Source organism: Pelophylax lessonae, assembly GCF_965119305.1.
Source record: "Pelophylax lessonae genome assembly, chromosome: 1".
Lineage (NCBI taxonomy): Eukaryota > Metazoa > Chordata > Amphibia > Anura > Ranidae > Pelophylax > Pelophylax lessonae.
The window spans coordinates 261,121,184-261,265,362 of NC_138768.1; the positions used below are offsets into that span (position 1 = coordinate 261,121,184).

Consider the following 144,179-nt stretch of genomic DNA (forward strand, 5'->3'; position numbering starts at 1 on the left):
ACTGAGTAACGTCTGTTTTGTTGTGCATTGGTGTTACAAGCTCCTATTGGCTGGATTCTCGAAAGTATGTTCCAGCATGTAAAGGGGTTGATTTACTGTTGCTTTAATATTCATCTGTTCTGGATTCGCTTTAGGTCTCTCATCAGGCTTTGGGAAAATGTCTTTTTTTTTATTCCCTATTGGCTATTTGAAATGCAAGTTAGGATGAACATTACGCTTGCAGTAAATCGCACCCAAAATGTTTCCGCCATGGGTTTGCTAAAGAATGGATGTAGGTGAAGGAGCAGTATCTCATTCTTCATGCATTTTATGTGATTTTTCCCTGTCAACTGCAAGTGTCATATGGCAGTAGCATGCTGGATCTATATATAGTCTACAGTAGATCATTTTAACATATGAGTGGTAGAGATTTAAGTGCCAAACTCTCAGAGCGGTGAGTCAAACCCAGGCTTGTTACTCACAGGAGGAAAATAAAACATGTAGATCTTCTTTTCATGAATACATTGACTGTAATCTGACTATAAACACTGTTATATACATATATTTATATTATCTCTGGTGCTGAAAATAATGGGTGACTTAGATATTCCTTTTTTTTTTCCGACTGGCTTTTACATTGTTACTCAGCTGATGGAACTTGGTGATTGTAGGTGTAGCCCACATGGTAATAATTGTGTAACTTGTATGTTTACTGGATTGTAAAATGGTGCATTTAGATTTTTTAAAGGATACATCAACACAGAGTAACTGTTTTCCTTGGAGATCAGTGATCTACTATACAAAATGAAATACCTGTATTTCTAGTCAACATTTACAACACCTGCCCAGCTAGAAGTTCCATGTACCTCACCATCCTATACCCGAATAAAGCCAATTATAGGAAAAACTTCTATAGGAAAGGCTATGGTTGGTAGTATTTGTTGGTACATGAAAGGAAAACATTATATCTATATTTCACATTTCTGGCACCAATTTGTCACACACTGGACTATCCAGTGCCAGTGTCCAAAGATTACACGCAGGCAAGGATTTGTGGAAAGATGTGGTATTGCTTAGTGACTTGCACTTTAATTTCAAAGAGTTAATAATTGAAATCCTAAGACTGTGTGAAAATCTTGGTCCTTGAGAGCAGAGTTGGACAACCCTGTTCAATTGTACATGATAGTTGTGCAGAAATATGGCTGAAAAATACCTTTTTGTTTTGACACTCGTATATTATGCGTTTATTTATAACACATTTTTTAGACTTTATTTTAGTCAATGATATATTTAATAATATGACAATATTTGCAATATGCTGTAATATATTCTTCTTTGATTCTCTAAGTGTTCATTAAGAAAACATGGAGTAAATTTATATCATGTGAACAGCAGTTGCCTTACCACAGTGCATTGCTGTTGCCATTTGGGAATCAAGTATTTCACTTAAGTGGAAAAAAAAAAAAAAAAACCTTAGCATAAAAACAGAAACTTAGTGTCCTTAGATTTTTATACATGTTAGCTTGTAGGTCAACATAACATTAAAGCTGAACCCTGGGCTAGTTACGAATAGTTAACCACTCTTCCTTGTCCCTATACAAATGTTAAACGTGCATATCCCCACCTTTTATAATCTCCGCAGTGTCAATGCTTCCATTTAGAAATCTTCGCTATGTCTTGTCGCCAGAACGGAAGCACTGACCCCACTTACTGTGAGGATGCATGGCTGCTATAACAGACCATAGTTCCCATGATGCATTGGGAAATGTAGTAGCAGTGGGCAGGTTAGGAAGCAGCCAATAGTTTTATGAAATAGATATCAATGAAAATTACCTTTTTGTTATGTTACATTCAAGAGGCCATTTATCAACAGATGAATTGCTGAATCAAGTTACAAGAGACTGATTGAAGGTAATAAATGATAAAAATATTTGAAACCATTGAAGGTAATAAACTATATAAATATTTGAAACCATTTCTGCCTGAAGTTCAGCTTTAATGATAATGGTGCTTTTCAGTTTACGAGAATCTAGTATTGTTGGGCTTGTGGCTCAGTTGGGTCCCATTAAGTTGATGACTGAGGCTTCTATTCTGCCTGCACTCTGGCAGACATTGGGAAACATTCATCAAGAACAATATTCCTTATCCTTCAGTACAAGAAGACATGACACCTTATGTGCGCTATTTACCTCCATTGTAATAACATTTGGCAGGCACATCTCAAATATGTTTTAAGATTTTTTTTTTTTAACACATTGCATTTCTATCTATTGGTATATTCAGATGTTTTATACTTTTTTCATTTTTATACTTTGGTTTTCGTACAGTTTGTGAAGTTTTGCTGTGAAATTCCAATGGGAGCTTGTCATTTCAGTGTATCTCATGAATCACATCTTTACTAAGTTTAAGGGAATGAATCTCCACTGCCTGCATCACTGTGACACTAAGTCACCCGGGCTGCATTAACTTGGAAAGTGTCAGTAAGCTGCACTTGCTGAGAAAATAGGCCTTCGCTTTGAGGCTGGTACTAAAATAAATGATTGGTTATAATGGTTTCAAATAAAACAGTGTGGGTCTTACATAGCCTTATGGCAACACCATTTATCATCCAGTCCTAGGCTTTTAAGTCCTGGGTAAAACCTAATAACCATTGTTCTAAACGAAATCCAATGGTTATGTGCAAGGCAATGCAAAACACTTTGCTGCCACAATAATCAACACAAAGTTGTAAGAATGTTTCAGCGCATCTCTAAAAGCATGGTAGTCAAAGGTGTAAAATACAATGCAACATGAAGACCGTTTGATTAGTAACTACAAGTAAAACATGTTTGTAACTATCATGTGCCTTAAACACATCTTCATGATAGATATAAGCAGAATGGAAAAAATGTTCTATTGGAAAGTTCCCACAATTATCCTCTGCTACACTTTCATATTAAGTTAAGCCAATGGGATTTCTGAGTTGTATTTAGACTGTAATATAATAAATATAATGAAACAGTTCTGGTTTTACAGTGATTGTTAGGTGAACAGTTTTGATTTTTTTTTCTCCCCTTCAAAGTGATCTATTCAAACTCAAACATGTTTGAAATAACATTGTGTAATATATACTGATGTTTTACTAATCTGGATAGACAGAATTGCCTGTACAGTTCCAGGTGTGAACAGATGACAAGCTTGACCTGTTTTCAATAAACCATGCCTGGACGAAACACTGCCTCTTCCCTTGTGTTCTCTCCCTTAGCAGCAGATAGTGATGAACAAATCCCTTCACAAATCAGCACATTTTATATGCTCCTGAAGATACATATGCAGCTTTGTCCAGTCTTTGGTGTACATTACTGTTTTTACAATTTAGTCACCCATAATCCAAAATTATGTGGCTGTCCATAGATCGGCATGTAAATGCTCAGGTTCAACTAAACCTTGCAATTTATGGTATTTTTCTGCCATTTCCAGTAGGGATGCCATAAAACATAAGAAATACTCTAAAACACTTTCAGCTGTGAGGACTGACCAGTGTGGTGGATCTATCTTAAACGTCTCATGAATTCGACAACCCAAAAGTGCTTAGCACATGCCAAACGTCTTATGCTACAGAGACTCATTTGGTTTCAGATTTTAGGCTTGGTTCACACTAGCTGGACTCCAGTCGCACAACTTTCAGTGCAACTTTGGAATCCGACTTTGATACGACTTTGTTGTGACTTTTTATACTCCTGTGGCATTGAAGTCTTATTTAAGTCAGACCAAAGTAGTGCAGGAACCTTTTCTAAAGTCAGACAGACTTTTGTATAGTATCAGTTAACCACTTGCTGACCGCCGCAAGTACATATACTGCGGCGGTCAGCCCCGTGCAGGCAAAGTGACGTATGGGCACGTCACTCGCCTGCGAGCCAATAGGGGGCGAGCGCGCGCCACCGGAGGCGCACTCCCGCCCCCGCTCGTTCACTGTGATCCCCGCGTGGGATCGTCCGGTACAGAGGGAGAAAGGCAGGCGGCTAATGTAAACAAAGCCGCCTGTCATTCTCCCTTGTGTAAGTGCAGAGATCATACGGTCCTGCTATGTTACACAAACAGCCACATCCCATAAGATGTTAGAAGCACGCCCCTAGGGACACATTTAACCCCTTCCCTGCCAGTGTCATTTTTACAGTAACAGTGCATATTTATAGCACTGATTACTGTAGTAATGTCACTGATACCCCCAAAAGTGTCAAAAATGTCAGTCAAGGGTCCGATCTGTCCGCCGCAGTGTTGCAGTCCCACAAAAAAAATTGCAGATCGCTGCCATTACTAGTTAAAAAAAAAAAACAATAAAAATGACAAAAATCGTTCCCTTAGTAAACGCAATAACATTTACGCAAACCAATCAAAATACGCTTATTGCAAAAAAAAAATTTTACCAAACATATGTAGCAGAAAACAAATTGGCCTAAAATGTTAAATTTTGATTCTTACATTTTTTGGGGGGAATTTCATATAAAAAATGGGAAAAATATTATTTTTGCAAAATTGTCGCTCTTTTTTTGTTTATAGCGCATGATCAAAAAATCGCACAGGTGATCAAATACCACCAAAAGAAAGCTCTGTTTGTGGGGAAAAAAAAGACGTCAAATTCGTTTAGGTACAGTGTCGCACGACTGAGCAATTGTCCGTTAAATTCACGCAGTGCCGAATCGCAAAATAGGGCCTGGTCAGGAAGGGGGTAAAATCTTCCGGGGCTAAAGTGGTTAAGACCGCTCTCATAGGCAAACATTGAGTTTTACATGTCACCCGATTTGGGGTCTCAAGTTGGATCCTATGTCGCATCAGTGTGAACCGAGCCTAAAACTGATTTGAGGCGCCTCTTGACTGTATATGGGTTATATCATCTAGTTACATCCTCAAACTACTTAGTTGTTGGAGGGTTAGCATCTACTGTAGTCTCTTACATTAATAAGGGACATTGTACTTTGTTTTTTGGTTCTATTATCTAGGATACATAAAACTCAGATTGATATGAATTTATTTAGAACTATTGAATGTGTAAATATTTTTAAATTGTTAGATGAGATAAACAATTTCCACTCAACCTCATTAACCACTTCTGGACCAGAAGAATTTACCCCCCTTAATGACCAGGCTATTTTTTGTGATACGGCACTGCGTTATTTTACCTGACAATTGCGCGTTTGTGTGACGCTGTACCGTAATAAAATGAATGTCCCTTTTTTTTTTCTCCCATAAATAGCTTTCTTTTGGTCGTATTTGATCACCTGTTCGATTTTTTTTTTTTTTTTTTTGCACTATAAACAAAAAAGAGCGACAATTCTGAAGAAAAAAACAATATTTTTAACTTTCTGCTATATAACATTCCCAATAAAAAACATTTAAAAATCAAATTTTTTCATAATTTTAGGCCAAATTGTATTTTTGGTTAAAAAAAATCCCAATATGTGTATATTGATTGGTTTACGCTAAAGTTATCGCGTCTACAATCTAGGGGAAAGATTTGTCATTTTTTACTTTTTTTTTTTTTTTGCTAGTAATGGCGGGGAGCAGTGACAGGGACTGCGACATTGCGGCGGACAGATCGGACACCTAACTGACATTTTTGACACTTTTGGGGGGGGGACCAGGGACATTACTACAGAAATCAGTACTAAAAATTTGAACTGTTACTGTACTAATGACACTGGCAGGGAAGGGGTTAACACCAGGGGCAATCAAAGGGCTAAATGTGTCCCTAGGGAGTGCTTTCTAACTGTGAGTGGGGATGTATTTACTGAATGAACAGAGTCCTGTGTTCCTAAATAGGAGGAACACAGGATCCCTGTGTTCATAACTGACAGAACAGCCGTCTGCCGTGTTTGCAACGGCAGACCGCTGTTCTATCTCCACAGGGAGCGATCGTGGCTGCTTGGCTGCAATCATGGCTGCTGGACCCGCTGATCAGCTTCCCCTGTGGTGAATGGGCGCGTACGCAGCGATTGTACAGGTATGTCGTTTAGCGGGACAGAGCCGACCTGCAGCCAAGTGGTTAAAGTGGGTCTGTGACAAAAGCAAGGCTCCAATCTCAGAATTTTGTTATGGGAGCAGCCATTTTATGTTTGCAAGGCTCTGTGCCAGTTCTGGGGCAGTAACTTTATGGAATTAAGACTGGTTCCATGATTAGTATGTGGGTCAAGAGAACAGGAGTTCCTAAAAAAGCTTTTACGTCACCTGCACTAAACGTGCACAGGACTTTTTTTTTTGTTTTTTTAACCAGATCAAACACCCTTTATTAGAAATAATGCTTTTTTAGATGACATACAAATCTTTGCTTTTCGGATCGTAATCTGATCCGCATAAAATTTGAATAAGTGTGAACTGGCACTGAGACCAGTACTGTATTGTGAGGGGTGGGAATGAAGGGACATTAAATACTGTAGCAAGTTTAAAAGTGACAAACATACTAGTAATTAAAAATACGAAACCTTCTAATTTGACATGCCATCATACTTAGTAACAATAGCTACTAAGGTTCCCAAAACCACCTTTAGTAGGTTCTTTTTAAGTGTTGTTCCTACTAGAACTGCCTCTTAGAGGCAAGTGTAGCCAGCAGCCATCATCTGGTCCTGGTTCCTTTTGATGCTTTTCAAGAAAATCCATACTACAGTGAACATTTAGGGTTCAGATTTTAATTACATAACTGGTCAACGTGTTTATCATCTATTCTGAACTTTGATGAGATCAGATACAGTCAAACTTACATTGGCCATATCCCTAATGCTACAATGGAAGAAGGAACAGTCAATTCAGCAGCTTTCAATAAATGGGAAAGGTAAACAATGAGCAATCATTTTTCACCATTCTTCTTTGTGTTAAACATTTGCTTGAGCAAAAGAGCATTTGAAACAGTCTTGGAAAAGTAAGCAAATTCTAATCCCATCCACCAGTGCTTGGGTCTATAAAAACAACAAATCGATAATCGAGAGATGATTTAAGTGTAGGTCTGGCAACACTGAACATCCACTGCTTTAAAGCATATCTAAACCCTAAAACAAACATGTAATATATTACAGATTACCAGCCCTTAGCTGCAATAACTGCATTCATTTTTTTTTTAATTTATTATTATTATTTTTTTTAATTAATTATTTGTTTTTGTTTTTTTAATTTTATTATTTTTTTTTTAATTTATTATTTTTTTTTTTTTAAGCACGTTCAGAAACTACCTGCTGATCTTGCCAGAAATACAGTGCCCTTGTTACTACTTGGGAGGTGAAAAAGACACTCATCCTTATCTACCTTGTGTAAACTATCAGTTCCATCAATCCACCATGTAATGAAGATAAACAAAATCAGATCTGTTTGAAGTCCAGCGGGTGTGACAACTGTGGAACTTCCAAAGTTACAATGGAGCAAAGAAACCCAGAAGCAGTGTTTTATTTTCTCAGGATCACCAAATGAATATAAAGAAAAACAAAGAAACAGTAAATATCTACAATGATAAAACTCTACAATAATAAAGCTCTCACAATACATCGATATGTGAAACAAGGTAGGGTGTCAGAGTCCAATGTGGAGCGAAGGCGCTCTCCGTTGAAGTCCTCTGACGAAACACGTTAGGGCGGTGGCTTGCGCGGTCACCCAGGCAACAGGACGCTGTCTAGCCACGAGGATTGGCAACTTCCGGGACGCTGAACAGCGGGCGGGAGACCGGTAAGCGGCCGGCAGAGATCGTATTGCCTATGATGATATGCTGTTTATTGTCCTTTTAAATGTGAGTGTAATGGGAGAGGGTTTTTTTATAATAAAGGTGCGTTGTTTTATCAAACAATATTGCCCTATGTGCACCTTTTACTCTCTCATATGCACGACTGGTTTGAGGACACTGCAGCCGTGAGCTAATGCTATTGAGTGCTGAGTTTGGTGACAATCTATTTGAGAACACCATTGACTACGGGCTTTATGGACCGAGAAATCTGGTAAGAGCATAACCTTGGGGATTTGCACGTGGTGAGGTGGAGGCATACTTCCAGCAACTGTTTTACATTTGGTCTGCTGTTTCCTTCCCAAGACCCCATTTGAAGTCTAGTTGGTGATGGACTTTTTCACGTTGGACTCTGACACCCTACCTTGTTTCACATATTGATGTATTATGAGAGCTTTATTATTGTAGAGCTTTATCATTGTAGATATTTACTGTTTCTTTGTGGATTCGTAGCGCTGCTTGTGCTTATTAACTTGTTGGTACGCACCTTTTTTTTTTTTACATATTAACTACTTTAGGCAGCTGCTTTTTTAAGATTTTAGATTTTTACTGTCTATATGCACATGAGATATTGCTGCATTTATTACTAAGCGCTGGGTGATTGAGTTATAAGTTTTTCCTTAGCACTCGGTCCTTTTTCTACATAAAGAAAAACAAGCCTGAAAAAATAATCTAATGTAGACACCACATCTAACGACAGATAATCTGCAATATATTCAAGTCTTGTTTTTGGGTTTAGATATGCTTTTAGGCCCTTCTTTTTCATTGTCTTTGGCCTCACTTCAAGATATTTGTGCAAACCTTTCTATAAACTTGTATTGTACTTTCAAATAACAGTGTCCTAATACTTATTTTTCCAGTAATCAATTCTTTCAACATTTTACTAAAGAGAATTTAGGATGCTTTTTGTTAACCAGTTCAGTTGCATGGATGACAAGTTACTACCCCTTGAACACAGCCTTTTCCAGAGCATCTGGCTTATCCGAGTATTCTATGTGAGATGGATAGTTGGTACAGTCATAGCGACCACTTGTCCGTACATATTCCAGGAAGTCTGGAGCACCAGGATACACAACGTTGTCTGCTAATAACACTGATCCTTTCTTGAGTAATCCGCAGTCCTGCATTCAGTGAAGAAGATCGTTAACATCTAAAGTTGCTACAAACATTCCAGGTTTTAATTATTCACCATTATAATAAACAAGGTGATGCCAACAAAAGTAAGGCTTTAGGTAATTATGTTAATGAGCACATCACTTACAGAGATCCCTATGCCTGCTAACAACAGTCCTATTCTGCCCTGTGTGAGAATGGCTAGCCCACTTTAAAATAAGAGGTGAAAATAAAAGGTTGCCCCTTTGTGCTGACAGTCAGAGTAGGTCCCCAACACTTGTGGATGGGGATGTTTGTGATTAGATGCAGGAGTTCCTTGTCCCAATAAAAAAAAAAAAAAATGTGAGGCCTACAGATCCCTGAGCTATTTGTGGCTGCGTGCATGTAATCGCCCAAGCAGTGATCACCTGCGAAAGACCAACCCTGAATGCAGGCATGTTATCCCTGAAGTTAGTGTGTTTTGAAAGCAGAAAAATGGGCAAGTGTAAATGGCCAAACTGTAAAGGTTAGACCCATGGCTCAGAGCAACTTCAGCTCTTGTGGGATGTGTCCTTTAGTCAGGACCTACCAAAAGTGATCCAAGGAAGGAAAACTGGCGACATGGTCATGGGCAGTGAAAGCTCATTGATGCACATGGTGAGCAAAGGCTGGCCCATCCAATAGAATAGCTACTGTAGCTCAAATTGCTGTAAAAGTTAATGTTGCATAGCCACAGAATGGTCAGCGTGTCCAAAACTAACAGTGCCTACAATGGACCCTTAAGCATCAGAACTGGACTACGGAGCAATGGAAGAATGTGGCCTGGTCTGATGAATTCAAAAATGGTTTAGGGACACAACATTGAATTCTAGGTGCTGACTTGGCCTCCAAGTTCTCTGCATCTCAATCAAATTGAGTATCTGTGGAATGTGCTGGGAAAACAAGTCTCATCCATGGAGGCCCTACCTTGCAACTTAAAGAAGGATTTGCTACTGATGGTTTGGTGCCAGATATCACAGCATACCTTCAGCATACCATGCTATGATGGGGTATGGTGGGTGGTCGTAATATTATGGCTTATCAGTGTATGTCTTGTTGCTGTGCTCGGTCTAGCTCTTGTCTAGCTAGTAGAGCATGCCTTTTCCTTGCCTAGTTTAATTCCTCTTACACATCTGTTCATAAACTGAACCATATTCCTGCAGAATCCTTAGAGCCCAAATTTACACTGTAGCATATCCGAATCACTGACGGAATAACGAGATTCTGGCTGTGACTACAGATCACACAATTGCGACAAAACGTGCATCATTTGTTTTAGTGCCATTCATCCTTAATGGCACCCTATACGCAGTTAGCAGGTGTGCAACACTCCAAAAAGGTTCTGAAACTTCGTTGCCAAAGTTTCAAGTGAATATGCTTGCCCAATGCCCTACCTGCAGTGCAACATGAGCACTCAAACAAGTTGGAGATAGTTATATCATCAGCCTGACTCTCTGCTAATCAGAGGAAGTTTTGGATTTATCAATAGAATTAATTAGTGCCTATGAATGGCTGAGCACCACTCAGCCCGACTATTTTGTCACAGGTGTGAGACATAAGATCTCATCTCACACCTGGAACACAGTGCTGTATACTGTGCGTAACAGGATTAGAGATTGACCGATTATTGGCAATGCCAATATATCGAGGGCCGATATGCACTTTTCCCGATATATCGGAATCGGCCCCGGAGGTTACCGATATTGCCAATATTATCGTGACGTCATTGCGTATGTTGTGCCACGCGCCTCCGCGCACTGGGACAGCTTCTGCCTTCCTAGGCCGCCTCCCTCAGCCTCGTCTGGAGTCGGGGAGTCTCGGGACAGTGAGTGTGCAGTGTACAGTGCACACAGTATGTTTAACACAGCCGTCATACATTCACCCACAGACAGACAGTCAGACCTGGCTAGACATGATGGGAATTGTAGTTCCTGAACAGCTGGAGGGCCACAGTTTGAAGACCCTTGGTCTAGCTGTTTGTCTTGCTTTTTATCTAGCAGTTTTGCACTGACTGCACTGCAGTAGTGATTTAAAATTATTGAAGTGAATGAGTGCACTACTGCAGCAGTTTGTGCATCATTCACAATCAGATGATGTAAAACTGATGTCCCTGCAAGTGCGGTTTTCCTATCAGTTTTCATGCAGTTAAAAACGCCCAGGTGGAGTGGAGCCCCATCCCTGTGCTACTAAAAATTCTAAGAAAAATTATCTTTTTCTGGTTCTGGACATGCTACAGAGCTGAAACGTCACAGGTGCACTTTTTAGACCCCCACAAACACGAAATCTTATTTTTTTCTTTTTCAATAATTTTTTCAATAATTGGCTCTCTATTAAAAACGACAATTTTAAGAACTTTTTTTGTGTGATTGAGCATGACCCAGAACCATCATATTCTGATTGGCCAAATACAAAGTCGTCTATCACAGTGGTCCTCAACCCTAGTCCTCAGGGCCCACTAACAGGCCAGGTTTGCAAGATAACTGAAATACATCCCAGGTGATCTAATTTTCTGCTCAGTGATTGCAATACTCTAGTCTGCATCTCCCCAAGGTAATACTTAAAATCTGGCCTGTTAGTGGGCCCTGAGGACCGGAGTTGAGGACCACTGGTCTATCATACAAGTCGTGCTGAATTCGTGCAAAGTAACACTGAAGTCGCGCTGAAAGTCACGCTAACAAGTCACCCCTTATGAGGTCACGGCAGTGTGAATGGGGTCTAACAGATTTGTGTTGAAAATTGTTTATTTTGCAAAACTTTAAATGTTCAAAATATCGACCGATACTGATATGCAATGGCCAAAATATCTGTATCGGCAGCGAAAAACCGATATCGGTCAATCCCTACTGAGGATATGTACAGTTTATACAGCGTGCCCATGTTAGTGTAGAAAATAGTTTGAATGGGTTAGCTTGGCCTAAACAAACTATTTAAAGTGAGAGTAAAGCTGGACATCTGCTTTAACTTTGGTCAAGTGTACCATGAAGGATTGGATCTGCTTTAAGGGCAAAGTGTGTACACAACAATAATTTAATTTAGGTTATTTGTTTATGCATTTTGTAGATTAATTAACAAAAAGAAAATAACCCACTACTCATAATGGATAAACACTATTTTTATGTATCCTCATTTTATATATATTTTATTTTAAGTGACACATGCACCATACTTTTTAAGACATGATGCCTCCAAAAGGTGCTGAATGAGCAAAGTGGATCAGTAAAACAGGTATTGGTTTACCAGATGTTCTGCTATGCTATAGCATTGCTTCTGGCATGAGTGGTCAGTTGGTGTACTCAGGTTAAGGTAAAGCAATGGGTAGGGATGGCAGCAGAACACACTGGTTCCATTGTCCTGTATACCATGGCTTTCACCCCTTAGTCTGCTGTCCCTTGCTGCACGTCTCATTATTGGGGTCACGCTTCAGGTCATGTCTTTGAATTTCTCCTTGGCAGATATTTAACCACACGCTTTTCCCATGATACCTATCATGAGAATCTTATAATTTACATCTAGAACTTCCACAAAGTAAACATATCAAACTTCTTTTGGAAGTAGGCATGTTATGACTCTTACACTTTGTGAAAATGTATATTTGTGTCATTCTTAAAACTTATGGCCACAGCTGTACACATTCACAAAGTCGTCACAAAAGTCTGCTTCCTCAGTTGTTTTTTTTTTTTTTTTTTTTTTTTTTTTTTAATGGCAATTTGCACATACTCCAGAATGTTTGTGAGTGGTCAGATTAATTGCAACGTCCCTCCTTTGCCATGAAAATTAACTTAATCCCATAAAAAACATTTCCACTGCATTTGTGAAGAAGGCATTGGGGCGCCCAAGAAAGTCCAGCAAGCAGCAGGACCGTTTCCAACTATTGATTTATCTGCGGGATGGGGGCACCACCAGTGCAGAGCTTGCTCAGGAATGGCAGCAGGAAGGTGTGAGTGCATCTGCACACACAGGCAAAGACTTTTGGAGTATTGCCTGGAGTAAAGAGCGGGAGCAAAGAAGCCAGTTCTCTCCAGGACAAACATCAGGGATAGACTGATATTCTGCAAAAGGTACAGGGATTGGACTGCTGAGGACTGGGGTAAAGTCTTTTTCTCTGGTGAATCCCCTTTCTGATTGTCTGGGGCATCCGGAAAAAACCTTATCCAAAGAAGAAAAGGTGGGTGCTACCATCAGTCCTGTCATGCCAACAGTAAAGCATCCCGAGACCTTTTATGTGTGGGGTTGCTTCTCAGTCAAGGGAGTGGACTCACAATTTTTCACAAGAACACAGCCATGAATAAAGAATGGTACAAAAACCTCCTCCGAGAGCAACTTCTCCCAACCATCCAATAACAGTTTGCAAACAATGCCTTTTCCAGCATGATGAGGCACCTTGCAATAAGGCTTAGGTGACAAATAAGTGGCTTGGGGAAGAAAACATCGAAATTTTGGGTCCATGGCCAGGAAACTCCCCATACCTTAATTCCATTGAGAACTTGAGGTCAATCCTCAAGAGGTGGACGAACAAAAAAAACCCCCACAAATTCTGACAAACTCCAAGCATTGATTATGTAAGAATGGGCTGCCATCAGTCAGGATGTGGCCCAGAAATTGACTTACGGCATGCCAGGGCGAATTGTAGAGGTCTTGAAAAGGAAGAGTCAACACTGCAAATTTTGACACTGCATAAACTTAACGTAATTGCCAAGAAAAGCATTTGACGCTTATGAAATGCTTGTAATTATAGTTCAATATACAATAGTAACATCTGATGAAAAAAGATCTAAAAAAAAAACAGAAGCAGCAGACTTTGTGAAAATTAATATTTGTGTCATTCTTAAAACTTTTGGCCACGGCTGTATTGCTCCCGGCTATAAAACCTCTGTTAGACCCTCGAAATTGCATCCTGGAAGAACACCAAGTCCGAGATTAGTCTGCATTCTAATGAGAGCAATATTTGGGCTGTGTACTACGGTGCAGCTCAAATTTCATCAAATGTTTTCCAAGATAATTCTTCCTCAGTGGCCTTAATTAGGATACTTACTTCAAGTAATTTGGTGTCAGCAGTGTATCGCTCCTTAAAATGATCAATAAATACTAAGTCGACATGGTCCACCCCATAGTCAGTTCTCAGCCTTGGAATGATGTGTTCTGTGGAACCCTCTATTATCTTGATCTGGAGACATGAAATGCAGTGTTTATAGAATGGTTACAAATATTGTGTGACATAAATTGCAACAGCCGCATCCATGTCCTGTGCTATCAGAAAATATATAATGGTTTGGTAATTCTAAGTGGTGCTGATTTTAACGTGTGTGGAAAATGTGAAAATTGCCCTGGACAACAAATGGTTAGGAAGTGTTGTGTAATAGGGAACATACAGCAATGTAACTACAGCTGAAACGAAGGGGTGTGGAATATAGAATGTGCAGCATGGCATATGAAATAAGGGATAGCAACATAGAAAATGTACATTGCGTAAAGAATGAGGGGGTGTCAAACAGCAAATGTAGAGCACACAGAAAGAGGAGATTACAGAACATGGAATGTACAATATTGCATACGAAATAAGGTGTTGTGGTAAAGGAACCATACATCAGAATGGGACAGTGGAGAATAATAACAATGCACCCTAAAAAATGCTTAGATCCGCTGCTTCATCGGGGACTGGATGGTGGGGGAAGGGGGGCTTGGGGAGTCGGAACCCAAGAGATAAGTGTTTGGATCACCTCTTGTTCTCTGAATCCTGCTGGTCTACTGGACCCCATCCAGACCTCTACTAGTGTGATATTCACACAAGATTTGACAACTCACCTAATCTCTGCCACCATTTGTAAGCACAGAAGTTGGCACTCTTTAGAAGACCTCTATCATAGCCATGATCTCTGCCAGCTTTTGTGCTTACAAATGGCAGCAGCAATCGGGTGAGCTGTCAATATCTTGTGCAGTGGAGTGGGTGGAGGTTTGGATAGGGTCAGGTGGAAAACAGCACCCCCACTCCACTTGACACTGGTTCTGATGTAAGAGTTGGCATTTGCCCTGCATTTGCCTTACTGACCAGGAGGAGGCAGAGAAGGGGAAGCACAACGCTAACAGCTGCACAAGTAGGGGAGCTGCCAATGGACACTTTATCTATCTATCTATCTTTCCTTATTCTGGCTGAGCCCAATAGGGGCCATGGGGTTGGTTATGAAATGTTTTTGCCACTGTTTGAGAATACTCAAACATATGGATTATGTAAAGATTTACTTCAATTGTCCAATCATGAGCAGAGCAAATCTATATTTCCTTATTTAATTTCCACAAAACTGGTAAGTTGAAATGAATATGCCCACAATATACTGTGCAAACATTACATCCGTCTCAGCACATGGAGCACATTTAGAAAGAATGCCAATTCCTACACTTGTACTATATACAGTACTGTGCAAAAGTTTTAGGCAGATGTGTTAATTGTTTATTTTTTATCAACTAACAAAATAGAAGGTAAATGAACAGAAATCCAAATCAAATCTATATGTGGTGTGATCACCCTTTAACTTCAAAACAGCATCTATTCTTCTTCTAGGTACACTTGCACGCAGTTTTTGAAGGAATTCAGCTGGTAGGTTGTTCCAAACATCTTGGAGGACTAATCTCAGGTCTTTTGTGGATGTAGGCTGCCATAAATCCTTCTATTTCTTCACTAAATCTTAGACAGACTCAATGATGATTAGATCAGGGCTCTGTGGGGGCCAAACCATCATTTTCCAGAGTCCCTGTTCTTCTTTACACTGAAGATAGTTCTTAGTGATTGGCTCTATATTTGGGGTTGTCCTGCTGCAAAAATAATTTGAGGCCAATTACACGCCTTCCTGATTGTATGGCATGATGGATAAGTATCTGCCTGTATTTTTCAAGAGTGAGGTCACCATTGATATGACCAAATCTCCAACTCCATTTGCATCCCCAAACTTGCAAGGAGCCTTCACCATGCTTCACTGTTGTCTACAAACACTCATTATTCTACCGCTCTCCAGCCCCTCAACGAACTGCCTCCTGCTACACCAAATATTCAAAATTTTGACTCATTAGTCCAGAGTACCTGCTGCCATTTTTCTGCACCCCAGTTGCTATGGTTTCGTACATTGCTCAGTAGTTTAGCCTTGTTTCCACATTGAAGGTATGGCTTTTTGGCTGCAATTCTTCCTTGGAGACCGCTTCTGGCCAGACTTATCAAACATTAGACGCGCAGTCTAATTGACGGTCCCGCGCAAGCACAGTTTCAGACCGCACAGCCGCAGACGTGGCGGCCGGGGAGCAGAGCAGTGCGCCCCGAGCCCGCCCATTGTGTAACAATAGCAAATTAAAATTCGCTATTGTCACACGGATCCTCCTCCTGGCCAATCAGGGAGCTGGTCCTCCCGCTTCCTGATTGGCCGAAAGGCAAAACCCATGCCGTTGGCCAAGGAGGAGGCGGGAGGACTGAGGACTCGGGGAGTTGGGACTGAAGAGAAGCTGCCGTCAGGTAAGTGCACTGGTCTCGCGGGGGGACGCTGGCATCTCTGCATTGAAAGGTGGCACGCTGGCATCTCTACATTGAAAGGTGGCACACTGGCATCTCTACATTGAAAGGTGGCATGCTGGCATTTCTACATTGAAAGGGGGCACACTGGCACTCTGCATTGATTGGGGGCAATGCTGTGGGCACTCTGCATTGATTGGGGGCAATGCTGTGGGCACGTCCCCCCCAGCGGGCCACAGAAAAATTATCAAACGTTGATCGGTCTGCGGCGATAAAAAGGTTGGGGAGCTCTGCGCTCAGAAATTTTTTTATTTGCTCAGCAAAGTAAAAGTTATGCCCCATACACACGTGCAGATTATCTGCAGACTTTTGTCTGCAGACTTACCAAAACCATATAATATGAGGTCAAACCTAAACACTTTCAATTTGTATGCAATCCGGCAGGCCCTTGCACTACATAGAAAAGGTAAGTCTGCAGACAAAAGTCTGCAGATAATCTGCACGTGTGTATGGGGCATTAGAGGGAAAAATTGCCTGGGGCCCACTGGTTTCCACCAGGTTTGTGCTGGTGGAACTGATAAACATCTTCTGATGTTGAAAGGAAGTAAGCATGATGTAGCTTTCATCTGCTGCATTAAGTTGCCTCGGCCAACCATTGCGTCTGTGGTCCTTAACGTTGCCCTGACTTTGAGCAGGTGTAAGAATTGATGCTCTTTTGAAGCCAAAGGGTATAGTGATTTGATTTAGATTTTTCTACTTTTTACTCACTTTGCATGTTGTAAATTGATAAAAATAAACAATTTTAAATATATATTTTTGAAAGCATTCTTACTTTACAGCATTTCTTCACACCTGCCTAAAACTTGTGCACAGTACTGTATACGTGTATGATGTATGCCTGCTGCACCTATCAGATCACATTACATAGCAGGATCAGGGGGTTTTATGGAAGGTAAATGATTTTAGGATCAAAAACACAACCTATACATAAATAGTTGTGCAACATCTCATTCAAGTCATTGCTAACTACAACCCTGAGTTACAGGACTGTCACTTTCACAAATGAAGGTCAGTGTGTCTACACAAACTACAATACTACTGTATCAAGACATTTCAAAACACAGAAACACCTCAATTATTCAAAAGGCATTATTCCATATATTGTCTTACTAGTGGGCACTTTGAAAGTTTTTAGGAGTTCCCAAAACCCTGTGGTGTTTACACTAATGCAAAGTAAGTTTAATTCACCCTGTCAGGAATATTAAAATGTCTAAAGGAAAACCCCTGAAAAAGAATAATATCAATGCTTGTCTTTCTGCAATGTGCGCTGCTTCGTTCAAGAGGAAGTGTCTGCTGATATCTTCTGCAGAAACCATTACTTCTGAGAGTGCCAGTCTCCTGGTCCCCTGCTACTCTCACTGGTTCTTCTTGTCAACTTCCAAGTTACTACTGTGTGTAACGTGTAGGTTGGCAGGTGGAACCAATAAGTGCAGACATGTCAGTTCTGCAGAAGATTTCAACAGGCAATCCCTCTAGAGGCGTGGATAGCAGCAAAGATACTTCCTTTTGTTTTCTTTTTTAGAATATTCTTTAAAGTTGTTTTAATACTACTAGCAGAATCACTTAAAAATGTAGCCAAGAGAGTGGGGTACCCTCGTGCATAAGCTGTGCAGACCACCAATTTAACCACTTTAACCCCGCCCACCGTACATTTACTGCGACACTCAGCCGCTGCTGGGCAAAGTGACGTAGGCCTACGTCACTTGCTCAGGAGACTGTAGGGGCGCTCCCGCCCGTTCCCTGGGGAGCCAGCGCGTGTGACCGGCGGCTCCGATGGCCGCCGGCCACTCGCAATTTCCCGCAGCAGAGGGAGTAAGACAGACGGCTGATGTAAACACAGCCGTCTGTCATTCTCCTTGAAGTGATCACAGAGGCTATGCGACCCTGCTATATAGGATCACATGTCTCTGTGGTTACTTCACTAGCCACGCCCCCTGACAGTTAGAATCACGCCCCTAGGGACACACTTAACCCCTTGATCACCAGTAAAGTTAACCCCTTCCCTGCCAGTGTCATTTTTACAGTAACAGTGCATATTTTTAGCACTGATTACTGTAGTAATGTCACTGGTACCCCCAAAAGTGTCAAAAATGTCAGGGGTCCGATCTGTCTGCCACAATGTTGCAGTCCCGCAAAAAAAGTCGCAGATCGCCGCCATTACTAGTAAAAAAAAAAACAATAAAAATGACGTAAATCTTTCCCGTAGTTAGTAAACGCAATAACTTTTGCGCAAACCAATCAAAATATGCTTATTGCAAATTTTTTTACCAAAAATATGTAGCAGAAAACAAATTGGCCTAAACTGTTAAAAAATTTTGATTTTTTTTTTGAGAATTTTATTCTAAAAAAACTTGAAAAATATTGTTATTTTTTCAAAATTGTCACTCTCTTTTTTTGTTTATAGCGCAAAAAATAAAAATCGCACAGGTGATCGAATACCACCAAAAGAAAGCTCTGTTTCTGGGAAAAAAGGACATCAATGTCATTTGGGTACACCGTCGCACGACCGCGCAATTGTCTGTTAAAGTCACGCAGTGCCGAATCACAAAATAGGGCCTGGTCATTGAGCAGCCAAATCCTCCGGGGCGAACGTGGTAAAGTGGCTCTAAAATTAAAAGGGTTTTTTTCTTTTTACCTTATTGCATTCTCTGCATTAAGGTAAAAAAAAAAAAAAAGAAAAAATCAGCTCCTTTCAGCCTTCTCTTAAAAACATACCTGAGCCCAAAATCCATCCAAAACTGTGCCCATCTGTAGCAATGCTGCTCTTCAATCCCCTCTCTCACAGGAGGCTCAGCAGTAGCAGGAGCCATTGACTCCTACTGCTCTCAATCAAACCTCCGAGCAAAGAGCGAGGGCGTGTCAATGGATGCTCACAGCTCAGTTCAAGAGCGAGCCCACAGATGTGCCCCCATAGCAAGAGGCTTGCTATGGGGGCACGCTCGGAAAAGGAGGAGCCTGAAGCACTGGCGGGGACCCCAGAAGAGCAGATTTATGGCCACTCTGTGCAATATCAATGTAAAATTATTGCATTTCAAAAATACCTTTACATTCAATTTGACTAAGAAAGATCTAAGAATACAAGGCACTGTAAGGTTGTATCTACTGTATCTCTGTACTCTTCTGTATCTAACATATGTTTTAGCAGTTTTTGAGCCAGCTAATGCTTTCAATATACTTTTTAAACTGATCAAGTTTTATTTTCTAAATATTTTATATATACCTTATCAGTGAGTCCAGCAAATTCAATCATCTCCCTGGCCACAGCAGCATAAACTTCTTTCACCTCAATGGTGATTAGGTAAGCATTAGGCTTTAGTAGCTGGGCTATGCGAAGCGCGGAATACCCACAGTATGTGCCCAGCTCCAGGACCAGGGATGGGTCCGTTTCTTTGACTACATTATCCAGTATAAGACCTGTTACACAAATATCAAAATAAATGTTGCGACCCATTCAGCACAAAAAAAGCTACAGTTGAGAAACTAAGATGTGAATGGGAAAAAAAAAAAAAACGTAGGTTGTAGTAAATCATGCTAGATCATAAGTGCTCAACCCGTGGCCCTCCAGCAGTTGCAGAACTACATGTCCCATAAAGCCGCTTACTTTTGGAGTCCTGCTTGTTTAACTGACAGCCTTGCAATGCCTCATGGGAGTTCTGAAACAGATGGAGGGTCCCAAGTTAAACAGCCCTGCGCTAGATGAATGAACAGGTTTAAATTTGTAGCTGTGTGTGCCATATTGTGTCCATGTTTACCTTATTTTTTTCTGAAATGCAGAGCGTAGTATGGAGCCTCCAAAGTCTGTGTGTTCCCTCAATGCAGAGAACATTCCCAGATAACAGGCCCTATCCCATTTTGCATTATCATTTTTCTCATGCATTAGAATAAATGGGGCTTCACTTTCTTCATAGTTCCAAAACAAGCTAGATATAGTCTCTTAGGAGTGTAATATGTGTATAAGTACAGTGCCTTGGAAAAGTATTCATACCCCTAGACATTTTCCACATTTTGTCATGTTACAACAAAAAATGTAAATGTTTTTTTTTTTTTTTTTGTATTTTATGTGATAAACCAACACAAAGTGGCACATAATTGTAAAGTGAAAGGAAAACGATAAATGGTTTTCAAATATTTTTACAAATATCTGAAAAGTGTAGCGTGCATTTGTATTCAGGCCCCTTTACTCTGATACTCCTAACTAAAATCTAGTGGAACCAATTGCCTTCAGAAGTCACCTAATTAGTAAATAGGAGTCCACCTGTGTGTAATTTAACCCCAGTATAAATGCAGCTGTTCTGTGAAACCCTCAGAGGTTTGTTAGAAAACCTTAGTGAACAAACAGCATCCTGAAGGCCATAAATGTGGAAAAAGTTTAAAACAGGGTTATAAAAAAAAATATCTCAATGGGCACTGTTCAATCCATCATTCGCAAATGCAAAGGGTATGGCACAACTGTAAACCTACCAAGACATGGAACCCTCCACCTAAACTGACAGGCTGGTCAAGGAGAGCATTAATCAGAGAAGCAGCCAAGAGGCCCATGGTAACTCTGAAGGAGCTGTAATACAAAAACAAAGAAAGGGCGCACCAGCCTAGCGCATTATCCTCAGCGAGTTTATTAGATAAAAGTTAAAATCAGCTACTCACAAACATTCGTGAAGTACAGACACATCAATCCCATAAAGCCGCCTCATAGCAGAGGTCCAACGTCTTTACTGGAAGCAGAGGGCTGACGCGTTTCGAGGCCGTGCCTCTTCCTCAGAGCTCAGAGGAAGAGGCACGGCCTCGAAACGCGTCAGCCCTCTGCTTCCAGTAAAGACGTTGGACCTCTGCTATGAGGCGGCTTTATGGGATTGATGTGTCTGTACTTCACGAATGTTTGTGAGTAGCTGATTTTAACTTTTATCTAATAAACTCGCTGAGGATAATGCGCTAGGCTGGTGCGCCCTTTCTTTGTTTTTGTATTACAGTGTTTGGTCGACCGCCCTGGTCGTAAGGGGCAGCAAAGCCTAGCCATAATGGATGCCAAGTTTTAGCACGAGTTCCCGGGATTGAGGCAGCCTGAGGACCGGGTTCTGCGCGCGGGAGGAGGGTGCTGTATAGCACATATCTTTTTTGGAGAACTCTGAAGGAGCTGCAGAGATACACAGCTCAGGTGGGAGAATCTGTCCACAGGACAACTATTAGTCCTGCACTCCACAAATCAAGAGGGGCAAGAAGAGAGCCATAGAAAAGAACACGACAAAAGAAGTTCCCCCAGGGTTTTTTTTTTTTTTTTTTTTTAGCAGCAATGTATATTAAGTCAAGAACTTATGTTGAAAAAAAATATGAATTTTATTGACAATTCATAAAAGGCTTGATGCCACATGAAATTAAAATCTGGTTACAGGAACAAAGGAATCATCCAACAGTTGATAACATCCATGCATGGCAGCTATGATAGAGCTACCAAACAATGATCTACCCCTAGAAGAAAGCCTTAAGAAGTCATTTTTGTAGTTTGCAAAAAATGCCATGTGGGGGAAACAGCAAACATGTGGGAGAAGGTGCTCTGGTCAGATGAGACCAAAATTGAACTTTTTGGCCTAAAAGCAAAATGCTATGTGTGGCGGAAAACTAACACTGCATATCACCCTGAACACACCATCCCCACCGTGAAACAAGGTGGTGGCAACATCATGTTGTGGGGATGCTTTTCTTCAGCAGGGGCAGGGAAGCTGGTCAGAGTTGATGGGAAGATGGAAGGAGCCAAATACAGGGCAATCTTAGAAGAAAACCTGTTAGAGTCTGCAAAAGACTTGAGACTGAGGCAGCGGTTCACCTTCCAGCAGGACAACAACCCTAAAAATACAGCCAGAGCTACAAAGGAATGGTTTAGATCAAAGCATAGTCATGTGTTAGAATGGCCCAGTCAAAGTCCAGACCTAAATCCAATTAAGAATCTGTGAAAATTGCTGTTCAGTCGCTCTCTATCCAGTCTGACAGCTTGAGCTATTTTGCAAAAAAGAATGGGTAAATATTTCACTCTCTAGATGTGCAAAGCTGGTAGAGACATCCCCAAAAAAGACTTGCGGCTGAAATTGCAGTGAAAGGCGGGCGAACAAAGTATTGACTCAAGAGGGCTGAATACAAATGCACGCCACACTTTTCAGATATTTTATTTGTAAACAATTTTGAAAACCATTTATTATTTTCCTTCACGATTATGTGCCACTTTGTGTTGGTCTATCAAATAAAATCCCAATAAAATACTTTTACGTTTTTGGTTGTAACATGACAAAATGTGGAAAATTTAAAGGGGTATGAATACTTTTTCAACGCACTGTATATATGTGTGATAACTTCACTATCCTGACAATTTTACGCAGATAATATTTCCTAGAATAGACTGACATTTTTTTTGAGAATGCCCTTTAATTTTGGTCATCTCTGAACCCAAATATGTCAGTATCAGATAATGGACTTTAGCTGTGCTAATACAAATGCAAATGTTTCTGCTATAATTGGTTATCGTTTTATCAGGTACTATGACAGTTTACAAGAAGGACTTTGGAAAAATGGCTCCTGACTTTGGAGCTTTTCAGTCATGTAATAAAATGTAAATCAGTTGTTTTAAAGAGAGTTAGCCATTTGTAATATTAAAAGCTATAATAAAGCTATTAAAAGCTTATTTATTTTATTATTTGAGGTACTTATATAGCGCTGTCAATTTACGCAGCGCTTTACATATACATTGTACATTCACTTATTTATTTTATTATTTCAGGTACTTGTATAGCGCTGTCAATTTACGCAGCGCTTTACATATACATTACCCATTCACATCAGCTTGTGAAGATGTTTGACAGATCAGAATACGTTGGATTTAGAAAGTTGTAAATCTATAATGTCCTGACAAGCTGAAAACTGTTTTCATCTCAATGTGTGCCAAACACGTAATGTATTATAATAAAAGTCAGTTTTGTTCTCTTTTAAACATACCCATCTTTTGGCTATACTTCTCTTGTGGATCACAACAATGTACTTCTTTCTGCACTTCTTTCTGCACTTCTGTACTCCTTTTTCAGCCAACAGGGGGCTAAAATCCACAGTTGGCTGTCACAGAGCTGGTCTATGCTTTGGTGATCCCTACTTTAAAATCAGGATCCACCCAGATGTCTGAACCAGCAGCTGGCTCAATCTCTCAGCTGAGCGCTGGAGGGGCAGAGCAGCGAGCCAGTGACCTGCAGTCATCTGCTCTTTGCTCACTAAAGATCGAGAACTGAGCGTTCAATGGTTTTTGATTGTTAAATTCTCAGACTTAAAAGCAGCGGGGGACGGATGCAGCATCAGACTAATGCTGCATCCATCTACTTAAGTATGAATATTTGTTTTTTTGCATTCCCAAACTTTTTTTAACAGAACGTCTTTTAAAGCTATAAAACATTTTATTATTTTCTGTATTGCTGTTCTGTTCACACCTGTGTGGTTTTAGGTGTGTGGGGAGGTGCAGTGTGGTTGGGCGGCAGTAAACATTCAGAGTACAGTTGCAGAAAAAGATCTGTATTGAAATTGGAGTTCAAAATTTAGAACTAGCCCGGTGGGATAACAATGTTCAGCGATGAGTTTAGCAATAGATTCCAGGTATGCCAACAGTTTCTGTTGCGAGGAAAAAAAAACAAGTGTGGAGGCTTCCAGGAGCACTTTCCCTGCTCTTCTGGAACCTCTCCCTGCCAGTATGCACTGTCCCTGACAGTTGTGTGAACTGTCCCTATGCTATCCACACGCAAAATGCGTGCCAAACCGGGGAGCCAGGTTCCTAAATAGACTCTGCTTGCCCCAAGATGGCCACCAAAGCCACATGGGACACCTGCATCCAATCGGATGCTGTATTGCTGTGATTGAGGAGATCATAGAGGAACAAGGTTCCTCTCGACTTCCTCTTCCAGCTGCATCGCCTGTGGATGAGTGCCACCTGCAGTAGGGAAAACAGACTGCACCTGCCTACAGGTGCAGTGCATTATAATAAAACGTCATCTAGAGTTCAATATTAACTTATCTTAAACGCAAGAAAATTTCACTACACCAAAGTAAACCAGCCCTACAGTACATACTGCTATGAGCATATGCTTAAAGAACATAACCTATAAATCCTGTTGCATATTACCTTTTTCATCTCCCACATTCATGGCCCATTCCTTCTGGGTGCAATATTTATCAATATGGTCCACCACACTTTGAGGGTCGCCACACACTGCATTCTGCTTCACAAATTGCAGGATCCTTTGTTCCTTCTCTCCAGCCATAGCTGCTACAGAGCTTCTCTTTGCCGACTTCTATCTTTTATAAACAGACATATCACACATTTACATTTCTGCTAAGGAAAATATGTCAAGGCTGGGTACCAAATAAAATGTATCCGCAACAAATTTACTAATTTACATAATGTATCTTACATGTCACACTCGTTAGTTCCAGCTAGGTAATATGAAAATTAGGGAGTACAGGCCTACTAAATGCTAATAAAAAGCCCTTCCTTTAAGATTAATCACAAACTCTCACTATTCTACACATCACAACTGTATACACATCGGTCTGACATGCATCTTACTTAGACAGAAAAAGCACTGCAATCAGCAAAGCTCAATCTCATCTAGGCCCCAGTTTTAGGGGTTAGCATTACAAATTGTTTGGGAAATGGGCAAGTAAAAAATATAAATATATGGCTTAAGTTAAATTCCAGCTACTGGCTCTAAAGGCAGAAGGTTTTTTACCTTGATGCATTCTATGCATCAAGGTACTTACCTGAAGACGAGAAGATAGGAGCCCCATAGAGATTTTTTTTAGGTTTAGGCCAACCAGATAGAGTAGACAGAAGCGTAACCCAGTATAAAATCAACAATTTTAAGGGTGCTATAAAAACATCAAAGAAATATGGTTACAAGTACAATATACAGTATAACGCAGTGGCGGCTGGTGCTCAAAATGTTTGGGGGGGGGGGGGGCGCAAACAGAAAAATGGAATAGGCATTGCTTTGCAGCAAAAAACGCTGTAAAAAATTGCGTGACTTTGAGGTCAGAAAATTGTGAAAGGGGCCTTCAGTAATTAAGGTATAGCGTGCCCCCTTTCAATGCAGAGATGCCAGCGTGCCCCCTTTCAATGCAGAGATGCCAGCGTGCCCCCTTTCAATGCAGAGATGCCAGCGTGCCCCCTTTCAATGCAGAGATACCAGCGTGCCCCCTTTCAATGCACAGAGATCAGCGTGCCCCCTTTCAATGCAGAGATGCCAGCATGCCCCCTTTTAATGCAGAGATGCCAGCATGCCCCCTTTCAATGCAGAGATGCCAGCTTGCCCCCTTTCAATGCAGAGATGCCAGCGTGCCCCCTTTCAATGCAGCGTCGGACCCCCCCGGTTCCCGACACACTGCAGGCACTCACCCCTCCATTGGCGGGGCTGGTGTCGTCATGCTCGGACAGGGCAGGTGAGGGTCAATAGACGGAGTTCCGTCTCCTTAGGCTCAGGCCGCTCCTCAGCAGGGCCGGTAGTTCCCTGAGCTTGTGCTTCAGCTTGTTGCTCGCGGACACGGCGGCTCCGGCGGGGGAGACACCGACTCCGGCCCTCCCGCCTCCTCCTCAGCCAATGGCATGGAGTTTGCCTTTTGGGCCAATCAGGAAGCGTGTATCGGACGCGCTTCCTGATTGGCCAGGAGGAGGATCCGTGTGACAATAGCAACTTTTCATTCGCTATTGTCACACAATGGGTGGGCTCACCCTTTGCTGAAGCCTATTGGAGCCTCTGGCTCTAATCGGGTGATGCAAAAAAAAAAAAAGCCCCATTGAACTCCATGCATCCGGCGCCCCGCATGTAGATTAGGGGGCCGGACGCATGGATAGGGGGGGCGGCGCCCCCGCGCCCCCAACACCCTGGCCGCCACTGGTAGAACGTATAAATTGTCAGATATGCTTTTGATTCTGGAACATAGGAGGGGGGCGGAGCCGGCAGCCGGAGCGGATGGTCGAGTGAAGCCACTGCTCTCCACAACGGGTCATTTTCAGCGATTCCCAGCTAACATCCGCAGCCCTTTTGTCTCCATTCACCCTCCTGACCCTACCAGGAACACCATGGCAGCGATGGGCAAGAGGAAAGAGAGGGAGAAGCCGCGCAAACTGATAGAATATTTCACCTCAGCGGCGGGACGGAGCAGCCAAGATGGCGCCGGCTCCAGACACAGCGCGGCCTCCCGCCAGCGTTCCGCAGCACATCCTCCGGCATCGGATCACACACTCACCGGTGAGTCCCTGGCTGCACATAATCCCATGCCGCCCTCCCCATTTGATAGCCCAGTTAAACAGAAGAGGAGACTTTCTCTGCCTCATGACACAGATTCACTGCCCCAAGATGCTGAGGAAGACATGGAGGAGTCTGACAGTGCTTTTCAGCAATTAAACGCCTTTCCTACAACAGGGCAGCCCATAACAGACGCGACTATGAAGGACATGTTGCTTACCTTCAGAGGCGCTATTCAGAAGGAAATGGCAGTATTTATGAGAGGTATCAGGAGAGAGCTTTCCGCTTTGGGTGACAGAGTGGAACACACTGAGCAACGCATGGAAGATTTTACAGGGGCCCACAATGAGTTAGTGGATGCTCACTCTGACCTGGAAGAAGAGCTAAAAATGCTTAAACTAAAGGTGGCAGACATTGAGGACAGGTCACGCAGGAACAACGTTAAATTTAGGGGCATACCAGAAACGGTTAAACCTGCTGACCTCACTGACTTCCTGCAGCAACTTATGCTGAAAACTCTTCCTGAGCTTACTGCGTCGGATGTAACCATTGACAGAGCACACAGACTTCATAAACCGGCCCATATCCCTGACAATGTACCGAGAGATGTCATAGCCAGAATCCATTTTTTCATGTGAAGGACAGGCTCATGAGATTCTCCCGGCTGAATACTGCCTTACCCGACCCTTATGCAGGTATCTCTCTATATGCTGACCTGTCGCAAGCGACGCTGTCTGCTAGAAATAACCTCATCCCCATTACGAAAGTATTACGGAACCACAAAATCCTATATAAATGGGGCTTCCCTGCCAAACTGACTGTGACTTTGAATAATGCCACACACACCATAACCTCCCTGGACAAGGGTCTGGCACTGCTGAGAGAAGTTGGTCTTCTCCCTAGGAATGCACCTCCACTGCCTCACGCTTCCAGACCACCGTCTGTACCAGGTTCCAGCAAAAATGCTCGCTGAGGATGTGCCGGACCACCCCATCTGGGGCAAGGAGCTACTTCTCCTTTGATAAGCTACCAGGTTTTGTTTATGTTCCTTGCCATATGGTTGGTAGCACTACGGATGGAGCCATGTTTACCCGTTGCCCGGCTCACTTACCTTACTGATCCCCAAATGTATTGCGAGATTTCTCGCAGCCTTAGGTCATCATTGACCTGTGCGATTTGCCTCAAATTGACAGCAATCGGAACGGCACTGTTGGCCTACTGTTTGGGCCTTTCCTTGTCATCCACAATGTTGTTCCCTTTTGTTTCCTCCCCCCCCCCTTCTTCCCACCCCCTTTCTTCCAGCAGATGGAGCTCTAACCCTTCGCTGCACCACCATGTCTCTTATGCCCCATACACACGTGCAGATTATCTGCAGACTTTTGTCTGCAGACTTACCTTTTCTATGTAGTGCAAGGGCCTGCCGGATTACATACAAATTGAAAGTGTTTAGGTTTGACCTCATATTATATGGTTTTGGTAAGTCTGCAGACAAAAGTCTGCAGATAATCTGCACGTGTGTATGGGGCATTAGATGGATATCCATCAACGTCAGAGGACTTAATCATCCAGCAAAGAGAAACAGCCTATGGCGAACAGCGTTGGACTCTAAGTGTGACATTCTTTGTGTGCAGGAGACACACTTTCTAAACTCTAAACCACCACGCTGCACACATCGCAGGTTTCCGTTTGTATTTTGTGCTAATAGTCTATCTAAAAATAGGGGCGTCATGATAGCAGTTAAGAATTCGGTTGTGTTCAATCTGATTTCTGTACTATCGGACGACTCTGGCAGATACGTCCTCCTGGTTGCAGAGATCAATGGGGTCGCCTACACAATTTTGAATCTCTATGCTCCCAATCAGAAACCGACAAAATGTATTCGCAAAATGATTGCTCTAGCTAAACAACATCAGCGGGGATCCCTAATTGTGTGCGGCGACTTTAATGCAGTCATGAATGGGAGTCTTGACTGTTCTTCAGTGGGGCGGAGGCGCAGACCGAGTCTGGGGCCCATGTGCTTTGGTGAGGGTCTATACGATCCGTGGCGGTGCCTCCACACCACTGAGAGGGATTACTCCTTTTATTCTAATGTTCATAAATCCTACTCGAGAATTGATATGTTTCTAACTGACAAGTTTCTACTGAAAAGGGTAACTAATGCTGAACTGCACTCTATCACGTGGTCTGACCACGGCCATATTACTATGGATATTAAGGATGATTCCAAGATAGTCTCCAAACCTTTATGGCGTAACAACGCATATATCTTGGCTCACCCCCAATACTCAGAGACCTTAAAGAGTAAGCTTGTAGAATATTTTGAGATAAATGGTGCAGAATCTTGTTCTCCTGCTACGATCTGATGTGCTCATAAGGCAGTTGCACGGGGCCTCCTCATCCAGTTGTCAGCCAGAGATAGGAAGACTAGGACTTCCTGCATTGGTGCCTTGCAGGAAGAAATTATTAATCTGGAACAACAACATAAAAGTTCCCCAAAGGATTTCCAGAATGTACTCCCTACACTCACTGACAAAAGGAATGAACTTAAGCGACTTCTAGTGGCGGACCATGACTTCCATTACAGGCGACTGCAGGTCTCTTGGTACTCACAGAGTAACAGATCCGGCAAACTTCTGGCGTCTCAACTCAAGATGAGACGCAGGAAGTCTCATATCCCACACATGACACACCATGTCACTAAGACAACTTGATTCTGGAACATAGGCTTTGTCTTTGTACAGTAGAAGGCCAACCTAGTTCATAGTGTACATATATCCCAACATGTTTCGAAATTTACGACAATTTCTTCTTCAGGGGAAGGAGGAAGGTAGAGCATAGTCTCTTTTCTACAAATGTAATGTAAATATATGTTAACATACAATAAAATACATACATATATATATCCAATAGAGAGGGTCAGTCTGCCATACTCCCACTGTTCCGGTATCTGAAATGCATAGCTGTACATGATAGCTTGCAGTACCTAGATGTACCTCTATTTTGAGGGGGCAAGGGATGCCCGGGCTTTTTTTTTTTTTTTATTGTATACCACTGGGCCGATCAGGTAGGTTATAGAAGATATAGGCACACGGTATGGTGCTAAAAGTGCACCAAGGGGAGGCTGCTCGCGAGGATCACCACAAAGAGGGAGCCTTCCTAGGAAAGGGAAAAAAAGGGAACAAGAGCCACCAGAATGAATATAAATCTACTAGTATAATAGATATAATTTGGGGGTTTTGAGCGGGCACATGTAAAATGCCTGTATAGTAGAGAGAGAGACTTACTTGAGTAATCTGATCAGTAGTCCTAGGTCCCGGATCAATGACCAGAGTGGCCGGAAGCTGCCCATCAATGTGGAGCAAAACGGGTGCCTCTTTTTTTTTTTTTTAAATTTCAAAGATTTTTTTATTGCGGATAAAATTAAGAAAAGCAGATTACAGGTATACACTCACATACTACATAGAAGAAATGTAAATAATCCAATGGGTGCAAATTTCAGTTGTGCAGAATCAATAACCAAAACTGCCCTACAAGGAGAAGTGATCATGATATAAATCAGCTACAAACTAAGGCAAGAACAGTATTGAAACTAGGAGGAATTACCCCTCACAGCTAACCTGTTAGTATGCTATGATGTACTATGATGGGAGGTAAACTCAACACAGAAAAAAAATCCAAAATAATACTTCGTAGTAATGTGAATGGGTATTGCTTAATTGCAACAATTACCTTAATCTAGCTAGGGAAGAGAGCTAGGAAGACGGGAAAGAGAGGGAAAGAAGAAGCATAGGGAGGAAGAGAAAAGAAAGAGGGGGGAGGGTGTTGGAGTAGGAGGATTAGCCCCTGGAGGAGTCACTTCAATGTGAGTTTTGTCAATCAATCTGCGGAAGCTACATCAATGAAAGCCTTCCCCTCTTCGGAAAAAAAAAGCATGTTCCACAAAGTCTAGGTGTGCACCTAGGCCTCTCCGTTCTGCCTGGCAGTCATAATCAGGTCTTCCATCTTGTTTAATTCCTCCCCCTTCCTCAACCACATACCAATCCTTGGAGGTTGAGTCTGTTTCCAGGTGAGAGGAATGCAGGACTTGGCTGCATTCAGAAGGTGACGGATAATAGATTTCTTATAAACCTTGGCAGGGATCATAGAGGCCTGTAACAGGAAGAACGCTGGATCTTCAGGAATTTAGTGATCAGTACATTTTTGAATAATCAAGCCGGACCTCTTTCCAGAAACCACTCAACTTGGAACAGGACCAGAAGATATCAAGCAATGTTCCACGTTCCTCCTGGCATCGCCAACAAAGGGCAGAGGTATAAGGAAAGTATTTATGCAGGAGAGCGAGGGTACGATACCACCAGGTGAGAATCTTGAAATTGGTTTCTTGTGCATTATTACTGATTGAGGATTTGGATACAAATCAGATAATATTGAAACGCTGTGTCTTCGAAAATGTTCCACTTGGATCTGATTCCCATTTTGCCAGATATGGAGGCAGAAAGTCATCCTGAGGAGTGACAAGGAGGGTGTACATTACTGAAAGGGAGTGTGGAAGCATGCCGCTTTGAGAACAGTATTCTTCCAATGTAGTCAAACTGCAGTCAAAATTGCCGGAAGCAGAAGGGGCCACTCTGATCTGTCAAGGTTCGAAATGTGGGCTAAGTCCCAGATGTCACAAAATGAGAGGCTTGATAGCAACCCGAATCAATCATTGGGTTAAAAGACCCCACCCAGAGTGAATTGGGGGTTACCCAGTATAGGCGATAGAGGGGACTCTGTAGAGGACTAACTCCCTGTAGCGATAAGTTGGAAGCAGATACGGGTTGTTGTCCCTATAAGAGGGTGTTTTTTAGGAGACGGGGGAAGATCTTTGAAACACCAGGGAGCCCTATGTAGCAAAACTCAACCCTGGTCCTGTTCCAGTTTAATCTCTCCATGATGACACCAATCAATGAGCCTTCCCAAGTGAGTAGCTTGGTAATATTTGTAAAGGTCGGGGATTGCAAGGTCCCCGTATTGCTTCGAGAGGGATAGTAAGGACCTACTAATCTTAGGGTGTTTATGAGCCCATTTAAACTGGGCGAAAAGAGCACAGGCCTTCATGAAATATCTCTTCGGAATAGCTGTAGGTAGGGCCTGAAAAAGATATAGGAACTTGATAAGGATACACATCTTTATGATGTTGCATCTTCCAAACCAAGAATTCAGTGATCCATGTATTTAAGAGAGCTTGTACTTTGTGTAAAAAGGGGAAACGTTTAGATCATAGGTGGGGGAGAGATCAGCGGGGATAAAAGTCCCAAGATATTTCAAGGCTCGTTCTGTCCATTTAATATTATAAAAAAAAGGACTAAGCACCAAGAATCTCGAAGCTTAATCACCCAGCGCTCTGTACTTATCAAAACTGTGCTTATGCACAAGGAGCAGCCGCCTAAATAGACAAAACACATAGAAAATAAGGTGCATATAAATACGCACAAGCGGCGCTATACCTCAAACTGTCAATCAGAATGAGTCACATAAACCTATCTGGCATAGGTAAACAGATAAATGATCAATATGGAATGCATATAATATGTTAAAATCAACATAAATAGAGATAAAAGGTCAGAGTCCGTGAAACAGAAAGTCCATCACCAACAATATTCAATGAAGGTAAGTTAAGCAGTATTCCTCCTATGGTGCTGTTCGGTGTACACCTCCACCTCACCACTTGTGAGACACCCGAGTATATACGCTTACCAGATGGCTTATTGATTATAGCCTGTAGAACTACTCTGCTCTGGACTCTCCCATTGATCCGATCCCTGAAGGGGCCAGTCGTGACTTGTGATGTCCTTGCCCCGGTGCTCACAACCCACGCTACGCCATTGTCTACTAAAGTGATCCCTGGTAGCTCCGGGGTCAGATGTCGGTTGCAACACGAGTGGTGAGGTTAAGGTGTACACCGAACAGCACCATAGGAGGAATACTGCTTAACTTACCTTCATTGAATATTGTTGGTGATGGACTTTCTGTTTCACGGACTCTGACCTTTTATCTCTATTTATGTTGATTTTAATGTATTATATGCATTCCATATCGATCATTTATCTGTTTACCTATGCCAGATAGGTTTATGTGACTCACTCTGATTGACAGTTTGAGGTATAGCGCCGCTTGTGCGTATTTATATGCACCTTATTTTCTATGCATTTAATATTATAGTTAAGTTGCAATGTCTTAAACAGAGGAGGTGGTATTTTCAGTCCCATAGCCTCTGACTTAGGTTGATCCTAAGGTAAGATAAAGAGCCGTATATTTTGAGTTCTTTGAGCAGGTTTGGGAGAGAGATTAACGGATTAATGCGAGAGAAAAGTAGATTGTCAGCATAGGCCGAAACCTTGTGACAGATCTTTCCAACACAGAGCCCCTGAATCTTCGGGTTCAGCCGGGCAGTGCACAGAAAAGGTTCTAAAGAAAGCGCAAAGAGCAGAGGCGACAATGGACAACCCTGCCTAGTCCCATTCGTGATTCTGAGGGAGGATGACAGGACACCGTTCACCTTAACCTGAGCCGTTGGCGAAGAGTAAATGCTCAAAATCCACTGGAGCATATTGTCCCCTAAGCCGATATGTTTCAGGACTGAAAACATGAACCGCCAATTACCCTATCAAACGCTTTTTCCAGGTCCATTCTCAGGAATACACATGGAGTGTGGGATTTTCAGGCTAAGTGTACTAAATTAAGGACTGTAATGGTGTTCTCTTGCTTCCCGTGTCGGGATAAATCCCACTTGGTCCAAATGTACCAAGGAGGGTAGATGTTGCTGGAAATGTGAGGCTGGTATCTTGGTAAAGAACTTCAAATCTGCATTTAGTAAGGAGATTTGCCTATAACTACTGCATTGCATTGGGTCTTTCCCCTCTTTAGGTATGACAGAAATGGTAGCCTTCAGAGACTTTGAATAGAATGAAGTTAAGTCTCCTAGCGTGTTAAGCATTTTGACCAAGAATGGTCCCAGTGCGGGCGATATAACTTTATTTTATTGTACCATAAAGCCGTCTGGCCCCGGAGCCTTACCAATCTTGGCTGAACCAACTGCTGTTTGCAGTTCCTCCAACGTGATAGGTGTTTCCAGCTCTTGTCGCACCATCATTTATTCTAGGTTAGGAAGGAGATTCAATATTTAGGTTGTAGAGTAAGGTATAAAAGTCACGGAATGCCTGGGCAATTTGTTTGGGAAGAGTGGCTTTTCTCCCTTCCGAGCAGTGGATTTGCAGAACATATGTGGTTACATGATGGTTACGTAAGGATCTAGCCAAAAGCCTGCCATGTTTGTTGCCAAATTCAAAGAAATGCTTCAACCCCTTTCTGTAAAGCCACCTTAGATTTGTAGAGGAGAAAATCAATGATGTTGCCACGAAGGCTCAGAAGCTCACGTTCTGTGTCAGGAGAAGGGATATGCTTGTGGAGTGCTTCTAAGTGCTGGATATCAGCGAGAAGGGAGGACAACTGCGCCTCCCTCTCCCATTTAACCCTGGCGCCATGTTTGCTCAGGACCTCCCCCCCCCCTATCACTGACTTGCGAGCCTCCCAGATTAAACCTGGATTACAATCAGGGGTGTCATTTGTCTGGAAATGCCATGTTCTCTCCTTCAGAACATCCGCTAAAATGTTGGAGACTCTCATTTAACCTCCAAGTCGCATGGCTGGAATGTTGAGAATCCAAGAGATTGTATCTCAAGGCAATCGGTGCGTGGTCTGACCAAGTGATCGATCAAATGGAGGATTCAACCACCGAATGTAGCTGGTTATGATGGAGAAAAAATTCTATGGAGAGGAGAGAGACTACTAAGTGTAGTCTTTCTCCTCAGTGGAACAATCTCCAAACATCAACAGGTTGTGCTCTATGGAGGGATTTAGAGATAACGCCTACTTGGTCCTAGAGGGAACAAAGAGGAATCCGAAGAGATGTCTACGTTTGGTATGAGAGGAACATTTAGGTCGCCAGCCAGGATCAGTGCAGTTTGCTAATCATGCAGTAACTCGTGTAGGTGTGATATATAGACCACCTGGTCAAGTTAAAGAACTAGATGATCTACTAGTTGAAGAAATAGTTAAAATTACAATGAAAGGAGAAGTTATCATTATGGGAGATTTCAATCTTCCAGATATAAACTGGAAAACCAAAAAAGCAAGTTCTACCAGGAGTACAGATATTCTAAATTCCCTACTGGGGTTGTCTCTGCAACAAGTGGTTGAGGAGCCAACCCGGAGGGAGGCCATTTTGGATTTGGTATTCACAAATGGGGATTCGGTATATGATGTCATTGTAGGCGAAACCTTGGGATCTAGTGATCACCAGTCAGTGTGTTTTAATATAAGAACTGTGAAAGAGTCACACCACACAAAAAACAAAAGTTTTAGATTTTAGAAAAACAGACTTTTCAAAAATGAAATTAGTCATAAATGAGTCCTTATCAGACTGGAACGGATTACATGGAGTCCAGGAGAAATGGGACTACTTAAAAGGTGCATTATTGAAGGCAACAGAAAATTGCATTAGACTTGTCAGTAAAAGCAAAAAAAGGAAGAGACCACTGTGGTACTCAGCAGAAGTGGCCCAAATCATTAAAAATAAAAAGCTAGCATTTTGTAATTATAAAAAAACCCAGATCAATGAAGATAAGGAAATCTACAAGATTAGGCAGAAAGAGGCCAAGCAAGTTATAAGAACTTCTAAAGCGCAGGCAGAAGAAAAACTAGCTCAGTCTATGAAAAAGGGGGATAAGACATTCTTCAGATATATAAATGAAAAAAGGAAATTAAAACAAGGAATAACTAAATTAAAAACAAAGGACGGAAGGTATGTAGAAGAGAATAAAGGGCTAGCCTTAATGAATACTTCTGTTCAGTTTTTACAGAAGAAAAAGAAGAAGGACCTCCACTCGAAAGGATGACTAATGAATCATTTGATGCATATGTCTTTACAGAGGAAGACGTTCTAAGATTGCTGTCTAAAGTGAAGACAAATAAGTCACAGGGTCCTGATGAGATACACCCAAAATTATTAAAAGAGCTTAGTGGTGAGCTGGCAAAACCATTAACAGATTTATTTAACCAATCATTAGTAACAGGAGTCGTCCCGGAAGATTGGAAATTGGCAAATGTCATGCCCATTCACAAGAAAGGTAGTAGGGAGGAATCAAGCAACTATAGACCAGTGAGTCTGACATCAATAGTAGGCAAATTAATGGAAACCCTATTAAAGGATAGGATTGTGGAACATCTTAAATCCCATGGATTGCAAGATGAAAAACAACATGGGTTTACTTCAGGGAGATCATGTCAAACAAATCTTATAGATTTTTTTTGACTGGGTGACTAAAATAATAGACGGTGGAGGTGCAGTAGACATTGCATATCTAGATTTTAGTAAGGCTTTTGACACTGTCTGTCAGGGCACAAACACCAGGAGAAGGGCTCTAGGACCCAGCAGCGCTATCAGCACTTTGGCAGGAGAAGGACTTTAGGACCCAGCAGCACTACCAGCAATTTACCTGGGCCTATTTAAGGAAACCTGCCAGTGATTTTAGTTGCTGGTTGATCTTCAGCTCCTCCAGTGTGTTATCCCTGTGATATTCCAGTTCCTGTCTCCTGTTACCAACCCGGCTTGTCCTTGACCTGTCTCCTGATTGCTTCCTGTGTTTGACCTCGGCTATCCACCTGACCACGCTTGCTCTGATATCCACCTGGCTCCTGATCTCGGCTATCCACCTGACCACGCTTGCTCTGATATCCACCTGGCTCCTGATCTTGGCTATCCACCCGACCACGTTCCAGTCTCAGCATTATCCAAGTCCTGCAAACACCTCACGGGCGCCACCTGTCTGCTGATTCCACTCCAGCACTCCAGCTGTACTCTGGATCCTCCTGCACACAATCCAGCAGGCGACCCGTGCTACTTTGGGCCTGACCTCTCCTGTTCTCATCCTCAGGGGGGTCTGGAACTTAGCCGCAAGGGAAGCCCTCTCTCTCCATTGGCCTCTAGCACCAGGTACGTGATAGTATCAACCAGCCAAGATGTCTGAGGCCGAGAGAGGTGCTTCCGCATTAGAGGCCCTATGTCAGCAGATTACAGTTCTTACACAAGCAGTCCAGAGCTTACAAGATGGCTACTTTCAGCTGGAAGGACGCCTTCACCCTCTCAGTTGTTCTGCTACAGCCGCACCTGCTATGGGTTTACCCCCTCCGGAGCCCAGAGTTCCCACTCCCGATCGCTTTTCAGGTGACCGACGGAAATTCAGAGCTTTCAAAAATGCTTGTGACCTTTACTTTGCCCTGCAACCAAGGACTTTTTCTCTTGAGACTGTCAAGGTGGGTTTCATCATTTCACTCTTATCTGATGAGCCACAGTCCTGGGCTCATAATCTCATTGAGCAAAAGAACTCAGTCCTGGATTCAGTTTTCACCTTCTTTGAAGCTATGGCTACCTTATATGATGATCCACAACGGACGGCCACCGCAGAGTCGGCCCTTCATGCTCTTGTACAAGGCAGACGACCTGTGGAGGATTACATTGTGAAATTTCGCAAGTGGTCAGCTGATACTGGGTGGAATGATGCCGCCCTAAAATACCAGTTCCGGCAAGGCTTATCTGAGTCTCTCAAGGACGAGTTGGCTAGGATTGAGGCTCCCGCCTCACTAGAAAGTCTCATCCAAGTCTCTATCCAACTAGACCGACGGCTGCGGGAGCGAAGGTCCGAACGCACTCAGACCCTTCGACCCACATGGATAATGCCAAAGGTCCCAGGACCAACACTCCCAGCCTCTATTCCCCAGTCCATGAATATGTCCGATGGGGAACCCATGCAAACTGGCCTACTCCGCCCTGCTTTAACCCCTGAAGAGAGAGCACGCAGACGACAGGATAACTTGTGTCTCTACTGTGGGACTTCGGGCCACTTCCTTCGCAGTTGTCCTGTTCGCCCAAGGAAGTCCAGCCTTCCACGCCCCTCTTACCTTCAGTTGTCTGGGACTATATCCACTCATTTAATTCTCCCCATCTCTCTGCAGGTGGATGGAAAGGAAGTAAAGCTGCAGGCGATCATTGACTCTGGAGCCTGTAGTTGCTTCCTGGATATCAACCTAGCCAAGAACTTGCGCATACCCCTGAAACTGAAGGAACAAAGACTTGATGTACATTTAGCAGATGGCACTGCTCCTAGCTCTGGACCAGTCACTCAGGAGACTATCCCTGTCCTTGCCACAACAGAAGCAGGCCATCGGGAATTCCTCCGCTTTGATGTCATCAGGTCTCCTATTTTCCCAGCCATCCTAGGGATACCCTGGCTACGGGCCCACAACCCGCAAATTGACTGGCCCAAGGGAGAAATCATCTTCTCATCTTCCTATTGTCAGCAACACTGTGGCGTCCCCACGCCTGTCAACTCTTCAGTGTGTCTCTCCGTTCAACCTACACCGGATCCCTGTCATGCTGTTCCTTCAGCCTACCTTGACTTCCTTGATGTGTTTGACAAAAAAGGTGCCGATGGCTTGCCCCCACATCGGTCCTACGACTGCCCAATTGAGTTGCTACCTGGAGCAGAAGTCCCCTTTGGGCGCATCTTTCCGTTATCCGAAGTGGAGCTGGAGGCCCTCCGACAATATATAGATGAAAACCTTGCCAAAGGATTCATCCGCCCTTCATCGTCACCTGCTGGAGCTGGCATTTTCTTCGTCGAGAAGAAGGATCGTTCTCTCAGACCATGCATTGACTATAGGGACCTTAATAAAATTACTATCAAGAACAGATACCCACTCCCTCTCGTCCCTGAGTTATTCCAAAGATTCCGAACAGCCCAGGTTTTCACGAAGTTGGACTTGCGGGGGGCCTATAACCTGGTTCGTATTAGGGAAGGTGATGAGTGGAAGACCGCCTTCCGAACACGCTTTGGTCACTTTGAGTACCTTGTGATGCCCTTCGGGCTATGTAATGCCCCCACCACATTCCAACATTTTGTGAATGATATTTTCAGAGAATACCTTGACCTGTTCTTAATCGTCTATCTGGACGACATACTAATTTTCTCAGCCTCGCTTGAACTCCATCGAGAGCACGTCAGAAAAGTGTTAAAGACCTTAAGAACCCATGGCTTATATGCTAAAGCAGAAAAGTGTGAGTTCGAGAAACAATCTATCCAGTTCTTAGGACTCATAATCTCCACGAAAGGGATTTCCATGGATCCTCAGAAGGTATCAGCAATCTTGGAGTGGCCTGCACCTTCTGACAAGAAAGGGGTCCAGAGGTTTGTGGGCTTCGCTAATTTTTATAGGAAATTTATTCGGAATTTCTCAACTATTATTGCCCCGATCACCCAGCTCACTCGCCTGCACTCACGCTTCTCCTGGAACCAAGATTCTCAAGCGGCTTTCGAAAAACTGAAGGCTCTCTTCACCTCTGCTCCAGTGTTGCAACACCCTGACCCAGCTCTTCCCTTTGTCCTTGAGGTGGACGCATCCGAAGTAGCTACGGGAGCCGTGCTCTCGCAGCGTCAGGGCCCAAAGGCCCTGCTCCACCCAGTAGCCTATTGCTCCAGGAAGCTGAATCAGGCCGAAAGAAACTATGACGTGGGTGACAGAGAACTCCTGGCAATTAAAGTCGCTCTCGAAGAATGGAGGTACCTCCTGGAGGGCGCTAACCATCCAATTATGATCTTCACAGATCACAAAAATTTGGAATATTTAAGATCTGCAAAACGCCTAAGACCTCGACAAGCCAGGTGGGCCTTATTCTTTTCGAGATTTAATTTCCACTTGACATACCGCCCAGGTTCCAAAAATGGGAAAGCCGATGCCCTGTCCAGGATGTTCCCCGAATCTGCTGAATGTGCTCCTCCAAGCACTATCTTATCTGCCCAAAATTTTTTGCTGATTCAACCTAACCTAAAGGCATCCATTGAACAAGCTTCTGTATCGTGCCCCGAATCCGAACATGACTCGTTAAGGAGGCAGGGTGGATTACTTTGGCACCAGGACAAAATCTTTGTACCTCAAGAAGCTAGGTCTCTGGTTCTCAGGGCATTCCACGACCACCGACTTGCAGGGCACTTTGGGGCCCGTAAAACTAACGAGCTCATTCAGCGGTCCTTTTGGTGGCCTAACCTCAGTCGGGACTGTAGATCCTACGTCAAGTCATGCACCATATGTCTACGTAGCAAAAGTGACAAAGTCAAAGCCTGGGGTTTATTAAGACCCTTGCCTATCCCTAATCGCCCCTGGGAAATGATTTCTATGGATTTTATTGTTGATCTTCCTCCCTCTGAAAGATTCACGACCATCCTTGTTGTGGTAGACCGATTATCAAAAATGGCCCACTTCATACCAATGATTGGTACTCCCTCTGCAGCGGAAACTGCTCACATGTTTATCAAGGAGATCATAAGACTTCATGGACTACCGAAGAACATTGTTTCGGATCGGGGGGTGCAATTCACCTCTAGGTTTTGGAGAGCCCTTTGTAAAGCCTTGGAAGTGGAACTCTGCTTATCATCTGCCTACCATCCCCAAAGTAATGGGCAAACGGAGCGTACTAACCAAACCCTCGAGCAATACCTCCGCTGCTTTTCAGCTTTTTCCCAAGATGACTGGGCATCCCTGCTTCCGCTGGCGGAATTTGCCTATAATAACTCTGTCCATTCAGCTACAAATCAGTCCCCATTCTGGGCTAATTATGGATTCCACCCTGCTGCCCTGCCTGAAATTATGCCTGAAACTTCTGTACCCACCTTGCAGGACAGACTTGTTTTTATTCAAAACAATTATCAGGTCCTCCGGGAGTCCATACAGAAAGCCCAAGTGGATTACAAAAAACACTTTGATCGGAAACGGAGGGGAAATCCTTCCTTCAAGGTTGGGGACAAAGTGTGGCTGTCTACTGCCAACCTGAAATTGGCCTGCCCTTCACGGAAGCTAGGGCCAAGGTATATTGGGCCTTTTCAGATCAAACGGGAAATTAACCCAGTGGCTTACGAACTATCTTTGCCTGACTCATATAGGATCCATCCGGTTTTTCACACCTCCTTGCTTAAACCAACTGTTCCAGATCCATTTCCAGGGAGAGTGGAGCCACCTCCACCGCCAGTGACGATTGGTGAGGACACAGAATTCGAGGTGGAAGCAATCCTGGACTGCAGGAAGAGAGGGAGACTAACCCAATTCTTAATTAAATGGAAAGGGTATCCACCCGAAGAAAGCTCATGGGAACCCGAAGCCAATGTACATGCCCCCAGACTCCTCCAAGAGTTTAAGGACAAATACCCAGAGAAAATTTCTCAAATAGGCATCCGGAGGCTGCCCGTCAGGGGGGGGCACTGTCAGGGCACAAACACCAGGAGAAGGGCTCTAGGACCCAGCAGCGCTATCAGCACTTTGGCAGGAGAAGGACTTTAGGACCCAGCAGCACTACCAGCAATTTACCTGGGCCTATTTAAGGAAACCTGCCAGTGATTTTAGTTGCTGGTTGATCTTCAGCTCCTCCAGTGTGTTATCCCTGTGATATTCCAGTTCCTGTCTCCTGTTACCAACCCGGCTTGTCCTTGACCTGTCTCCTGATTGCTTCCTGTGTTTGACCTCGGCTATCCACCTGACCACGCTTGCTCTGATATCCACCTGGCTCCTGATCTCGGCTATCCACCTGACCACGCTTGCTCTGATATCCACCTGGCTCCTGATCTTGGCTATCCACCCGACCACGTTCCAGTCTCAGCATTATCCAAGTCCTGCAAACACCTCACGGGCGCCACCTGTCTGCTGATTCCACTCCAGCACTCCAGCTGTACTCTGGATCCTCCTGCACACAATCCAGCAGGCGACCCGTGCTACTTTGGGCCTGACCTCTCCTGTTCTCATCCTCAGGGGGGTCTGGAACTTAGCCGCAAGGGAAGCCCTCTCTCTCCATTGGCCTCTAGCACCAGGTACGTGATACTGTCCCACATAGAAGACTTATCAATAAACTGCAGTCATTGAGCATGGACTCCCATATTGTTGAGTGGATTAGGCAGTGGCTGAGTGACAGACAACAAAGGGTTGTAGTCAATGGAGAACATTCAGAACAAGGTCATGTTACCAGTGGGGTACCTCAGGGATCTGTACTGGGACCAATTTTGTTTAATATCTTCATAAGTGATATTGCAAAAGGCCTCGATGGTAAGGTTTGTCTTTTTGCTGATGACACAAAGATATGTAACAGGGTTGATGTTCCTGGAGGGAAACGCCAAATGGAAAAGGATTTAGGAAAACTAGAAGAATGGTCAGAACTCTGGCAACTGAAATTTAATGTGGATAAGTGCAAGATAATGCACCTGGGGCGTAAAAACCCAAGGGCAGAATATAGAATATTTGACACAGTCCTGACCTCAGTATCTGAGGAAAGGGATTTAGGAGTAATTATTTCAGAAGACTTAAAGGTGGGAAGACAATGTAATAGAGCAGCACGAAATGCCAGCAGAATGCTTGGATGTATAGGGAGAGGTATAAGCAGTAGAAAGAGAGAAGTGCTTATGCCGCTGTACAGAACACTGGTGAGACCTCACTTGGAGTATTGTGCGCAGTACTGGAGGCCATATCTCCAGAAGGATATAGATACTCTAGAGAGAGTCCAGAGAAGAGCTACTAAACTAGTACATGGATTGCAGGAAAAAACTTACCAGGAAAGGTTAAAGGACCTTAACATGTATAGCTTGGAAGAAAGAAGAGACAGAGGGGATATGATAGAAACTTTTAAATACATAAAGGGAATCAACTCGGTAAAGGAGGAGAGCATATTTAAAAGAAGAAAAACTACCACAAGAGGACACCGTTTTAAATTAGAGGGGCAAAGGTTTAAAAGTAATATGAGGAAGTATTACTTTACTGAGAGAGTAGTGGATGCATGGAATAACCTTCCTGCAGAAGTGGTAGCTGGAAACACAGTGAAGGAGTTTAAGCATGCATGGGATAGGCATAAGGCTATCCTTCATACAAGATAGGGCCAGGGACTATTCATAGGATTCAGATATATTGGGCAGACTAGATGGGCCAAATGGTTCTTATCTGCCGACACATTCTATGTTTCTATGGCCCTTAGCAAAATCCAGGAGCTTGTTTAGGGTGTTTCCAAGGAAGCTGCGGAGACTAAATAACCAGAAATGGATAACTTGCTTCAAAATCACAGTAAAAAATAACAGTGGACATTACGTAGTGTGAAGAGTCTACTGACCCCAACTCAGCATGTCAGGAGACCAATAAAAGGAATATCAGGTCTACCCTTATAAAATTCCTTGCAAAATATAGTAGTGCTTCCCCATTGGCATCAACTTTTATCATTTTAGCAAAAAAAAAAAACATTTAGGGAAGGTTTCTATGAACAGCGTATTTCTCCCAGGTGCTCGGCAGTGCAGGAGCAGAGACATGGATATCAGCAAAGAAAGCACAGCGTGTAGTGAATTTGCTGGATGTACTGATATACAGCCCATCAATGCTTAGAAGAAAAAAAAAGGGGGGAAAAGTGTCCCCTATACAATTACACTGAAGGCAGTCATGTCATGCTCCAATTTCACTATCTAACCACCCTATGGGAAACCACTATCCAGAATACCCATAGATAGACACCAGAAACACATGCAATGGGTTCCATTTTCTATACCAGACTATAAACTTCCCTCCCAGCATATAATACAAATTTAGCCACAGAAAATGTATTGCTCTAAATAGGGTAACCCCTATGACGTGACCGACCAACTCCTCAAAGAACGAGGAGTCGCCTAGCACCACAGAGAAGCCCAAACAGGATGTCTCAAGGCCAGAGGTATACCAAAAAGCATAGTAATACAAAAAAAAAAAAGAGGGGAGAGAAAGAGCAAAGCCTATCAATGCGGAATCTCAGCAGAGCCCACTGGACTCCACAGAGAAGACACAACCCGTGCTGGCAATGCAGGGAGGTGAGGATATGGAGTATAAAAAAAAAACATGTGCATTCATAGTTACAGTAACTAAGATAGATCGGTGAAAGTAGTGAGGAGAATCAAACTCAAGGCATAGTCAAAGACCAAAGTTCAGGATTCCTGGGGACTATCTGGAGTTGGTGCTCTGGAGCGACGGCGTGTCCTGGGCTGGCGGGGAGACAATCCGGTGAGAGAGGTAACTAAGGCTGGCCGACTCTGCATCCTCGGCAATAGCTACAGCCAGTTGGTCAACGGGAAAGGATCCACCTCTATGTATGTAAAAAACCCGGTAGGTCTGCCCGTGAGCACAAGGCAAACAAAGAGGGGCCCTTCAGAATCGTGACTGAGATGGGGTAACCCCAGCGGTAGGTGTGCTCCAGCTGCCAGACTCGGTCCAGGACAGGATGAAGGAGAGCTCTACACTGTAGGCTGTCTCTAGAGATCTCCATATTAGCAGGTGGGGAAGCATCCAAGACCCAATGAAAGATCGCTAGAACAGTGTCTCATAAGTCTCCAATGCCCATAGCCTCGGGGAGGCCCCGGATCCGCAAATTATTCCAGTGACTCCTGTCCTCTAGGTCCTCCAGGTGGAGTTGTAGGGCGATTGCTGCTTCAGCCTGAGAATCGCAAGCGGTTTCCAGTTCTGATACCCACTGCTCAAGGGATGCAGTCACTGTTTCTCCAGTCGTGAGGTGGCCTCCAACACCTGCACCTCCGCCTGTATTCCTTATATGTCCCTATGGTGGGTATCTGCAACCCGTTGGATAAGGGCTTCAATGTCCGCTTTAGTGGGAAGAGATTGTAGGAGGGTCTAGAGGTCTGCTTCCTCCAGCTGAGCTGGCGTATGGTCCAGGACGGGTGGGGAGAGCTGTCTGCCCGAGCTTAGTGCCCCCTTGGGGCTCCTGAGTAGGTATATGAGCCCACAGAGGAGGTTGGAGAGACTAGGCACCTGAGAAGAGGAGGCTTTGATCGAGCAGCCACGTGTAGTCGCCATCATGGTATCCGGACTAGGTCTGTGTGTGCCCAGAAAAAAGTGTTGCATCTCTGATCTGTTACTTGCCTTAGGAGTTTTGCGAGGTGTCTTTGCCTTGCGTTTCTTCGCCGCTAACATGCCGCTGTATTTAGGTAGGTTAAATCGGTCAGATGTCAGAGCGGGACTGGGAGCTCAAGTGCAGCACGTCCTAACTTGGCCATGTCCAAGCCACGCTCCCCCAGTTGCCTCCTTTTTATATACAAAGTAATCAGGCAATTTTTTAATGTCCCTCACCTGTGTTGTGTCCCCATGGTGTAAATATTAGCCCTATCCTGTTTTCCTTTTTAACATATTCCCTGTATATATAAAAAGAAGGTTATAACCGCGCTAAAGGCAACAGATAGTGAGCTGCGACTTCAAGTGTGACCACACCCCTAAAAATTATATATTGTATAAGTCGCGCTAAATTGAAAAATAAACAAATGAATGTCCAACTGTTTAAAGTCCCAAATAACATAAAGTGACTGGTGATGTATGAAATCTTGTGCTGCTTCCAAAAGATCCCGTAGGAATTGTGCTTACCAGAACGGCAATTTTAAATTGCAGAATTCATGTGATGAGATGAGTTCACGTGCCCAGGTGATTCAATGGAATTCTAGCGCAAGGAACTCCCAATATTGTGGTCGTGTATCATGTGAAGGAAAAATAATAATCCATAGCGTGATACCGTACAAAATTGTCAATATTATAACTGTGTAGGACTACAAATGCTGTGAATCCTTCACCAATTGTGCAGCCGCTTACCAAAATGACTAGTAAAAAGGCATGTAATCAAATCAGAAGAAAGGACCGCCACCAAACGTAGAGCCTCTTACCAGATAGATCTGTATAGATGTGTTCTATCCAAGTATAGAAAAGGTGAACCACCACCAGACATAAGGCCTCTTACCAGATGGAAATGAAAAGCCAGCAGAACATTGAATCCACATGCACCAATATCAGCAAGCCACCCAAGAGCGTATAAAGCCTCTTACCAGACCATAAGAAAAATGCTCGATAACACTTGGTGTATTTTCCCAATGGCGAGGTAACTTCAAGGTCCCAATGACAATCCGGGCAAATCACTGATAAGTACCACGATGTACCGCTTAATGTGCCTAGGTAGCCTCTCAGACCCCCTATGCCACAAGCTGAGCCACTGTGTTTCTCAGGGTTGCAATGCCAGACCAGCCGATAAAGGAAAGAGAAGGCGCCAATAGTGTAAAAACTTCCAACAGATTTATTAACATAAGGTAGTGTACTTACAAACAAAGAAGAAAAATTAGCGAAGGATGTAGAGCCGCCGGCCGGACGGCAAGGCGCATCCGTTCCCTCGATAAGCTTCCGGAGATGACGTCAGCACGCCGTGACCTAACGGCGTTTCGTCCGAGGAGACGTTATCAAAAAATATGAAATATTGAAAAAATATTCTCCAGAGTCTTTGCTAAAAAAATATATATAATGTTTGGGGGTTCTAAGTAGTTTTCTAGGAAAAAATACTGATTTTAACTTGTAAACAAAAGGTGTCCGAAATAGGCCTGGGGCTTAAGTGGTTAACATATATTTACATTACATTTGTAGAAAAGAGACTATGCTCTACCTTCCTCCTTCCCCTGAAGAAGAAATTATTGTAATTTCGAAACATGTTGGGATATATGTACACTATGAACTAGGTTGGCCTTCTACTGTTCAAAGACCAATCCTATGTTCCAGAATCAGAGCATATCTGACAATTTAAACATTATATACTGTATTTGCAACCATATTCCTTTAATGTTTTACTACAACTCTTGGTTAATTTTTTACCTTTTGTGATTGTTGGAAATATATTTTCTTAATAAAATTGTTGATTTTCTACTGTCGTTACTCTTCTGTCTACTCTATCTGGTTTGCCTATATCTAAAAAATTCCTATGGGGCTACTATCTTCTCTAGTCTTCTGAATAAATTTGGGATGTGGTACTTTACCTCCAGCAATTCACGACACCCACCTCAGCGTAACTACTTACCTGATTCCAATGTCGATCCAGCACTGTGCCTGAGAGCAGGAGAGCAGCTGCCTCCATCCTCATTGGCTTATTCAGTCCTGCTTCTGTCGCAATCACAGCCATTGAGGATGGAGCAGGGAGTGGGGCTGAGCCGCACTGTGTGTGTCAAGGGACAAACAGAATGCGGCTTAGGAGCAAGCCCATATGAGTTCCCCCCATAGCAAGCAGCTTGCTATGGGGAAACTTAGCAGGGGAAGAGGAGACAGGAGTGCCGGAGGGCCCTGAGAAGAGGAGGATTGGGGTTGCTCTGTGCAGAGCGGAAGTATACCATGTTTGTAGTTTTAAAAATATATATATTTTTGTCTTTATAATAATTTTAAAAAACCAGGCAGATTTAAGACACCATATATTTAAGTTGTGGACTATTAATTATGAAATGTATGTACTACAAAAACAAAATAAAAATGGAAGGCGCACGCACCTAATGCATTACCATAAAACCAATTATTCAATAATATGAACAGTAAAAAAATGGGTACTCACAAAAGAGGTAAAAGGAACAAGCCATAAAACTACACACAACGCTGGACAGTGGGGACACGTGTAGCATACACATTGTGGGATAAACAGCTGACCCATTTTGAGAGTGCACCCCCTTCCTCAGAGCTAGGCCTAGCTCTGTATACATTATGTTTTGTTTATTACAAATATATCTTTCAGTTCTGACTGAATCATTCATGAGTCTGACACTTGTTGATCTTCCGTTCCATCCTGAAGAAGCGATGATTAGGTAGATAGTTCTAGGCCGAAACCCACAGGAAGTTAGCGAGATGCCCATGACCTCCAATTAGCCTGGAACTTTTTAACTTTCTCAGAAAGGTTGGCTTGTATTTCTTCATGCAGGAGAATTCTGTTGATTCTAGACTAAGTTTTGCTCAGGGATAGGGTAGACAATTGCCATGCCTTTGCAATTGTTTTGCTGTCATGAAACATGCAACAGCAGTTTGAAGGTGTATTTGTTTATACCTGGTGGTTTAAGATTCAAGAGAGCATGTTGAGCAGTAAAAAAAAGATAAGAGTATTGGACAATTCCAAAATTATCTGATATACAGAGAAACAAACGGTGTCTACAAAAGGTGAATAAATGTGCCAAATTGTTCGTATCTATAAAAGCAATGTGCAGGGCAACCTGGATTATAGTGAGCTACTGTGAAGGGAATGAGATACCAACTAGTTAGAACTTTGTAGTTCATCTCCACTGCCAGAATGTTGGTAGAACAGGATTTACTTGTCCCCCAAATTTGGGCTCAATGATGGGCATCCAACTCTACCCCTAGATCTGACGACCATTTTTCAGTGTAAGTGGGAGGTTGCTGAGACGAGGGAGCTATGAGCTTTGGGTATAGAAAACAAAATCAGGCCAAGGGCATGTGAGTCTGAAGCACATTTGGATTCAAAGGATGAAAGCATACTAAGCTCCTCCAGGTATCGAATACTGGTTTGTAAGAAGTGTTATCTGTAGGGATCAAAAGAGATGTGGTTATCTCTTTTTTTTGTTGTAATTGTGCAAAGGGCTTCAAACTTTTTTCAGTTATGAAATGTTATACCAGAGTGAGATTTTTAATGGTCCATTCTCGGAATGTCCAAGGAATGGAGATACCCAGAGGAAACGCTGGGTTATAAGTAGAATCCATTAGGGGTGGTTTGCTGCAGGGCCTCAGACTACCTACCTTTTAACTTTACCCCGGGATTGCAGGAGACCAAACGGATGCCACAGGCATGGGAGATGCTGCTGTTGTCACTTTTGGGCTGGACAAATCTAATCAAAATGTAAAATCCTGCCCAAACTCACTCACTTATTCTGCCACTCTCCCTCTTGGATTCTGAAGTCCTTCCCTCGATCTAACCAAGTTTTTTCCTCTTTTCTTTGGGGTGCTGTCTCCCCAAGATACAATTTGATGTGTCCTACAAGTCAAGGGGGCTTGGCTTTCCCTAATTGCCATAAATATTTTTTGGCCACACAGTTGGTGACATCGGCCGACACTCACATATACTTTACACATACTAATGCCAGCCATAGACAAAGGAAATTTCTTTCCTGCAACCACTCTATTCCCCCATCAACACAGACAGTGCTGACAGGGAAATCCCTCCACGAGTCTTTGTATTCTCTGGGCGAGGGAGGCCACCCCCACTGTGAGAAGACCCTGAATATTGCTAGCAGTTATATCTGCCAAAATGCAAAGGAACATAGGGGGCTACGTTCTCCACCATGTTGTGCACTACATCCAAGTCAGTGGGTTTTCAGTGGATGCAAACTTCTTTGGAGATTAGCCTTCCATTGTCTCTACTGACCTCATTAAGGCACTCCCCCTTCATTGCTTATAATCCAATATGGCTGTACTGCATAAATGCTGGATAAAAGTGAGGTTACAGACACTGACTGGAAGAAGGGGTGCTATAACAAGAGGGGTGACTTATGTATAAAATGTTGGAACTGCCAAGAGATTTGAACAAGTCCGTACTGCTGGAGACTATTTTCTATCCTGTCACATGCAGTGCTGGAATCTGTAGCTGTTATACAGCAGTCATAAAGTGATAGAAATGCTACAATAAAATTTGAAGTCATCAGTACAAAGGTGGCTGAAGTCCTCTGTGAGTGCAGATATTCTGCACAGTCTATACGCTATCTCGAATTTCCTGAATTGCAATCACACCAGAAAGTTTCTATACATACAGATCTAACCTCTAGAAATACATGATTAGACACACATGTTCCAGACACTGGAATCGCAGAGCTTCCATTAGTACACCCGGGATACAGGAGCATTGAGCTGTGTACGCACAGACTGCATGGAGCAGTTATACTCTATATACCGTCTCTCACCTTGTATTATCTTGATGTACTCTCCTCTGTAGTCAGGAAGCACTGGTTGCCCTATTACACCACAAGTCTGCTATTAATATTTTCCACAGAACAGCTTACACTGCGCATGACTGAAGTAGAATGGGTGTGTGTGGTACTGAATGTAATATTTTACCAGACAATGAAGAGGCTCGGGAGGTAGTGGGTGCCTCAATGTGAGCTGTCTGCACCAATTACATTTACAAACATTTCTCCTGCCACTAATAAACAAGCCACTAAATTCCCCGTAGACCTGTAACACAAGGAGAGGTTGGGGGAGCAGAGGACTTGTACTAGGAGGGAGACTTGGGGGAGTGGAAGAGAAAATGTGCTAGAAGGGGGGAGGATTTGAGCTGAGAGGGATTTGGAGCGGAAGAGGATTTGTAAAAATAAGAGGGAATAAGGGGGGGGGGTTATGCTGGGAGGCAGGGTCGCTGATAGGGGGGGACCACCAGCCCTCTTGTAGGGGGCCCGAGCACACAGGGGGGCCCACACAGAGAGGGGGATTAGTGATGGACAACAAATACAAGATCTCCCTGCTGCCAGCTTTTATCTGCTGAGAAAGAGACAGTTGTCACTCACTAATCCCCCTCCCTGTGTGGGCCCCCCTCCCAGCACTGGCTCTAATGTTATATCTGCTCAGGAGTTTATTTGTAACTTTGTTTCTCTCTCTCTGTCTCTCTGATCCAGGAGCTCCAACTGCCCAGCCTGTATATTTTTTTCATCTCATCTTCATTTTTATTTATTAACATCTTTTTTTTTTTTTAGATTTAGCAGGAATTATGTGAGTTATGGTATATTTGTGTCTGCTAATAGTGATTTTGTTGTTATTTTAGCTAAATATAGCTTTAATATTTTCTTGGGGGGGCCCTGCCAGGTAGTCTGTACGGGGCCCCGCGATTTCTAACGGCAGCCCTGCTGGGAGGGGAAAGAGAATGTATGCTCGGAGGGGGGGGGGAATTGGGGGGAGGAGGGATTTGTGCTAGAGGGGGGGATGATTTTTTTCTGGGAGAGTGGATGGAGGCGATTTAAAAGGAAAGTGGATTTGGAGAGAATTTGTGCTAGGAGTGGAAGAGGACTTATGGTAGAGGGAAATGTGTGATAAAAAAAGGGGGAGAGGATTTGTGCTGGGGTGAAGGGATTTGTAGTAGGAGCGATTTGGGGGGGTGGTGCAGAGGAAGTGGGTTTGTGCTGGGAGGTGTATAGAATTGGGGGGGGAGTTGTCTTAGGGGGGATTTGGGGGAGAAGGATTTGTACTAGAAGGAGAAGAGGATTTATGCTGGGGGGGGGATTGGGATAGAGAAGATTTGTGCTAGAAGGGGGGGAGGACATTTGTTCTGGGAAGAGACATTTTGAAGGGTGGAAGAGGATTTGTGGCGCACTTTTAGTTTCGTGATCTTGACCCCTGTTAAGCATTACTCGCACCTGTCCCCTGATTTCTGTCTATTACATACCTCTGACCCCAGCTTTCTGTGTATTATTTACCCCTAAACCTGACATTAACCACTTGCCGACCAGCTATCGTAGTTTTACAGCGGCAGGTTGGCTCCATTACGCGAAACTACATACCTGTACGTCGCTTCGTGTAATAGTGGGGGCATGCGCACCGTCTGGCCAGAGGCGGACCCAATCAGAAAGTCCAAAAGGCGCGATGTTCGCCGGCTACCCGCAAGCGCTCCCCTTGGAGACAGAAGGGTGGTCTCCTATGTAAACAAGGCGGACTGCTGTTCTGTCAGGGATGAATACAGGGATTCTGTGTTCCTCCTATTTAGGAACACAGGTCTCTCTGTTCATCCAGTGAGTCGATCTCCCATACAGTTAGAAAACACTCCCTAGGAGCACACTTAACCCTTTGATCGCCCCTGGTGTTAACCCCTTCCCTGTACAGTTAGTACAATAACAGTGCATATTTTTAGCACTGATTACTGTAGTAATGTTACTGGTCCTCCCAAAAGTGTAAAAAGTGTCCAATCTGTCCGCCGCAGTCTCGCTAAAAATCGACAATCGCCGCCATTACTAGTATAAAAAAAAAAAAAATAGATAAAAATTACATAAATCTATCCCCTACTTTGTAGATGCAATAACTTTTGCACAAACCAATCAGAATACACTTTTTTACAAAAAGTGGCAGAATATAGAAAAATAGAGCTTGTTTATACTTGTGGTAGCCCTCTAAAGAACGATCTGCAGTGGTTGCCTTTTTCAGAGGGAATTTGACAGACTGAGGAGATGCTATATCACCTACTTGCCACCTGTTCTAATCTCTAAAATCCAGTTTTGCTGCACATGCCACAATTAGCCCCATCCCTCCTCCATGTAAGTGGGCGCAGTCTCCCATCTTTGCCCTGGGCACTGGATGACCTTATTCTAGTACTGCATGTGGCCAAGCGATAAGAGGGTTACATCCCAGATTATGTGATCTAAAATCTCCATCGGCCTTGCTCCTGGTGTCCAACAGTCCCTGTCCACAGAGGCACACAGCATTGGGTTTCTGTTTCTAGGATGAGTTTTGGTTGAAACTTTCCCTTTCATCAGCCCAGCCTGGTAATGAAGCAAATTTGCTGAACTATTTAGGCTCCAGCATTACTTATAATTAGCTACTAATGTGTATAAGGACCATCATACAGTGGATTTAGGCAGAATCTGTACTGCATACCCTCTGCAAATCCATACAATGTATTATAAACTGCAAAGCTCCCAACTGTCCCTGATTTAGCTTGGAAGGCTCAAGATGTGCACAGAATGCCCCAGCCCGCACACAGCAGCTCCTATCATGGTGAAGGTTCCTCGTCCTCATCACAGAGCTCTGTGAAGAGAACAGCAGCTCTGCAATAGTCACATGGGGAACACTTTAGTATCCACAGTGCTGTACAGCAGATCAGTTGCAGCCTCAGACACTGATTCTGCTGAATAGCGATATTAAGAGCTTTTTATTTTTTTTATTTTTATTAAAATAAAAAAGAAGTCATACTTACCTCCTCTGTGTAATGACTCTTTAGCAGTCCCCCACTGGTGCACCCCAATCCTTCCTGAGGATGCCCCTTTAGCAGCTGGCACCCGCACATGCATGCTACCGAGTCGGGCTATGTGCATCCATGGACACATTACAGTGCGGCTCAGCCACACCCTCACTCCCTCCTCACAGGATTTGAGTGACAGCAGCAGGGGCCTATGGCTGTGGTTCTGCAGATGAGTCAGGCAAGTGTTTAGTGAAGGGAGGCACAACAAGTAGTGGGATGTTTTTTAGTTTTAGTGGTGCTCCAACTAGAATTGCCTCTTGCAAGCAAGTGTATTCACTGCCTTGTTCCTATGATGATTTTCATATGGAAAAAAAAACAATACAACAGTGAACATTTACAACGGTTCGGACTCTAATTACATAAATGGTCAACGTGTGCATCGTTTATTCTGAACTGTAATGAGACCAGATACATTGGCCATTTAGTGTACCCTATGTTACTGGACTAAAGAGAAGGATGTTTTTATTTTCATTGTGAATTTAGTAGATTTCATTGAATCAATGAGCATTCATTTGTTATCACTCATGCTTTTCTTTGTATTAAACAAATCAGATCATTTGAAACAATCAAATCTTTAATCAAGATGATTTAAAGCATATCTAAAACCAAAAACAAAAAAGTGTAATATATTGCAGATTACTATTTCATAGATGCCATGGCTGCATTAATTTCCTTTCTTTCAGGCCAAAAACACGTTTTGTAGCAAGTACAGAAATTGCTGATCTTGCCAGAAATACAATTCTCTTGTTACTTCCTGGGCAGGTGAAAAAACACAAGCATCTCTATCCTACCTTGTTACATCCAGCCACCATGTAATGAACAGGAACAAAGGCAGACATGTTTCAAGTCCAGCCTGTGTGATAACCATGCGACTTCCATATATACAATGAAAAAGTGAGTAAAGCCACCAAGAAAGTGTTTTTTTTTTCCCCTCAGGATCATTGGATGGAAATAAAAAAAACAGCAGCCACCACAATTAGGAACTGGTAAGTAGCAATAAATTCAATTCTTGTTTTGGGGTTTAGATTTACCTAGACTTTAGATTAATGAGCTTTTAGGTCCTTGGTAATTTTACAAAATTCCCGTTGTGCTTGACCTTAGTTCAAGATATTTGTGCAAACCTTTAAAATTGTACAGTACAATAGATGAACGCTGTGTCAAATACTTTAATTCCTTTTAACATTTTATAGTTATTAGGATGCTTTTGATAACAGGTTCCGTTGCATGGATGATTACTATCCCCTAAATACAGCTTTTTCCAGAGCATCTTTTCTGTCTGAGTATTCTACGTGAGACGGGTAGTTGGTACAGTCATAGCGACCACTTGTCCTTACATATTCTAGAAAGTCTGGAGCACCAGGATACACAACATTGTCTGCTAATAGCACTGATCCTTTCTTGAGTAAGCTGGAGTCCTGCAAAGAGTGAAGAAAACAGTTAACCATGTAAAGTGACTGCAAACATTCTAGGTTTCAATTATTTACCACCACAATGAAAAACAAGGCGATACCAACAACACTGAAAATTGCATAATCACACACAGGCAAGCCTTTATGTTAATATTATAATGAAAAATTGACCTGTAGTACATATAGCAGCTTGCTAAGGCCTAATATGTACATGTGAGCCAAGCTGCATCAAAGTAGACCTTCAGAAACCCGACATGGTAAGTGATGTTCTCTGAGCACATCAGTTACAAAGGTCCTTAATATAGGAGGTAAATAGTAAGGATAGTCCTAATGTACTGACATAGCTCAAAATAGGCCCCATTTAAACTTGCGAATGGGACCATTTGCAATTAGATGTGGGAGACCCAGAAGGGTTCCCTGCAATCAGTTGCATGGGGAAGGCCCTTTAAAAAGAATTGGAGGCCAACTGCTCCCAGAGCGATTTGTGGCCTCTCCCGTGTAATCCCAAAGAGAGTCGCCCTTCCAATGTGGCTATGATCATAATTGTGAACATTATGATCATATTGTTTCAGCCACCGTCTTATTCATATGTGTATTGCTGGATTCGATCCCAACATGATCTTTTGACCTACAGTATCTGGATGTTAACGGTTGTCAAGATCTGCACAGTATTTGATTGAACTTCTCAACCGACCTTCAAGGTGTTATTTCTGATCAAGTCAATTGTCTGCCAGAACTTCTGAGATTCACTTGGCTGAGGAGATTGAAATACTAGTTCTGATACCTATGCAAGTTATAGAGGAATTAAAAGCACAGAGAACTGTGTAAAGACAAGGGAAGGTGTATCTACAGTGTGAGGTGCTGATCATGGAGGAAGTTGGGAGTTACCTGCAGACCTGGAAGCAGTTGGAGATACCACTGCTGTGAGCACTGGGCAGGAAAACAGATGGAAAAGAGCAACAGAACTGGTACTGTATGTCTTCACAGTCATGTGGATTGGGGTAATTGTAGCTTTGGGAATGCAGCATGAGGCTTTAAGGCTCTAACGTAGTGGAATGCAGTTGGATGCATTTTGGACTGCATTCCAACTGCTTAGACAGTCTAAAGTTCAGGCTATCCTATGGGCATAGTTCACACCATTGCAGTGCAGAAAAGTACAGCATGTTGCATTTTTCTGCACTGCAACACATGACAGTGCACATAGCCTAATGAAATAAAGAAGGAAGTGACCTCACAGGACAAATGCAGATAGAAAAAAAAATGCATCCACTGCATGTAAAATGCACATTATCTGCTTGTAAAATGCACATCAAATGTATGCAGAGGTAGAAGGAAAAAACACAGTTACTTGTAGTTTCTGGTGTGAATGGGCCTTAACCTGCAAGGAAAGACTTATGCCTCGTACACACGGTCAGATAATCGTACGACATATCGTTCGAGTAAAGTAGCATGCTACAAAATGTCGAATGCAACCATGTGTACTAACCATATGATTTCTGCCGTACGATTGTGTGAAAGCAACCAGAATGCGTAGCCACGTCTTGGAAGCTTATAGTTATTTCGCTATTTCCGATCATGCGCGGTGTTTGTCGAACGATTTTTAGCGGACGCATAGTGTACTAATTACACGATTGTCGTTCGCGGGGCTATCGTACGACAGAAGTTTTCCTGTTTGTCCCTTCGGATTTTGTTGGACGAACTGTTGTGATCGGCTGTCGAAAGCTGTGTACTAACGATCAGATTATCGTGCAACCAGGTCGAAAGCGAGTTTTTTCGTACGATTATCTGACCGTGTGTACGAGGCATAAGCAGCCTTTTCAGACTGGAGGGTTGTACATCAAATGTTACAATATAGCAGCTGGAAGAGGAGATTTGCAACATTGTATCTTATTTGCTGACTGATCTCTGAAGCTCCATGGACACTGGCGTGTTATTAGTATTTTTGTTCTGCTCCTAGAAGCTAAATGGTAGTATCCTATGTGTCCATGCACAATACTTTAGGCCATTAGCGTTTTTCGAGCTTCAGCTTCTAGGAGCAGATAAAAAAAAAATTGTGTTTTTTGGAGCATTTTTCCAGCAGGAAAAAAATGCTGAACACACCTAAATGTTTCTAAACACTACTAAATCCCTCCTAAGTGTCAGTTCACACTATGGCGACACGACTCTGTACTACTTCGGGGGCGACTTGTGAGGTCCCGTGCACTGCAACTTCGGCACGACTTGCACGGACTTCATATAATGAATGTCAATGCAAGTCGCTCCGAGGTCGCCCCGAAGTAGTACAGGACCCTTTTTCTAAGTCGGAGCGACTTGTGTCGCTCCTATTAGAACGGGTCCTGTAGCAGTCAATGGACCGCGAGGGACAGCGACTTGTCAGGCTGACAAGTCGCGGCAGTGTGAATCGAGTCTAAAGCTTTTTTTTTTTTGTGTACTGAAAAAACTAACGAACGCTCCTAAACACTCCTTGAAGCTACTAAAAACACTACTACAAGCCGGCACAAAAATGCTAGCTTTTTTCCATCAGCTCAAAAAAAACGCTAGTGTGCATGGAGCCTTAAGGGCCTTTTGACACAGGCTGCATGGTCCATGCATCTTTAAGGGAAGGCTGATGTTAATCGGACTTCTGTCAGTTTACACACGCCAGCCTCTGAGTCCATCCAGGTCTGGAAAAAAAGGAGGTTTTTCTTAAAATGCTAAAAAAAAAAAAAATAAGAAATGGAATCCTCCATAATTAAAGCGGAGTTACACCCAAAAGTGGATCTTCCACTCATTTGTTACCTTCCCCCATCCGGTGCCACATTTAGCACCTTTCAGGGGGAGGGGGCAACAGGTAACTATTTTTGACAGGTATCCTTCCCCACTTCCGGGATACGGTGCCGCCCCTCGGATGTTTGGTCCCCTCCTTCATCCCCCACCGCTGAGCCAATAGGAATGCACAGCATGCTTCACGCATGTGCAGTAGGGACCCGACCGTGAAGCTACAAGGCTTCACTGCTGGGTTCCCTTACCGGCAAAGGCGGCGGCAGCACCCGACAGCAAATGGAAACATTGGCTGCGGTGCCGACATCGCTGGACTCCAGGACAGGTAAATGTCCTAATATTAAAAGTCAGCAGCTACAGTATGTGTAGCTGCTGACTTTTAATTTTTGGAGGGTGGGTGGAACTCCGCTTTAAGCCTTTGCAAACACTTTAAAATAAAGTAAAAATAAAATGTATTCCCATTTAAAGTGCAACTAAACCCAACAATTTAACTGTTTCAAAAAACAGTTACATTCCTGGCACATGCCGGAATTGCAACTGTCACTTTGGTTGTGTTCTCCATCAAATGGCTGGTGTTAGTTGAGGATCAAACAGAGGCCAAGATGGCTGAAAACGATAGGAGGGTTTAGTTCCACTTTAATCTTTAGTTAACCTTATTTCCCTTATAAGGCCCCTTTCACACATGTTGTCTATTTGTTAATTTTTCATCCATCTGTTGATAGATGAAAAAACGGACATCAATGCATCTCTATGGAAAAACGGATGTAAATGGATGATCATCCATTTACATCAGTTTACATCCGCCAACATCCGTTTTTTTTTTAAACTGATCAAAGCTCTATTTTTCTTCTGCTAAAAAAAACAGATTGGAAAATCATACCCCTTAATAGGCACTACCTTAAAAAGGTTCACAGGTTAGCCTGCAGGCCTCCCTCTCTACCTGTAAAGTGGGGTACACACTAGTAGAAAATCTGCCGAAAATTCCCGTCCGAGGTAACAGCATACGATTTTCGGCTAGTGTGTACACAACTTTGAGCAGCCGATGCCGACATTTTCAACGAAAAAAAAAACAGAGGGACAAACACCAACATTTTTATAGTCTGTCCCCAGACGACCAATTTTCGTTTAATGTGTATGCAATACGTCCGCGAAAAATCGGATACGAAAGACCACGCATGATCTGAAGTTGCTGAGGACCCGGAAGTCTAGGAACAAATGTCCCAAAAAAAAAAAAAAAATGGACGAGAATTTTCGTGAACATTTATGCACTGACAACTAAAAACGGTTATGAACGCTGAGCAAGAGAGAGAAAAATTAGAGGATATTTCGTCCGATTTTCGTCAAGTGTTTACGGGCCTTTACTCTCCCTTATTCTCTATCCTGGGGAACCCACAAAACCTAACATTGCCTCTGAAGCAGCCGGTGAATCCGGTCAGGCACCGGCACTTTCAATTGTTTCTGCCACCCCCCCGGCCCCCTTCTCCTTATGGGATCTATAGCTGGCTAAGTTGTGACAGGCTGCTTCACTTTTTTATGGCTGGACGGTGGACCCAATCCTGGACTATTTGAAACCTTAAGCCTAGCTTCTCTCTAATATCGTATGCTGGGCATTTGTTTGGATTCATCCGTGGATGAGTATACAATTCCATTTACTCCATGTTGATTGCTCTGGATATGAGGATTTTTCCAATTGTGTGCTGATTTCCTTGTGATGTGTGAGGGAGGCGTGTGTACTTAATCCACTGACTCTTACATGCTCATCATGCATGAGTGCTTTTTGAAGTAGCCTCCTCTAGACCACACACATAAGCAACTCAAATTATCCTTCTGTACCTATGGATGATGACCACTATGTACTGCTTAATTTGTTCCAGTACACTCAAAGTGCTTCACTCTACTGATGTGGATTGAATCCTTGTTTGAGCATTTATCAGGAGACTTTAATGCATATGTTGAGGTTCCAATTCCTTGCCTGGTACCAGCCTATGTGAATGATCTACAAAGATATATATCTACTAACCAGTCTCTTATCCCTTTCTTCCTTATTTATGGTTACATTTATGTATATGTTTATTTTCACATATAGTTTACATGACACTAAGAATAGGAGGGGAAGGGTTATGCCTGGGGGATTTTATTCATGTGTGTCCTGTATGTGTTGTGGTTTGTCTCTTGGTGTGGTTTTGTCATCATGCCAGATTTTTGATAAATGTTTTGTGATATTCATGAGTTTTTTTTTCAATAAATGGTTTATTTATATTCCAGTGATTTCTTTTTTTTTTTTTTCTCTCTTGGATTGGGTGGTTGCAGTAAATTAAACCAGCTTCTTTTATTCAGTCTTTCCATAAATATTTACTGGTTTACTCCCCCCTCTCCTTCTTTATATATTTTTGGCATCTGATATGCCTAATAATTAATTGTTGTATAAGAATTTTTTTCCTTTAAGGGAAATGTCTTAGAGGGCCCATCATTTGGTTTTTCAACCCACAATTTACCCCGGACTCTTACGCTCCTGAGTTTAAGACCCTACACCTTTCGGGTCATACTCAAGCCTCCCACTTTCTAATGGCCAAAGGATGGCCATCCATAACAACGTTAGAAGGCGACAGGGGCCCTTTTAAGCTCCCTTTCTGAAATGCACTCCAACTTCACTTTCTAGTCTCCATCCCTAATCCTCAGTGCTTTGGTCGCCAGATGACACCTTTTGAGGAATATTGTTTGGGCGATGGAATTGTCCATCAAGTCCTATCTAAAAACGTATAGCCTTTTAAACATTCCCCCTGAAAATTCTGACAAGATGGTATCTTATCCCTCACCTATTACACAAATACTATCCTACCACGTCCGATCGTTGTTGGAGATGCCAGGAGGGCGGTGGAACATTGCTTTATATTTTCTGGTCATGCCCCAAGCTAACACACTTTGGGAGTGAGGTCAGAAGGATTACCCAAAAATTCAGATTTTGAGATTTCTGATGATCCTGCATTCTTTCTACTACACTCTTCTACCGTTCCAGTGAAACTATATAAAAATTCTATTGTGCGCCACCTGTCAAACACAGCACAATCCTGCATTCCCGTTCAATGGAAAAAGCAACTACCTCCAACTATCGCTAACTGGCTCTATAGAGTGGAAGATATTAACAAAATGGAAGATTTAATACTCACGGCACAACATAAGCGTGACAAATACTCCAAGACATGGGGAGGGGACTGTAGAACCTGTTTATACTCTGATGAGGGAATTGCCCTTCTTGGTACCTAAGCCCCCTATCGGATCATCTGACCGGATTGCCTGATTTATTTATTTTTTTTCTCTCTGTTCTATTTTCCTCTTCTTGCCCTCTCTATTTTTTCCTACCTTTGTGCTTGGAAAATAGAAAAAAGGAAGGAAGGAGTAGCTCCATACCTTACTGGTTGCACTTTATTTTTTATTCCAAGCAGTGATATCGCAACAGAAAAGCACTGGCAGACTTGTTTTTTTCTGACATTCCTTTGTTTGTTCTATATCTCAGGTTACTGTTAGCCTCGGTTCACATTAGTGCGATCGCGGAGATCGCATGTAATTCGCAGCGCACTGCTCCTAAATTACATGCAATCTCATGTGCGGTGCAAATTTCAGCCATACATTTTGTATGGCTAAATTCGCACCGCATCCGCACTAAACTCGCACCTGACCCTTTTTTTTATCTGCAGCAGAATTGGATCGCATAGTGGTTCACACTAGTGCGATCCGATTCTGTACAAACTTGCAGATCGCACTGCGATATGCGATCGCAACTGGGGGTGTCGTTACCTTTTAATTGACACCCCCTGCGTATCGCATATGGCAGTGTGAACCGGGACTAACTACTGAATGTATTATGGATCTTATATCTGAAACATTCAATGTGTGTAAGCTGTCATTATGATGTTTTGGTTCTTCCCATTCTGGGAGTTAATAAAGATTAAATTAGCAAAAACAAAAGGCAGATCCGATGAAAAACGGATGTAAACTGACAAATGGTCAGTTTTGTCATCCTTTTTTGTTGCATTGGTAGTGGATGTAAAAATAAAATGCTGAAAAACTGATGAGCACTGATAAAAAAAAAGAAAAACTGATGAAAACGGATGAATACTTCATCCATTTTGACGTGACTGAACTGATGAAATGAACGGTCCGCATGTGTAAAAGGGGCCCAAGTTGCAGAGTACACAGGCTCATAGCAGAAATATAAAATTGCTATGGTACATGGGGGAAGGGGGGTGTGGCCGTATACAAGGTGCATGAGCTGCAGTGGTTAATGGTTAATAAGCACAGCAGTTTGCTTCAAACTGTTCTTTTATAACTACTACAACAGAAGTACTCACAGGGGAATTTGCTAAATCTATCTGTGAATGATACTGCTTTGAAATGTACTTTTAGTACAAATAAAGAAAAGCATCACATACATTTCAGTTTTAAGTTGTTTTACTGTTGGAACCCTATTCATTCACAGATGATCAGTGATGCTTGTATTTCAACTTTTCAAGATACTGTAAATGGTTTGAGAATTGTAATGCCGGCTTCATCACAGGACACTTTACATTATGTAAAAGTGTGCAAAGTGAAACCTGTATTTTATGGACTCATTGAGACGTGTAGAGCTACTTTTTGCTGTGTCTGCATGCCATTCTTCTTGGAGTTGTGTGCGGGATTTGAATGCATAGGGTTTACATTCAGGTCCATCAACCCGCTCCTGCCTGCATGTCAAATTTTGACCTGCAACTGTCTGTGCTGCTGCGGTGTCTGCATTTACTTCTATGGGCTGTCTGAATGCAGCTTGGAGGTGGATGCAGACACATAAAACGTGTCTCTACAAAGAGGACGGGACTCGTTACCCATCTGAAAGAGCCCTAACACACACCAGTACTAAATCTGTGAAGGGAACAGTAAATAAATTGTATCTTGGAAGCACACCTCATCTGAGATGTGTCAGCATTTGAATAAGAGCAACACTTAGCCCATGTAACCCACTGAAGCTCAAAATTCCATCAAATGTTTTCCTAGACAATTCTTCAGCAGCAGATTAAGCTACTTACTTCAAGTAATTTGGTGTCCGCAAGGTATCTCTCGTTAAAATGATCAATAAACACAAAGTCTGCATGCTCCAGACCATAGTCTGTTCTCAGCCTTGGGATGATCTGCTCTGTGGATCCTTCTATTATCTCTATCTGGAGACATAAAATGCAGTATTATTGATTTCATATTGACAGTTACAGCCAATTAGTTAGCATCTGTTCCATCATCAGAAAAATACAAGTGCAAGGAGCATCACTGTGTACACAATAGTAAATGTGGGTAAAGTGCAACTGATATCAGTGACAACACATGGGGTAGACAGTATAACTTATGGTGGAGATGTAAAAAAGGCAACAACACATTTATCACTCCAGTTTTCACATATTGAAGTGTGTTTACTAATAAAGCAGACTGTTTTTCTGTTAGCAAAGTGAATCACCGTATGTGAACCTGTATTCTAATGACTGTTATGTAAATCTTATTAGGACTAGTGTGGCCATTTTTCAGGATGTCTTTTATTTATCTTGACATTATGGCTTCTGTTGTCGGTGTGCTTGCAATACGTTCATTAGAGCGTGTACGGGGGAACCAGCATTGAGGAAAGACTACTGGCAGTGAAAACCTTCCTTTAGATGTGTAGACGAGTTTTGCCGGTAGAGATCTATGTGTATTGCGTTGCAGAGTTCAAGGTTTAAGCAGCAAGGATATGACCACCAGCAGGGGCCCCTGTATAATGTGCAGATTTGTTTGCTCGGCAATGTTATATTTGCTCTGTGAAGTCAATATCGGTTTGATATCTATCTGCCTTTATGAAAGGATACACGCTCATGTCTTTCTACTGTGCCTGATCACCAAAGTGGAAACAGCATGGCTCTTTCCCTGCAGATAGCCTCATGTCTATGGGAACAGTAGTATAATCCTATTAGGCATTGTTCTCTGAGCCTTGCTGAGTGGGATTTACGCTAGTAGTAGTGGCAGAAGTGCATGCACGAGTTTGATCAGAGCAGCGTTCACGGTTCTACACGCTGGTTTCATTGTGTAGTGTGAGGTGTGAATTTCACTACACGTAGGTTTAATTCTTAACTATGCAGGGAAGCCGTGCACACTGTTCTGCTCATTCACGATTATGTACTCCCCTTTCTATTATATACAGGTGTGTCATTGGCTGATTCTATGTGAGTAACTTATGTCATGTGACTATACATTTGGATCTGATTGGCTGATGTTGTATAGCCATCACTTCCTGCTGTTATCCCTTTGTTGTCCCATAAATAAACGTAGCTCAATGCTTTAGGCAGGACATTCTATCGAGCATTCAATGTGATAACAGCCTGTGTGTCTGTATTACTGGGTATTGCTGAGCGCGCTCAGTTACCTTATACAAAAGAGTGGAGAACTGTGCTTTTTAGCACGACGGGGGTTAATTGCGCATCAAGCGTACATTAAGATCCAAGACATTACCCAATTATGCGCAAGGTGAAAAAATAAACAGGAATTTTTGCTTACAAAAATGGATTATTGAAGTGAGCACAGCTTTATCTTGTTTACCCAGTTCAGTGAATATTCATGCAACAAATTGAACAGTCTACCCCTTTTATTAAAGTATGTGTAAACCAAAAACCTGTAATACATTGCTGTTTACGAGTCCCCAAATGTAATGGATGCATTCGGTTTTTATTTTTAGGCTTTATTTTAACCTGGTATTCCTGTAAAAAACGAATGACCCTGTATGGCTACGTTTTCACCATTATTTAAACTTTAGAGGCAACCATGGTTGTCACACCAGGCTGGACTTCAAACATGTCTGCCTTTGTTCATCTCCATTACATGAGAGTTGGTGGGATTGGCTGTTTAACCATTTTCGGGCTGCCCACCGCAGTTTTATGTCGGTACTTTGACGTTAAATACCGGTTGTTATGGCAGGACCTGTCCTGCTTACTTCTATTACAAGGGATGTTTATTCTAGGCTGTGTGTCAGGGTTCTAGTCGTACTCGCCAGACGGCTAGGCGTGGCCACCCCACTGGTGCCTTTCAGAGGTATTGAACCTGTGTCCTTCTGGCTTCCCAGTCTGCAAACTAGCCTCTGAGCCACTTCAGGACTTTGGAGAACTCCTGTTTATTCCTGTATTGCCTGCAGCACTAGGGGCCTGGATTTCACCAGAGGCTCAGACCTGTCAGTAACTCTCCAGCTGTATTTGATACCTAATTAACAAGGTATAAGACACTGCCCCTCCCTAAGGGCAGTGTCAGTTCATTGATTCTGGTTTCCTGGTTTGGTTCCTGTTGTTTGAGTTCCTGCATTCCTGTTTGTTTCCGGCATCTGACCCCTGGCTTCACCTGACAGTTTTCCTGCTCTAGTCCTTGCCTGTATTTGGACCTGGTTATCCTGAACAGCCCCCGTGCACAAACTCAAAGGCCAGGTGGCTTCTTACCTGGTCACCCTGGTCTGTGTTTGTTTGCAAGGGTGAGCATAAATCTCTGCATGAATGACTCCCAACAAAGGTAAGCCTTGACACTGTGTGGGGACAGGACAGAAGTGCTAAAAGCAAACTGAGATGGAAAGGGTGTAAGATCAGTGTGTGGAATGCTGAGCTGAGAACAGAGGCTGCAGAACAAGTGTTGTAGAGATTTATAGACAGAACAGATAAGAGAAGGACAAAAAATCAACAGGGCAGAGAAGCAAGGAGGATTGGTGTGACTTTACTGGCTTACATTCACTGCATGTCAGACAGTCTTATCTTTGTGACTGATGAGTGAGAGCTGCGGCCCACCAGGAATATGCCCGGTCTGCCCTATGGCCAGTCCGGGCCTGGCACCACATGCAGAAGGGGGTGATCAGGACAGACCTTTGTATAGCACCACATGCAGAATGAGGCAGAGTAAAATAGGGAAAGTATCAGGGCCGTGTGGTGAGGTCAGGGGCTGGTGAGGCACTGGCTAGTATCAGAGCCAGATACAACCCCCATATCACCATTTAGTGAATAAACCCCCACAGCATAGCCAAGCACTGGGAGATGAAAAATGTTATCTTCAGCCAATTGGCTTACGCTTAAAAACCTGCGCGTCAGGATGCAGGTAGTCAGATTGCCCCAGACAAATAAGCGTCTGGTGAAAGGAATCTATTGGACAGCAGATGTTTATTTTTTATTTCTGCATTCTGTAAATGCTGAGATTTCACTGGTCAAGTACAGGGCTGTTACAGAATGCAGAAATAAAAATAAAAATAAAAATAACACAATGCTCTATATAGCTACCAACAGTCCTGATTTTACTAATTTAACCAACATAAGGACTGGTTTTAATAAACTGTGAGAACTAATGAAAGTGTCTATTATATATAATCTATATAATAAAAAAATTGAAACTTGACCCATTCTCTGATTATACAGATTATATATAGCACCTTCATTAGTTCACAATAGTTTACTAGTTTAACCAGCATAAGGACTTGTTTTAGCATATGTTAACGAAGTTCAAACCACACATGTGAGGTATTGCATGTTAGAGTGAGAGCAATAATTCTAGCTCTAGACCGCCATTGTAACTCTATACATGTAACCTGTATAAATTGTTAAAGTGTCGCCTTTGGAAATATTTAGGTACTGAAGTTTGGCGCCATTCCACAAGTATGTGCAGTTTTAAAAATGTGACATGTTAGGCAACTATTTACTCAGCAAAACATTATCTTTTACATTATTAAAAAAAAAAAACGGGCTAACGTTAGTGTTTTTTTATTTTTTATTCATGAAAGTTTTTTTTTTTTAAATGAGTTTAAAAACTGCTGCGCAAATACCGTGTGACATAAAAAGTTGCATTGACAACCATTTTATTCCCTAGGGTGTCTGCTAAAAAAAATATATATGTTTGGGGGGTTCTGAGTAATTTTCTAGCAAAAAAAAAAAAAAAAAGATGCTTTTTACTTGTAAGAGAGAAGTGTCTGAATTGGCCTGGGTGGCAAGTGGTTACTTATCATAAGTAATCTACAAATAATTATTATATATTGTTTTTAAGGTAATTTACTATATTTTAAAAACTGTACTCAAGCAAGTGGCTTAATGGACAAATTACTGAAGTGTGAAGTTATAACTTCAAACCAGTAATTTCACAGTAAATAGATACATAATAAATTATTATTTTAGAACATATAGCATAATAATATATTTTGCTTAATTAAAAAAGTACCTTTCCAGCAGCAGCAGATTCTCCCTTTTAACTGTGTGAGAAAAACATGGGATTCTGGGTAAACCTTATACCCATAAACCCATGTTTTTTCCTAAGAGGGCTGGGCTTGAAGGGAGCATTTGTCTTTTAGACACATGCCCCCTTCTATGACACTGTAGTGAGAGGAGAGCCTCCACTGCACCATTTTTATTGGACAGCTTGGACCAATGGCGCTTTACCCATGCTGTCCATTGAGCTCAGTGCCTCTGACAAGAAATCAGAGACACTGTGAACTCCTCTCAGTCTGCGGCAAACAGATTCTGACAGGCTGGGCATGGAGCCCCGTATCTCTGGCACCATAGGTGCTAGAAGCCCCAAATTTTGTGGTGGGGGGTAGGATCCTTTTTTTATTTTTTTATTTATGTTAATGGCAGGTGAGGCTTTGCCTCCCCTGACTGCATGTCAATGGAAAGTATAGCATGCTGCACAGAGTAAAAGCATAAAAAAGAATTTACAGGATGTGGCAGTATAGAATATAATATGAACAACATGGCTACAGAATAAGAATGTACATACATGAACATGAAATACTAAAAGAGGCAGCGTGGAATAGGGAACGTAGAGCATGGCATACAGAATGAGGCAGTGTGTAATAGGGAACATACAGCATGGTATACAGAATGAAGTGAAGTAGAATAGGGAATGTACAGCATGGCATACAGAATGAGGCAGTGTGTAATAGGGAACATACAGCATGGCATACAGAATGAGGCAGTGTGTAATAGGGAACATGCAGCATGGTATACAGAATTAAGTGAAGTAGAATAGGGAACGTACAGCATGGCATATGGAATGAGGTGGTGTAGAATAGGGAAAGTAGATCATAATATTTGGAATGATGTGGTGTAGAATAGGAACAGTAGATCATGATATTTGGAATGAGGTTGTAAAGGATTGGGAAAGTAGAGCATGGTATTCGGAGTGAGATGGTGTAGAATAGGGAACATAGAGCATGCTATATGGAATGAGGTGTTGCAGAATAGGAAATATAAGCATTGTGGAATAGGGAACGTACAGCATGGCGTACAGAATGCGGGGTTGGGAGATAGGAAATGCACAGCACGGCATATGGAATAGGGCAATCAGGCATAGGGAACATGCAGCATGGGGAATGAAACAAGGGTATGTTGAATAGAGAGTATACAGCATCATGATTTGGAACAAAGTCCCTCTGTCCTCCTCATTTGTCCCTCATTTTGGTCTGATCTATACAGTATAGTTGTATACAAAAAAATAGTTGTATATAAAACAAATGCACTATTTATCTTTCAAAAAGTGTTTCCAAGTGCTAAACCTTTCATCCAATTTTGAAATTGCTGCATTTGTAAATTTCAAAAGCCAATATAAAAGAAATCATAGTGGGGGGGGGGGGGGGAAGGCACTTGTGTGTTTAACTAATAATATTTTTGTATAATTCTCCTTTAAGGGGCATAGCAGGGGTGTGTGTCCTTTGCCTACATACTTTTACTAATAGGTGTCCCTTGTTCCCATCTCAAAAAGTTGGGCGGTATGCAGCATGGCATTCAGGAGTAGGGTTGAGCGAACACCTAGATGTCCGTGTTCGACGGGTTCGGCCGAACTTTAAAAAAAAGTCCGGGTCCGTGTCCCGGACTTTTACCGAACTTTTCCCGGACACCGAACCCCATTGAAGTCAATGGGGACCCGAACTTTAAGGCACTAAAATGGCTCTAAAACACCAAAGGAAAGGGCTAGAGTGCTGCAAATGGCAGCAAAACGTAATTAAGAGCATGGCAAGTGCTCTGCAAACAAATGTGGATAGGGAAATAACTTAAAACAACAAAAAAAAAACAGAAAAATAAAACAATGTTCTTCTTCATCTCTGAAGGACGAGGCCCATATGGAGTAGGAGGGAGGTTGAGGTGGTGGTGGATGTGGCGGTGACATAGGCGTGCGCACAGGGTGTGCTGGGTGTGCCTGGGCACACCCTAATCACCTAGGGCACATAGCATTGCCAGTGAGGAGATGGGAAAGATCTCCCTGGGACCTGCTCTGCTCTATTTCTCCTTGCCTACAGGTACATGGCCCCGATACATTACTCTCCCTGCTGGCAAACGCATGCATGTGTATTTCAACTTTGGGGTGCACACCTTAATGCAATAGGCTGCGCACACCTATGGGCGGTGTAGGTGGAAGCGGCGGTGGAGGAGGACCAGGGCCGGATTAACAGCATCATGGGCTTGGTGCTGAGGATTTTGAAGGGCCTTAAGGGCCGTGCCTTGCCATGCACCCAGAGGAGGAAGGGTGCAGCCATGCATGCCTAATTCAACATGGGATGCTGTCTCTGAAGCCCATAAACACATCCATGCATCGCCAACTGTCCCTCCTTGTCCGGCCTTCACGCTGTGTGGGGAGGTTCTGAGGGTGCTGCCTGGGGAAGCGAGTATAGAAGCCAGACTTCTGTGTTTACAAGTGACAGAAGAGCGGTAACAGTGAATATGGCCAACCCGGGGCCTATATAAAAGGTAGGGGCCTGGAGCTGCAGCTCCAATAGCCCCTACATTAATCTGGCCCTGAGGAGGAGGACGAGGTAGCCAACACTGCTTCTTTTCAAAAATTTTAAATGAGGGTACACCCCAAAAGAGTGAGAAAGAGCAAAAATGGAACAATGGGTGGGTAAGGTCGGTATCCATTGCTATTCTGCATAAGGTACGGAAAAGTCCCGTGGGATCCATGCCTGGTTCATTTTAATGAACGTGAGCTTGTCCACATTGTCTCTGGACAGGCGGCTGCGCTTGTCTGTTATAACGCCCCCAGCCGTGCTAAATACCCGTTCAGATAATACACTGGCTGCAGGGCACGCCAGCACCTCCAAGGCGTAAAGGGCAAGCTCAAGCCATGTGCCCAATTTGGAGACCCAGAAGTTGAAGGGGGCAGACCCGTCATTCACTACATGTAGGCGTGTGCACACATACTGCTCCACCATGTTGGTAAAATGCTGCCTCCTGCTAAGACGTTCCATCTGAGCTGCTGGTGCTGCTGTTTGTTGTGGCGTGCTGACAAAGCTTTTCCACATTTCGGCCATGCTAACCCTGCCTTCTGAGGTGCTGGCGGTGCCCTGGTTGCGTTGGCGACCTCCTCCTCCTCCTCCTCTGCCTTGTGCTTCCACTGTGGCCCCGCTGTCAGATGGGAATGCCAGCAGCATGGCGTCTACCAGCGTGCGCTTGTACTCGCGCATCTTGCGATCGCGCTCCAGTGAGTGAATTAAGGACGGTACGTTGTCCTTGTAACGGGGATCCAGCAGCGTGGCCACCCAGTAATCAGCACAAGTTAGAATGTGGGCAACTCGGCGGTCGTTGTGGAGACACTGCAGCATGTAATCGCTCATGTGTGCCAGGCTGCCCAGAGGCAACGAAAGGCTGTCCTCTGTGGGAGGTGTATCGTCCGTGTCCTCTGTATCCCCCCAGCCACGCACCAGTGATGGCCATGAGCTGGCCTGGGTGCCACCCTGCTGTGAACATGGTTCCATCTCCTCCTCCAGCTCCTCCTCCTCCTCATCCTCCTCATCCTCCAGAACTGTGCCCCTGCTGGACAATTGCGTCCCTGGCGTTTGCGTGTGCAGGAACCCACCCTCGGAGCCCCTTGCGAATGACTGCCCTGAAAGCCTTGGAAATGTTACCTCTTCATCCTCCTCCTCCTCATCCTGTGCCACATCCTCTTCCATCATCGCCCGAATTGTTTTTTCAAGGAGGCATAGAAGTGGGATAGTTAAGCTGAGAACGGCGTCATTGCCACTGGCCATGTTGGTGGAGTACTCAAAACAGCGCAACAAGGCACACAGGTCTCGCATGGAGGCCCAGTTAAATTAAATAGCAGAATAGAAAATATGATCCAAAAAAAGTGTATGTATATCACACGTACACAACCACACTGGGCCCCAATTACTATTGTTTGTACCCCTAAAAGGCTAGATGAGGAGTAGGGGGAGTATGGAACAGGCAGCACCCTCAAACCTTCAGAAGTATGAGATGAACCCCAACAACTTGGAAAGGTGGATCTCTCTCACACGTACCGACACAGACTATCCCGCAATTCAATTGATCCTCAAAGGTTTTTATTGAATAGCGGAATAGGAAATATGATCAAAAAAAGTGTATGTATCTCGCACGTACACAACCACACTAGGCCCCAATTACTATTGTTTGTACCCCTAAAAGGCTAGATGAGGAGTAGGGGGGGTATGGAACAGGCAGCACCCTCAAACCTTCAGAAGTATGAGATGAACCCCAACAACTTGGAAAGGTGGATCTCTCTCACACGTACCGACACAGACTATCCCCCAATTTAACTGATCCCCAAAGGTTTTTGATTAAATAGCGGAATAGAAAATATGATCCAAAAAAAGTGTATGTATATCACACGTACACAACCACACTAGGCCCCAATTACTATTGTTTGTACCCCTAAAAGGCTAGATGAGGAGTAGGGGGGGTATGGAACAGGCAGCACCCTCAAACCTTCAGAAGTATGAGATGAACCCCAACAACTTGGAAAGGTGGATCTCTCTCACACGTACCGACACAGACTATCCCCCAATTTAACTGATCCCCAAAGGTTTTTGATTAAATAGCGGAATAGAAAATATGATCCCAAAAAAGTGTATGTATATCACACGTACACAACCACACTGGGCCCCAATTACTATTGTTTGTACCCCTAAAAGGCTAGATGAGGAGTAGGGGGAGTATGGAACAGGCAGCACCCTCAAACCTTCAGAAGTATGAGATGAACCCCAACAACTTGGAAAGGTGGATCTCTCTCACACGTACCAACACAGACTATCCCCCAATTTAACTGATCCCCAAAGGTTTTTGATTAAATAGCGGAATAGAAAATATGATCCAAAAAAAGTGTATGTATATCACACGTACACAACCACACTAGGCCCCAATTACTATTGTTTGTACCCCTAAAAGGCTAGATGAGGAGTAGGGGGAGTATGGAACAGGCAGCACCCTCAAACCTTCAGAAGTATGAGATGAACCCCAACAACTTGGAAAGGTGGATCTCTCTCACACGTACCGACACAGACTATCCCGCAATTCAATTGATCCTCAAAGGTTTTTATTGAATAGCGGAATAGGAAATATGATCAAAAAAAGTGTATGTATCTCGCACGTACACAACCACACTAGGCCCCAATTACTATTGTTTGTACCCCTAAAAGGCTAGATGAGGAGTAGGGGGGGTATGGAACAGGCAGCACCCTCAAACCTTCAGAAGTATGAGATGAACCCCAACAACTTGGAAAGGTGGATCTCTCTCACACGTACCGACACAGACTATCCCCCAATTTAACTGATCCCCAAAGGTTTTTGATTAAATAGCGGAATAGAAAATATGATCCAAAAAAAGTGTATGTATATCACACGTACACAACCACACTAGGCCCCAATTACTATTGTTTGTACCCCTAAAAGGCTAGATGAGGAGTAGGGGGGGTATGGAACAGGCAGCACCCTCAAACCTTCAGAAGTATGAGATGAACCCCAACAACTTGGAAAGGTGGATCTCTCTCACACGTACCGACACAGACTATCCCCCAATTTAACTGATCCCCAAAGGTTTTTGATTAAATAGCGGAATAGAAAATATGATCCCAAAAAAGTGTATGTATATCACACGTACACAACCACACTGGGCCCCAATTACTATTGTTTGTACCCCTAAAAGGCTAGATGAGGAGTAGGGGGAGTATGGAACAGGCAGCACCCTCAAACCTTCAGAAGTATGAGATGAACCCCAACAACTTGGAAAGGTGGATCTCTCTCACACGTACCAACACAGACTATCCCCCAATTTAACTGATCCCCAAAGGTTTTTGATTAAATAGCGGAATAGAAAATATGATCCCAAAAAAGTGTATGTATATCACACGTACACAACCACACTAGGCCCCAATTACTATTGTTTGTACCCCTAAAAGGCTAGGAGTAGGGGGAGTATGGAACAGGCAGCACCCTCAAACCTTCAGAAGTATGAGATGAACCCCAACAACTTGGAAAGGTGGATCTCTCTCACACGTACCAACACAGACTATCCCCCAATTTAACTGATCCCCAAAGGTTTTTGATTAAATAGCGGAATAGAAAATATGATCCCAAAAAAGTGTATGTATATCACACGTACACAACCACACTAGGCCCCAATTACTATTGTTTGTACCCCTAAAAGGCTAGGAGTAGGGGGAGTATGGAACAGGCAGCACCCTCAAACCTTCAGAAGTATGAGATGAACCCCAACAACTTGGAAAGGTGGATCTCTCTCACACGTACCAACACAGACTATCCCCCAATTTAACTGATCCCCAAAGGTTTTTGATTAAATAGCGGAATAGAAAATATGATCCCAAAAAAGTGTATGTATATCACACGTACACAACCACACTAGGCCCCAATTACTATTGTTTGTACCCCTAAAAGGCTAGGAGTAGGGGGAGTATGGAACAGGCAGCACCCTCAAACCTTCAGAAGTATGAGATGAACCCCAACAACTTGGAAAGGTGGATCTCTCTCACACGTACCAACACAGACTATCCCCCAATTTAACTGATCCCCAAAGGTTTTTGATTAAATAGCGGAATAGAAAATATGATCCCAAAAAAGTGTATGTATATCACACGTACACAACCACACTAGGCCCCAATTACTATTGTTTGTACCCCTAAAAGGCTAGGAGTAGGGGGAGTATGGAACAGGCAGCACCCTCAAACCTTCAGAAGTATGAGATGAACCCCAACAACTTGGAAAGGTGGATCTCTCTCACACGTACCAACACAGACTATCCCCCAATTTAACTGATCCCCAAAGGTTTTTGATTAAATAGCGGAATAGAAAATATGATCCCAAAAAAGTGTATGTATATCACACGTACACAACCACACTAGGCCCCAATTACTATTGTTTGTACCCCTAAAAGGCTAGGAGTAGGGGGAGTATGGAACAGGCAGCACCCTCAAACCTTCAGAAGTATGAGATGAACCCCAACAACTTGGAAAGGTGGATCTCTCTCACACGTACCAACACAGACTATCCCCCAATTTAACTGATCCCCAAAGGTTTTTGATTAAATAGCGGAATAGAAAATATGATCCCAAAAAAGTGTATGTATATCACACGTACACAACCACACTAGGCCCCAATTACTATTGTTTGTACCCCTAAAAGGCTAGGAGTAGGGGGAGTATGGAACAGGCAGCACCCTCAAACCTTCAGAAGTATGAGATGAACCCCAACAACTTGGAAAGGTGGATCTCTCTCACACGTACCAACACAGACTATCCCCCAATTTAACTGATCCCCAAAGGTTTTTGATTAAATAGCGGAATAGAAAATATGATCCCAAAAAAGTGTATGTATATCACACGTACACAACCACACTAGGCCCCAATTACTATTGTTTGTACCCCTAAAAGGCTAGGAGTAGGGGGAGTATGGAACAGGCAGCACCCTCAAACCTTCAGAAGTATGAGATGAACCCCAACAACTTGGAAAGGTGGATCTCTCTCACACGTACCAACACAGACTATCCCCCAATTTAACTGATCCCCAAAGGTTTTTGATTAAATAGCGGAATAGAAAATATGATCCCAAAAAAGTGTATGTATATCACACGTACACAACCACACTAGGCCCCAATTACTATTGTTTGTACCCCTAAAAGGCTAGGAGTAGGGGGAGTATGGAACAGGCAGCACCCTCAAACCTTCAGAAGTATGAGATGAACCCCAACAACTTGGAAAGGTGGATCTCTCTCACACGTACCAACACAGACTATCCCCCAATTTAACTGATCCCCAAAGGTTTTTGATTAAATAGCGGAATAGAAAATATGATCCCAAAAAAGTGTATGTATATCACACGTACACAACCACACTAGGCCCCAATTACTATTGTTTGTACCCCTAAAAGGCTAGGAGTAGGGGGAGTATGGAACAGGCAGCACCCTCAAACCTTCAGAAGTATGAGATTGAGTTCACTGTACCCCACAAAGATTGAGTTCACTGCACCCCACAATGATTGTGTTCACTGCACCCCACAAAGATTGTGTTCACTGCACCTCACAAAGATTGTGTTCACTGTACCCCCCAAAGATTGTGTTCACTGCACCCCACAAAGATTCTGTTCACTGTACCCCACAAAGATTGTGTTCACTGCACCCCAAAAAGATTGTGTTCACTGCACCCCAAAAAGGATGTTGTTCACTGCACCCCAAAAAGGATGTTGTTCACTCCACCCCAAAAAGATTGTGTTCACTGCACCCCACAAAGATTGTGTTCACTGCACCCCAAAAAGATTGTGTTCACTGCACCCCAAAAATGATTTTGTTCACTGCACCCCAAAAAGGATTTTGTTCACTGCACCCCAAAAAGGATGTTGTTCACTCCACCCCAAAAAGATTGTGTTCACTGCACCCCAAAAAGATTGTGTTCACTGCACCCCACAAAGGATTTTGTTCACTGCACCCCAAAAAGATTGTGTTCACTGCACCCCAAAAAGGATGTTGTTCACTGCACCCCAAAAAGGATTTTGTTCACTGCACCCCAAAAAGATTGTGTTCACTGCACCCCACAAAGGATTTTGTTCACTGCACCCCACAAAGATTGTGTTCACTGCACACCAAAAAGGATTGTGTTCACTGCACCCCAAAAAGATTTTGTTCACTGCACCCCAAAAAGATTGTGTTCACTGCAGCCCAAAAAGATTGTGTTCACTGCAGCCCAAAAAGATTGTGTTCACTGCAGCCCAAAAAGATTGTGTTCACTGCAGCCCAAAAAGATTGTGTTCACTGCAGCCCAAAAAGATTGTGTTCACTGCAGCTCACACACAGAAAAATGGATGTGGATCACTGACACCTGCCTATCTCCAATCCCACACCACACAGCAATATCGATTGTAGTTTGTAGAACACAGTTTCCCTAAAATTCAGCAGACTCTGTCCCTAACAGGATTGAGAAGAGATCGTAGATCAGGATTGAGTGCAGACCCCACCCCCCACACAGCAATATCGATTGTAGTTTGTAGAAGACACTGACCCTATAATTCAGCAGACTCTATCCCTAAAATGCCTACAACTCGCCCTGCCTAAACACTCCGACCTGTCCCTCAATTCTATCTGGACACAAATGGTTTTTTCCTGCCTATCTTTCCCTAATCAGCAGCCAGCACGTTGATGTGTGCTCTGTCCCTGAATCTAAGCAGCATAATGACGCCGCTGCGGCTGCCTCGAACTTATAAAGACTTGGTCACATGCTTCAGACGGCCAATCACAGCTACTGAGACATTTGCAGGCATGGCTGGGATGGCTTAAGGCACACCAGTTAAACGATTGTTGATTGGCTGTTGAAAGCCCGCCATGAAAAGAGCGCCAAAGCATGCAAAACCCGGAAATAAAACGACCGAACACGGATTTTTACCCGAACATACAGTAAAGTGTCCGTGTCCGTGTTCGGGTACAAAAAATCCAATTATTCGGTACGAACACGAATAATACAGTCCGTGTTCGCTCAACACTATTCAGGAGTCGTCTCCGTGGCATAGGGAATGTACAGCATTGCATACAGAATGGGAGAGTGTTGAACAGCAAATGTAGAGCAATGCATTTGCTTAGCTCCCAACTGTCCCTGATTTCGAGGGACTGTCCCTGATTTGGAACAAAGTCCCCCTGTCCCTCTTGACTCCTCATTTGTCCCTCATTTTGGTCTGATCTATAAAATGCACTTTTTATCCATCAAAAAGTGTTTTCAAGTGCTAAACCTTTCATTCAATTTCTAAATTGTTGCATTTGTAAATTCCAAAAGCCAGTATAAGCCCCGGTTCACACTTATGCGAGTGCGGGGTTCGCATGTAATGTCGGAGCGCACTGCTCCTTCATTACATGCGATCGGCTGTGCGGTGCGAGTTTAGCCATACAAAGTGTATTCGCACCGCAGCCGCACCGCAGCCGCAGCAAACACGCACAGGACCCTTTTTGGAAGCCGCATCAGGATCGGATCGCACAGCGGTTCACACTTGTGCGATCCGATCCTGTGCGAACTGCACGATCGCACTGCGATATGCGATCAAACTGGGGGTGTCGTTAAGATTACATTGACACCCCCAGCGTATCGCATATGGCAGTGTGAACTGCCGGGGGTGCGTGTGCGATGCGGGAACAGGCTGCGGATTCGCAGCCTTCTCGCATCGCATAAGTGTGAACTGGGGCTAAAGGAATTGTAACTAATCATTTTTTGAATACAATACTTCAAGGCGCCAGAGTCAGAAGCCAAGGGATAGGATGAGAAGTGTTGGGCAGAAGTTCTTCTGTTCTGCCAATCCTACTGGACCCTTTCCAGGCCTCCATTAGCACAGGATTCTCACCTGATCGCAGCTGTCATTTGTAAACACAGAAAAGGGCAGAGGAAGTCTTTCACTACTTGCTTCCTCTGACACATGTTGAAGCGCAACAGCATGTACTGTGTACTCCGAATTATAGATGGTGCTACAGTGATATTCTAGTGTCTGTGTGTTTATAGATGCTTGTATATTCTGCACAGGAAGGAAGTTTTATTTTTCTTGCGCTTTCCTCTAATGTTGTTCTCATACATGTATGTTGTTCTCCTGTGCAAGTAAAGCTGTATTCTACATTCCTCAAGATCTCAGCGCCTCATCTTAACACATAACCAACAGGTTATGGGCCCACTAAACAGAATACAACAAACTGGCAAGTACTGCATCCAAGCTGCTGAAAGATGGCAAATTTGGCAAGATGGCAGATTTGCAATCGCCAAGCTGAACAATACCAACTACCAGCTGTAGAAGTTAAAGCTGGAGATGATGCAAATACTTTATCAATATTAGTTTTTAATTGCATCTTAGAATTACCACTTGCCGACCGCCCCACACATTTACTGCGTCAGGGTGGCTCGGCTGCGCATAATCACGTAGATGTGCACGCGTTTTTGGCGGCGCTTGCCACCGGAGTCGCATTCCCGCTGTGATTAGACACAGCGGAAGGCAGACCGCGGGAGGAGTGGGCTCGATCACTGCCGGCCTCCCGCGATCTTCGGCAAAACTGACAGGAGAGCCGTCTGGTATGTAAACAATTTAAGACGGCTCTCCTATCAGAGAGGCAGGGAAAGATTGTGTGATTTAGCTAAGCTAAGCTGAATCACCGATCTCTCTCTGCCTCTGTTCAATCCATCCCCAAAACAGTTAGTAAGCACATCTAGGGAACACATTTAACCCCTTGATCACCCCCAGTGTTAACCCCCTTCCCTGCCATTGTCAATTATACAGTAACAGTGCATATTATTTAGCACTGATCACTGTATTAATGTCACTGGTCCCCAAAAAGTGTCACATGTCAGATTTTTACGCCGCAATATCGCAGTTCCGATAAAAATCGCTGATTGCCGCCTTTACTAATAAAAAAAAATAAAAAAGTCCATAAACCTATCTAGTTTGTAAACGCTATAACTTTTGTACAATTATTATACGATTTTTGGGATTTTTTTTTACCAATAATATGTAGCCGAATACAAATTGGCCTAAACTGAGAAAAAAAAAATTTGATTTTTAAAAAATGTTTTATTGGGAATGTTTTATAGCAGAAAGTACACAATATTGGTGTTTTTTTTTTTAATTGATGCTATTTTTTTGTTCATAGCGCAAAAACGAAAAACTGCAGGAGGTTATCAAATACCACCATAAATAAGCTGTATTTGTGGGAAAAAAAGGACATCAATTGTATTTGGGTATGGCGTCGCACAACCGCGCAATTGTCAGTTAAAGTAACGCTGTGCAGAATCGCAAAAAATGGCCTGGTCATTAGGGGGTAAAACCTTCCGGGGCTGAAGTGGTTAAATATGTTTTAAACACTAGATGGTGCATTATGCTGCATAGGTTTTTCTATTTATATTGCATCTATGCATTACCTGTAATACCTGCTTTGATCACAAGATGGCATCTATAATCATGATGATGGTTTTATTGTTGGGTTTTAATCACTTAAAGACCGGAAGGTTTTACCCCCTTAAATGGACCAGGCCATTTTTTGTGATACTTTAACTGACAATTGCGTGGTCGTGCGACACTGTACCCAAAAAAAATTGATGTCCTTTTTTTCCCCACAAATATCTTTCTTATGGTGGTATGTGATCACCTCTGTGGTTTTTATTTTTTTGCGCTATAAAAAAAAAAAAGGGACAATTCTGAAAAAAATAAAAATAATAATACGTTTTACCTTCTGCTATAAAACATTACCAATAAAAAAAATTTAAAAATTCTAATTTTTTCTTCAATTAAGGCCAATATGTATTCTGCTACATATTTTTGGTAAAAAAAAATCCTAATAAGTGTATATTGATTGGTTTGCGCAATAGGTATCGCCTCTACAAACTAGGAAAAAGATTTGTCATTTTATTTATTATATTTTATTACTAGTAATGGCCGCAATCAGTGATTTTTAGCGGGACTGCGACAATGCGGTGGACAGATCTGACACCTAACTGACACTTTTGGGGGGACCAGTGACATTACTACAGTAATCAGTGCTAAAACTATGCACTGTTACTGTACTAATGACACTGGCAGGGAAGGGGTTAACACCAGGGACGATCAAAGGGTTAAATGTGTGCCTAGGGGATGCTTTCTAACTGTGTGGGGGATTTACTTACTGGATGAACACAGAGACCTGTGTTCCCAAATAGGAGGAAAACAGGATCCCTGTGTTAATCACTGGCAGAACAGCGGTCTGCCGTGTTTACATCGGCAGACCACCGTTCTTTCTCCATGGGGAGAGATTGCGGGTGCCGGAGCTGCTGATTGGCTTCCCCCTCTAGCCAATCGGCTCCCACTATCTGCTACATGAAATGACATACAGGTATGTCGTTTCGCGTTAACAGAGCCGACCTGCCACATTATAACTACCGAGGCTGGTCGGCAAGTTGTTAAAATAAGAAACTTTAGTTTGATATATGGAAAATTTTAAATGTATTACAATGTAAATGGCAATTGGAATATGCTCATGCTATAAAGACTATTTTCCAGTGTATGCGATGCTTCTCATCTTCAACAATAAAAGAAAGTGCAATAGTGAGTTATAAAAGCCGCTTTCTGGAGGATGTCACTTCCAAATCCAAGTCCAAGTCCAATGGGAAGAAACATGTCGAGGATGTGATGTCATCATAGGAAATAGAAATACATCACAGGAACAGGATGTTGCGGTGCAGCCATCTTTGAATAGGTGTGTTAATGGTTCCCTTGTATATGTAAGCATTTTGGAAAATAAATATATGGTTTTTAAAAATACTACACTATTGAAAGCTTTTTTCGCTTTCAATCATCGACAGACGCAGCGCTCCATAAATCATAACTACTGGGTTATATTGCCTTCTCCAGGAGTAGGACTAGGCAGAACAAAAAACACCTGGCTACACCCATGGGCCGTCCTCAGCTTGGTATATAACCCCCCTTTCTGCTCTAGGTAATCAGTTTTAATCTGTCTAGTCAGGAGTAAGGACCTAGGCTCCTGGCTCGGATCTCTAGTCCTAGCAATTTTGTTCTCCTTCCTTACATCTTTTTTGTTTTTTCTCCTGGGAGATCTTCAATCAACTTCTGGGCTGGGCGACAGGCTGGATAATCTAGAACTAGTGGTCCCAGCAGCCCAGCCAGCGAACGCGTGCAGAACGCAGTTATGTGCTAGGCCGGCCGCCACATAGCCTCATGGACAGAGGCTGGCCCGCGAGTTAAACGTCTCGCAGGGTCGCGTAGGACCAGGCTTGGGTCTGAGTCGCAGCAGTCCCTTGGCCGACTGCTCCCCTACTTCGGGGGGGGCGAGCATTCTGTCTGGAGCAATACCCGCGCCATGGAAGGTTAAGTTCCAGGGACGGTCGGTCCTGCCTGCAGGTTCCCTCCTACCATCCTTAAAAATCCCTTAGTAAGCTGGGCTTCCCCCACTCCATTTCTCCCCTGTCGGACCTGGAGCCTGGTGGGGGTCCCAGGGCAGAGGATGTAGCGGAGACCCCTGGGATCTCCCCCGCTATGCCAATTATTGGGGGTTCGTCTTCCAGTACAAGTCTGGAGGGGCATGGTGATTGAGATCTGTATTGAATCATTTGGATATGTTTTTAATTTAAGGTGTCCTGAAAGCTGGTTTTTGGTTAATTGCTTTGTTGATATTGGGTTACCCCTTAAAAAAACACCGTGGCCATTATATGACCAATTAAACCTATTTTGGTGTCAGTCTTAGTTATTTTGGATTATCTACTTTGTACTGGCCCATGCTTTTCCCTAGCTCCATTGGTGACAGCAGCCATGCGAAATATGCTGCCACCAATAAAGCTGGGGAAAGGGCATTTTTACAAAGTGTAATTATAGCCCACCTTTTCCCCAGCTTCATTGGTGGCAGTGTTAGTATTATACCCCCAAATTCAATTATGACATGCATTATGCTTTGCTTAAACATCTTCCTGGCCCCTTGCTGTCTCCAGCATAGTGACATGGTGACAACTAAACTCGCAGTACCAGATCAGCATGCTTGCATATACTCTCTCTTCCTCAACACCTATTGGTTCTGATGTCAGAGCCAGCATTTTTCCTGTACTTGAATCACTATCCGGGAGAAAGCAGGAGAGGGGAGGCACAACACCAACAGCCGAGCAAATAAGGGAACAGCAAATGCACACTAAAGAACACTTCACTTCTCGTAATTCCAACCAGGCCCACACCTGGCCTGGTCCCCATTGCAGTTGTGTTGTTGGCTATGACAATAGCTCTACCACTGGTTGAGAAGAATACAAAATATTAATTGTGTAAAGATTTACTTCAATTATCCAGTCGTAAAAAGCAAATCCGTATTTCGTTTTTGCATTTGTGCATGCCTAGAAAATTGAAGTGAATACTTCAAATTTATTATGCAAACATTCTCAACTTCTTTAGTAAATCAGACTCAGAATATGAAGAACATATAGAAAGAATGTCAGTTCCTACACTGGCTCTATATACAGTATATATGTATGATGTAATGGCCTGCTGTGCTTACCACATCATATTACGCAGCAGGACCAGGGGTTTATGAAAGGCAAATGATCTTCAGGATCCAAAAGACAACCTATACATGAGCAGTTATACAATATCTCATTCATGTCATTGTCAGCTCTACCCTGAGAAACAGGACTGACGCTTTTACACATGAAGGTCAGTGTGGCTATCCAGACTACAATACTACTGTATCACTGCATCAACACATTTCAAAACACAGAAACACATCAATTATTGAAAAGGCATTATTCCATATATTATTTCACTAGTAGGCATTTTGAAAGTTTAGGGGTTCCCATCATCCTGTGGTGTCCACACTAATACAAAATATGTTTTATTAACCCTGTCAGGAATATTAAAATGGCCAGAAGAAAACTCCTGCAAAATAATAACGTCAATTCTTATCTTTCCGCAGCCTGTGCTGCTCCATTTACGAGTTATTGTCTGCTGAAATCTTCTGAAGAAACCATTACTTCTGGGATTGCCAGTCTCCTGGTCCCCTGCTGCACTCACTGGTTCTTCTTGTCAACTTCTTAGTCACTACTTTGTGTGATGTGGTGGTTGGCAGGTGGAACCAATGAGTACAGAAATGTTAGTTCTACAAAAGATTTCAACAGACAATCCATGTTGATTGGTGTCAACTTTTCGTGGCATGGGTAGCAGCAAAGTGATTTCCATTTTCCTTTGTAGGATATTCTTTGTAGTCATTTTACTACTCCTAACAGGGTTACCCTTAAGATTCAAACAAGAGAGTTGGGCACCCTCATGCATTAGCTGTGCAGAGAAATATAAGACTCATGAGAAATACAAGGAAATGTAAGGTTGTTCATCATCTACCAAATGTTTTAGTATGTTTTTGGTCAGCTAATGCTTTAAATTACATGGCAACATTATATAATCTTGTACCAGCAAATTTCCTAAACTGAGCAAGTTTTTTGTTAAGATTTTATATATAGAATACCTTGTCCTTGAGTCCACCAAATTCAATCATTTCCGTTGCAACAGCAGCGTGAACTGGGTTTGTCTCGATGGTGATTAGACGAGCGTTAGGCTTTAGTAACTGGGCTATGCGAAGAGCAGAATACCCACAGTATGTGCCCAGCTCCAGGACCAGGGATGGGTCTGTTTCTTTGAGTACCTTATCCAGTATAAGACCTGTTACACAAATATCAATATAAATGCTAAGGCACAGCTGCGAAGTGGACAAAAGTTAGGGTGAAATCAAGCTAGGTAAATGAGCATGGCTTTATTTTACAAGTTTAGGTTTAAATCTGTACCTGTGTTTAGAATATAACAATCTCAGAAACCGATTTAAAATAGAGAGCGATATACATTTTCTGCATGCCATCAGTTTTATTTAAACCACAATTGCGCTCGTATTTTACACTTTTTTTTTTTTAATGAAATGCAGAGCTCAGTATGGAGCTCTGCATTTCAATGTCCTCACTGTGTCTTGTCAATGCAGAGAACACACCCAGATAACAGGATAGCCCTATCACGTGTAATTTCAAAGTCACAAGACAGATTTCCTCTTCCTGGCAATTTTTCTCATGCATTAGAATAAATCTTCAGTCTCCTGACAATTTGACACAAGTAATATAACCTTAATTTTCCAGAACAATAGCCTGACAATATTCTGGAGAAAACCATTTCATTTTGGGCAGTTCCAAACCCGAAAAGGTCAGTACCAGAAAACAGTCTTTAGCTGTGCTCATACAATTACAATGGTTTCTGTGATAACTAGTTATCATACCTATAGGTACTGTGAAAGTTTACCAGAAGGACTTTGGAAAAATTGCTCCTGAATTTGGAGCTTTGTAGTCATGTAATACATGATCAATCAGTCATTTTAAGATTAATATCCATTTGTAAAATTAAAAGCTATATTAAATACTATAACCTTTTAAAGCTAGTGCAGATGTTTGACAGATCAAAATACACTGCTCAAAAAAATTAAAGGAACAGTTTGATTTAGTATAGCATCAAATCAACAAACTCCTGGGATATTGATCTTGTCAGTTAAAGCGGAGTTCCGGCCTCAAATACCTTTTTTAACTAAAAATACCCCTATAATACTAATCCATCGGCCTTTACAGAACCGCTATTCTCATACTTACATGGTGTACAGTGTTGGATTTTAGTCAAAATCTTATTTTTAAAAACGCTGTCTGAGCGCGGCCATCTTGGATGTGGGCATCTGAAGCCACAGTGTAATCTGCTGTGTCCTTCTTCCTGACTCCAGGGAGTGTTCTGGGAGTTCTTCCTGATTCCGGCCTCCTGGGAGTGATGACAAACAGCTCCCAGGATGCAATGCAAAGGCGGAAGCGATGTCGGTGGCCGTAGCCACGGGGGGGGGGGGGGGGGGGAGAAGGAGGAAGTACAATCAAAAATGCCCTGAAAATAGGGTAAGGGACCCCAGAATAAAATTGAAAATGCCCAATTGTTGATCGCCATAGCGAGCACTCCAGGAATCACTAAAGTTGCAAAATAGGCCGGAACTCCACTTTAAGTAGCAGAAGGAGTTTTTTTAATCAGTTTCATCTGCTTTGGTGTTAATGCAATTAACAACAGGGGCACTAGATGGGCAACAATGAGACCACCTCCAAAACAGAATGGTTTTACAGGTGGAGGCTACTGAAATTTATTTTCCCTACTCATCTTTTCTGACTGTTTTAACTAGTTTTGCATCTGGTTAGGGTCAGTGTCACTACTGGTAGCATGAGGCGATACCTGGACCCTATAGAGGTTGCACAGGCATTCCAACTCTTCCAGGGAGGCACATCAATACATGCCATTGCCAGAAGGGTTGCTTTGTCTCCCACCACAGTCTCAAGAACATGGAGGAGATTCCAGGAGACAGGCAGTTAGTCTGGGAGAGCTGGACAGAGCCAAAGAAGGTCCTTAACCCATCAACAGGACCGGTATCTGCTCCTTTGTGCAAGCAGGATGAGCACTGACAGAACCCTACAAAAAGACCTCGAGCAGGCCACTGGTGTAAATGTCTCTGACCAAACATTTAGAAACAGACTTCATGAGGGTGGCCTGAGGGCCCAACATCTTCTAGTGGACCCTGTGCTCAATGCCCGGCACTGTGGAGCTTGATTGGCATTTGCCATTAAATACCAGAATTAGCAGGTCCACCACTGGCACCCTGTGCTTTTCACAATGAGAGCAGGTTCACCCTGAGCACATGTGATGGACGTGAAAGGGTCTGGGGAAGCTGTGGAGAAGGTAATGCTGCCTGTAACATTGTTCAGCATGACTGGTTTGGTAGTAGGACAGGTATGGTCTGGGGAGACATATCCATGGAGGGTGCACAGACCTCTATAGGCTAGACAATGGCACCCTGACTGCCATTCCATATTGGGATGAAATCTTTGGACCTATTGTTAGACCATACGCTGGTGCAGTGGGTCCTGGGTTCCTCCTGGTGCACGACAATGACGGCCCCATGTGGCGAGAGTATGCAGCCAGTTCCTGGAGGATGAAAAAATTGATACCATTCAATGACCCCTAGGCTTGCCTGACCTAAATCCAATAGAACACCTCTGGGACGTTATGTTTTGGTCCAGGGCTGGCCCAAGACATTGTGCTGCCTGGGTCCAAGAATGAAATGCTGCCCCCCTATCCCCCCCAAAAAAAATTCACGCCCTCCAAAAGGCCCCCACATTCTATAGGACTATGAAAGCAGTCAAAGGGGTGTGAGTGTGTACGGAGTGACAGCAGGAGCAGGACAGAGCAGTAGACACTGGGCAGATGAGCACACAAGGCTTTCTACTGTCTATAGAGCCACAGTGCCCTGCAGTGCTGCAGGCATGGTACAGGAGAATGCAGTGCTGCGGCATAATACAGAAGAATGCAGGGCTGTAGGAATGGTACAGGAAAATGCAGGGCTGTGAGCATGGTACAGGAGAATGCAGGGCTGCGGACATGGTACAGGAGAATGCAGGGCTGCGGGCATGGTACAGGAGAATGCGGGGCTGCGGGCATGGTACAGGAGAATGCGGGGCTGCGGGCATGGTACAGGAGAATGCGGGGCTGTGGGTATAATACAGAAGAATGCAGGGCTGTAGGCATGGTACAGGAGAATGCGGGGCTGTGGGCATGGTACAGGAGAATGCAGGGCTGTAGGCATGGTACAGGAGAATGCAGGGCTGTAGGCATGGTACAGGAGAATGCAGGGCTGTAGGCATGGTACAGGAGAATGCAGGGCTGCGGGCATGTACAGGAGAATGCGGCGGCGGGCATGGTACAGGAGAATGCAGGGCTGCGGGCATGGTACAGGAGAATGCAGCGGCGGGCATGGTACAGGAGAATGCAGGGCTGTAGGCATGGTACAGGAGAATGCAGGGCTGCGGGCATGGTACAGGAGAATGTGGCGGCGGGCATAGTACAGGAGAATGCGGGGCTGCGGGCATGGTACAGGAGAATACGGCGGTGGGCATGGTACAGGAGAATTGAGGGCTGCGAGCATGGTACAGGAGAATGCAGGGCTGCGGGCATGGTACAGGAGAATGCAGCGGCGGGCATGGTACAGGAGAATGCAGGGCTGTAGGCATGGTACAGGAGAATGCAGGGCTGCGGGCATGGTACAGGAGAATGTGGCGGTGGGCATAGTACAGGAGAATGCGGGGCTGTGGGCATGGTACAGGAGAATGCGGCGGTGGGCATGGTACAGGAGAATTGAGGGCTGTAGGCATGGTACAAGAGAATGCAGGGCTGTGGGCATGGTACAGGAGAATGCGGCGGCGGGCATGGTACAGGAGAATGCGGGGCTGCGGGCATGGTACAGGAGAATGCGGCGGCAGGCATGGTACAGGAGAATGCAGGGCTGCGGGCATGGTACAGGAGAATGCAGGGCTGAGGGCATTGTACAGTAGAATGTAGGGCTGCGGGCATGGTACAAGAGAATGCGGGGCTGCGGGCATGGTACAAGAGAATGCGGGGCTGCGGGCATACTACAGGAGATGCAGTGCTGCGGGCATTGTACATGGCACTGCATCTTCTGTAGTATGCCCGCAGCCCCGCATAACAGCAGGTAGTGTGGCTGTAGAGTGTCACTTACCTGTTCCTGAGGCTTTAGATTTGAAATTGGCGGCACCTGGCGCCAACACGTCACCACGCATGTGCCGCCGGAAATAGCCGAACGTGTCTCAAAGGAGCATGCCCCAACGTTGTCAGGCATGAATACAAGGACGTGGGGGGGGGGGAGTGGCATACAAACTACTGAGTACTATTTTGAATTGCTGCAATGAAATTTCAACAAAATGGGCTAGCCTGCTGCATCATTTTTTCACTTTGATTTTTTTATTTATTTTTTTAATTCAGCCCTCTGTAGATTGATAATTTTCATTTCTATTAAATGATGTGGCATCCTTTAATTCCTAACACATTACCCAGCCCATATCAGTATAGATATCCAGCATGAGATTTGTCCCCATTGAGATCTGATGGGTTTTCCTTTAATTTTTTTGAGCAGTGTATGTTGGATTTGAAAAGTTGTATATGTATAGTCTTAACAAGCTGAAAACCATCTTCATCTCCCTGTGTGTCAAACACATGTAATGTATCATAAGAAAAATCAGTTCTGTATTGGCTATTCTACCCTTTCATACTCTCTTGTAAAAAATTAATATCCATCTTAATCCAATATTGGGGAAATTCAATAAAGCACTGCTGTCCTTTAAAATGACCTCTGCCAGATTCAAAATTCCCTACCACCGTTTTTACAAAGTGGTGTTATTAGTTCACCAGCTTAAAAATATAATTACCTCCAGATTGTAGATCATGAAATGGGAGGTAAGACCAACTCCAGCTTGGCATACAGAGACAGCCAGAGTGCCTGTCCCTGTATGCAGTGTAGCAAAGCAGCATATTTGCCTCCACTACCCTCTGCCTGATGCTAAATGTTAAGGATGCTGTTGGCTTCTAGCAACCAATGGGTGGAGCCTGATGGGGAGGCTGTTAAACTAATCCCTCATTAGTGTCGCTCCTGCCTTGTAAATGACAGCAGGCAGTGGGCAGATTATATAGACAACAGCAGGAGGTCTATTGGCTAAGAAACTGCCCACTGCCTGCTGTGAATCACAGTGGGGAGCGGACCTGATGGGGAACTAGTGTCGGAATTCCCATCAGGCTCTGCCCCCCACCAGGTGCAAAACACCCTGCTGCCGCACTGTTTGAGCTGTGCAGCAGTAGGGAGGAAGCGCTGATTGCCCCAGATTCATGTAACGGTCTACAAAAAAGGTACATGAATCCGTCACCTGCACTGACTTTTTTTTTTTTTTTGTGTAGGCACAATGGAATTTTAAAGTGTGTCTTAGACACTCTGAATTCCACTGTATGTCCTTAAAATTATAAAACATTTTATAATTTTTTACCCTGCCGTTATGTTCACACATGTGTTTTAAATGCAGTTCTTTTAAAAAAAAAAATCCTGATGGCTGCATCTTTGATGCGCTTACATAAAAATGCACATTATATAGAGTTCAATAGTAACACACCTAAAACGCAAGGAAAACACACTAAACAGACATGAACCGGCCCTACAGTACATGCTGCTATGAGCAGATGGTTATAGAACATAAGCTATTATGTCCAGTTGCATTTTACCTTTTTCATCTCCCACATTCATGGCCCATTCCTTCTGGCTGCAATATTTATCAATATGGTCCGCCACACTTTGAGGATCGCCTCTGACTGCATTCTGCTTCACAAATTCCAGGATCCTCTGTTCCTTTTTTCCAGCCATAGCTGCTAAAGAGCTTTTCTTCACCGACTTCTGTCATATAAACAGATATACGGATCACACTTAAGTTACTGTTAATGAAAATATTTAATGGCTGTGTACCAAGAAAAAATTAATCAACAACAAATGAGTATACAAATTGATATGACATTTGGAGAGTACAGGCCTAGTAAATGCTTGCCCCCTAGCTCCTCAAAGGCGAGTGACGTAGACCTACGTCGTTTTGCCTGTATGAGCCAGCCTGCCAATTTAAATATAACGTAAGCGGTCGGGAACTGGTTAAAGCACCAGGCAGGTACAAAGATTCCATATATTGCGGTTGTGGACTATTATTCATGAAATGTACATAACCGGAGTCTGGGAAAGGAAAGGGCAATACTGAAAATGAATCATTGCACAAAGCCTTCCAAATACCAAGGCCACTTTTACACGACTAGTTTCATTGTGGGGAAATTCATTTTGATAGGCAATCCAATGCATGTTGCAATGCACTTGCACTACATTTTTTTAGAGACTTTGGATAGAGTAAAGATTCCCCTCTCGAATAGTTTTTATGACCATTGTCATCAGCACTGAAAGTGGCAGGAAGACAGAATAAGGTTTATGATCACTAACTGGAATTGAGGGGGAATCTTCCAATTGGAAATTTGCTCGTGGGACAACTGGCTAAAAGAGATTTTCTTTTCGTACATCACGGGACACAGAGCCATAAATCATAACATATGGGTTATATAGCCACCTATAGGTAAAGGACACTGACAACCAATCAGAATTGATGACCTCCTATATAACTCCTCCCACACAGGAAGTACCTTCGGTTTTTCGCCAGTGTCTAAAAGGTGAATGTCGCTGTGGAGAGGTGCTCCACGTGTTTGTTATGTTTCAAAGAAGAAGAAAGATTATGCTATCATACCCCAAACAAAGCTTACTGGATCTAAGGGGTTATCTATTGGATCTATCTAAAACAGTCAATGGATTAAAAAGATGGTACCCGAGCCTCATGAAGCAGATATGAGGTTTTGCCTGTAACGCTGTCCTTTTTTAGGCGCTGGACCCTGGGATCCGGACCTATGGAATACCAAACCCCAAAAGGCGCTCTGTGCAGGGCGCTCTACAGGTCCAAGGCCATGGCCCCTCTTATATAGGGGACCCAGTCCCTGAAGGTCTCTGAGACCATGCTCACCGTGAAGAGTGAAGATTGGATTCTTGCTTATAGCAGTTTCCTGTGACAGGACTGGTGAGTCCATTTTAAATATTTACACAGCAAACAAAAACCTTAAAGTTAAAAAATTGCAAAATTGTAAATATTTTATGCACCGTTCCCTTTAATAACATTACAGAGACTTGTGCCAAGTGTATTTCTGCTTTTATTTACATTGTAGCAGGTTTATGCAAAGTATGTTTAAAGTATATTGTTACACTGTTTCTTACCCTGAGCTGATTACCTGAAAGGTTTAAGCTGTGACAAACAAGATTCAACCTAAACTGTTTGTTTGTTGTGTTCGCCTTGGAGCATAAGCGTTCGCATGTTCGCCTCTGCTGGATCGCGTGTTTATGGCGTACACCCATTTATTCATGCACGCGGGAATCTTTGCATTTAAGTACAGGCATACGCCGCGTGGTGGGCATGTTCTAACGCAATTTGGCTTGCACATGGACACCACGCCGCACATGCATAAAAGGGCCCGTTCTGCAAGGAACTGTTTCCAACACACTAGCCTCTGTCACAGGCTGAAAGGGACACAGAGCACAACAGCAGCTGGGTCACTGTGGGTGTATGTTACTGGCACTAATAGGTCCTGTATCTTAGGTAATCAGTGTTGTGTGCATTAGGCTGTATAAGTTTGGCACAGGCCTTGAGTACACTTTAAATATAGTACCTCAAGTTTGTCTTGCTATAAAGCAATGTCTGCCCGAAAAAGGGCTGGAGGGAGCGCAGTTGGAAAGGGTACTATGATGCCACCATCAGGCCCTGAAGGACCTAGTCTTGTTTCCACTATGTCTACTCCTCCTAATAAGCCAGAGCCAGTTAGCCAATCTGAGCCATTGCGGTTGTCAGGCATAGTAGCTACTTCGTGTACTTCTGCCACAGCCTGTTACCAAGGACGATTTGGCATTGGCATTAGCCAGCCTAGAGGGTAGGATTGCTGACATGATTGCAGCACCACATGGAGGAAAGAAATGGGTTAGATCCCCCTCTCCTGAGCCGCCCCCTGAATCAGTTCAGGATTGTGCAGAGGACATGGAAGATGTATCTGAGGGTGACCCTGTAGAAGATAAAGCTGAAAATTCCACTTCCGGGGAGTCTGAGTCAGAGGAATCTCTATCAGCCTCTCAATCCCAGAGATTGTTTATCCAGTCTCTTGCTGAGTTTAAAATCCCGCCCAATGCGCCCATAGAGACTACTGAAACCTCTTTTTCCTCCCTAGGCTCATTGGGCCCTCCTCAGAGTCCTCGGTCATTTCCATGCATCCACTCTTGGAGCAAGAAGTGTATAATGACTGGGATCATCCGGATAGGATGTTTGTTCCTCCTAATAGGTTTTAATTGTTATATCCTATGGAGAATATGTTTTCTAAGAGATGGAAGATTCCCACTGTGGATGCAGCCATTTCTCCGGTTAACAAGAACTTAACCTGTCTTGTGGATAATGCCAAGGTTTTAAAGATCCAGCAGATAAAAAGTTGGAATCTTTATTGAAAGCCTCCTTTGCGGTTGCAAGTTTTGCAGTACAACCAGCAGTAGCAGCCATTGGAGTGTGTCAGTCTTTGAAAGACTGCATAAAGCGAGTGTCTAAGACAGTTCCTTCTCAAGGAGAGACTGTGGACATCGGCACCTGGGCACACCCTAATCACCCTGTGCGGCACAGATTTCCCCTACTGTCTGGTGCTGATATTTCTCCAAAGCCCCCTAACAAAGCTCCCAAAAAAATAGTAAAAAAATAAAGAATAATATTGTTAAAAAAAAAAAGAATATTAAAAATAAATAAATAGAGTGGATGTTGGGACCCAGGAGGAGTTGGCTTTTGGCCGTAGTGTACTGCAGGCGACGGTATAATCCTTCTGTTATGGGTCAGATGGCGGTATTTTTTTTTGGTGTGTCCCCTCAGTTGCATTGTTTTGGGATGTCCCATATGTTATGATTTATGGCTCTGTGTCCCGTGATGTATGAAATAAAAAATTAATTTTTAATTCATACTTGCCTGTAAAATCCATTTCTTGAAGTACATCACAGGACACAGAGGTCCCTCTCCTCTTCTATGGGGTCTTTTATTGCTTGCTACAAAACAGAGATACTTCCTGTGTGGGAGGGGTTAATTAGGGGGGGGGGGTCATCAATTCTGATTGGTTGCCAGTGTCCTTTACCTATAGGTGGCTATATGACCCATATGTTAGGATTTATGGCTCTGTGTCCAATGATGTACTTCAAGAAACTGATTTTGCAGGTAAATATGAATTAAAAATCAATTTTTTTCCTTATGTCTGAAAAGAAAAAAGGAAGAATAATTCTCATGGTATGGTATATATTGATACCTTGATGTAGTTAGTCACATTCAAATTGATATGAAATATATTTAACATTACAGAATAGCTCCGATGATTTAATATATTTTCCAGATTTTTTTTTTTAAATTAAAGTACAAATGATTGTCAGGTCACCTGTGGCCAGGTGACAAGTGCACCCTGTTGGAGGCAGGGGTGCACCGCAAGGTAGTGAACCCAATAGCAGACTGCTGCGGATGGACAGAAAACGTGAGCCCAAGATTCCCCAGGGCGCGGAGTCTAAGACCCAGCAGGTGTTCACTAGAGCCTCTAGTGGTGAGGATGGACTTAGCTGCAGCTGGGCCAAGTTCGCTGCCCCTGGGGTCCCCCGAGTCACGCTCTGTAGGGAGAGAGGGGAAGCAGCCACTCAGGACACAAGGGATAGTGATGGGTAAGCCGAGGTCGGGGGTAACAGGCAGACGAGGGTAACCAAGGGACAAGCCAAAGATCAGGGTCACAGGCAAACAGGAGTAGACAGAGACAAGCCAAAGTCGGTACACATAAAGGTAGATCAAGCACACAGCAGACAGGAAGACAACTAACAAACACTGTTATTAACCTGCAGTGCGCTGGTTAATATAGACTTCCTGGAATGGCCTGGGGTGGAGCCAAACTGGGAAGAGAGATGATAAAAGCACCTAGAAGGAAGAGTCTGGCCTCTAATGCAGACATAAGGAAAAGGTAAGCTACCAGACACTATGCATGTCCATGACAGTACCCTCCCTCTTACGAGGCCTCCCCCTTCCCCGCCTGGGCCTGGGTTTAGAGGGAAACTTCAGATGAAATCTTTTTAACAGACGAGGTGCACAGACCTCCGATGCAGGGACCCAAGACCTCTCCTCAGGACCAAAACCTTTCCAATGAACAAGGTACTGAAGAATGCCTCTACAGAGTCGGGAATCCAGAACTTGACTGACCTTATATTCCTTAGGAATGGGCAAAGGCATGAGGAGACCAGCAGGAGCTTGTGTGGAGGATTTAGACTGAGCACAGACATGACAAGCCTTGACATAGTCTTTGAACTCCGAGCGGAGATTAGTCCACCAGTAGTGACGGCTGATGAGCAAGAAGGACTGGAGAAAACCCACGTGGCCCACCACCTTGTAATCATGTCCTCAATGGAGAATCTTAGCTCTTAGCTCAGTGGGGACAAAGGTCTTACCAGGAGGAATTTTTGAGTCCAGGGTGGTAGAATGGGCAACAATGCAAGAAGTTGGGACGATCGGCTCAGGTTCAGGAGTGGACTCCTTGTCCAAAGTGTCAAAGGACCAGTGGGGAGGAAGCACCTAAGCTGATTTCTTACAAAACACATCCCGGTAATCGCTGTATGCAGCGGTGAAGGTCAGAAGATACTGATGTGGTAGCAACTGGAAGTCTCTCCTTTGGGGTCACCTTGGAAAGGCATGACGAGAGACATGAGAGGCCCCAAGGCAGGATCTGCCCAGAGACCCAGTCCACATGGGGAGAGTGGAGCTGTAGCCAAGGAAGGCCCAATACAATGGGGGTAGAGGCTTTGGGTAGAATGAGAAAGGATATCCACTCCTGGTGGAGAATCCCTACCGACATCCTAATAGGTAGTGTCTGGAAGCGAATAGGGCCCCCTGGAAGAACCATGCCATCAATTGCCGAGACTACCAATGGCGTAGAAAGGGGTGAAAGGGTGAGCCTCATAGAAGAAGCAGTTCTCCAGTCCATAAAGTTGCCAGCAGCCCCCGAATCCAGATATGCAAGGGTCGATTGGGGAGAAGTGCTTACATGAAGGGACACCGGAAGAAGAAGATGGGAAGGCGATGTTTCTGGGTCCAATATTCCACCTTCTAAATGTATTACCCAAGCGTTTCCCGGGCGAAGCGAGCAGGAGTCACAAAAGTGGCCCTTGCCTCCACAATGCAGGCATAAGCCCAAAGATCTGCGCCTAGCAAGTTCTTTGGGGGTTAGTCTGGTGCGGCATAGCTGCATAGGTTCCTCAACAGGCAGAGGATGCTCCACGGGACCAAGTGAGGGGAGTTCAGACTGGCTAGGACCTAGGGAGTGTTGGCGTCTTTTTTTCTGTACCTGGGTGTACCTGGCAGCTACGGAGTCTTTTAGGTAATCAGACTCATTGTTTGTGCTCACGGCTGGGCCTTGGAAAGGTTTGTCCGCTTCCTCTGTGACCATTTCCAGAGGGATCAGACAGACGGTAATTCAGGCCTATTCCATCAAGGGTCAGGTTCCTCCTTTCCTTGTCAAGGCGCATTCTACTCAGGCAGTCAGTGCCTCCTGGGCCTTCAGTCATCAGGCGTCAGTGACGCAGGTTTGCAAGGGGGCCACCTGGTCGTCGGTGCACACTTTCACAAAGTTCTATAAAGTGGATGTGTTGGCATTTGCAGATGCTTCCTTTGGCCGCAAAATTTTGCAGGCTGCTGTTTAGAGGACCTGGTCCTCTTTGAGGGTGTATTGTTTTTCAGGTGGGCTCAAGTTGTTTTGGTTGAGCTCCTGTTTACCTGGTTGGCTATAGTTTAGCCTTGGGAAATTCTTTTTTGCTGTTTCCACCACTCATGTTTAACACTTCTGTGTCCCAATAGTTAAGAAGATCAGGAGCTGGGTCTGTCAATGATCAGAGAAATAGATTTTATGATAATTCAAAAATCCAATTTTTCCAGCAGCTGCACAGCCTTTTGTGTTTGCATGTTTTGTTCAGCAAAACCTATGAAGGTCCACTAAGTGGCTGGATCTGTACTAGACACCCATCCAAACTTCCATTCTCTGAGGACCTCAAACGTTTGACTTCTAGGCATCTTCAATGACTTTGTATCATATTCATACACACACTATGTTCCCAAATATTTTCTGTGAAGCTAGGAAGGCCGTTCTACTTAACCATAAGAGTAAATCTCTGTGACATAAGGGGAGATCAACATGTAAGTCTATGTAAAATGTGTGTAGTATGTTGTACCCAAGGTTCTTATCTCTTTTCTGAGTTGCAGCAGCTACAATTTTATTTTATTTGTTTTTTTTACATGGTGGGTAATGTGTCTGTTGTACTCTAAATGTGCAAAATAAGAAAAAACAGTTCACAAAAAATTTAAATTGAGAGGCTAGAGAGCCAGCACAGCAAGTACCAATTTTATGAAGCAGCCAATTGCGTTTTAAGTTAAAAAAAAAAAAAAAATCTATATTAAAAGCAAATGATTGCTAGATTTCAAGGTCATTCTGTGTTTCATGGACTGAAACAAATATTTCATTACATACAGTAGTTCGCTTATCCAAATATTTGACCCTGCCAACTAGCATTTCTAAGAATATGAAACCAAAGATTGTGTGACATTCTTCGGGTAGACACTGCACAAAAATAACATTCCAAGAGCACTTGCAAATGTTAAAGCAAATGTGGTGCACTCCTCTGACTCCACCAAGCAGTGCCAGGACAAGGTCATCTAAAGCCCAGGGGCGAACATGCCAAGCTGTAATTCCCCCCCCCCCCCAGATGTATGAGCATTGTTTGTCAGCAAAACCCTCCTCCCCCAAAAAACATTGAGCAGTAATTTGCTTACCCCCCCCCCCCAGCATAAATTCCTCCTCCTCCCATTAAAAATCCACCCCTTCCTGAAATCCACCCTCTCAGCACAAATCTTTGCCCCCACATCCCCGAAATCCCCCAGCTCAAATGCCCCCCTAAAAGGTGAGAAGTAGAAGAATTGCATTCCTTTTGTGTGGCTTTCAGGGACTCTTGCCAACGGGCTTAGTGGTGGGAGGCTAAATGCCTTGTCAAGCATGTGGTACCCAAATGGCTGCTATTTTGCCACACTTGATTTGTTTGAGGCAAAGTTTTCAAATTGCAACTGTGCAATCGGCTCTACATGTGCTAAAAAACGGCCCAGACAACTGAGCTGTGGGAAGTGGGTCGGGAGATAAAACCTCCACAATCTGATGCAATAAGCTGACTGCTCTCTACTCTTCATGATTGCTCTCTCAGGAAGACATCCTGCTTTGTTTGGGTTGTGCCTCACCCTCACTTCCCTCTTCTGCTCTATCCACCACCCAAGGCGCGTCAATGACCTCATCATCATCCCCTCCACCCTCATCCTGGAGCCAGCTTGGCAATACGCTGTGGCTGGGGAAACATGACTGGCAATTTGTTGTTTATCAGTGCCCCCCCCCCCTCTCTGTAGGCTCATGTTCCTACCTTCCTCAACCTCAGAGTCAGAACCAACATCAGAATCAAGTAATGCCTGTGCGTCGTCAAGGAGCTAGTGGCTGACACTGTATTCAAATAATTTAGCTGACTCCTCCATGTATAAAGCTAGGGCTATGGCAGGAGTAGCTGTTGACAAAGAGGCAGAATGAGCCACTCTGGCAGCTGCGGTGGACTGCACACCATTCTCTGTTTGGGTGAAAGAGGATGAAAGGATGAGGATGGCTTTGTAAGCCAATCCACCACCTCCTCTGCATACTGTGGCTGGATAGCATGAGCAACATCACTAAACAGAGAAAATGGTGCCCTGCCTGAGGACGGACCACGTCCACCTTTGCGTGTGGACACATACGCTGTTGGCCCTCACAGTGCCATGGGAACATCTGCCTCTCCTTGTTGGCCTCCCAGACATGATGGGGGGGGGCTTAATAATGAAATGTAATAGAGATGGGGAAATGTGTAAATGTATACAACTTTAATCAATGGAAAGTGGTGTTTGATGCACTTTAACTTATGGACTGAGAGAAATGTCATTTCAATATACTGCAGTAAAACTGCACTGACGCACTACAATATACCACAGTAAGATTGGCCTGACCCCACACTTCAATATTCTGTAGTGAAACTGCATGGACGTACTACACTAACACTACAGTGAAAATGCACAGACGCACTACACTGATGCTGCACTATCACTATATTCACACTACACTACACTGACTCTCTGCACTCACAATAGCACACTAACTATCTAATAGAAATGAACAGAGCCCTGTTCTATCTATCTCCAAGCAAATGGCTCCTCTGGGAAGGAAGCTTTTATAGTGTGGGGTGGGTCTATGAGCAACGAGCCATGATTGGTTCATGACTTTCTCCAGTCATGGCTCTGACGGTGTTCTGTGCCTTGTTTGGGCAAAGCCTTCATTGTTTCAGCCCTGTCAATTTGGGTGTTTGCCGAATGGGCAAACAGCCAATGTTCAGGCCAAACTTTTGCTTGGCTCGAACTGTTTGCCCAACACTTGTGGCAGCATACATGGATGATTTGCTTTTCTTTCTCATCCAGCTGGATGGAAACAGCGATTCCCAATTTGCTCGAAATAGATCATGGTTATAAATTTTACAATTATAATTACAATAGTCCAAAGTGCTAAACATTCCAACCCCCTCTAATAGGCTGGCCAAACTGAAATTGAAGGAAAAAAAACAAAATACTTAAAGCGCTCAGGTACAACAGGTAAGAGTCTCTAGTAAAAGGGGTCAATCCATAAGGGGTTAAACAGTCTATATGAGATAACCAATGATGGTAAGTGGTAGATTACACTCGATTTGGGCAGCTCTTCTCAGGAGTATAGGTGAACTCTGGTGAGATAGACAAAAGGAACAGAAAAGCGCCTCTGAGTGTAGACAGTTTATTGTAACAATATAAAAAAAGATAACAATTGGCAACTCGCAAAGGCCCGCAAGCTGTGGAATGATTATAATGATAGCGTTCCTCCTGATGAGAGGTCCATCCATCCAACCCAAGGCTTCCCAGTAAATCAAGGAAGAGATTCCTAGTAAATCAAGGAAGAGATGCCGGCAATCTACTGTAACACATCTGGGTCCCAGGCGGAGGCCGTGAAGGGATACGGCATATGGAAGAAAAGTGTGTGACGTCACCGTGGGAGCTATGGCAACACAACACGTTTCTGAGTGTGCGCGAGGCTCTAACTGAGCATGCACGCTCTTTCATCAGGTGTCCCTGAGATTGAACATTCTGTTCCAATGGGTGGAAGGGAAACTCAAATACTTAGGAATTTATCTCACACACCTTAAATAGTCTTTTGGGAAAACTTCCCTCCACTGCTCTCCATCATCCAACAGAATTTGCGACACTGGCACTTGTCCTCCCACACCTGGTTTGGCAGAATCCGCATTCTAAAAATGAATGTGCCCTCCCAGCTATTGTAACATTTCCAACCCCTCCCAATAGCAGTTCCTTCAAATCTCCAAGTTAGGTGGTAGTTATTTGGGCTGACTACCCCCTAAGAATAAAAATGGACACACTTGGTTTATCCAAACAATTAGGGACACTTGCTTTCTCAGATCCTGTTCCCCCATGCAACCAACTTGGTCAGGATATTTAACTAGTGCAAACAGGCTAACTAAAAGGGAATGGTGTCTTTGGAACAGACTATGTCTCTCATACCCTTGAAGGCTATTTCCTGACTACAGAATAGTTGTCCAGCCTTAGTGTGAGACTACCCTATTTTGGGTGCCATACATAAAACTGTCCCCTAAGTTTCTATGATAAACAACTCAAGGCCCAGAGTTCCCACTTGGGCTCATCAATACCCAGTTTACACCATTTATTCTCAGATATCAGTCCTGGTTGTTGGAGAGGTGGTACGGCTAGGGATACTCTATTCCACATGTTTTGGTTGTGTCCTACTGCCCCTACTGGCAAGAGGTCTGTGCCTTGATTTATGATCTTACTGGTCTGTCCCTTGTCCTAGGCCTCCTACACCCTAGCCTGCTATCCAAATTAAAGTATCGCTACGTGCTGGTGAGGTAACTCCGTAACTTGGCCAGGTCTTGTATACCGACACAGTGGAAATCCCCGTACCCTCCAACGGTATCACAGTGGATTAATTGGGTGGATGCTATCATGCCTTTAAGAACCATGAGGCCTTCTTTTACAAGACATGGTTTTACTGGACTTAGTTTACTTTCTCTGAGAGACACCTGGAGCTCTTTGTATACAGTCTCGTGTAAACAGAGATTTGATGGCTACTACTACTACTACTACTACTACTACACCTAGTATTTTGTATGACCTCCATGATTTGTAAGGACAGCACGAAGTCTTCTAGGCATGAAATGAACAGGTTGGCGACATATTGCAACATCTATTTTTTTCCATTCTTCAAGAAAGACTTCTTTTAGAGCCTGGATGCTGGATGGAGAGTGATGCTCAACTTGTCTCTTCAGAATTCCCCATAGGTGTTCAATTGAGTTCAGTTCTGGAGACATACAGTACTTGGCCACTGAATATCTTACCCTGTTCTTCAGAAATGCAACAGTGGCCTTAAATGTGTGTTTTGGATCATTGTCAAGTTGGGAAAGTGCGTGATGACCAAGGGCACATAGTATAGTAGCATCTTCTATTTCAATATAGAGCAGTACATCTGTGAATTCATGATACCATCAATGAAATGCAGCTCCATGACACCAGCAGCACTCATGCAGCCCCCAGAAGGGCACTTGACACCACCATGTTTCACTGTAGGCACCATGCATTTTTCTTGTACTCCTCACCTTTGAGTTACATACAGTTTTGAAGCCATCAGTTATTTTGGTCTCATCACTCCAGAGTACAGAGTCATAGTAGTCTTCTTTTTCAGCATGGGCCCTGGCAAATTCTAGGCAGGCTTTTTTGTGCAAGGGTTTTAGAAGAGGCTTCCTTCGTGGACGACACCCATGCATGCCATTCCTCTGCAGTGTATGCCATATTGTGTCACGGGTAACATCAGCCCAGTTTGGCTTTCTACTTTTTAAGTGAACTTACATGGCAATTTTCTTCAACCCTTTTTATCAGAAGACGCTACTGTCAAGGTTTTAACTTCCGTGGATGGCCTGTACGTCTCTGTGAGATGGTTGCAGTTCCATCTTTGTTAAATGTTTGTATCACTTTTGCTACAGTATTTTGACTGATAAGTAAAGCTTTGCTAATCTTCTTATAGCCTTCACCTTTCTTGTGTAAAGAAATTAATTTCTTTCTAAGGCCTTGTGACATTTCTCTTCCATGTGGTGCCATTGCTGACAGCATGAAATGGGAAGGGGTTTTCTTTGTAATGTAATGTCTTTTTATAATCAAATAGACATGGAACTTCTGGTTCTGGCGCCACATGTAAGGGAGCACAGAACGGCAGCTCCAGGAGAATCAGCATACAAATCCCGCATCCACAGCCTGTGGACATGGTTTGGTAGGGGTAGGGAATATGGTGCAGCCTTTGGGATATTGGGTAGATCAAAGGGGTGGTGGTGTTAGTGTAGGCTATACCTGTAAAGCTATGGCCACATATAGGTAAACAAAGGGGGGGAGGAGTATGCCACATCAATATATGCTAAAAAAACTTCCACAAAAATTCATAACAGCATAAATAAAACCAGAATATAAATAAACATCATTGTAAGGTGCTAGGTGATGTATGATAGAGTAAATCCCAATAAAGTGATTGGTGATGTATAGTGACTGTTAATGTGTACTAAAAGAATATAGTACAAAGATAGATTGTATATAAAAAATTTACATATAAAAAAAGGGGTAAGACATATATATATTGGTGACTCACGTGAGTTGGGGATGGTGTAATAGGTAATGATACCGATAAAATGTGTACATATACATATATATAGGAAAGATATCCTGTGATAAAAAATTAAATAGAGTGGAAAAAATATATATAAAGTGCAAAGTGCAAATGGTGAATATAATTATTGAAACTAAGGTGCAATCTTGGACTATAAGACAAACTGGTGCTTTGAAGGGTTAAAAAAATTATTGTCCTCTCATAAAAGTGCCAGTGAAAATATGCACAGTGAAGGTCATAAATAAATGTCCCTAGGTTATAGTGCTCAATCTTCCCAAAAGATCTTCTAATTGAAGGAGGGTGCCCGGGGTGGTTAAGAAATAGATTGCACTCACCAGAGTGCCTAACCCCACACAGGGGTATTAGGCAAGGGTATTTTTAGCCTGTGTACCACAGCTTCAGGGTGGCTGGTCTTGTGTATCCTTAATTAACACTCCTGCATCCGTACATCTCAGCACCAGGAAGGGGATAAGGGAACAGTTGTAACTTCCACAGTATTCAATACACTTCCGGGTGTGTACTCCAGCAGTTTGGTATATAAAAAAATGAGGAGGGGGACATATAGTGTGATACCGTTTTGAAAGGTTTTATTTGTACAATATAAGGTAGGTACTCACATTTGGATCAAAATACAATCGCTCTAAACATCTGAAAAACGAAGGGCACCGTGGGGGTAGACTGCTGGTGTGTGCAGCTCTGGAACGCAGATGCGTTCCACAACGGTGTGGTACAGCGTGGTCGTGTCACTTCCTGATCCGGGATTGTTGTGGAACACATATGTGTTCCGGAGCTGCACACACCGGCAGTCTACTCCCACGGTGCCCTTCGTTTTTCAGATGTTTAGAGCGATTGTATTTTTATCCAAATGTGAGTACCTACCTTATATTCTACAAATAAAACCTGTTTGTGCTGCCCTATACCAGAAAGGGATCAAGTTCACGTTGGCATATCCAGCCACTCTACGCTTCATCGACCCCTCTGATGACTCTAATGCCTTCTCCCACCTGGAGGAAGTGACGCAATATTTGCAAACATATTTGCATATACCCATGGACTCTTCTGAATCACCAGCTTCAGCACGCATAGCCGAGCCTAGAGACCAATGCAGCACAAGGAAAGGCCCCCCAAAGAGGATACGCCGCAACAAACCATGCGGACTCTGTTCCTTTTCATATTATGTGTGGCCCCCATGTCTGAGCAAGTCCTTCTTTTTTTTCTGACTGCTACTCATTATGCGTATTCATATGTATATGTTTCTTGTTCTTCATTGTTTACAGGTTCTAGGGCGCATTACCTTACCGCAAGATGGTCATATAGCCCACCCTGAAAGCGTCTTGGGGCCACGCTTTTCCCCTATGCCTCTGTCTCATGGCCTCCCTCTTGGACATTGGTCGTGTCGCAGTCTGCGGATGGGCGTCTTGTAATCCCCCGGTAACACTGTTTGTTGGTACATGTGGAAAACAGCGAAGTCGAGGCTTTTCTTGGTATGGTAATTTTTGTTTATCTTCCCCGACGCCTGTTGGGTCGTTATCCCCTCTAAACCCCTCTCTCAAAGGTTCTCTGACCCTCTTAGGTGGTATCCCGGTGGCATTACATATACGTACAACCTTTTGTATCTGGGTTAGTGTTTTTTCACATGCTTAGTGGGCCCCCCTTCCCACAACCCTACTATGAAAGTTGTTTCCTGGAATGTTAAGGGGCGACGTTCTCCACACAAACGAATGGCAAACGTCTTTGAGCAGACATTGCAAAACTTCAGGAAACAACTGTTGGCGGAAGATTTTAATGGTATGCGGAAACTCTGGGTGGGATGGGTCTCTGGGTCATCGGCCGTTTGAGAGAAAGCCAGGATTCTTCTCCTTATACATAAAAATCTACCCCATGAGGTTCTCTCGGTAGACGAAGATGATGAAGGTCGCATTCTTATTGCCAGACTCTAATTCTGCTCCAAAACGCTTCTTTCACAAATTCACCTCTTGCCTAGCTCCATTTATTCACCTTTCTTTGTTGGTCAGCAGGGGTGTTGGCCCCTAGGGAGAACAAATCCCAAGGTAGTCGCACCCACAGTCATTTCCCCACGTGCATTCCCACCCTACTCTGACACTTTGCAGAAAGCCTGGCTCATCCTGAGGGTCTTTTCCCCTCCACATAATACACTTTCCAGGAATAGACAAGGGGGTATGGGTACTGCCCTCAGTACTGCCCTTTTTTATCAGAAGCAGTGATTTTTAATTATGCTTAAAGTGCAAAAAAAAAAAAGTCAAATCACATCTAAAATAACTCGCAGTTAGTAAAATTGCCGGCACCCGGCTATTGAAAAGATAAAGAAAAAAAAAAATGACCCTTCAGGACTGGATTTGGAGTGGAACCCCACAAAATTAAAAAAAAAAAAAAAAAACGCATTTGGTCCCTCCCCAAAATCAATACCAGACCCTTATCTGGGCATCCAGCCTAGCAGGGCAGAAAAGGGGTGCTTACCAGAATCTGGAAATTCCCTTTTAACAAGGTCCTAAAGCCCCCCTATGCCAATGGGTAGGGGTACATAGTACCTCTACCCATTCAACAAAAAGTTTCGAAAAGTAATAAACACAAGAGACAAGTTTTTCATAATTTCCTAATTGAAAAATAGTGTCCCTGGATGTAAATCCATCTCCAATCACGCTGCTCCCTGACTCGAAAAAAAAAAACCCTCAAAAACGCTCCGGCCTCCTGGGAGGCCTCCCGCTGAATGCCTGCTCTGCGCTTTGACATTTCTTATATAGGAGGGGCTGGGCCATCTGGGCTACATCACTCGGTGGCACCGCCCCTTCTGACACCACAGATTGGTGCATGCTGGACATGTGATGTCACAAGGGGCAGGGCCACTGGGTGACATAGCCAGGTGGCCCGCCCTTTATCTTTATAAGAAATGTCATAGCACAGAGCAGGCATTTCCATGGTAGGCCTCCCAGGAGGCGGGAGGATTTTTGAAATATTTTATTTTTCAGGTCAGCGGGCATCATGATTGATGATAGATTTACAGCGAGGAACACTATTTTTTTAAATAAAGAAATTGTCATGCCACGGTTGTGGGAATGAGGTCCTTGTCCCCATCAACATGCAAAGCACAACCCCCCCATGTTGAGTGTGTGTGGCCTGGTATGGTTTAGGGGGGGGGGCGCTCGCTTGTACCCTTTCCTAACCTGCTGCATGCCTGGATAAGGGTCTGGTACGGATTTTGGGGGTTGGGCCCCCACACCATTTTGTTTTTTCTTTGGTTATGGGGTTCCCCTCCAAATCTATACCAGACCCAAAGGGCCTGGTATGGACTGGGGGGGGGCCCCAGACTGTTTTTTTCTTTTTTAACAGGCACTTTTTTTTTTTTTTATTGTTCAGTACTGTACTGACAGAATGACAATCTGCCTTGTTTACATAGACAGACTGACATTCTGTCATGGTACTGAACGATCGTTGGGATCAGCTTCCATTGTGTAAAATCAGCTGCTGGGGGCGCGCACTCACACCCAAAACCCAGAAGTGCAGAATCGCGTATATATACGTAAAATTCTGCGCAGTGTGGCCGCCATGTAGCAGTAAATCTGCTATGGGGCGATCGGCAAGTGGCTAGAGTTTCTTGGATCAATAAATCAATTAGGCTGGGTTCACACTTATGCAAATTGGATGCGGGATTCTTGGCATCCAATTCACATGACAGGAGAGTGTGCCCAGCTCTCAATGGAGCCGGTTTACACATCTCCGTGATGGCTGTGGATTGGATTGCACAGGGGTCCTGTGTGTCTTTGGCTCCATTTTAGGTCTGAATTCAGGCAAAAAGTTGGGCCCGACTTGTCCCTGAAACAGAGAACAAGGGATGCAACAGACCCCCTGCTATCAGCCACATCCATGTTAGGTGTGAACCCAGCCTAAAAGTGCATTGCAGCAGAGAATGCACTTAGAATGATATTGTCTGGAAGCAGTTGAATATCAAAGAACTCTTTCCTACTATGTGTGGTGTCATCAATGTGCTGCGAATTTATGACATATAAAAAATTGTATTTTTAATTTTTTAATTTTTAATTTTTAGGACTATTCCAACCTGCATTGCCTGCGTTTGTTGGAGTAAAGAAATTCACTTTAATTTTCCATGACGGCTGATATTTTTGGGGTCAGTCATGACTGGAGACCAGAATAGAAAACTGATCTTTATCTCTATTCTAAAAATGTTTTGGTTTACTACACAAAGAGTGACGTTTAAAAAAAAGTAAACAGATAAAATATAGTTAAAAGAAATTTTGTGGAAAAAAAACTGTTGGTATAACTGGATAAAAGGTGTACTTTGCATCTACAACAATAGATTAAGTAGAACCCCCCCCATGTTTTTCTTCTCTTTACATTTTAAGTAAACCTGCACTTTGGCCATGTAGGGGCATGGTGGCATTACATAACAAACATGTTAAACTTTCCCATAATTTCCAGTAGTGAAACAGAGGCGCAGAGAGGGAAGAAAAATAGTCAGGACTCGCTCCCCTTCCTCCGATGTGACTGCATGCCTGCTTGCTCAGCCCAGATTAAGAGTAAGCTCTATGTGTTTTTCTTTTACATTTCTGTTTTAAGCAAAAAAAAAAAAAAAAAAAAAAAATATTCAGTTTAAATTTCTTTGTTCTACTTATAAACTGTAAAAATGTAAACCATTTGTTAAAAGCAAAAAAAGTTCAATTGTAAGAGAGGAGGTCGTTAGGAGTAAAAAACATATGAAATTAAAATGTCCGCTTTACAAAACAAAATAAAAAATTTGCCCAATAAAAAAAATAAAAATAAAAATATGGGGGGTCACATAATTTTAATTCACTCCTCTCCAGATTAGAGATAGTCAATTCCATTTTCCACAATGACCTTGTCAAAGTGCTCCCACGTGGTTTAAAACTAGACTTGGCTGTACTGCGTAACATGAAGGATAGAAGTACATTTAAAGACACTGACTGGAAGGGGGTTCCTATAACAATAGGGGTGACTGATGTTCAAATGTCAAGGCAGAGACAAAAAGTCAGTACTTTTGGAAATGATTTTCTATCCTGTCATATGCAGTGCAGTGGCATATATCGCTGTACTTTACAATAGCTAGGATTTTGTTTTGCAATCACACCTGAAAGTTTCTTTCCATAAATATTCCAAACTTGTAAGAACATTTATTCATTTTTCTAATCATTAGTGGGGTCAAATTGACCCACAGTGATGAGAAAATTTGAAAGAACGGGATGAAAAATTTCTCCCAAATGTACAAATTACTAAGTGTGTGTGAGTTTCGTTTGGTAACGTCCATCCAGGCCCGGTTCACCAACACCAATTCCTGTGCAGGTTCCCGTACCACATCAGAATCGCAGGCAGTTCACCCTGGGCTCTGCGAACAGCTGCGGGTGTCAATAAAAAGTTAATGACACCCCCAAATTGGTTCGCAGAATGCAGTGCAAACTGTGGAATCGGATGGAATCAGATCGCATTGGTCTGAACACCCATGCAATCCGATTCCAGTACAGACAATAAAAAAAAAAAGGGTCCCGCACGTTTTTGGTGCAGATCCAGTGCGAATTGAGCCATACATAACGTATGGCTCAATTCGCACCGTGCTGAATTCACATGTCATTTGTACTGGAATCCGGTGCAATTCCTGTACAAACATGCGATGCAGTAGACTGCATTAGTGTAAACCCAGCCTCATTCCAAAATCAAATGTTAAAAGCAAACAAAACCTTTTGAACGACAATCAAATGTTCTGAGAATTTTCGTACGAAATTCTGCTAGTGTGTTCCTAGCATTAGACATAAAAATACATGATCACAGGGTGTAAAGGAAAACGCACACACACACACACACACACACTCCAAGCGCAGGCACTGAAGAGCTGTGCTGTCCATGAGTGGTATACCTGGGATACAGGAGCATTGAGCACTCACATGCTCCTGTGATATAACTATATGTTATATCACAGCCTGCATATAACATAGTCATTCTCTCACCTGATCTATGTATGCTCTCCTCTGTAGTCAGGAAGGACTGGTTCCCCTACTACACCATAAGTCTGCTATTTATCTATTCCACAGAGCAGCTTACACTGGGAATGACTAAGCAGAATGGGTGGGTGTGTGTGTGTGGTGTTCTCCCAAACAAAGAGCAGGCTCAGGATGTGGTGGGTGGTCGTTGTGAGCTGTGTGCGCCGTTCCATTCACAAACATTACAAGACACTTATATTCCCCTCAGTGTTGTAAGGCTGGGTGTACACTAGTAGAAATTCATTCAATACTTTTCATTGTAACAATGTTGTTTATTTTTCTAATCATTAGTGGAATCAAATCGTTGTTCACTTTTGATCACAGTGATGAGAAAATGCGAAGGAGCAAGATTAAACATTTTTCAGGACTGTACAAATTTCTAAGGCTCCTTCCACATGGGATAGGCTCCGTTGGAGTCTGTCTGCTCATCAGGGAATCTGTCCGCTGATCCCCACTGAGCAGGCGGATGAAGGGTTGCCACCTCATCCCTTTAAACCAGGACACACATTTATTACACAGGTTCTGTGGCTGATTAAGGTGGCACTGCATTATCCAAAAGAAAAAATTGACGACTGTAGATATATATATTTTTTTTATATTTAACTTTTATTTTATATGTAGTACTGCCCCCTAGGGAGCTGCTGAGAATTACACTTCTTGGGTTCCCCCGGGTCACCATTAGCAACTAATAGCAGATACACAGCATTAACCGTTCTTGGCTTAGACAATGAACAGTCCAGGGGATTTGTTTTTTTTTTTTGTATTTTATTTTAGAACTTGGATGGGAGAAGGGAATGAGTGGGATACTCCAACTTGAACTATGCACAATCCTGAGGACAACTATATGCAATGTGTGCGGCAAGGCCGCTGCTTAACCTTGCCACTGAAGTGAAGATAAGAATATGAACGCATGTTTAGATTACTTTTCAGGGTCTAACTTTAACTCCCTTTCTCACTTGCTGTGTGCACTGACCCCCTGTCCGCTGACACTCTACCGGAGTGGTCCCCTTCCTGGACAAACCCCTGGCAAGCTTCCCAGTACTCACGGACACTGTTTTTCCCTGGGTCGCTCTGCCTCCAACTCCCTTGTCAGCATCCATTGGACCTCCTGGTTCAGCACCACACTTTTGGTCCACAAGGCCGACTGCCTGTGACCACCTTCCTCAGCAATAGGAGGAGAGACAGCCGTCACCCTCCTCCTGGGACCTGGCTTCCTGTCCAAAGACGCCCTGTCACATGTGCCCTTGGCTTATATAACGTATCCCAGGATGCAAAAGTGTGTCACTAGCTGGGTTTCCTCCACTGTCCAACAGGCTCCCCTGAGACATTAGTATGTAAAGATACTCTAACAATACCATGTAATCTAATTATACATAATGTAACAGGAGCATAATTTGCATCTAAAGCTGTAGATATATTTTAAACTATATGCACAACTCAACTGGCTAAAAGTGCAGAGCGGTTTCTCTTCCACCAAGCTGATGGAAATGGGCATAGCAGCACAGCTTGGGACTTGTGGCTTTGGATTCTTTGTGCCAATTTACACCCACAGGCATATGTTATGTTCTTTATAAATTATGCCCACAAATAACAATGGCTCTATAAGACATTGTTGGCATTCTTTACTATTTCAATAAGCTTTAGTGAACCGAAAAGACAGGGGCATCACGAATATGAAAGACCTGGGGTAATGCAAGTGGAAGCATGATGTGGTGCACAGAGTGCTCCTTGTAAAACAGTGGACAGGGGCGTAACTAGTGCTGGGTACCCAGGGCACATGCCCCACATTTCCTGCAGGGTGCCCCAGCCACCCATAATGCTCCTATGATCTGTGCTGTCATTAGACATTGGTGGTTATCTTCCAATATATTAGTAGGTGAACTTATTTATTGAAATGGAATTTATGTGCAGCTTTTGTTATTTCAGTTAACCCTGTGCTTCAGGTATTGGATTCTATAGCTAGTTTCAAATTAGGGCTCAATAACCAGGATAGGCTAGAGCCAGGGTAGTCATTCGATGGCAACTTCTGGTAGTTAGAGGTCTGGTTGCATGACAGATTAGAAACTACTAGGGAAGAGGCAGAATAGATAAACCAGTGTTTCTCTGTCGCTCATTGACAGACGTAGTCCTCTTGATTAATTACACATTGGGTTATGCTGCCCTCTACAGGAGTAGGACACTAGACGGAAGGAAAACGTTCTGGCCACACCTTAGGGGCAGTCCCAGAGGGTATATCCTCTCTCTCTCTGCTACAGGAAGTCCGTTTTTTCTGTCTAGTTAGGAGTAAGGACCTAAGTTCCTTGCTGGGATCTTTGGTCCTGGCAGGATTTTTTTTTAGAAAAACTTTTTATTAGGCAGCTTTTTTCTCCAGTTGTTCCTGTGAGATCTTTAAGCAAGTACACTGAAACTGGGCGACGGGCTGGATGTTGAGATCCAGTGGTCACCCCAGTCAGCCTGCGAGCGCGTGCAGGCCCTAGGTCCGCGCTGGGTCGGCCGCGACATAGTCCCACTGGACGGGGACTGACCCTGCGAGTTAAACGTCTCGCCTGGATGCCAACGACCAGTTGGAAACTGAGTCACGGCGTCCGTATTGGTCGACAGCCCCCCCCCCACCTAGGTGGAGAGGGGTTCTGTCAAGAGGTGGCGCCCGCTTGGTTCCGGTATGGTGAGTAAAATTTTCCCCCTCTCCCCCTGTCGGGTTTGTTGGGGGACGCGGGCCCCTCCCTGGGATGGTCGGACGCTCAGGTTCTGGGTCCCCCTTCTATCCTATAACAGGTGTCACTGATCCCCCAATTGAGTGTGATTTGGTGAATAGGAAACCAGGAGGCTTGGTTTAGGAGCTGACTATCTAAAAAGTCACTGCATGAGTGGGCACTGTTAAGGAACATGACTGAAGTCAGTGGGGCATTACTGTGATGATGGCCATGTATGAGGGTGATAGCATCCTACCTGATAAGGTTGCAATACAGGCCGATGCCTGAGCCTGGACTACTGCCATCCGCAGACCGCCATCCTCCCGCAGGCTGCCATCCTCCCACAGGCCGTACATCTCCCGCAGGCCGCTCAGGCCAATGACTAACTTCCGCAGGCCGCCGCTATCTTGCACAAGCCGCTGCCATCCTCCACAGGCCGCCGCCATTTTCCTGCAGGTCGCGCGGGGCCGCCATCTTGGCGTAGCCTCGTGTCTCCAGCATGGGGGCGGCCATGTTTGAGATGACCAAACACCTCGAGGAGTAATTGGGAGGCGCCGGAAGGCATGTAAAGGGGCGGAGCCGCCTCCTTTACCCGGGAAAGAAAGCCAAAGACTTCCTGTCTGTAAGAAGACAGCGCTGAGGCAGGTTGATAGAAACTTCTGTGCATCAGGTGGTGAGCCTTCGGGTCTCTCTCTCTCTCTGTGGGGTCCAGAGCAGGTAACACTGAGGGGCGCTGTTGCACTGGGGGATTTAAAAAAAAAAAAAAAAAATTTTTTCTTTGCAATTATTTTTTTGTTCGCTGGCAAGTGTCTTGTATAATCATGGACCCTGCCACACATGTATCCCCACATGATCCCCTCGAGGTGGCCGCAGGACCCTCCAGTAACCCACTGGTTATTGATGCATTATCAGCAGTTTTGGAGTCTTTGGTATCCTGGGTGGAGGTGGCCTGTCAGGGACGGGGGTCAAGAAAGCGACTCCCGCCTACCCCTATTTCATCTGATACTTCAGATACAGATTCTGAGCTGGTCATTGCAGCTGCAGGTCCCTCTTCTGGGGCTGTTGTCTCAGGTAATGTCTCCTCAGACAGTGAGGAGGACGTTTCTGCCTCCGCCATAACACAAGAAGAAGCGTTGGTGGACGCACTAGTTATGTCTGTCCGGGAAACCTTAAGACTTGAGGTTATACCGGCAGAGGTAACCGAGATGGAAATTCCTTTTGGTACTAGTAAACGTACCAAGATGGCAAAGGTTTTTCCTTTGCCCAAATGTTTTGGCAATAAAATTACAGAGGAATGGGGTCATCCGAAACGAACCCTTGCTATTTCCAAACGCATTGCTAGACGCTATCCAGACCCACCGATTTCCAGACTAAATAAGACCACTGTTATCCCGTTGGAGGACGCCCCGTCCTTTAAGGATCCGGTGGATTGAAAAGTGGAAGCGGAGTCCCGCACCATTTTTTCCCTGATAGGGTCAACCTTTAGGCCAGTGATTGCCATTGGGTTAGTTTCACAGACCTTAACAGAATGGGCCAAATTGTTACGCCGTGACTTAAAGGGGAGAAGTATCCCCCCGGCAGCATCTGATTTGATGGAGCAAATTATACAAGGACTACAGTTCGTCTGTGACACAGCCCTGGATGTCACTCCCTTGTTAGGGCATGCATCGATGTCAGCAGTAGTCCTCAGACGTGTGCTGTGGTTAAAGTGCTGGTCGGCGGATCAAGGTTCCAAGAAAGCTTTGGCTAATCTCCCTTTTCAGGGGGATCGCCTGTTTGGGGCCACCTTAGATGATATTATAAAGGATGTCACTGGGGGCAAGAGCACTTTTTTGCCGCAGACTGCTAAAGGTAAAGGACCTCGTAACAAGCGAGGACCTTCCTTTTCCGTTCATAAAAGGTTAGTTCGCCCCGCTGGGGCGAGCGAGAAGGGCAAAGCCCTTCAGGGGGTTTCAAAGGGCGCTGGTCGGGTAAACAAAGGGCCGACTCAGCCAAACCTGAAGATAAGACCAATACAGCCTGAAGGTGCGCCCCCACCCATCTCTGGGGTGGGGGGACGTCTTCACCGGTTTTCAGATCCAGGCCTTTCCTGAATCCCGGACAAAGGGATTCAGGAGATCATACGATCGGGATACAAGATCGAGTGTCGATCACTTCTACCGGGGTGATTCTTCCCTTCCAACATTCAGATGCTACAGGGAGCGGTAGTTCCCGTTCCTTGAGCAGAACGTTTTCTTTACCTTTTTCAAAGATCATTCCCAGTTCCCTCCAGGAATCGGATCCGATTGAGCGAGCGGACCAGGGAGTCTCTGGTCTGGCGGCTTCGGTCTCCAATGCTCAGCCAGGGGAAGTCACTACTTCCGATAGAATTCAAGTTTCTGATAAATGTGTGGGAACTGAGAGCGATCAGACTTTGTCTAATTTCCTGGACCAAGCAGCTCTAGGGCAGCCCGGTTCGGATTCAGTCAGACAATGCCATTGGCTGTGGCTTAAGTCGATCACCAAGGATTTCACCAGCTGTGCCTTCATTGGGGCACCCCGGAGGTGGATCTGTTGGCATTTCGGCTCAACAGGAAGGCGCGGGGGTTTGTAGCTCGCGCCGGCGATCCTCTAGCGGACGCAGCAGACGCGCTGATCGCCCAGTGGGGGCAGTATCAGCTACTGTATGCCTTCCCTCCTCTCAAGTTGCTGCTGAAACTTTTCCGCAGGATAGAGGTGGAGGGAATTCCAGTTATCCTGGTAATTCCGGACTGACCTCGTCAAGCCGGGCACGCCGACTTGGGCAGGCCGGTCGCGGACGCTCCTTGGAGACTTCCTCTCAGGGAGTATCTGCGGTCTCAGGGACCGATCTTCCATCTTGCTTTACAAGCGCTGGCTTTAACGGCCTTGCCATTGAGACCCAGGTACTGAAGGACAAGGGATTGTCAACTTCAGTTATTCCTACTCTAATTAAAGCAAGAAAAGCGACTTCCAGCAAAGTCTATTATCGCACATGGAAGGCTTATATTGCGTGGTGTGAATCTCTTGGATTTCCCCCACGTACCTATTCGGTGACCCGAATCTTGGCCTTTCTGCAACATGGGGTTGAGCAGAAACTGTCCTTGAGCACTATCAAGGGTCAGGTTTTAGCATTAGCAATCTTCTTTCAGAAACCTTTGGCTACTCATTCCTTGGTACGGAATTTCATCCAGGGGGTGCGGCACTTGGCTCCGCCAGTGCGCGCGCCCTTACCGCCCTGGGATCTTAATTTGGTGTTGTCGGTTCTGCAGAAACCTCCCTTTGAGAATATCAGGGAGATTCCCTTGCTTACATTATCCCAGAAGGTGGCCTTCTTGGTGGCCATTACTTCTGCACGCAGGGTGTCAGAACTGGCCGCATTATCCTGTCGTTCCCCATATCTGGTGGTTCATAGGGATAAGGTGGTTCTTCATCCGAAGCCATCCTTTCTTCCTAAGGTGGTTTCAGAGTTTCATCTGAATGAAGAGATTGTGCTACCTTCCCTATGTCCTAAGCCCAGTCATCCTCGGGAGTGTGCATTACATTCCTTGGATGTGGTTCGGGCAATCAGGGTTTACCTGAAGACTACGGACTCGTTTCGTAAAACGGATTCACTTTTTGTGATCACGGATGGCCCCAAAAAGGGGTTGCCTGCATCTGCCGCGACTATCTCCAAATGGATCAGACAGACGGTGGTACAGGCTTATTCTATTAAGGGTCGGAATCCTCCGTTCCCTGTTAAGGCGCACTCCACTCGGGCGCTCAGTGCTTCCTGGGCCTTCCGCCATCAGGCGTCAGTGGTCCAGGTTTGCAAGGCGGCTACCTGGTCGTCGGTTCATACCTTTACAAAATTTTATAAAGGTTCTGCAGGCCGCAATTTGAGGAGACCGGTGGTCTACCTGGAGGGTTTTTTTCTGTTGGATTTTCAGTTGAGTCTCATCCTTTGGTTGATGAGCCTTTAAGACTTCTAGTCGGCACCGGTTGGGCCTTCTGGATTTAAGTTTTGATTTCTGTTATCCCACCCCTCATTTGTGGCACTGCTTTGGGACGTCCCAATGTGTTATTAATCAAGAGGACTGCGTCTGTCAATGAGCGACAGAGAAAATGGATTTTTGTAAGATCTTACCGTAAAATCCTTTTCTCTTAAGCTCATTGACAGACGCAGTACCCGCCCCTCTGTTTTTGAGTTGGGTTGGGTTAAATTCTCTGACACTGCTTTGTGACATAACTGACTTCCTGTAGCAGAGAGAGAGAGGATATACCCTCTGGGACTGCCCCTAAGGTGTGGCAAGAACGTTTTCCTTCCGTCTAGTGTCCTACTCCTGTAGAGGGCAGCATAACCCAATGTGTTATTAATCAAGAGGACTGCGTCTGTCAATGAGCATAAGAGAAAAGGATTTTACGGTAAGATCTTACAAAAATCCCTTTTTCTCAACTGGGGTTCTGCGAGCAGTCCACAGGGGTTCCGCAGGGATCTACCCGTCAATTACAAACAGCTAACAGGTAGATTGAGTCTCAGATAACACATGCAGAGTAGCGGTGGGAGTAGCTGGAATAAGTCCCCTCTCATAGTGCGCTGCTCCCCGTGGTCCCTCCTTTCCTCTGGTCCACCCCAACAGCTTGTGACATCACCTAGGATGGACGAGAAGAGAGGAGGGGCCGGCAGGGAGCAGTGCGCTATCAGAGAAGAATTACAGCTGCTACCTGCCCTACTCTGCATTTAAAAGAAATTGCTACTACAGTGTACTGGTGTGCCCTATGCCCTACTGTGTGTCTGTGATGTGCCCTGCCGTGTGCCCAGTGCCCTTCCATCAGGGCCGGATCAACATAGGGGCTATTGGAACTGCAGAACCAGGTCCCTCCCTTAAGATAGGCCGGCCCAGCCAGCAGTAGGAGCCTGATTTCTCCTGTGAATACAGGTCTATGGAACAGGAGAGGCTGTTTGTAAATGTAGGGGTGGCTGGCTCCAGCTGTGTTGGCTCAGTGTGATTATTACAGTGTCACAGAGCACAGTTCCCCCTGCACAAATGGAAGAGGATAGAAGCTAGATTCGCTCTGCCTTCTCCCGCCCCTCTCGCTCTGTGGCCGCCCCTCTCCCTCTGTGCCTGCCCACACTCTGTGAAGTCCGTACAGTGAAGTAAAGGATCCGTGTGTGCGGGAATTTATACACAGAGCAGCCGACAGATACAACATAAACAGGATATGTGTGAGTGATACGCCTCCAGGGACCATCCATATGTGAGCTCAGTGACTGGACTCCTCCCCCTGCCTCCTTTCTTCTCTCCCTCCCCCTCTTTTTTAACTTTTTCCTTCAGCTTTAGCTGTCAAAACTGCAGCCAAAGTGTTTAGAATTGTGTCATCAGCCTATGGTAGTACTTGGTCCTTTGTGCTTTTAAGTGGGTTTACACTGGTTTGCTATGGTTTGTCCAATTGCATGTTTATCTGCAGTTTTCCTGCATTTTAGCCGCAGTCCCATTGATTTCTATTAGGTTGCTTGTTTTTTCTGTATTTTCTGAAAGCGCAACAAAATTCCTGCATGCTGCATCTTTAGCACACTTTCAGAAAATGCTGCAAAAAACTTGCAACCTAATAGAAATCAATAGGACTGTAGGTAAGTAGGTGATATCATACCTCTTCACTGCATGTTTTGACCCCCCCTAATGCCAATTCCTGCAGGTAATAGTATGGTTCACTTTGAACTCCACCTTATTTCTATCGCTCTATTTAGGTATTTGATGTGCTCTCACCTTATTTTCTTCACATGCAATACCTAAAAAAAAAGCAATTGAAATAAGGTGGAGTGCAAAGTGAATTTCTACAATTAAGCTGAGCACTTCACAGAACATTTTAAGACATTGTTAAAGTATAACCACAGGCAAAACTTTTCTTTTTTTTTTTTTTTTTAGGTTGTTGATAGAGTGGAGAGGGATTAGATCCCCTGTCAGGTTTCCATCGCTGTCTGTGTCCCTGTTAAGGAGATTTACTCTCTCTGTTTGTCCCTATTTGTCCTGTTTACTGTTATCACATACCTGCCAACTGTCCCGTTTTTTTCCCGGGAAATAGGAGCCTGTCCCGGGTAATTTACGCTGTCCCTGTTAATCAGGGACAATGTAAATCATTTATTTTTTATTTTGTGCCACACAGTGTCGCTCTCACCCCAGCTAGGTGTTGTAGTTCTGGCAGCAGGTTGTGCCCGCTCACTCTTCCCATCTGTCGCAAATTTAACGTGTCACCGGAGGCAGGGTGTCAGCATGGTGCACTTTCCAAAATCCGCCAGCAGGGGGAGGCAGAGCACCTTCCGACAAGCTGAAGGCCTCACACTCCATTAATTACTACTATTAATATTGTTTTTTTTTTTTATAGATATGATTTTTACACCTGTTAACCGCTTGCCGACCTCCGCAAGTAAATTTACTGCGGCGGTCAGCCCCTCACAGGCAAAGTGACGTTAATTAACGTCACTAGCCTGGGAGGGTCTGGGGAGCGAGCGCGTGCCGCCGGAGGCGCGCTCCCGCTCCCGTGGGGTCACGGACCCCCCTGTGCATGTGACCGGCGGACCCGATGTCCGCCGGTCACTCGGCTATCGTCGGGGGAGAGGGAGAAAGTCAGGCAGCTTGTGTAAACAAGTTGCCTGTCATTCTCCTCGGTGTAAAAACACTGATCACACGGTTCTAGTATGTAGAACCATTGATCAGTGTCCTTACACCTCAAGTCACAGCCAATCACAGTAAGAATCACGCCCCTAGGGACACACACAGCCCCTCCCTCTCAAATAAAGTTAACCCCTTTGCTACCAGTGTATTTTTACAGTAACAGTGCATATGTATAGCACTGATTACTGTAGAAATGTCACTGGTAACCCCAAAAGTGTCAAAAATGTCAGTCAAGGGTCCGATCTGTCCGCCCCAATGTCACAGTACCGCAAAAAAAATTGCAGATCGCCGCCATTACGCGTTAAAAAAACAACAAAAATGACAAAAATCTTTCCCTTTGTTAGTAAATGCGATAACTTTTGCGCAAACCAATAAAAATACGCTTTTTGCGATTTTTTTTTATCAAACATATGTAGCATAAAACAAATTGGCCGAAAATGTTAAAAAATTTTGATTTTTACATTTTTTTTGGGGGAATTTCATATATTTAAAAATGTGAAAAATATTGTTATTTTTTCAAAATTTACGCTCTTTTTTTGTTTATAGCGCAAAAAGTAAAAAGCGCACAGGTGATCAAATACCACCAAAAGAAAGCTCTGTTTGTGGGAAAAAAGGACGTCAAATTTGTTTAGGTACAGCGTCGCACGACCGCGCAATTGTCCGTTAAAGTCACGCAGTGCCGAATCGCAAAATACCCCCTGGTCGTTTAGCAGCCAAATCCTCCGGGGCTTAAGTGGTTAATTGATACATATATATAGTTTTCTAGCTCTAGATAAAAGTGTGTACATATCCGTGTATGTGTATGTGTGTGCATATATATATATATATATATATATATATATATATTGCTCAAAAAAATGAAAACAGACCTCAATCCTCAATGGGAAAAATCTCATGCTGGATATCTATACTGGTATGGACTTGGTATGTGTTAGGATAATATGGACTGGGTAATGTGTTAGGATCTATACTGGTATGGACTGGGTAATGTGTTAGGATCTATACTGGTGTGAACTGGGTAATGTGTTAGGATCTATACTGGTATGGACTCTGTAATGTGTTAGGATGATATGGACTGGGTAATGTGTTAGGATCTATACTGGTATGGACTGGGTAATGTGTTAGGGTCTATACTGGTATGGACTGGGTAATGTGTTAGGATGATATGGACTGGGTAATGTGTTAGGATCTATACTGGTATGGACTGGGTAATGTGTTAGGATCTATACTGGTATGGACTGGGTAATGTGTTAGGATCTATACTGGTATAGACTGGGTAATGTGTGAGGATGGTATGGACTGGGTAATGTGTTAGGATCTATACTGGTATGGACTGGGTAATGTGTTAGGATCTATACTGGTATGGACTGGGTAATGTGTTAGGATCTATACTGGTATGGACTGAGTAATGTGTTAGGATCTATACTGATATGGACTGGGTAATGTGTTAGGATCTATACTGGTGTGGACTGGGTAATGTGTTAGGATCTATACTGGTATGGACTGGGTAATGTGTTAGGATCTATATTGGTATGGACTGGGTAATGTGTTAGGAAGGAAAGTATGGCACATTGTTTTATGTAAATGATAATGATCACCCTACAGAGGGCTGAATTCAAAGACAGGTGAATAAAGTGTGAAATGTGCTCAGGTGTGACCATACAAAAAATGGAATATGTAAATCTAAATAAAGTATTAGGTGTAAATAAGTACAATAAAACCTAATTATACCAGATAGTATAATCATACTTATTTACACCTTGCACTTTATTTATATTTCCATATTACATTTTTTGTATGGTCACACCTGAGCACATTTCACACTTTAGAATTGCAGGGAATTGTGATGTGAATTTTAAACTTTAGGCAGAAGTAGTGCAGCTGAATGAGAGAATTATTCCAACTCTGCTACTTTGGCCTCAGGTTTTCAATTCCCTTTTCAATTTCCTGTAATTCTCTCTTTATGAAGTAGACCCTATAATCTGATAAGTAGGCGGAGATTAATTATGCAGAGTGGGCGGGGCTTCAGGGAAGTGGGTGTGGTAAGTAATTGATAGCTGCGCTGCAAAGTGTCCCTGGAATTTTTTTTCAAATGTTGGCAACTATGTTATCATCAAATGTGGAAGTGAACAAAAACCCTAAATGTTGGGTGTCCCCAGAGCAGGAATAGAGGGGAAATCGTCCAATGGGGACACTAGTTCTGGTGACAAACAGGGATTCCCTTACTTTGGAGGGATTTCCTCTCGCTTCCTGTTTGGCTATGGGACAGGAAGTGAAATCTCCTCAATGGGACACAGATTGGAAAAAAAGCTGACAGGTGTATGAGCTTGGGTTCAGACTATTGCGAACACATACATCGCATGTGATTTGCACCGCATTGCTGTGCAGATCACATGCAATGTCTGTGCAATGCGAATTCAGCCATACATTTTGTATGGGTGAACTCCCATTGCATTCCCAAGAAAATGATGCAGGAACTTTTTTTTCCCTGCACTGGAATCAAATTCCTGTCCAAATTCACAGTTTGCCAATCTGGGGGTGTCATTAACTTTGTTTTGACACCAGCAGTGGTTCGCAGAAGGCAGTGTGAACTGCCTCCGGGGAGATGTGATGCAGGAACCCACACAGGAATCGTGGTGGCTCCCGCATCGCAGTAGTGTGAACCCAGGCTAACCCTCCCTTTATCTAAAATAAAAAATAAAAAAAGTAAAAGCTTTGTCTTTAGTTACACTTTAAACCTAGAGACTGGAGGCCTTTTAATATTAGTAGGAATAGTATTACATATGATATCAGAGGTATACAGAACTTCAGTTTTGGGTGGAGTAATGTTTTCTTTTTGGTGCCACACTATATTAAATTAATGTTTGATACACAGGATTTAAAATGGCATTTTATTAGGGTTTACATCTCCCCTACCCCCCTCCCTTCCTTTTTCCCCCCCCCCTCCCTGTCTCTCCCCCCATCTTCTCCCCTATGGCATAATAATAATGAATATTATGTACAAAGACTGTGGCATGAGTGTGCAGTGAATATAGTGACTAAGATTCTGTTTAAAGCAGAGTTCCACCCAAAATTGGAACTTCCGCTTTAAGGCCTTCTGACCCCCTGACATGCCACATTTGGCATGTCATTTTTTTGGGGGGAGCGGGTATCTAGATTTGACAGGTACCCGCTCTTACTTCCACTTGGGCTGCGTAGGTCTCCTCTCCTCCCTCCCTCCCTGCAATCTTCTGGAACACGCCACAGGTCCCAGAAGATTGCCCGTTCACTCAGGACACGCAGCGCGACTTATGAATGCGCAGTGCGCCCCCAGGTGTGAAGCCCCAAGCTGTTACAGCCGCATGCCCACACTAGTGATGCTGGCGCTGCGGGGAGAAGAGAGAAAGAACCAAGTCTCCCATCGGCTGCATCGCTGGATCCTGGAGCAGGTGAGTGTGTACTTTTTGTTGCTGCTGACTTTTAATAAACACAAAAACGGGTGGAACTCCGCTGTAATCTTTCAACTTTAAGCCGTTCCCACTGTTACACAAATTAAAACCACAACCATTACTTGCCACTGCGCGCTACGTGTGCCATAGGACTTTTGGCTCCACCCTACAGTTCCCCAGGTCTTTCATAATCCTAGTCATGCTCATATTGTTTTGATTTTTCATTTAAAGGCCAAGCAGATTTAGTTGTTACAGCCATTGTTAATATTTACCTATAGATATATATTTAAATATTGCTTATATGCTTTAAACATCAGTTCTTTTAGTTTCTAATGGAAGTTTATGTCATATTTCAGATTGTTGTTAAAAAATGCGCTCTGTCAGTAAATGTTCTATGTTTCGTCAGTTAAAAAAGTTGTAGGGGGCTGGCAACACTGCCAGTTGTCCAAAAAAAACAGGCCCATAGTCGCCAACTGTCCTGATTTTGCTGGGACAGTCACAGATTTTTAAAAGCTTTTCCAACAAAACTTTGTCCTGGGCTGCGTCCTGGAAATCAAAGCCATCCACAGAAAGCAGCCAGTGAGTACTGTTCTGTCACATTTGATTGCCCGTGGGCAGCTGGCACCACAACTAAACTAGCTGTCGGGACTTTGTTCACATCATTGCCGAGTGGGTGCCCGCACACAGGGCTTTGCATTGTTGTGCTGTTGAGTGGGCACATCTCGATCCTGCAGCTTCCAGTGCACGGACCCAAAATGAACACAACCCCCCTCTGTAGAACTTGGTCTGATCAATACCCCAAGGCATTTGCACATGGCCATACCATCCTGGCTTAAGAGGGCTGGGGGGCTCTGGGGATTTGTTTGACTTTTGATTATGCAGGCCATGTCCCTTCTACCCATCTGGACAGAGTCCTGAGGGAGTTTGCAGGTGGAGGAGGGATATGTGACCTGTGCGTGGCAGCTCTGCGCTGATATCTAGATCTCACCCACTGGGAAGAAGGTGGTGGGAGTGAGTGTGGATGTAGGCTCTGCTGGTGGGATGGTTTAATTTGCGTTCACCTCTTTGCAGAGCTGTGGCCTGTAAGTAGTCAGAATGGCTGAGTGTACCAACAGCCATAGGACCATAGGCAGGGCTAAGCTGTGTATATGATGCCTAAATATTACTGGAGCCTGGGAACCTGGGTACAGTGTTTGGGGTGACATCACTACTGTTTTGCAGTGAACTGAGAAGCAGGAGCCTGTGTACAAGGAGTTTAAAGGCTGCCAGGAGTCCAGAGAGAGGACTGGGGTCTCCAATGCAAGTCTGCCTGGGGACACTGAGCTGCCACTGCAGCAAGTAGATAGTGTGCAAGAGATATTGCCTGCTGCTTTTAAGAGCTCATCTGGGAGCTGTTGCTGAGAGCCCGCATGGCAGCTGTCACTGGTGAGAGACCTCATAGCAGCTGTCACTGGTGAGAGACCTCGTGGCAGCTGTCACCGGTGAGAGACCGCATGGCAGCTGTCACAGATGAGAGACCGCATGGCAGCTGTCACAGATGAGAGACCGCATGGCAGCTGTCACCGGTGAGAGACCGCATGGTAGCTGTCACTAGTGAGTGACCGCATGGCAGTGGTTACTGGTTTTGCTGCTGGTGAGAGACTGCATGGCTGCTGTTAATGGTGTTGCTGCTGGTGAGAGACTACACAGTAGGTGTTATTGGTGGTGTTACTGGTGCTAAGAGGCTGCATGGCTGGTGGTACTGGTAAGAGAAAATTTAATTTGTTTTAGCAAAAAATTGTTTGCTTTTAATTTAATTTATTTCCATAAAAGGCCCACCAAAATCTTCAGCACCAGGCCCATGATGCTCTTAATCCGGCCCTGCTGTCAGGCTTCTGGTAGGTGGGGGCTGAGTGATGCAGGGAGGGGGAGAAGGGAGTCGGGGGCCACGGCAACTCACATTCATGAGCAGTCCGGCTTTGGTTAGTACACGTGGAGCAGGAAGCAAGGAGCACACTCCTGTTGGTTTAGCCCATCCTTAAAACTAAGAGGAGCAGGGGTTTTCATGGCACTATATGACGTTATCAGAGGTATCCAGCTTGGCTCAGCTTTCATTAACCCTCACCGGTCCGTACACACCAAGCAGTCAGTGCCTGTCCTACTTTTCAGTCACATCTTCTCTCCTGTGGAAAAAAAAAAAAAAAAAACACCTCACATTCATGTTCCTAGGTTCACCTTGGTTGGCAGGTGATGTTGTTAATGGTGGTTCATCCTTGTTACTGCCCACCAACTGCTTTGTAAATCCATGCCTGATCAAAAAAAAATTAAAATAAAAAAAATATATATATATACTGTATGTATGTATATATATATATATATATATGTATATATATATATATATATATATATATATATATATAAAAATAAAAAAAATAAGGGGGCATTCCTCAGTAAATTTTCGTTTTTATTTTATTTTTTCGTTTATTGCGACTCTCCATTTGTGACACCATGGTAGCCAAGTCGTTGCAAGTATGATACGCATATGGTTGCATTTTGCTACAAAAAAAATGTATTTTTCGCTATTGGGAATTTTATTGTCATGGTTTCATATCTATCGCCAGATGGTAGTCACTGCATTTTTATACTGTTGTTTCAGGTGAATCCTAGGTTACGCTCAGGGTTAGCAGGTTTGTTTTGTGTGTTCATCATATTGTCTTGTATTTTCCCATCATTTGGGAAAAGTTGTCATACATACCAGGAGGACCTGTCATGTCTACAGTTCCATACAGGCTGAGGTTTCGTTTTTTATTGGTTGTAGCGCATACAAGCGCCTCGATATCATACGTCCTACTTCACATGTTCATTCCGATACACTCCTTTTTTTTTTTTTTTTTAAAGCCCGTGGTGTGTGAAACACACTCAAAAGACTTCACACCCAGTGCATAAAAAAGTGCACACACGCAAACGTGAGACACACAAAAAGTGCACAAGGCGTACACATGGCCCTCCTCTGAAGAGGAAGGGCCCTGACCCTGATCCCCCGGGGCGCGAAGCTCCTGACAGGGACTGAGGTACTCACTTTGGTCCACCCAGCCGAAGCCGGGCAGACCCCATTCTTCAGGGGGACTGCCGAAACAGCCCACCCCGAGTACTAGGTAGGGCTCCCCCGAAGGGAGACCCCATGGGAGAGGGCGAACTAAGCCAGAAGGCCATATCCACCCCCTCCCAAGACTTTCAGGGCAGGCCCGAGGACCTACGCCATCCAAGTCGTGCAAGTGCTCAACCAGAAGGGACAAACGACAATGTGTTCTTTCTGGGGACTTGTTTAGAACACCATCCATTTCCTGCTGGAGGGTTTTTCTGAAGGTTTTCACACAAGCCTTATCACATTACCATTGGAAACCTTTGAATGTAGTAACCTGGTGTCGGCAGGCAGTCATGCTCGTATTGTTGATGAGTTTTTGGAGGCAGAGGTGGCCAAAGGTTTTGTAATTGGTCCTTTCGTCTCATTACCATTTTGTATGTGGAGGGCTAGCCCTATCAGTGTGGTGAAGGGAACATTTTCTAATTAATATCGTTTGATTTAGGATATGTCTGCTCCTCATTCATCTCACATTCCAATCCTTAATTCACTCATTCCATCTGAAAAATTCTCTCTTAAATACTCATCAGTGGATCTGGCCATTCAGTACATACTGCAGTTAGGCAAGGGTACTTGGTTATCCAAAGTGGATTTTTCTGACGCTTTCAAATTACTCCCCATCAAACCGGCCCTCTGGCAATGGCATGGTATCAAATGGGGCAAGCGTTACTATTTTGCCACCAAATTGACTTTAGGGTCCAAGAGCAGCCCTTGGTTGTTTGATACCTTTGCCAGGCACTTAGTTGGATATTGGTCAACTGCAAAGGTTGTTAGAGGGTCATCCATTATCTGGACGATTTTCTGTTATTAGAAAGGCCTGGTCAACCGCCTAGGGATCTTCAATCCTTAACGGATCTTTTTTCTGAACTGAACATCCCCATGGCTGCCCATAAAGTGTAAGGCCCTTCCAACAGCATTACGATTCTAGGTATAACTCTCAATCTTATGCTTGTCAACTTGCCCATAGAGAAACTGGTCAGAATATGTCAGGTTATTCACAAGTTTGTTATGTCCCCGGTCTGTTCCAAAAAAGTGTTAAAATCTCTTTTGGGGATGCCTAATTTTGCGATGAGGATAATTCCACAGGTTAGATCTTTTGTTTCTCGATTATTGGCTCTCCTTCCCCTGCACCAGGACGCTGAATCGCTGATGAGTTTGCAATCTGATGCACGAGCTGATTTGCTCATGTGGGACCAGTTTCTATTCGACTGGATTGGTATTTCCATGTTCCTTCCACAACCTACGACTAGGTCCCCTAGAGTGTTTTCAGATGCCGCAGCCTCAGTGGGTTTTGCGGCCATTTTTGGGTGTCAATGGTTGGCTAGCCGTTGGCCCCCAGAAGGGTTCAGCATTCCCAGCTTTGTTTGAAATCTACCCAATACTTGCTGCAGCAATCACATGGGCAGATCAGGTGGGCATGACGGTACCACCTTACTCCCTACTGATCATGGATTAGTCGCACTCTGGGCTCAGGCGGTTAACCCGGGCAATATTTTGTTATCCAGAAACACAATCAAAGCTTACATTATGGGTTGGAAGACTTTCGTTAAGTTCATGTCCATATACCCTTGCAATTCCCCTGGGGATATCAAATATGTGATGGCTTTTGCTGCTTATTGCCATAGTGAATTGTCCCTATCTCTCAATACTATCAAGTTATATCTCTCAGGTGTTAAGCATTTCAGGTCCCTGCAGGATCCTGGTAGTCCTTCCATTTTAGCGGCCCACCCCCTCAAAGCTATTTTAAGGGGTATTCAGAAAACTCAGGGGCAGTCACGTTTATCACATTTACCAGTTACCGGCCAGATCTTCAGAGGCATGTCAGACATGTTGTCCCTTTCCCCGTTTGGTGTAGGTCCCAGTTTAGTACTCAAAGCAGCCATTTATTTAAGTTTCTTTGGTCTCCTCAGACCTGGGGAGGTGTCCCAAGCCAATTGTTTAGGATCGGTGCAGCGTCCGCAGCCTCCAAACAGGGGGTGCCTTCACACATTCCAAATATATGGGATGCTGGAATTCCTCCTGTTACAGCCAATACATACCAGAACCCCATGCCGAAGTGATTAGGGCATTTTGTACTTTACTTGACTAAATTGTTCATGTTATCCTGTTAGTAAAGCATTTTCTCTCATACCTACTGTTGTGTTTTTGCCCTCTTTTAGGTATACTGACCAGCACAACTTTAGCACACCTCAGGTTGTGGTAGTTACGGATATCGCATTTCAAGTTGAAGACTCAGACTACAAGTAGGAAGGCAGGCCTTTGGCCAGCCTGTATTTGTAGGAGGAGTCTGGTGGGTATATATTCCTCCTCCTCTGGTAGGCATATGTAGGTCCGTTTCCTTCTGGTTCTCTCCCACCCATACCCCCCCCCCCGTTTTTTCTATTTTTAGACACCTGTATACTTAGAGTATGCCCTCTTTGAGGTATACTGACCAGGACGACTTTGGTACACCTCAGGTTGTGGTAGTTACGGATATTGCATTTCTAGTTGAAGACTCAGACTTCAAATTGGGCTTAGTCGGAAAGGTGCAGCAGCAATTGTACTTTCTGAGAAGACCTAAGAAAGCTGAGTTTCAAGAGTAAATCCTGCTTGTTTTTTTATAGGTGTGCAATAGAGAGCATCAGAATGTCCACATTTTGGAGAATAAACATTCCAATGTATTTAAAGAGGCATGGTGAGTCTTTTAAAGACTTCATTTTTTTGCTACAAGTTTTTTGAAAATGTGAATAGAAAATGAATATACATTTTTTACACAGAGTTGTCAATTTAATAAGATATTTCTCACACACAGCATGGGCATACTTAGAATTACAACCCAAAATACATTGTAGACATATGTTCTTGAATGTACATGCATAGGCAGGTAGAAGTCCATTTTCAACAAACAAACACAGGGGCGCACAGGCCTAGTGCATTATCCTTTGGATGGTTTATTTAAAAGTAAAAAGATTAAAAATACTCACTAACGAGTTCTTGTTTAAAAGCATATCACATAAGGAACGCAGTCCTCAGTAAAGGGATCCGAGGGTGAGTAGTCCCCTGAATTTGTGAAGGCTAATGCATTTTGAGTCTTAGCCTCTTCCTCAGAGCCTAAAAATACATGTCTAGACCCTTACTTAACCACTTAAGCCCCGGAAGATTTTACCCCCTTCCTGACCAGACCCCTTTTTTCAACTTGGCACTTCGTGACTTTAACTGACAATTGCGCGGTCATGCAATGCTGTACCCAAACAAAATTTACGTCTTTTTTCCCCACAAACAGAGCTTTCTTTTGGTGGTATTTGATCACGTCTGCGCTTTTTATTTTTTGCGATATTAATAAAAAAAGAGCGAAAATTTTGAGAAAAAATTACATTTTCAACTTTGTCTTTTAAAAAATATCCAATATACTCAATTTATGTCATATTTTTTGGCCAAAATATATTTAGCTACATGTCTTCGACAAAAAAAATTTCAATGAGCATATTTTTATTGGTTTTGCGCAAAGGTTATAGCGTCTACAAACTATGGTGTAAATACTGAAATTTACGCAGCTTTAATTTCTGACTGCCTATTTCATTTCATGAAGTGCTAAAATTGCAGGGCAGTACAAACCCCCCCCCCCCCAAACTACCACTTTGTGGAAAGTAGACATCCTAAGGAATGTCCTGAGTGGCATGTTGAGCTCATTGAGTATTTCATTTTTTTGTCACAGATGTTTGAAAAATGACTAAAAAAAATATATTTTTTTTTACACAAAGTTGTCATTGAAATGATATATTGCTCACACGTGCCATGGGTATATGTGTAATTACACCCCAAAATATATTCTGCTGCTTCTCCTGAGTACAGGGATACCACATATGTGAGACTTTTTGGGAGCCTAGCTGTGTACGGGAGCCCAAAAACCAATTCCCGCCATCAGAATTTCAAAGGGCGTACATTTTTCATTGCATTTTCTCACTACCTATAACGGTTTAGGAGGCCCTGAAATGTCAAGATACCACAAAACCCCCCCAAATGACCCCATTTTGGAAAGTAGACACCCCAAGCTGTTTGCTGAGAGGCATGGTGAGTCCATGGAATATTTTATATTTTGCCACAAGTTTTGGGAAAATTACAATTTTTTTTTAACACAAAGTTGTCACTAAAAGATACATTTCTCACACATGACATGGGTATATGTGGAATGACACCCCAAAATACATTCTGCCGCTCCTCCTGAGTATGGGGATACCCCATGTGTGAGACTTTTTGGGAGCCTAGCTGTGTACAGGACCGCGAAAACCAATCAAAACTCTCAGGTTTTCTAATAGCGTAAATTGTGCATTTCACCTCTGCACTACCTGTCACAGTTTTGGAGGCCCTAAAATTCCAAGATAGCACAAAACCTCCCCATATGACCCCATTTTGGAAGTAGACACCCCAAGCTATTTGCTGAGAGGCATGGTGAGTACATGGAATATTTTATATTTTGCCACAAGTTTCGGGAAATATATATATATATATATATATATATATATATATATATATATATATATATATTTTTTTTTTTTTTCTTACACAAAGTTGTCATTAAATGATATATTGCTCACACATGCCATGGGCATATGTGAAATGACACCCCAAAATACATTCTGCTGCTTCTCCTTAGTACAGGGATACCCCATGTGTGAGACTTTTTTGCAGTCTGGCTTAGTACAGGACCCCGAAAACCAATACCCACTTTCAGGCTTTCCAATGGCGTAAATTGTTGATTTCACTCCTGACTACCTATCACAGTTTCGGAGGCCATGAAATGCCAAGACAGCACAAACCCCCCCCCCCCCCCCCCAAATGACCCCTTTTCGGAAAGTAGACACCCTAAGCTATTTGCAGAGAGGCATGTTGAGTGTTTTGCAGATCTCACATTTTGTCACAAAGGTTTGGAAATTGGAAAAAGAGGAAAAAAAATGCATTTTTCTGCTTTTTCTTCATTTTCCAAAAAAACGAAAGCTGCAAAATACTCACAACGCCTCTCAGCAAATAGCTTGGAGTGTCTACTTTGCAAAATTGGGTCATTTAGGGGGGGGTTTGTGCCATCTTGGCATTTCATGGCCTTCAAAAGTGTGATAGGTAGTAAGGAGTGAGATCAACAATTTACGCCCTTAGAAAGCCAGAAGGTGCGGATTGATTTTCCGGGTCCTGTACGCGGCTAGACTGCCAAAAAGTCTCACACATGGGGTATCCCTGTACTCAGGAGAAGCAGCAGAATGTATAATTTTCCTGAAACTTGTGGCAAAATATAAAATATTCCATGGACTTTCCATGCCTCTCAGCTAATAGCTTGGAGTGTCTACTTTGAAAAATTGGGTCATTTGGGGGGGTTTTGTGCTATCTTGAAATTTCAGGGCCTCTGAAACTGTGACAGGTAGTGCAGAGGCAAAATTAGCAATTTACGCCATTAGAAAACCTGAAGATGGGGATTGGTTTCGGCGTTCCATACACAGCTAGGCTCTCAAAAAGTCTCACACATGTGGTATCCCTGTACTCAGGAGAAGCAGCAGAATGTATTTTGGGGTGTCATTTCACATATACCCATGTCATGTGTGAGCAATATATCACTTAGTGACAACTTTGTGTAAAGAAACAACAAAAAAAAAAGAAATAATAATTTTCCCGAAACTTGTGGCAAAATATAAAATATTCCATGGACTCACCATGCCTCTCAGCAAATAGCTTAGAGTGTCTACTTTGCAAAATGGGGTCATTTGGGGGGGGGGGGGGGTTTGTGCTATCTTGAAATTTCAGGGCCTCTGAAACTGTGACAGGTAGTGCAGAGGTAAAATAAGCAATTTACGCCATTAGAAAACTTGAAGATGGGGATTGGTTTTCGGGGTCCCGTACACAGCTAGGCTCCCAAAAAGTCTCACACATGTGGTATCCCTGTACTCAGGAGAAGCAACAGAATGTATTTTGGGGGTGTCATTTCACATATACCCATGGCATGCGTAAGCAATATATCATTTAGTGACAACTTTCTGTAAAAAAAAACAAAAAAAAAAACAAATTGTAATTTTCCCGAAACTTAGGGCAAAATATAAAATACTCCATGGACACAATATGCCTCTCAGCAAATAGCTTTGGGTGCCTACTTTTCAAAAAGGGGTCATTTAGGGGGTGTTTGAACTGTCCCGGCATTTTATGCTCAATCTTAGCCACACAAGCCTTTTCTGTGACTTTTTGTTTACATGAAAAGATATTTTTTTTTTACTAGAAAATTACTTTGAACCCCCAAACATTATATATTTCTTTAAAGCAGAGACCCTATAGAACAAAATGGTGGATGTTGCAAAATTTTTTGTCACACGGTATTTGCGTACAGATTTTCCAAACACAATTTCTGCGAAAAAAATATTTTTTTTTAAATTTATTGCACAAATAAACTATATAATTCCAAATTGTTTGGTAAAATTTAAAAGATGATCTTATGCCGAGTACATAGATACCAAACAAGACATGCTTTAAAAATTGTGCACGCCTGTGCAGCGGCAACAATCTACGTACATTTTTAAAAGCCTTTAAAAGTCTTTACAGGTTACCACTTTAGACTTACAGAGGAGATCTACTGCAAGAATTACTGCACTCGACCTGGCATTCGCTGCGATACCTCACATGCATGCTGCAATTGCGGTTTACATATGACACTAGACCAACGCTTGCGTGCGCCTTTGCGCGCAAGCATGGGGGGACGGGGGGGGCTTGATTTTTAAAAAAAAAAAAAATTATTTTGCTTTTTTATGTTATTTTCACACCTTTCCTTTCATTTTTTTTTTTTTAATCATTTTTATTGTTATCACAGTGAATTTAAATATCCCCTATGATAGCAATATGTAGTGACAGGTACTCTTTTTTTTAAAAAATTGGGGTCTTTTAGACTCTAGATCTCTCCTCTGACCTTAACGCATCTGACCACACCAAAATTGGTGTGATAAAATACTTTCCCAATTTCCCAATGGCGCTGTTTATTTCTGACGAAACAGAAGTCATGAAATGCTCGTAGCTTCCGGTATCTTAGGCCATAGAGATGATTGGAGCCATTCCCAGCTCTATGGTTAGATAATTGAACCACCGGCTGCACTCTCAGGTTAACCGGTGGGACAGGAGAGCCCGAGAAAAACCACGGAAGGTGGCGGAAGGCGGCGGTAGGGGGGGTGTCCCCTCCCACTGCATGTAAAAATAGTCTAGCGGCCAATTATCCGCTAGGATTGCTTTTACATGTAAGCCAACCGCTGGCTGTAAAAAACAATACCAAGGTGATGCCTAAATCTGCAGGCATCATCCTGGTATAACCACTCAAAGTCCAGCAACATACCAGTACATTGCTGGTCCTTGTTTGGCATATAGTGTAGGTTTTTTTTTTCATGCAGCCTGTGGGCTGAACGAAAAAAAAGAGAACCTAACAGAAATCAGCACAGGAATATTGTGTAGTATTACACACCATTAACCGCCCAAACAGCCACCCACTGAATTTAATGATGGGTATACATGACAATATTCCACGTATACCTAAAAAGTATTTTAACTGCAGTGCTGAAATCAGCCTATCACCACAGCTGCTGCCAGCAAAGGTATCCATATATGCTGTTCGCAAACACTGTTTGTGTCAGAATATATAAAATCAATGTGGCAGCCGACGAGTACCTGCAAGAGAAACAGGTTAACAAAAGAATGAAAATCAAACAAAGTACAGTAAAAGTACAGTAGGAAGAGTAGAAGAACATAAAAAATGACTGACAAGACAACTGTTTTTGGATTTTTTATTTTTTTTTGGAACACTTTTTTTGTAAACTGCGATTTTCCAGCTTGGGTCTCTCAAAAGGTCGATAGCCATCGAACATCTTTCGAGACACGGTGCTTGTGTGTCCTACACTGTGTCATGCTATACCCTACACTAAAACTCCACTAGTGTATGGTAGCGCTCAAAACATTCCCCGATGCAGAGACCAGGTTGGTCAAGACATCTGGGACAATAATAGTGGATGTCACGCCTAAATCCGCGCCTGCTACAGACACGACATCTTCTTTGGGGGTGAGTTTGGGTAGGGGTACGCGGGAGGACATGTGGAAAATGTCTCTCATGCAGCCGGCTCACTACAGGGTACAGGTAGGCAAGGATGATCGCTTCCTGGAATTCTCGGAAGGATCCAGTTCGTCCTGACACCCTGTATAGGACAAAGGCATTCAGCATAGCCAATTGGAATAAACAGACACTTTTTTGTACCAGCGTCTGGCTTTACGGGCGACTAAACACGGCGCCAAAAGCTGGTCGTTAAGGTCCACCCCTCCCATATTAAGGTTATATTCATGGACACAGAGGGGTTTCTCCATAACGCCAGTTGCCGTAGGAATTTGGATCGTCGTGTCTGCGTGAAGGGAGGACAGAACAAAAACATCCCGTGTATCCCTTCACTTCACTGCAAGCAATTTGTCAGTTTTCAAGCAGGCTCTCTCCCCCCGACTAAGATGGGAATTTACAAGCCGTTGGGGGAAGCCACGGCGATTAGGTCGCACGGTGCCACATGCGCCAATTTTGTAATTCAGAAAAATGACTAAATATTAGCATGCTTGTGTAGAAGTTGTCCACGTACAAATGATACCCCTTTCCGGATAAGGGTGACACCAAGTCCCAAACTATCTTGCCGCTGCTCCCTATGTAGTCTGGGCAGTTGAGGGGCTCCACAGTGCTATCTTTTCCCTCATAGACCCGGAAACTAACTGTATAGCCTGTGGCCCTTTCACAGAGCTTGTACAGCTTGACCCCGTACTTGGCACGCTTGCTGGGGAGGTACTGTTTCATAGCAAGGCGGCCAGTAAATTTAATCAGGGACTCGTCAACGCAGACAACTTGTTCGGGGGTAAACAAGGCTGCAAACCGCTGATTGAAGTGGTCTATGAGGGGCCGAATTTTGTGGAGCCGATCATATTCAGGGTCTCCCCGAGGACGACAGATTTCATTGTCGCTGAAATGCAAAAATTGCAGAATTTGCTCGTATCTCGCCCTGGACATGGAGGCAGAGTACATGCACATATGGTGAAGTGGGCTAGTAGACCAATATAGCCGCAATTCACTCTGTTTGGTTATGCCCATGTTGAGGGAAAGGCCCAGAAAGATTTTAAAATCGGAAATCGTTATAGATTTCCAGCCGAATGGTCTGGCAAGGGGCGAATTTGGGTTTGGCGGCGATAAATTGTTGTGCATATAAATTTGATTGATCCACAATAGATCTGAAAAGATCTTCCGTGAAGAACAGCTCAAAAAAGTTCAGGGGCGTAAAACCAGCTGTCTCCACGTGGATTCCAGGTTGGGCAGTGAATGGGGGAAGTACTGGCGCTGTAGAATCAGTGGGTTGCCAATTGGGATATGCCAGCGCTTTAGGGAGGGCACTATGGGCTCTACGGGCCTGTCTTCGAATACGCGGTGGCTGCGGGCCACTACTTGTGCTAGCCACCGCACCAGCTTCAGCTGCACTTATGGGACTCGCCACGTCACCAAGTGTTACTGCAGTGCTGGTTGTACTAGGTCCAGGGTGTACTAGGCCGCTGGCACTTGCCAGGCCACCAGAAGGATGAGCGGCTGTAGTACCGACACTCTGCTCCACACGAGCACCCTGCGATTCCTGCATCTCAACAACTCCAGAATGGGGTCGGGTACACCTGGGTCTAACAGGGACCCATCCGTCATTGGAGCTATCTGTCAGGGAGCCGCTGCTGTCATCAGGTTCGTATACTGACCCCGATTCTGCCAGTGAGGCTTCCCCATCTCTCTCATCTGACATGGTCAGTATACTATAAGCCTCTGCACTACTGTACCAACGTTTGGACATTTTGGTAACTAAATTTACTGGTACAGTAGTATGACTCACAGGTAATAAAAGCACCTGATTGTCAAGGACTATTTCAAGCGCTACCAAAAAAAACTGCTAATGCTAGCAGGGATCAGGCCTGACTCTGCTAACACAGCGGTTTTGTGTGTTGTGTTTTTTTGTAAGTGACAGTAATCTATTGATTACTACACTTGCCTGGGTGGGGTGGGCTGGGCAGAGGGGTTAAACGCAGGTGCTGGCAGGAATCAGTGCTGATCGTGCAAACACTGCGCTTTGGGAACCCTAAACTATGGGGACGCTAGTATAGTTCTGATCAGATCAGATATTGATCTGTTCAAACACTATACTAGTAATGGAAGTGTATGTGCGTGTGTGTGCGTGTGTGTGTGGTAATCAAGGGGTTATTTCTAACTATGCGCCGGGGATCTGCGCTATTTTAGACTGACACTAACACTAGCTAATGTCACCTGTGTCACTAATAATAGTGATAAGAAAAAAACTGTACACTATAAAAGTGACACTGTGACAGGGAAATGAAGGGGTTAACTGGGGGTGATCAGGAGGGATAAGGGGGTTAAATCTTTATTGGGGGGTTGTCGGGGACCCTAAACCTCCTTTGGGATAGAAACTAACTCGCTAGCGCAAACTCAAGTCACAATCACACTAATACAAAATACAGTAAAACTATATTACGTGTGTATTAGTGTGCAATGTGACAGGGGGGAAGGGGTTAACTGGATGTGATCAGGAGGTGATCAGGGGGTAAAATCTTTATTGGAAGGGGGTGGCGGGTATCCTAAGGATAAAAGGAACGTCCGCAAGCGCTAAACCTGGTCACAAGTCACACTTATACGGGTATATAGAAAATGCTATATACTGTATACAGTGTGTGTTGTGACAGGGGGTGTAGGGGTGATCAGGGGGGGGATCAGGGGGTTAAATATTTATTGGGGGGGTGGCGGGGACCCTAAACCTCCTTGGGACAGAAACTAAGTCGCTAGCGCTAACTCAAGTCACAATTGCACTAATACAAAATACAGAAAAACCGTATAATACGTTTGTATTAGTGTGCAATGTGACAGGGGGGAAGGGGTTAACTGGGGGTGATCAGGGGGGGGGGCAGGGGGTTAAATCTTTATTGGGGGGGTGGCGGGTATTTTAAGTGAAAAAGGGAGGGCCGCAAGCGCTACACCTGGTCACAAATCACACTTATACGGGTATATAGGAAAATGCTATATACTGTATACAGTGTGTGTTGTGACAGGGGGTGTAGGGGTGATCAGGGGGGGATCAGGGGGTTAAATCTTTATTGGAGGGGGTGGCGGGGACCCTAAACTTACTTGGGACAGAAACTAAGTCGCTAGCGCTAACTCAAGTCACAATCGCACTAATACAAAATACAGAAAAACAGTATATTACGTTTGTATTAGTGTGCAATGTGACGGGGGGAAGGGGTAAACTGGGGGTGATCAGGCGGAGATCAGGGGGTTAAATCTTTATTGGGGGGGTGGCGGGTATTTTAAGTGAAAAAGGGAGGGCCGCAAGCGCTACACCTGGTCACAAATCACCCTTATACAGGTATATAGGAAAATGCTATATGCTGTTTACAGTGTGTGTTGTGACAGGGGGTGTAGGGGTTAACTGGGGGGGGGGCGATCGGGGGTTAAATGTGCCTATCTAAGTGTATGTGGGTGTGCTTGGTGCAGTACTCACAGTTAGATGTGCTCTCCTCTCTCGATGAATCCAAAAAGGATCATGGGAGGGGAGAGCATGTCTTTTCTGAGCCTGTGTTTACATTACACAGGCTCAGCATGGAATCTGATTGGGCAGGACCGATCAACAGGTCCAGGCCAAAAATCATTGGCCTGGACCTGATGACTGATCAGTTCTGAACCCAATCAAGCCATCGGCGTCGGGGAGGCGCGGGAGCACGCACCAGACCGACGGGAAGCAGTGACGTAGTCCTACGTCACTTTGCCTGCACGGGGCTGACCGCCGCAGTAAATAGTCGTGCGGCGGTTGGCAAGTGGTTAAATACTATACAATGACAATTGAAACAAGACACAGATTGGGGCTAGGCCCTCCTCCTGTGGGGCGTGTACATGAGGCACCCGCCCACATGAAATCCATTTTCACATTAACCTCCCCGGCGGTCTGATTATGTCAGAATTTTTGTGCTAAAAGCGGTACATTATTTTGCATTGAAATACGTTGTTTTATATTTTAGGGCTGTAATTCTTAGGAATAACTCACTTGAATCTGTCCAAACAAGTGTCTAGTAGACATCCCAGGTATGAAAAAGCTTGAAACACGAAATTATAAATTATAATATAATAATGTTCTGGACATTTTACAAATAGGCAACTAGTATCCTCATATTGATTAGTGGTTCCAAATTAATAACTACCGCAGTAGGGAACAGACACAAAAAGATACACTCCGCTTCTTTCCAAAATAACTGTTCTGCTTTATTTGACGCAATTGAAGGCTTTTATACACATGATTAAGTAGGTATCACATTATTATTACAATTGTACTTTTATGGTAACAAAGGGCGTAACATAGGCAAGCTAATTCTAATCAGTACTCAAAAGAATGCAAACATGTAATGAAAACATTATTAGTGTTGTGTGCACAATGAGTGCAGTGTGCAATACTTACAAAATATAATACAATAATATACAGGATGTATAAATGTCCTTTACAAATTTAATAATACATTTTATTCAATAATATCAAACCAAAAACACTGATATGTGTACAAACAAGGGGTGCAATATTACTAGTCACTGTAATAAAGGTTTAGTAAACATCTTGGGTTTGAAATATTTTGAACTGCACATGGGACTGCACAAAGTCCAACTTCATAATCGGGAAAATAGAATCTGGTTTCTTTTCTTATTTTCTTTCCACTGTCATCTCTCTTCGAGCAACAAACCACACACATCCTTGTAGGTGCTGACTTTTTCTCAGTTGGTGGGATGTAGTCCATGAAGTGACGACCAGTCAGGCGTTCCGGGTTGACAATGCCAACAGTACAATGTCCAGATCTGTTCACAGCCATTGATGGTGTTCGGCAACTTTCCAAATAAAGTCCACATGAATCACAAGCTTGTCACTCTTTTTTTAGCAGAATGTATGCATTTCACAAGCATTGCTCAAGAAGATGTCTGAAGATCTTCTTATAGTATTTTTTTTGCTGCTTCCTCACAGCTGAGTAGAATGTCATTGCTTGGTCGGCTCTGTCGACACCTCCCATGGTGTTGTTGTAGTCTATCACTACTTGTGGCTTCATGACTTCTTTCCCACCTTTCATGTGTACCATAACAGTGGAGGTGTTATACACTGTTCTCATTAGGCACACATCTTTCTTGTCCCTCCATCGCAGTGCCATCATTTTGCTTTTCTGCCAGGCAACCATTTCTCCCGTTATAAGCTTCTTTTTGCCAAACATTGGCGGCATGTCGTGCCGGTTAGCCCTTATGGTTCCATAGGCATCGGTTGTGTTGTGCAGTAGAACCTCATAAAGTTCAGGAGATGTATAAAAGTTGTCCATTGTTACACAATAACCCTGATTTAGCAATGGCTCAATTAGTGAAAGAACAGAAGATGTTGCCATTCCATAATTACTGTATGCTTCATAAAATTTTGTTCCTTTTCCAGTGTATATCACTGAATTCCAAATGTAGCAAGTTGACGATTCGCATAGCATGTAGGATTTTACGCCAAATCGTGCCCTCTTTGATGCAATGTATTGCACCCAGCTGAGCCTTCCCTTGTAGGCCATTAGACTTTCGTCTATGCTTATGTCTCTTTCTGGCACATAGCTCCATTGGAAATTCTGAAGAATCATTTGATATACTTCCCAAATTTTTTTTTCGTTTTGGTGCAGGATGAGTAGTTTCATCAAATTCTTCATCATTTTCAAAGTGCAGATATTTCATTATGAGGGAAAATCTGTATTCTGACATGGCCGTGCCAAAGAATGGAGAGGCAAGTAATGTATTGGTTGTCCAATACCACTTCTGCAGAGGTTTCCCCACCACTCCCTGAAGAATTATTAGGCCCAAAAGTTTCCAAATGTCATCTTTAGTCACTGGTTCCCACTTTCTGCATCTTGCAAACCTCTGATGCGTAGCGCATTGTTGCTCTTTGTACCGGTTGGTCTCGGGAACTATTTTTTCAATAACCTCATCGGTCAAAAATAATTGTAGGTATGCCAAGGGGTTGTCATGGTCAACATCAACTTTCATACCAGGTGCGCCTGTAAATGGGAATCTTGGGGGCGCTGCCTGATCCGTACCGCAGTCAATAGAGCACCAAGTCCGCACATCACTGAGCTCAGTCGCAGAATCGTTGCTGTTGTCACTTGCCTTACCTGATGAAAGAATTTCCCACGAATCGCTATCACTCAGTTCTTCAAGTAACTCAGTTTCGCTGTTGCTGTTTTTCAGTTTGTCTAACAGCACTTTTGCGCAAAAAGAACGCTTTTTGGACGCCATGATCGTTCTAAATTTCTCAGGCACAAAGAACTGGAAAAGCACAGGCAGGGCACCGGAAAAGCCACCAGGTGAAATCCTATGGTGAAATGGCTTGATACAGTGTAATCCGTTAGGATCACAACTTTGTATCATGTCATTTGATTTATTTAAGTTTTTGAAATTGCCGCCGGTTCCACCCCCCATGCGTCATGGCGCTCGCAGGGAAGGGAACCGGAAGACAGGTGCCGGCATCAGCAGAGCCCACAGCGGGAGGATGCCTGCTGGACGGGGAAAGGGCGGCAGGGGATCACAGGGGAAGGTGAGTTTTATTGTAGGGTAATCCTGAGTGTGGCTCAAGGTTACCGATTTTGGTACTCTATATTACCTCTAGGGAGGTTAAGACTGGGTTCAGACTTATGCAAATTGGATGTGGGTTTCCCTGCATCCAGTTTGCATGACAGGAGATGGAGCCGGTTCACACATCTCTGTGGATGCTGTGGAGCAGATTGCAGAGGGCTCCTGTGTGTCTTTGGCTACGTTTTAGGTCTGAATTCAGCCAAAAATATGGGCCTGATTAATCCCTGAATCGGAGAGCAGGGCCGCATCGGTTTCAAGTGTAAATCCAGCCTAAAAGGGAATTCCTCAAGATTGATAGAGTTGGCAGATTAGTCCTATGCTAAAGATGTGTACATACGGGCCAAATGTCAGGAGTCATTTGCCAGTTCAAAAAGAAAAACAGTCGATATTCGTTCTGTGTGTTTGTCAGTCTGTCCGACAGAAGCCGCCATTTGCCCAGCTTCTTTTGAATGAGCATGCTGGAAAACCAGCAGCTGACCGACTCCTGATCAGCGCTCTCAGCCAATGGCAAAAAGTGCTGATCAGAGTGTTCTGGCGGGGGGAGGGGGGGGGCACATCTTGGTGGAATCTTGGGGGCATGTCAGGACACAACAGCTCAGTGCGGGAGATCGCTGTACATAGTGATTACAGTGGCTCCAACTTGAGCTGACAATTTTTTTTTTTTTGTTCAACCTGCTGGGTTGAACAAAAAAAAAGCATATAGTGTGTACCAGGCTTAAATCTAGGCAAACTGTAAACGATATGAGAAGAATGTTAATTGACCAGTTAACATTTTTCTCATTACAGTTATTTTGCCTAGAATTAGCATAGGAATAGTCTGCCAACTCTATCAATCTTGAGGACTTTCCTTTTAACCACTTGTCGACTGCCCACTGCAGATTTACTGCGGCAAGCTGGCATACCCATACAGCTGTCGCACGTGGGGCTGGGGGCGTGGGCCCCCGTTGTCCCCACAATGTTCTGATTCGGTTGATTTTTGGCCTGGACCTGTTGATTGGTTCTGGCCAATTGCAGAACTTTCTGTGCCTGTGAAATGTAAACATAGGCACAGGATATGATGCAATCTCCTCTCCTGGAGTCCTTTTCGGTTTCAGCGTGGGAGGAGATAACATCAACTGTGAGTACAGGAGCAGTAAACTGACACCAGTACACATAGGCACACATTTAACCCCCTGATCACCCCCTAATTAACCCTTTCACTCCCTGTCACAGTGCACACTATATACAGTTTACAGAAAATTTAATGATCACAGAATTAGTGTCAATTGTGACTTCAGATAGTGTGAGAGACAGTTAGTGGTAGTCCCAAATAAGTTTAGGGTACCCACCATATATCCCCTAATAAATATTTAACCCCTGATCACCTCCCCCCCCCAACCCTTTCATTCCCTGCCACAGTGTACACAATATACAGTATACAGATACATTTACTGATCACTGTATTAGTGTCACTTGTAACTTCAGTTAGTGTGAGAGACAGCGGTAGTTAGAGGGAGTCCCAGATTTGGGGTACCTGCCATATATCCTCTAATAAACATTTAACCCCCCTGATCACCCTCAGTTAACCCCTTAATTGCCCTGTTAGAGTGTCACTATTATAGTGTACAGATCTTTTTTCTGATCACTGTATTAGTGTCACAGGTGAAATCAGTTAGTTAACGTCAATTCAGGACAGTGTCAGATTGCCCGCCACATATTTAGTAATACATTTTAACCCATTGATTGCCAGTAACACACACACTAAACAAGAAATTGAATTATGTTGATGTCCCAATATTTATAGACCTGAGTGTATATGTAAAAACATTTGTTTTTATTGATACAAAATATTAAAAGCCATAAATAAAAGAAAGCTTTTACATGCTTGTCAAGCAGAAAATCCATTTTTTTCCTCAACATGTTTAGCTATATAGAGATAGCTTCTTCAGGAGCTATTTTTCTGGATATTGCTCATGTAAACTGACAAGACAATAACATACAGATAGTCATTACCACAAGCCTTCACAAAAAACATTTACAAATATTTTTATATCAAAAGTATATATATAAACAATGATGCTGACATTAGTCGGTCCTCAGTGAAGATAGGCAATCCTACAACATCAATAAGACTCGGTTCACACTATGGCGATCCGACTTAGGGGGCGACCTGTGAAGTCGTGTGCACCGCGACTTCGGCACGACTTGCACGGACTTCAGAAAATGAATGTCTATGCAAGTCGCTCCAGGTCGCCCCGAAGTAGTACAGGACCCTTTTTCTAAGTCGGAGTGACTTGTGTCGCTCCTATTAGAACCGTTCCTGTACTACACTATGGGACGCGACAGTGCGGGACTTGTCAGGCTGACCAAATCGCCTGACAAGTCTGACTAGTGTGAATGGAGACTAAAGGATATCTCAAGAAATTATATGAATGTAAAACTAAAATGCAGACACTCAGGCCTTGCTATAAGGGTGCTTGCGGGCAGATATCAGTGTATCACAAGGAACAATAAAGCTCAGAATTTCAAAACCTGTGTGAGGACATGAAGAGGACTTAAGTAAATTTGAATGTTATATTCTAATAACTAATAACAACTCTCATGCCTTTACACAAAGCAAATATAAAGATAAATGAAAACTTACCTAATGTCATGTATAAACCATGAAGCCTTCAGGCTGTACAAGGTGATTTAACCTTAGAAGGGCGATGATGTCATAAACATGTCTTCTCCTTGGATGATAAAGAGCCCTTAGGCCTCGCCCACCCCTAGAGAATCCAAAAAAGGGGGAAAAACAGAAGGACTCCACAGTCTACAATGTACAGATCCAATTAACTATAATGGTTTAATTAGCTAGTATTTACTTAGTGTCTCCAGTGTCTATATGTCCTCCTCCTTGTTGATTGCAAGGTTCACATAGCGCAGCTTCTGAGCTCCATTTATATTGTCCCTCACCTCCAGCGTGCATTGATGCTAATGGAGGTGTGGACGCCTTTAGCAGTCTACTGTGCATGCACAAGATGGCACCAAGTGATGACATCACGCATGCGCTGTAAGTCCGCCGGCTCCATCTTGGAAATCCAGATTGTCAATCATGGCAGCACACCGCGCTGCCAGTAACTGGTAAAGGGAATCTAAAGATGGAACAGCGCTGAGGGCCAAAATAAGACATTCAATGCACACCAAGATAGGCCAGGCATATAGCCCATCAAAATTGTACATACCATGTTTCGGGCGTCCATTGTGATCCTTCATGCTAGCGATTATGATATTGGCAAGGTAAAAAATTAGATTTACTTAAAGGAATTAAGAATAATTTTGATCTTTAAATTTACATTTCCTCATTCTTGTGTGGTATTTTCTGAAATAGCACGTCACCATTTATGGTTGCGGGATGGACAAATGTTGTATTTAAACAAGATTATGAGATGTAGTAACCATGCTATTCAGAAATACATGTCCTCCTTGGAAGGTTTTTTTTTAAGGCATTGTGAGTCAGACAGTTTCTCCCATTACTTTACAGGACTGCTTCTGTACAGCTTTCCTGTATTGGCTTATATTTTTTGAATGTGAGCTTTCAGAATATGACTAAACAAGCCCTGGTGTTTGGGGGGACTCACCAGTTGCTTTCGGCTTGTGGGCTTTGCTCATCCAGCATAAGGTTCGATGGACAAAGTTAATTTTATTACAACTTGAATATTATGTTAATAGTTAGCCTGAGACTTTAAAGTGATTGTAAAGTCTTGTTTTTTTTTTTTCTATTAAAATAACAAACATGTTATACTTACCTGCTCTGTGCAGTGGTTTTGCACAGGGCAGCCCAGATCCTCCTCTTCTCGGGTTCCTCTTTGGTGCTCATGGCCCCTCACTTCTGTTAAGTGCCCCTACAGCAAGCAGCTTGCTATGGGGGCACCCGAGTTGAGCTGCAGCTCTGTGTATCCATTCAGACACGGAGCTGCTGTTCGGGCCCGTCCCTCTCTCTTCTCATTGGCTGAGTTTGGTTGACAGCTGCGAGAGCCAATGGCACTGCTGCTGTATCTCAGCTAATGAGGAGAGAAAGTCCCGTACGTCTGAGGCACTTGTGGACATCGCTGGATTGAGATGGGCTCAGGTAAGTATTAGGGGACTGAGGGGGGCTGCTGCTGTTTGTGAATTTTTGAATCTATGGATTATTAGTGTAGCCCTGCCCCCAAGGGGGTGGCTTTTTGCATGGGTATCCTCTTCATTTCTTCGGCCCTGAGCCTGCTCCAACCCAACTGACACTATTTGTTCTGTCATTCTGAATGATTAAGACCACAAGGATTGCAGTGAAGAATCATTTTACTGCTTTTGACTTTTGAAATAAACAAGAGTATACAAACAGAATCAAAGATAATGCAAATGTTGCCAAGGACGTAGATCCTACATACGTACGCAAATAAATGCATATGTATGCTAGAGTACTGCGTTCAGAAACAATATAGACACATTGAATTGTATTAGTGTACTTAGAGAGTGACCACAGATTAGAATAACTACACTTAATAACTTAATGTAGAATACACAATATAACAATGCTAGATTGCTATCAGAGTGCACTCTGTGTACTAACGGGGGCCCCCTTTATGCTGAATTGCAAACGTCTCCTGGAGAATGAGGCCTCACTAGTTTTCACCGGCAAGGAAATCCCAACAATCCAAGGAAAGTAATTGTAATCCAATAAAGGTAATGATGATGACCTGTATTCCCCAAAGCAATCAATAATTGTAATCCACAGAGATGCAGGCAAACAGATCCTGATGCGTCCCAACAACTAACAGCCTAAGACTAAGTAGAGGGCTTGAGGTCTAGTTCACCCACCTCGCACTATATGTATAACTGCAGTGTCCAGTGGTTTAACTATATGTCAGTATGGCCTTGTGGAAGCAAACAGTTTGGTAGTTTTGCCCTAACTCAGCCTAGGTCTGTGATTAGTGCAGATGTAGATACTGGATGTCTCTCACCCAAACCAGGAGCTCCGCTCTCCGCTGCGGCCTGGCCCTGCTCTGCTCAGCGTCTCCTTCTGCCTGTCAGCAACCTTCCGCTCGGTCACGCTACTGAGACTTCTCCACACACTTACACCGCTCGCTTCAGCTCTGGTGTCTGCCACTAGGCCTAGGCCTATTCTCCTGCGATCCGCAGCAGCTCTTCCCCTTCCTTCCAGTGCGCTGTCCTCGAGGCAAGAGAGCGAAAATTGATCCCACCCCCCTTTATAAAGACACTCCCAGCAAGCGCTGCGCATCCCATTGCTCCCTGGGAGAAGAGCCTCTCTCTCACAGCAGTCTATGATCCTGGCTCCTCCCGGACTACATCTCCCATAATTCCAGAGTCACTGTCTTTGCAGAATTTTAATAACAGGACAGTTTAAACAATGCCAGCCGTGCGACCCGGCTACATCAGGTTACCCAATAAAAAAAAAACCCAGAGGCAATTTTAAGCCTTTAAATGATATTTGTATGTGTGTGTGTATACTTATTTCAGGCGTGTTATTACTATTGTAATTTGAGGCTCTCATGTCTCATACCATGCATGTGTATTAATGCATATGTGATAAAGCAACACAAGCAAAAAACGCTGTAAAAAATTGCGTGACTTTGAGGTCACAAAAGTGTGAAAGAGGCCTTCAGTAATTATGGTATAGTGTGCCCCCTTTCAATGCTGAGTGACCAGCGTGCCCCCTTTCAATGCAGAGAGACCAGCGTGCCCCCTTTCAATGCAGAGAGACCAGCATGCCCCCTTTCAATGCAGAGAGACCAGCGTGCCCCCTTTCAATGCAGAGAGACCAGCGTGCCCCCTTTCAATGCAGAGAGACCAGCATGCCCCCTTTCAATGCACAGTGACCAGCGCGCCCCCTTTCAATGCACAGTGACCAGCGTGCCCCCTTTCAACACACAGTGACCAGCGTGCCCCCTTTCAATGCAGAGAGACCAGCGTGCCCCCTTTCAATGCAGAGAGACCAGCATGACCCCTTTCAATGCACAGTGACCAGCGTGCCCCCTTTCAATGCACAGTGATCAGCGTGCCCCCTTTCAATGCACAGTGACCAGCGTGCCCTCTTCAATGCAGTGACCAGCGTACATGCCCCCTTTCAATGCAGTGACCAGCCTACATGCCCCCTTTCAATGCAGTGACCAGCCTACATGCCCCCTTTTAATGCAGTGACCAGCCTACATGACCCCTTTCAATGCAGTGACCAGCGTACATGCCCCCTTTCAATGCAGTGACCAGCATACATGCCCCCTTTCAATGCAGTGACCAGCATACATGCCCCCTTTCAATGCAGTGACCAGCGTACATGCCCCCTTTCAATGCAGTGACCAGCATACATGCCCCCTTTCAATGCAGTGACCAGCGTACATGCCCCCTTTCAATGCAGTGACCAGCCTACATGCCCTCTTCAATGCAGTGACCAGCATACATGCCCCCTTTCAATGCAGTGACCAGCGTACATGCCCCCTTTCAATGCAGTGACCAGCCTACATGCCCTCTTCAATGCAGTGTACCCCCCCCCCCCTGAGACCAGTACACTTACCTGGAGCCCTGGAGAAGCCGCGGCGGCGCCTTCTACTCAGTCCCGGCGGTGGCTTCTTGTCAGTGTCCCGATGGCGCCTTCTCAGTCCCGGCGGTGGCTTCTCCTCAGTCCCGGCGGCGGCTTCTCCTCAGTGTCCCGGCAGCGGCTTCTCTTCAATCCCCAAGCATGGGGTTTGCCTTGCGGCCAATCAGGAAGCACGTATCGGACCGGCTCCCTGATTGGCCAGGAGGAGGATCCGTGTGACAATAGCGAATTTTCATTTGCTATTGTCACACAATGGGTGGGCTCTGGGCGCACTGCTCTGCGCCCCAGGTCCACCCTTTGCTGCAGCCTATTAGAGCCTCTGACTCTAATCAGGTGATGAAAAAAAAAAAAAAAGCCCCATTGAACTCCCTGCATGCAGATTAGGGGGCCGGACGCATGGATAGGGGGGCGGTGCCCCTGCGCCCCCAATGCACCGGCCGCCCCTGGGGGAAGCTCTGCTGACTTCTATCTTACAATTATGTGCATGCAAAAATGTTGTTTTTTTATACTCCTTGTATGTCCCCCTCAGATCTACAGCAACTGCACTTCCAAGTACACTTGCAGTGCACAGTGGATTTGCCTTTAGTAAAAAAAAACAAAGTCTAAATAGGCCCTTGATGGTTGTAGATTTCAAATTCATTAGTAGTGGCTTACTCCATGCTAATGAGTGACAACAATTAACAAGGGAAACCCCACACTGGCCCTTTACTTTCATATTTAAATTTTTTATTTAGCAATGCAAAAGCCATCACATGCAAAGTACCATACGGTACTTTACTTTAGCATTCTCTAGGGCAGTACAATATAACAGTAATTTGGGTCATAACAATAAGGCTGCATTTATACTTTGTTCCGTGAACTTGCAAAAAAGGCCTGTCAAACTTGTGTAGTCATTCATTGTTAATATTCCATATTCCCATTGCACACGTTCCTGGAGAAAGCTCTAGGGTACTGGGTGCTGTAGCAACCACCAGCTGGATACTGGATCAAAAGAACGCCATAATGAAGATATTTGCCAGCACATCACGGATCTTCAAGTTGAGTCCAAACATTTTTTTATTGAAGCATGTTCACATCACAAACAAGAGAGTGCACATCTCTTTGTGATGTGATCATGCTTCAATAAAAATAAGTTTGGAATCAACTTGAGGATCTGTGGTGTGCTGGCAAATATCTTAATTGTTGCATTCA

The 144,179-nt window shown here is 43.8% G+C and overlaps 1 protein-coding gene across 1 annotated transcript; it reads right to left on the reverse strand.

The window, feature by feature from the left end:
- Positions 1-8,643: 8,643 nt before the first annotated feature.
- Positions 8,644-87,798, reverse strand: LOC309544258 (uncharacterized protein). Its single transcript, XM_082243162.1, has 10 exons — positions 87,631-87,798; positions 81,980-82,173; positions 61,780-61,911; positions 53,787-53,965; positions 52,991-52,994; positions 46,647-46,781; positions 24,544-24,712; positions 19,621-19,814; positions 13,881-14,012; positions 8,644-8,838 (listed from the first exon to the last, which is right to left on the reverse strand). The coding sequence occupies exons 1-10, from the start codon at positions 87,767-87,769 to the stop codon at positions 8,659-8,661; spliced, it is 1,458 nt and encodes a 485-aa protein (XP_082099288.1). The 5' UTR covers positions 87,770-87,798; the 3' UTR covers positions 8,644-8,658.
- Positions 87,799-144,179: the final 56,381 nt, after the last annotated feature.

Excerpts from the sequence above, each read along its gene's own strand:
- LOC309544258 (XM_082243162.1), bottom strand. The coding sequence starts at position 87,769 with ATGGCTGGAAAAAAGGAACAGAGGATCCTGGAATTTGTGAAGCAGAAT. Across the intron at positions 53,966-61,779 it reads CGGACACCAAATTACTTGAA|GACTCCAGCTTACTCAAGAA; the intron begins GTAAGTAGCTTA and ends CACTCTTTGCAG. Across the intron at positions 24,713-46,646 it reads TGGATCGACATTGGAATCAG|AAGTCGGCAAAGAGAAGCTC; the intron begins GTAAGTAGTTAC and ends TATAAAAGATAG.